The sequence below is a fragment of the Emydura macquarii genome, unplaced genomic scaffold, assembly GCF_026122565.2.
Source record: "Emydura macquarii macquarii isolate MOO-44397 ecotype Brisbane River unplaced genomic scaffold, CSIRO-AGI_Emac_v2 contig_2768, whole genome shotgun sequence".
NCBI classification, from domain to species: Eukaryota; Metazoa; Chordata; order Testudines; family Chelidae; genus Emydura; species Emydura macquarii.
The window spans coordinates 25,527,661-25,671,839 of NW_027132905.1; the positions used below are offsets into that span (position 1 = coordinate 25,527,661).

General features: G+C 41.0%; 1 protein-coding gene and 1 long non-coding RNA gene across 2 annotated transcripts; one reads left to right on the top strand and one right to left on the bottom strand.

Annotated features, from left to right (window-relative positions):
- Nucleotides 1–3,547: 3,547 nt before the first annotated feature.
- Nucleotides 3,548–107,970, top strand: LOC137165467 (uncharacterized). The gene is made up of 4 exons (XR_010923374.1): nucleotides 3,548–3,639; nucleotides 103,505–103,606; nucleotides 106,594–106,918; nucleotides 107,878–107,970. It is a non-coding gene; the product is annotated as an uncharacterized lncRNA (long non-coding RNA).
- On the bottom strand, nucleotides 4,972–51,225 carry LCP2 (lymphocyte cytosolic protein 2). Its single transcript, XM_067566764.1, has 21 exons — nucleotides 50,957–51,225; nucleotides 46,146–46,208; nucleotides 40,107–40,153; nucleotides 25,626–25,691; nucleotides 23,799–23,830; nucleotides 21,796–21,833; nucleotides 20,695–20,878; nucleotides 19,562–19,662; nucleotides 18,177–18,246; nucleotides 16,745–16,828; nucleotides 15,842–15,867; nucleotides 15,731–15,750; nucleotides 15,545–15,649; nucleotides 14,475–14,505; nucleotides 13,759–13,771; nucleotides 12,221–12,356; nucleotides 10,561–10,610; nucleotides 9,200–9,303; nucleotides 8,287–8,370; nucleotides 6,140–6,295; nucleotides 4,972–5,671 (listed from the first exon to the last, which is right to left on the bottom strand). The coding sequence occupies exons 1-21, from the start codon at nucleotides 51,032–51,034 to the stop codon at nucleotides 5,549–5,551; spliced, it is 1,611 nt and encodes a 536-aa protein (XP_067422865.1). The 5' UTR covers nucleotides 51,035–51,225; the 3' UTR covers nucleotides 4,972–5,548.
- Nucleotides 107,971–144,179: the final 36,209 nt, after the last annotated feature.

The following is a 144,179-nucleotide window of genomic DNA, read 5'->3' on the forward strand; positions in this document are numbered from 1 at the left end:
GAAAATAATCAATGTTAGACAGCCCTAAATCTTAATTTGTGTCTGCAATGCAAGGATAATTTATTTTACTGCAAAACTATGAGACATACTTTTTCCGCCTCCCTCCCCTCCTCCCCTCCCCGTCTCTTTAGGATTGCCTTTGCCTCTAATTAATTACATTTACATGATAACAAGTCCCAATTTGCAGGAGTAAGAAACTGGACAAAGCATCTATATTAAAGGCAAGTTTGTTTATATTGTTGCAATTTACCACCTAAGCAAATACTTAGAGGCATAAACACTTTGCTCATTTAGGAAACTTCCCAGAGATTTTCCAAATAAATGGTTAAACTTCCAAGGTGATTCTCATAAACTATATATAATCTTAGAATGGCAAGAAAAACACTGATGCATCTGAAATTTCTTGTAAATGTTTTTCAAGAAGCAGCTGTTTGTTGTTGTAGTTTTTTTTAAAATAGTTCAGGCAGTTAAAAATTGGAACAGTTTTAAAGCTTGCAGTTTGCTTTCAACTGGTTTATGCTCTTATTTCTTAAAAATGGCTTTTTTTCTTAGAAACTAAAAAAAGAAAAAAGACAAGTTTGGACAGAAGATGAAGAATGAGTAGTAGAATCTTAGCTATAGAATCGTCAGATTATTTATATGTATTAACAAGCATCTGTGCATACCGTATAACTTTTCGTTAATATTTTTAATTTCTTATGTCTATATTAACTTTGTAATGGCTCCATCTTGTGTCTAATAGGTATAATTGAGGATTAACTTTCATTACAAGCTTTCCTTTCAGTGTACTAAGTGTCTTTTGGCACTAAATTTTCTCATTCTTCTTTTATTAGCCCACAATGGGTTTTTTTTCTGAAAATTTAAGTAAATTCCATTCAGTTGTTCCTGAGTTATTCAAATATTTTTTTTCACATTGAGACATTCTTCAGATACTATTTTTCATACTTTTATAACAAAAAAATGCCATATAGTAAAAACTTCAAATCTGCCATGGGATTCACTTCTCAATATATAGGAAGGAGTGCTTCTAGTAACTTTGAAGAAAATTCATTTAGAAATAATCAAGTTACTAATTAGATCTAGTCGAACAATGGGAAAAAATTGTATAACAAATTTAAAGTTGTTTCCATTCCTCAAGGTTGAAAGAACATTTTTTTCAAAATTTTTTGTAAACATTTGAAAAAAGTTTACCATTCAATTTTTTTGAGAACATAAACATTTTTTGTTTCCCTCCCCCCTTTCTCTTTCATCTGTCCCTCCTCCCTGCCTCCCACTGAATTCATTGTAATAAGTGATACCTAGGAGATTCTTTCCCTCACTTTTTCAATTTTCCTCACTTTTTCAATTTTTTTTTTTTTTTTTGCTTTTTCTTCATCACTCCATATCGTCTCCAAACATGAAGAAAAGTTAGTGGCAAAAAGAAAAATGAAGAATTCGGTGGGTAGGGTGGGAGTATGGAGCGGGTAAGAGAGGGAAGGAGCAAGAACCCTGGACAATTTTCATTCTATTGCATGAAGTTATAAAAAGGAATAAAAGAGACAGTGGTAATACATGGATGGGAAATAAAAATAAAGCATACATTTTTGGTTTTGATGAAAACTGGAACAATTTAAAGAGATTTTTGCATGTTTTTGATGTTTAAAAACGTACTTTTTTCAAAATTTTTTGAATGAAAAATTCAAAACTTCTAATGCCCAAAGACTGCACATGTATACTACCAATTCTAATTTTATTTGTGTTTCCTACAGATGTCTAAGAATGATGTTGCAGACCAGCCATTTAGCCTTGAAGCTGCAATTAAAAACATTGATAAAATGTCCAGTGAACTGAAGAAGCTAAATGGTAATTCTGACTGTATCTATCATCAAACTAAAGGGGAATGACTGGTTTGTTTGATGCAGTGTTGTAGCCATGTCAGTCCGAGGATATTAGAGACATGAGGTGGGTGAGGTAGTATGTTTTATGGGACCAATTTCTGAGAGAGAGAGAGATGTTTTTGAGTTCACATAGAGCTTTTCTTCAGGTCTGGGAAATGTATGCACACAGAGTGTCATAGCTAAATACAAAGTGGAACTGATCGTTTAGCGTAAGTAGTTAACACATATTTCAAGCAACCATTCAAGATGAAGTGGCTTATTAACAGCAATCCAGTCATGAGGGGAGAGGCAGCTGGAGGTGTTGTTAGTGGGTTATGGATTATTATGTCTAGTGACATTGGATTATAGCTTATTATAACATTCTGTAACCTACTAACAACCACCCCCTCCACGGAACTGCTTCCCTCTCTTCCTTTCCTCCCCATAACTGGAGGGCTGTTAATGGGCCACCACTTCACCTTGAATGGTCCCTTGAAATATGTGTTAACTATCTATGCTAGACAATCTGTTCCACTTTGTATATAGTTCTGAGTTTGTTTCCCAGCTGCTAATGAACTCATGCACATTTTGTGACTGTGTTGTTCCTTTTATACAATGAAACAAGAATTTCCCCCTGTGGTGAAAAATTTAATATAATCATATTTACTGTACAAGAAATAGGATTATATTAGCCAAATATGGAAAAGACCTGTTAGATAATAGTTAATTCTTCAGCAAGTGCATATCATAGCTTCCTAATAAAAGATATGTAGTAATACATTAATAACAAATTGTATTTAATTGCCTTGGAGAAAAACTATTAACCTTTTAATTGAATGATGAATACTTTAAAGAGCTCTGCAGTAAATTGTCACCCATATAATATCTATTATACAATAAATATTCATGATTGTATATTGTACTTTGTCTTACAGTGCAAAGTCAGCTGCTGCTCTGTGATCTTACTTTGAACTTCAGTCATCCTATGAAGACCAAAGTTTCCAGGGAGATAGAAGAAAAGAAAACTGATTTTGAGGAATTACATAATTCCATCTAGTTCCATGTTGCTTCTTCCATTAATAGTTCTTCTGTTTGAGATATAAATTGCAACATGGTTTTCTGCTCTGGATTTTCAATGAGTTATGAAGATTCTTAAAGAAACATATTAAGCCAGACAAGTGAAAGAGAAAAACTCATAATTATCTAGCTGATTTTTTAGGTGTTGTTGCTGGTAAACTGTTTTAATTAAAATAATAAAAAGGGAAACAGTTGGTCCATAGTCTATACGTTTTCCAACCCCCCTTCTTATTAAACAGCTGAGGTTGCTGAGAGTAGTGACACTGGAAACTAGATGGCTCAGGAAATTGTTTATGGGACCTGAAGCTTTTCATATCAAGTTAACTGATTTGAATCAAGACCAGACTGGTAACAACTAGAAGTAATTAGTAGCAGATAGATCATTGTTTCCCAACTGGGAAAGAGAGGCTAAGATGAGCCTGGGGCAGGAGAAAAGCTCAGGGAGTGGAGAAAATGGCATAACTCTTGATTTGCCCCACTGTCTTCTTCACTTAGGGTTGCCACCTTTCTAATTACTGGTAATTGGAACCCCAAGGCTCCGCCCACCTCTTCCCCCAAGGCCCTGTCTCCATTGCTCTACTCTACTCCCCTCCCCTCCTCTCATCATTGCTGGGATCATCTCCACCTCCTTCCCACACCAGCTGGGCTCCATCTGCTCCAGAGCTGGGAGGGAACTGTTGCAGCCTGACAAGGAGCCTGCCTGCAGGTAGGAGATGGTCCTGGCTGAGCAGGGGCTGGCACAGGTTAATGACCCAGCCCCTTCCCCATCCCTGTGTTAATTGCACTTTGGTGTCCGGTCAATATATCTGACAGAACACTGACAGGTCCCTTTTCAACTGGACTTTCTGGTCAAAAACTGGGTGGCAACCCTATCCTCATTATAAACCTATAGCTGTGAGTAAAATAGCAGGGTGAAAGCTGTTCCTGTGCCTGTAGTGACTCCCTAATGCACCCAGCTACAAGATACTAAGGGAGGGGCAAGGCTGACAAACTTAAATGCAAGACTCAAACCAAGCATGTCAGCAAATAGAATTAAATATAAGATCTTAGGCAAACAATGGGACCAGTCCTGTACCTTATTAAGTCAGGGGGAAAATCTCTGGGGACTAATATTAATAAGTGATTCTGAATATCAGTTTGTATTTTAAAAAAGAAAATGCCAGTGTTTCATAAGGCATGTGGAATAGCCACCTATCACAGGTTGGACTGGCTGTTCAAAGGTACCTGAGGTCAGCCCTACTAGTGTTTAGTTATCTGCTTTCTGGGTAATGAGTTTGGTGTAGGCCTGTGGCTGGGTCAGCTGACTAAACATCACATGATGGTAGCTGGGGGAGTGGGTTTGCCTGGGGTTGGGTTTGCCACACCAGCTAAAGATAAAGGCTGGCTGGAGCTAACTGCAGTGAAGGAAAGGGGCAAAATCCCTGAAGAGGCATTAGGAGGCCCTGGGGAAGGGTACTTCAAGAAAAAAAGTAATCTGGACAGGCAAGTGTGGCTGGGTATTTGAAGGGAGATGTAATTTGCACTTGTTTAAAGGTTTAGCCTGGGGGTCCTACTAAAGTTAGAAGAAGACCTTATTCTCTTGACCTGCAACAAGAGAGTATAATTGTTGGCTGAACCATTTGATTTCACCCCTGAACAAAAAGGGTAAGACCTGATGCTAGCTGTCAGTCATCTGTCTTTGTTTGTTGAGCTGTTTTAATAAACTGGATCCTGGGAGGGCAGTTTATTTGATATGCAAAAGAATTGGGAACAGTTTTTGAGAACCCTGCGAGTTGGGAAACTGAGATAGTGACAAGGTCTGTCACCAGATGAGGTGAGACCCTGTTATACTGCCATTTTCAGAGCCTGTTCTTTGCAGAAAATAGTGGGTGCAAGGTTATATGATGTTGCAACCCAATATATTCAGAGACAGATCTGGAAATGGAAAGTGTCTCTAGAATAGATCATGTAGAAGAGGGAGCATATACGGTACAGACCATTAAACTAACAAGTCACATGTTTCCTACCATTTTAATAAATGTAGCCATAAAGTGCATGTTTCTACTGAAAAGTGGTCTGTGAAATATAGCATTTTATTGACTCAATTTACACAAGAGTTTTCCAATTTTAGATCAACTTACATAAGATGTCAAAGTAAATAATACATTATTTCAATAAGAATAACAGTCACTAGCACTTACTCTGTACTGTACAACTATAAAGCATTATACAGACATTAATAGACTTCAGTTTGCAGCTTAATGTAAGTGGTACCATAAAGTTGACATGAACAATAGTTTGTACAGTTTTGCTTTGTGAGAAAGCAATGGAAATCACCTGTGATCCTGTAATATGGAGTGGAGAACACTTCACATGCCAGATGATGTTGGAGAATGACATCACTCATCAAGATTTTTCATGCAGTGTATGGACAATGGAGAGCAATAAATACATAAGTATTTTGCAAATCCATTCTTTTTAAAAACACTTTAAAACTGAGAAAATTATATTTTTTCATTAAAATCAAAAATAATTTTAATTATTTCTTCATAATTTTAGTTCAGTGTATACAAATGGAAATACCATGAGATTTGTATGCTCTTGCAGACCATTGATCCCAGACATTAAGCTTTCTTCTAATAGGATCCTGCAGCGTACGTTAACTTGCACTGGTTTCTTGAACCTCGATCTTTTCCATCAATTAGCAGAAGGGGTGTTTTTTGAAAGTAATCAATAATATCTTCCACTGAAAAAAAGTCCTGTGGATTAAAAACAAAGGCAGTGGGGAAGTGTTGTCAGGATTCTCACTACTTCTCAAACTAAAGCAACAGTATTTATTTAGATTGACTATTTCATGCTCCCTTGGCACTAAGTTTTAGATGAATTGCTGTAACGGAACAAACATTAGGTAACCTAATATTGCACCAGCATTTGCTTTCAGTAGTGATCTTTCCATCTTGGATATCTCCATGGAATTTGAACACTCTTGTCAAAAATTGCACCCACCCAATTAAGTGGTGAGGTATTATAAGGCAATCAGTTTTTCTTGAATGTGAGTCATGGGCCTGAGCAACACCAGTTTGTATCTAGAATACCTTCAGTGAAGTAAGTGACTTTTTTTTGGGTAAAACTGCTGTAAGGTCAAAGCTACCTGGTGTTCTAAGAAGATATAGGCTGGAGACTGGTTAAGGGGGAGGGAATGATGCAAAGAAAGAAACATACTATACCTCTGTTGCTTTCAGGCCAGTTCCTAACAAGTAAACTTGATTTTGCTCCTGGTAACGAATCTGAATATTGTATACTTTATGTTTGTATAATACCATCAGTACATATGGATGTGTATTAGTTTTTCTTGAGCTGTCTCTCACCAAGAATGTTCCATCCTAAAAGAATGCACATGAAAATCAAAAATATTTTTGACCACCATAGCAATCACATAAATAGAAAACTGAATTTGTTTGTTGTTCTAGTTCCGAAACAGAACAACTGTAACCACAGCCTTGAAGAGGTTGTTAGACCATTTCTTAAAAGAAGAAACAAAACACAGAGCCTTGCAATCTCCTGTCTAAAATGTACTATTTCAAAGGCTAGTTCAGAAGCAATATAGTGATTTTAGAGAGAAAAAGAACTCTAATTTTGAGACACTTAGCAAAATGTTATGGGTGAAATTCTGGCCTTAGTCAAGTCAGTGGCAAAACTTCCCTTGACTTCAGAGAGGCCAGGATTTCACTCCACAAAATGAAAACCCATTGGTGTTTTGGGGAATTCTGTACATAGCTGAAAGGAATGCATAAGTCACAGTGTCTAAACCTCGGAGTGCAGCACAATCTTGGTACATTCTAGCCTGGGGCATAAGGGGAATTGGGACCAACTCCATCAGAGTGAATGGGAGGGAAATGGGTAAATGAAACAGGCCCTTCCTGGTGAGTGCTGGCCTTTAATATTTTTAGGAAAAGTGTATTATCTAGAAGGATGCCAGTTTCATCCATAGATGATCTCACCTCCCTGTTTCTGTTTGAGCTTCCTACCCTATGAGGATCACCTCACTCACTCCTCCAGCTTACATATAAAAAGTATATTACCACTACTCCCAGCCTTAGAACTTTGCTCACTATAGGTGAGTGGGACCTGTGCATGATTACTTTGTTCATATGACTCGGGGAGCAGGCGGGGCCTATCCATTTGATCACCTCCACAACACTATGCACATCTGGCTGTGGAGGTTACTGCAGTGCAAAGAGTTCCGTTATGCTTGTGCTGCTGCAGCATTAAAAAAAGACAGACAGGCTTTCTTTAGTCTTGGCGGAGTGGGTACCTGTCCCCATCCCTAAGCAACATGTGCATCAGTCATTCCAGAGCTGCTAGTCCCAGTGCCCTGTTGGGATTACATGTTTCCATTAGCTCTCCTACTTGTCAATCTAAGGACTGTCCCTGTGTAGAAGTCAGGGAGATGCACATATGGCATCATTCCCCAGTGCAGCATAGGAAAGAGTCACAGATTATACCCTGAGCCAGGTGGAGGAGTTACATGTCTGTTCCTGTGGGGTGGGTTTTGTTTTCCCCATTTCTAGGATAAGTGGCCACAGCTTCAGCCTGCATGGACCCAGGATTTATTCCATACTATCAAAAAATCACATCCCAATGAGCAGTTGGTGCTCTGACTAGTACAAATAGGCTAAATTCATGTTGCTTGTGATGACTATCTATATGTAATTATTGGGCCTTTCCTGTGAACAGGCAGGCAGTACTTGCCTAAAGCACCACACCTGTTTGGAAAGGGTTAAGCAGGTATTGCTGACTCACTGTGTGGCAGGTGGCTTATTACCCCAGGTAGGGAGAGAGGATCTACAGTATGGGCTTAATAATCCTTAGGGGTCAACTGAGCGTGGGTCTGAGCTGATCTTTGTTATTTTTTTGTTGTCTTTTTAGTAATAAACCCCATCCCTATGAAGGGGGTGAGTTCAGCCTTAATGGTCTGTGTGGACTGTATTTAGAATTGTTTAAGAAAAGTGCCTGGTTATGCTTGGTCTCTTCCATACGGACCCAAGTTTGTAGCAGCCCTCTAGTAATGCACTGCCAATCTGAACAGTGTATGCCTAATCAGTCTGTGTAAGTATTTTTTTGTTTGTGTAAATGTGGAAGTGGGGGGAAAGGGAGAGGTAGTAGTTGTGTGCACAAATAGAATGTGCCATCACATTTTGCAGGCACATTGACAGTGGCCTGGCGAAAATTTGGACTAGAATCTCTTTATGTAAAAATTGTGTTCATTCACTTTTTTCATATGAATGCAAAGACATATACCAGGGCACAAAGTCATTTCAACAGTATGCCCCGTATTTCCATATCCATTTAAGGGTAACTGCTTATACTCTACCTTATTTATCTTCCTAAGAGCTGCTTCTGCTTCCTGCCGGCTGATATCAGCAACATACCACACTGTGTTCAGTGAGTCCTGAAACTTTTATTTGGGGGCAAAGGGGAAAGAAGAGGAGAAAGTTGGTTGTCATTGAATTAATGTATGTGATGTTATAAATGTACACACACACAAACAGAGAAGAATTTAAAGGCGGGAGGGAAATGGTGTATTTGCAGATGCAAATTGCAATATTTTTTGTTCTGGTCTCCTTAAGCTGATTTAATCATTCCAGTACTCTCTGAAGGTGCTTGCACATGCTGCCACCTTGCTACCATGGAAACCAGAGAAGTGAGGACTCTAGCGTTCTTATAAACATTCTATTTCCTGTGACATTTCTTTTGTCGTGACCAGATGTGTGTCAGACATCATAGGTGTCTCCTATTTTTACCATCAACGGAGTCTAGAGCTGTGGCTTTCTGTAGGCTCTCCTGCACTACACACTTGCACACACAAACTTGTGTTACATGACCACTTGAGGCATCAGCAAAAATTGATTGCTAAGGGGAGGTGGTTTTCAAGGAAATATGGAATAGAACTGTTCTCAAAGAGGCTGAATTTTCTTCTCTCACCAGTTTTATGTTGGTTTATTTGAGAGGAGAATTGAGTCCAAAGCATCTGAGGGTACTTCAGGGCAGCTTGGCAAGACAAGACGTAGGCTAAGTAAACTTCACTGTAGTTTCGGATTATTTCACTGTCATGTTTTACTGTATTTTCCCCTTCTTTTGCTTAACAAAGTAAGGAACAAAGGTTTGACATTGTAGGGGAAACTAATAGTAAATGCAACAGTGTATACCAAAGAATAACTGCTGACTAGAAAACCAACTGAGGAAAAAATAGTCTCACATTAGTTGATTTGCCTTGATAAATGTACCTCATCTTCCTCTGTACTTGGTGGCTGCACAGTCTGCCTGTTAGGAATTGGTAATGGAGGTCTGCCATCTGCTGGGCCTTTTGAAGGAGCTCTATTGATGTTACCTTTAAAGTTCCAGAATAATTTTTTAAAATATAATCTTAAAAACAGAAAGATAAAACTAGATACTAGAATGTAATTTAAAACTTTGATTCTCAGTTATACCAAGGCCTCTTTATACCACTCAGGCAGCATAAGGGACATTTAAGTGGGTGAAAATTATACTCACACTTAAGTGTAATTGAGAATCAGACCTAGGGGTTTTTTTACGTAATGGGACACATTCATCCTTGGGACACATAAATTTAAGTGGAATTTCAGTAGCTATGGCAACTATACTTGAAATACAGTTCTCCATCTTCCGTAACTCCTATCTTCAGTTACCCCTAGCTACAGCTAACCTGAACTACCACAGTTGCAAACCACACGGCTGCTATAAATTCATAAAATTGCATTGGAGAAAGAAAACATTTGCATGGTGTTTTTGTTTTTTACTGTGTAGTGGAAGCCTTGAACAATTTCATTGGTAACCAATACCAGTTTTGAACAATGTTGAATATTATGCCAAAGGATTATGATTTGCAATATTGCATTATTTTTAATTACAGTATTTTTACCAATTAAATATATAGCTGAGACAAACTTAATTTCACCTTGGAAATGTTTGTCTCACCAGCCAAGATATTAGTGTAGTATTATTCAGAACTGAAACATTTATTGTTTTTTCTTCCCTTCACACAAATCATTATTGTAATGATCTAATCACCTGGGAACTTCAAAATGAATGTAGTCAATAGACAGTATTCTCAGACAAGTATCTCTTTAGTTAAGCAAACACTTATATTAAGTTTTGTCACTGCCTTAACTAAATAGACAGTATTGCCAAAATTTAACAAGGGGGGGCGGCGGGAAAAAAACAAAAAAAATCAACCAAACCCTTAAATACAGAATAAATGAATTAAAGAAGTTAACTAATCTGTGCTTAAAGCAGACTGGAAAAAAATAGGGATCTCTCATAATCTGGTAGTAGCAGTTCTGGTAAAATAATGCTTAAAGTGTGTCCCTCAGCGACCCTTGTGATGCTGCTGCTGCAGGAGTAAAGAGAAAGGCCGGGGCATCTAATATTAAAATAAAATATGTTCTTTAGTCTTGGGTGGGTATGCGTTCCACTGCCTCCTCCCCCACTTTAAGCACTGTACCTGACAGATAGTTCTTTATTGCTATTAAATCCAGAAGCTGAGTTTCCATGACAGATATTATGCACTGCAACCATAAGACTTCATTACATTTGGAGTGAAAATCCAGGAGCACAGAATACAAACCTAGTTGAAAGCGTGGTGGTAGTGATCCACTTGAAGAAAGGCTGTTAGTTCTGTTAAATAAATCAATAAAATTGAAGCTTAGCATAGATAGGATATGTTGCTATAATTATATTATTTGAATGTCTTATACTGTGGCAGCTCCAGAGGCACTGTGGGCCCCTTTGCACTATATGCAAACACAGAAGCAGACATAGCATCCATGGAACCCTTTGGGGAAATGGACTAAAAAGAAAACAGACATTCTGATCTGCCCCCTATGAAAATTCACATGATAATAAAAGCCAATATTAACTCTCCTCCAGGCCTGGTGCTGGGGGTTAAGGTGCAGAGGGGTGGGGGACAGACCATGGCACTACTACTCATATAAGGGCCAATTCTGGATTAGTACAATTGAAACCTAGTTTCCCGTCTACTCTGTTCTGTTTGCAGCCCATGCTCCCCTCCCAAACCTTTCCTCATAAGGGGAGTGTATGAAGCAAAACCACAAACACTCATTTTGGAATTTCCCCCAAACTTCCCCCCTTCTGTGAATTTTTCCTTGAATCTGAGTGATGCATGTTCTTCAGCCAAGTTCCAGGAGGTACAAAAAATTGACAAGAGCTGTGCCAGTGACTGAGTTCATACCTCTAACCTCAATTGCAGAATGACTTTCCAGGTATCTACATTTAGTTTGTTTTTATTGCTCTTTGAGATCTATTCAGTCTCCCGTTCCCCTTTTATAAACTCTATAAAGCCTTTTCCAGCTTCCTGTTAGAGATTTCTAAAGTTGGAACCAGGGCTTTTGGCAGCTCTGAATTCCCAAAATGACAGTAGCCAAAGACCAAAATTTATCAGGTCTTACTTTTTTCCCCCAGAACAGTTTCACCTAATGAAGAATCTATTGCCAAGGGCTCCCCTTCTCCAGTGTCCACATGAACCTCTTTTTAGCTGTATGGCAAAAAGGATCCGAGACTAAAATGCATGTTACCATAGTCTCTTGGCTCCGCTTTTAAAAAGGCATCTAATTTTGGATGTCAAACTTTGGACATCTAAAGCCTGCTTTTTAAAAAAATAAAACAGGTGCTGGGTACTCCAAATTCCAGTTGAAGTCAATGGGAACTGCAAATGCTACAGTAATACCTAGAATCCTCCTTCTGCAATCAGGACTCCATTTAGATAGGAACTATATAGATGTATAGTAAGACAGTTCCTGCCCCCCCAAAAAGTTTACAATTTAAATAGACTAGGCAGACAAAGAATAGGACAAAAAAGATAAATGCCTTATCTTGCGCTGGGCACTCAAAAATTGAAGGACCCAAAATTACAGTTTAATTGTAGTTCATACCAAAGAGGTCTTAATATAGTCCTCACTCTTAATGGAGAACTAAGAGAAGAGCATTCCTCTGGGTCTCCTAGTGTATCTGATGTATATTGTCTGTGTCTTTGGTTTATATAGAGATTTAAGGCCTTGGGTATGATGGCTTGACAGCATTGAGGGATTCCCCTAAGATGGTGGAAACTGCACAAAGCAAGCAGACGGAGCCAAGAATCTAGCCTTTAGATATTAAACTCTTTGGGTAATAATCATATGTTCTTTTGAGTCCTGTACAGAACCATATACACTGTCATTTCTTAACAAGTAATAGCTCAAATGAGTAAGATGACAGCTAGTGAAACAAACCCTTCTGCGTACGCTCCAGGCATGCTGTTGGATCCTGAAGGACTGTGTTTCGGTGGTGGCTTGACAGACCTCGAAGGGAAAGTGTTGGAGCTGAAGGGGGGCAAAGATAGCTGTGGGCCTGGTCTCTGGGGTGTAGCTGTGAAGAGGAAAAATGGAACTAGCTAAAAATATGAGCATGAGGTTACCATAGGTACTCTTTAAAGCAGCTTGTAAAAAGGGGTGAAGCGAACTAATTCTATCACATTGCAAAGGGCCATCTAATCAGACACAAGCAATGGAGCAATCTCTCTTTAAAAATCCCTACAGAACAATATACTGGGTCTTGGAATGAATATTAATTTATTGATGGTAGAAAGTTTGTTCTTATGTGTTCATTTTTAGAGATGGAAAATTCAGTAGAAAATTTTAAGGTTTTTTTGTTTTTTTGATTTTTGTTTTTGTTTTTTTTTAAATCCTGTTTGCTTTTGAAGCTCAAGATAAGCTATAGTCCATCTTTAGAAACCCCTGAACTGAAATATTAAATTAAAACTAAGTCCCCTGGTCAGCTTTCTCTGCCATTGCTGACCACTGGATTTGAGACTTCTTTACTGAACATCCTCCTCTGCAGGGATTTGTGTTCTGATACCACTTTCTTTGTAGGGGTCAGCAGACAGTTCGTCCATAGCATGAGAAAAACGCTCTCCTTTGGCACTACTTTCAAGTCCCTAGTTGAACTGGCAATAGGGTTGGGGGCTCATACTGTGAATTCAGATCTGAATTGTGTAAATGGCCTCATTTTTTTAATGTGCTGAGCCAAAACTCCGATATAGTCAATCTTCGACTTTGGCATGTTGGAAAACAAAATATGAATTTTGCAGCTTTGGCCAATATCCATTATTTTTTTTATGAAGCCAAAAGAGAAGTAGTGCCAAAGGAGAGCATGTTTCTCATACTATGGACCTTTGCCATGGTAGCCCAGTTGCCTGCTAACCCCTGCAACGAAGGTGGTGTCAGAACACACATCCCTGAGGAGGAGGATTATATAGCATCTCAGGAACCGTGGTAGTGGGTTAACTTGTAAATGCTGTTCTTATTTGAGCCAAGTACTAATCTTTGATCACATGAGTCATTAGGACTATTCTTTCATGAAGCTGATAGCACTACATGTTTCAAGAATGCAAGCAGGGTTTGGCCTATTATCTTACAGTACATCAAGAGGTCACTAGGTTTTCATTCCTGCATATTAGATGCTCATCCAAATATCTGTACAGATATATACTAAGTTCATGGTTCTAAAATTGTAATGCATTTAGATGGGTGTAGGAAATATTGGTGTCTTGTAACTGACTGACTGGAGGAAACTGTTGACACTTGAAACTTCCTGAGTTTTGTGACTTGACTTAAATCTGTGTGAGATTTTTTTCGAGAATTTCTACAGTCTGTCAAGGTATGCAGTGTTACCTTTTTTATTTTACAGTAGTAACTGAACATATATCTGCTCAATGTTTCATTCACTCACACTCTCACACAGAACGTAAAATAAGTTTTTAAGCACTTACATTCATCTTCTTCCTGGGGCGGAGGGAGGAGCGGAGAGAAACACAACAACAATGAACATTTAAATGTTTAATATCAGAACTCTTAAAAATATCTCTTTACAATGCACACTACATAAGTCAGTGAATTTGAGTATGCAGGTAATTCAAGAGGGCCTGCCTACATTTACATAATACATTGATATATTTGTCTCTGTGAAACATCACAATATTTTTAAAATTGTGGTACTGAGGGAAGGAAATCACAGGCCTAGATTTTCAAAAGCAAGTAGTGATTTAGGTTCTCAATTTTGGGGTGCTTAACGTGAGACAGCTTAGAGAAGTCAGGGGGCAGAACTTCAGCTGAAGTAAATTGTTATAATTTCCAGGGCAGGTGTCAGACATTCTCTGAAAATCAGATCCCTTTAAGATAACTTGAGTTGGGGAGCCCAAAACTGGCGTATGCAAAATCACTAGTCACTTAAAGAATAAAAACCTGGCCTTGGCTCTCTGCCTTTTCTTTATAATGCCTCTAATATCTAAAATAATATATCCAGGGATTAAACTGTACTGGAGGAAATTGGTCAGGAGGAAACTGACTAAAAGTGAAGCTCTGTGCTAAAAGGGAACTATGAGTATTTAAAGGAACTAGTCCATCTTAAAGAGGATGTTTTTTAGTTTTAACTCATACTTTAAAATCTTCTAATTGTAAAATAGTGCTTGCTTTGAAATATACTTACATCATATCTTCTTTCTGGTGCCCAACCTTGCCTAAAATGAAGTAGGTGAAGAAACCAAATGTGCATTTTAGATGTAGAAAGTGTGAATGAATGACACTTTATACATGTGTACAGTGAGCCATATTTTCAGCTGGGACTTAAGCTGATGTCAATTTTTGCAGGCACAAAAAATATGGGTATAATTTTTATTTATCCATTTCTCTTTTGCTCATTTAGATATAATTTCCTAATCTGCAGCCACAAGAAGGTACTTGGATGTCTAAGCCCTGATCCTATAATGAGCTCTGCACAGATCCAGAGGTCAATCCGTGTGGAGTCTATTGCATAGTTGGGGCTTAATTGATCTATATTTCAAGTGAAATATTGGACCTGCCATCTTCCTCACACAGAAATGATGTTTGAAGTCTGCATAACTGGCCTTAAAACTTCAACTGAATCATTAAAATATAATTGTTCCCATGGAACCGTTAGCCACACAGTTGTAGCTGAGGGCAGGCTTGTATGAAGATATCTGGTCTCCTCTCTAGTATTTTGACAGCTGGTTGGTTAGCAGATCTAACTGTATGTTTCTTTTCTGTGGTGTACAGCTCTATCCAGAAGCTGTTTAAGGCCAATGCTTGTAACAGAAGCTTTTTGCCATTAATTCAAGGATTTGCAGGGTGACAGAGCTGGCCTAGTTGTGGGAAATAAATTAAAACTGTCTCCCTCCACCATACTATGAAAGGGATGTGAAGTGTAGAAGTGGGGGTTGAGTTTGGCAGTAAGAATGAGAAAAAGTTTTTAGCAAGAAAGCCAGAGCTAGTGTGAGAATCATGGGAGATATTCCTCTTCCCCTCTAGAATTTGGCTGAAGTGAGCCGTACTTTGGATCTTAACTCTGGCCTTTGGATGATGAAAGTCCCTCTGTATTTGTTTGGCCCTTGACAAGGAAGGGCTCTTTTCACATTACAATAAAGTGGGCATCCCTGCAACATTCTTAGGCAGTGGTGTCTCTACCGAAACCGACTATGTTTTCCAGATTCTTTGTTGAAAATCGTTGATTATATTTGTGTTAACATTTAAAAAGTTTACTTTATGGGTGGTGGCTTCCTTCCAGGGACTGTGCTGCCTCTTTCATATCTATCAGCTGGTGGTATGGGAGGCTTTTGTATCTTTGCTAACTGTTCTCCCAGAGATCTAAAATACAAGAGAGAGATGGTGTAACAAAGGTCAAATGCTCTTTAGTGCCATGTAATTTGATAACACTGATAGTCTTACCTTAGTTGTGGTGTCAGGGGCTGTAAAACAGTAAGGAAAAGTTACAAGAACAAGTAAGTATGTTTTAAAATGGATCCAGGCATAGTAAGAACCAACCAAATGGCTTCTTACCTTGTCAGGAAACACTTCCCTCTTTCCTGAAAAGAATAAATAACACCACTTTTAAAAAAAACAAAACTTAGATAATTCATTACAAGTTTTGTGAAATAGTGGAGGCTCACTGGGCTTGGCTTTGACTACCTTGTCTGGCACAAAATGAACTTAGCCGACTTGAGGATATATCCCTCTGAGTTGTAAACAGGGAAAACAGAGATTTGGGCCATGAGTGATGATGAATTTACCACATCCCTTGGTAAGCAATTACAGTGATTAATTCCTCTCACGCTGTTGCAGCTTTATTTCTAAATCCAGCTTGAATTTTCAGCAATAGGATGTCTGCTAGAATAAGTCCCCCTCTCCTAGTATCAGGTATCTTCTGCCTGTGTATATATTTATGGACTGACTGGAATTGAGCCCCATTAGCCCTCTTTTTAATAAACCAATAGAAGGCGCTCCTTAAGTTGTTTTCCAGCCTTCAAACAGTTTTTCTAGCAATTCTCTGAATTCTTCCCAATTTCTTTTAAAAGCAAGGACATCAGAACTGGCCACTGCATTCCACAAGTGGTCTCCCCAGTGTCCGATACAAGGGTAATATCTTCTTCTGACTCCTACTCTATATATTCCATTGTTGATACACTTAAGGATCATGTTAACCATTTTAACCAGAGCATTGTACTGGGATCTTAGAATCAGTTGTGTGTGTCTAATGATCCCTGAATCCTTTCCAGAGTCATACTTTGCAGAATACAAGTCCCCCATTCTGTAAGCATGGCCTATGTTCCTAAATATACAACCTTGCACATGGCTGTATTAGAATACGTCCATCTTAACCCAGATTTTTGCGATATTAAAACTTAAATTGACAATATTGAACAATAAAACCTAGTGGTGGATGAACCATAAACCAATACTGACCTGCTACTGGGCTGTCTCTTTCAAATGGTGGCCCAGAACGATCCAGTGGGGGCTTTGTCCGTCTGTCTATAGAAGGAGCTGGGGCTAAACATAAATATTGTGTAAAATATTGTACTATTGCAATGTAACACAGTTTTATTGTGTATTGTGTCTGTCATAAACTGGTATCCCTTCTTAGAGTTGCAAACAATACAGTTTAAGCCTCATAAGTAGCTACACTTTGCTGAATTTGATGTTTGATATTTTTCATCAACATTATGAAAAAAATGTTTTAAAGCATTTTAAAATATTTTATTGATTTAAATTATCTATTGTCCAAAATTATGGGAGGGGGGAGGGGGGAGAGGGGAGTGTCAGACAATGGAAGGGTCAGACAATAATTTATTTAATGACAGTAGATGTTGAGATTCAAAAAATTAAAGCTCTATAACCATTAAAACACAAATTGTCAAAATATACAAAGTAAATATCCTTACATCAAACTGTAAGTTCTTAGGCAAAGAAAGAAAAATGCTGCTTATCTGTAAATTTTGATTATTATCAACGTTTTGAGTGTATACATTGAAATTGACGTTTACCGACATTTGTCAATAAACATCTAATCCTTTCTAGCCTATAAATAATAAAAGGACGAAGACATTAAGAAGTATAGGCAAAAATATCTAAGTATTTTAATGAAATTTGCAATCAATTGAGCAAGGGGTGTGAAATGGGGTGTCCACCCCACATAAGGCCTGAAAGGGTTAAGATGGCCAGGAAGGCCAATTAACTGCTTAGGCTGCACCTGGAGGAGAAGCCAGGGAGCAGGGATTAAATTAGACAGGAGAAGAGGGGATTCTGCAAGGAAGTAGGCTGCAGTCATTCCTGGGAAGAAGGGAGGTGTGGTTCGAACTATAGAGGACAGTCTACAGTTGCTCCCTGGGAGGAGGGAATTTGGGCTGGCAAACCTGGGTGGAAAGCTAGAATGGTAAGAGGCTCAGGGGACAAGCAGCAAGGTGTGGGACAAGGCAGATTTTGGATGCTGAGGAAACGGTGCCGGAGCTGGAACCTGGAGCAGAGGATGGGACCGGGTTTCCCTATCAGCCACTGGAAACTGGGCACAGACCAGGCATTGAAGAGTGGTCTGCCTGGAACAATTCATGCTGGAAGACTTTGATATCCTGGAAGCTGCTGAGTGACCTGGCCAAAGGGCCAAGTCATGAAGAGGAAACAGGAACTCTTTGAGCGGAAGAGGGGCTGCAGACTGAGAGAGAGAGACAGAGCGCAAGCACGGAAAGGGGTGTTGGCCTAGCAGAGAAAATCCCCAGAGCGGCTGTCCAGTGGAGAGTAGAGCAGCCTGTCACAGGGGGATAGAGACACTAACACAGTTCTAACTGGAGAATATATGCATTCTGCTATACTTTAAAAGAAAAGCAGACACATTTTCACTTACGTTTTAAAGGCTTGGTGCTTTTATCTCTGTTCATCTCATTATTGCTTGATGGAGGAGGGTAAGGTGACATCTAAAACAAATGGTTTTAAAGATGGTTAAAGTCTTCTCTGCATGTGCAGAATTCAGGGATTTTTATCTTATCCTTTGTGGTCACTGAACACGCCACCAGAACTACCATGCCACAGCTGTGAACCTGTGCATCTGTTAGAACACAAAGGGCCATTAGGGTCCCTCCTCCCTCTGGCAGAATATTATCCAGGTAAAAGGCCTTTTCTGGAAGCTACGGAGTTGGCTCTGTCATCTCTCTACCCCTTTGCAGGAAACACCTAGTGCATGGTTCATTCCAGGATGGGTTGGGAACATGTCAGGGGCTGGAGGGAGGAATAGCTAGAATGGTCTTGCTTAACTTCTGATGCAGAGCTTTCTGCATATAAATTCAAGGTCAAAAGTGACGAGCAGACCATGGAGAGCATGGGAGCCTAGTCTTGCATTAAGGAGAAAGCTGCTGTATCAGGGGGTGAAAAGTTAATGCAGGACTGGGACCAACGAGAGGAATGCATTGCTGAGTATCTCATGGAAATGATGAAGGTGATTGTACTTAAGTCTGTGTTTCCTCGGACACGCCTATTCCTGCCTGAGATTCATTCTATGGACCTCCAAGTAATGGAGGAGAGATGTACAGCAGACCTCATACCACTCAGTACGGAGTTCAGTGCTTAATGATTAACTTTACTTGTAGTCATGTGTAGCTTTCATGCACATTTGTGCTGGAATACAGAAACATGGCACAGCCAGCTCCAGGGCTTGCAAGATCAAAGCCTTAATGTGACATATTAGGCAAAGGATACGTCTCTTAAATTAGTGGGTGTTGGTGAATGCTGAATCTATGAAAACTGTCCAGTCCTCAGCTGGAGAGGGCAATGACACTTCCTTATCCTTAACTTTGCTTGCTGCCTTTGGCAAGTCAGTTCAGTACTCTTATTTTCCATCTCATTCAGCGCCTGACACTGTAAACCCTTCCATTTCCATGGAGTGCTGCTGAATTCAATGGGACTGCCTATGAGGATGGGGGTTTGCAAGATCAAACCCTTTTGTTGAAAGCTGTCAGTAGAATAGTGTAAAAGAAGGCGTTCAAGGGCTACAATTTTCTTGTGAATTGACAGATTATCACTAATTGCCAGTGTACATGGAAACAATTTCCATATATTTGTTCCACAAAATAAGTCCTCATTTTAACTGAAATTAACTCTTTTTACAGCCAAAATTATTTTCCTCTTCCTTCTACATACACAATCATTATGTTGGACATGGTGTTATACTTTGGCGTTCTAGGAGATAATACTAAAGAAAAACAAATGAAGTATTCTTTAAGAAAAGTAACATACAGTAGTGCCTCTACCCCCATATGAGGCTGGTACGGGGGATGCGCCAGGTCTCTGTGGTGGAATAGGAGGCTGGGGAGATGATCTAGCAGTTGTGGGTCTATCTAAAAAAATAAAAATAAAAATCACAAACTAAACGATTACACACACAAAAGAGGTTATTTTCTTTCTCTCTCATTAGATCTTAGGAGAACAAGGCGTCATATTAAGCTTCATTCTTAAGTTTAGTTTAGGGTTAATTTTGAATTACATGAAGAATCAAATCTTGCTCTTACACCTCTATAAATCTGTAGTGACTTTGTCAACAGTTGTTTTACTTTTCGTGTCCTCCTTCGCCTCATGGCTTGAATGTCACTCTGGTATTGCATATACACACCAGTCTCAGTTCTCTGTTTGCCTACACTTTTATGTATCCTTCACACCAGAGCAAAGTGAGTATAATATACACCATTACAGATGGTAGTGTTTTGCACTGAAGTAAATGACTACACAGGTGTAGGCCAATAGAGAATCAGGCCCAAAAATGACAAACTTATGCATGATATGCTCTGGGACCAAGTCGACTACCACACAGAAACGGTATAAAATTACAGTGAAAATAGGTGGAAGTATTATCTCTTGCACTAGTTACATAATGTAACACAAAACTAAATGGGGAAAGTGTGTGTTTATCTTGATGTGAGTCCCAAACTAAAGGCCCAGTCTTGATCCTACTGACGTCAAGGGCAAAATTCAATGACCTCTTTAAAAAATAAATTAGAAACAAACCTTCTGGCATCTTTCTTTCTATTACTCATTGCTTAGCATGTGCTTAACTTGTATATTCAATAAGGCTACTTGTGTGCTTAATTGCTTTGCCGGATATAGGTGTCTTTAGCTATAGGCAAAGTGAACTCCTAAACCGTCCCTTAAATAAGCCTGAACCTCAACCTGGTAACACCAGAAGTTGAATGCTTTCTCTCTCTTTAGTTGGCAGTCTCCAAAGACGTCCCAGAGTTTCAAGAAATTTGCATATTTCAATGAAAAAACAATTAATTAGGAAAGTCCCAAACAGGTCTATTGAAAGGATCTCTATTCTATTACTAAACTCCTAAAACACCTGATTCCTTCCAAAATTCCATTTTTGCATCAGTTACCAATGTACTCTGTGTTGCTTGGAATTGACTTGGCAGGAAATATGACACTATTGTGTGCTACATCATTATTGGAAGGAGGAGGTTCATAATCATCACTGTCATGCCCTGGTTCATCAGTCGGTGATTCATAGTCAGCTTCCTGTTCCTGTCCATCATCTGGGCTTTCATAATCATCATCTTCTTCCTGTCACATGCAGATGAAAACCAGACAATGATTAGATCCTGCATAACTTAACACCATGAGTTTGTGCTTTTTATATGGTAGGATTTTCATCTTTCATTTTGAAGGATACCAGACTTTACCACCTGCACTCAGGGATTGTTTCATCCCTTAATCAAATGCAGTGATTGAGTGTGTCAATGTTTAAACAGAGCATAACAACGCTGCACAGCCGTTTAGGAGAGGAAATAAATATCATTTTACTATAGGGACTCCAGAGGAAATTTAACAAGAGAGAACTTTACCCAGCTGAACTTTTTTCTCATTGCTCCGGGCTCATACCATACTCATCACCCGAGTCACTAAGATTAAAGAAAATGGCAGGGGATGTCAGGACTTCAGTTTTACATCTCATCCAACAGATGGCAATTGCTAGCAGCTCAATGCTTCCTACAACCAAGCTGGAGCAATCATTCACTGGTGCAGTCTTCCTTAATGCTGCCTCCTGCGCAAGCAGGTCTTTGTTAGGGGCTACCTAATGCAAGCGGTTTTGTGGTACTGACCCAGCCCGAATAGGTTCAGCTGGTGAGATCTGAGAAGATTACGGTACAAGATGACATCACTTCATCACATCTAATTTACTGGAACTTGTCACTGATCTGTAAATGGTGTAAAATTCAGTGTAATTTCTCACCAACCTAGAGGATGGAAGTTTAAAAAATGCTGAGAATTGGCCTAGCTCTGCTCCCACTGATATCTGTGGTAAAACTCCCACTGACTTCAAGGGAGCAGAATTAGGCTAGCACTGAAAACTTTTGTAACTCCCGTACCATCCTCTTCTTTCCCCTTCTGCTGTGGGTGGGTAGCACAGGAATTGACGGAGCTTAAGGAGACAGAGAATCTGCTTAGAGTGTTAAGTGATCTAAAACAATAATGCTTACAAATGAAGACCAGCCTTCTTCCTCCTCTTGACAGCATCCTGTGTTAGGAAACATAATCATGGACCTGTTAGCACATATTGGCTTCAGAGTACCGAAACCTCATTAGGTAAAAAAGCACAAAGGTTCAGAAATAGCGACCATTACAGCATCACAATAAAAGGCCAGGTTGTTCAAGGAGAAGGATATGTCCAACTCCCATGGCAGGCAAAAGGAATGTATATGCACATATTTGCAGGTATATTCTGGTTGAAGGGTATTAGCTGAACATCCCTTGTATATGATTTCTGGTGTGATTCAGATGTGTCCTACCCTTCAAGATTTAAATGCTAGTTGAAGCATAAAGCATTCAGCATTAACCTCTCATCTTCTGCTTTATCTTGTTGCTAATATGGAAAGTTGGATGTAGAGGTAGGCAACATTTTTTCAAAGAATAGTTCTTTTCATCTGAAAATGCATTTTTGGAGTCTCTACTTTGATTGAGGAAAAACTCATTTGTTTTTCATAAATGTCAGTGTTTTATTTCAACAATTTGAAACTTTGTTTTGATTTTTTTTTCAAAATAGTGTTTTGAATTCAAACTGACCAATAAAAAAAAAAAAAGGGTGAAAAACATCCAACAATGGCCAAATTGAAGCAAAATCTTGAAAATTGTTTTGAGCCAACAAAATGAATTTTGGCTTCTTTTGATTCAACAAAAATTTTGAAGAAAACTTGGTGTCAGTTCAAATTGGAATAGATTTTTTTCCCCAGACTTTTTCAGTTTGGTCCCCAAACCAAACAATCCATTATTTGCTCAGCTCTAGTTATGGGTCCTTTTTACTCCCCCATTGGTTCTATAGAAAATGGGTAGTAACTCGTGGAAGTGCAGGTGCTCTTTTCCCAACCAGTAAAATATTTAAAATGGAAACTCAGTGCAGGGAAGTCATGTGGAAACTGCTTAGCCCCTACTAAAATCGAGCTGCAAGGGAGCCAGGACATACAGAGAAAAGCAGGCACACTGACATTGTGCCTTAGAGGTTCAATAGATGCAGTCTGGGAGCGTTCATGTGACTCTCTCCACTTTCCTTCCTCCATTGTCTCCCCTCCTGCCCTGCTATTAAAACATCTTTAGCTACTTCTCCAACTTGATGTTTCTTCTATTGTCCTCTTTCCCAGCTCTTGTGCTCTCATGACTTCCTGTGTCTCCTCTTGCTCTTGGCCCACACATCTGCTCTTCTCCTTTCCTCCTTCTCCCCATTCCTTTCCATCTTTTTCTGCTTTTCACGCCTTCCTCTGCTTCTTTCCTCACTCTTTGCCTTATCTCTGTACCTTTGTTGCCACTCTCTTCTCCCTTCTCTAGTGAGCACTGTGAGTATGGTGGTGGTGGGGCCAGCATGAAGAGTGCTCCCAGCATCATGGGTAAATACAGGGTGATTTGGAGCACTCACTGCCAAGAAAATATATCCAAGGACTTTTCTGGCCCCACTCTACCTGTTAACAGAACTTTGTTTCACTCGCAACTCTAAGAACCTTATTGAATGAAGGTATTAACTAATGTAACATTCCTTGTTTGGTAACAGACAGCTAATGTAGAGACAAAACGCAAGCAGTTCTAATAAAAAATTATGTTGCTCTGCACGCCCTATACCCACATCCTGCTGGTATTTGCTACTCCCGGGTCTATTAAAGATACAATGTATAGACCCCAGCATTTGGAAGTATTTGGATTTAAGGTTTTCATTCATGCCCATCTCTAATATCAACAATTTAGCTCATTAAATTGCAATTAATCCTGGAAGTTCTGGATAGATGTATTATCCAAGCTGAATTACTTCTATCCATTGTAAAGTTGATAGATAGATGAAAGAAGCTTGAAGATCTATGAGCATAAATATTTATAAGAGAATTTGAGTGAAGACACTTAGATGGCAATGAATGTAAATAAATTGTTCAAGAAAATTAATGAATATTTTAATCTTTTTTTAAAATTGTGTGCATTTAGATAGACATAAAGTAATGTTTACCTGTATTGTCAGCAAACTTCTGTGTCTGGGTCCTGTGGTGAAATTACAAAAAGTAAATTCTTTCAAATTTTAATTTATAAACTAAATATGTTTAACAATGCTATGGCTTTTCCTAAATTTACAGTTAAAGATAGCTTTTCATTATACAAGTGAACTTGATTTTGATCACCCTCCCCACTAACTTTGTCAAAAAACTAAAATAAAAGGCTTGACGTTTCATAAGCATGATCCTAATGTAGGCTAGATTATTTTGAAAAAGGCGGAGGCAATTTAGACAAGGGGTGTGTGAGAGAGAAAAATGTTCGAGAAGTTTTATCACCTCATTTTCTGAGCCCTCCTGTATGTGGCCCCACTCCTGCAAACACTTGCACCTGTGTTTTAACTCAGTAATTCCACAGAAGTCAGTGGGAACTATTCACTGTTGTACATGAGTGTTTGCAGGAGTGGGGCCTACTCCGCTGATTCTTAATTTTGATCCTGTTTGTCCTAAAAACTCCACTGCCATGTGCCATGCTACACAGATAATGATGGCTACAAAAGATGTAAGGGAATGCAGAGCCAGGAACTCCAAATGTGTGTTAATCTGTGGGTCTTGGCAAGGACGAGTGCCTTTTGCTAATTTCAACCAAAGTTTATAAGATAAATAATTTGGTTATTAACAGTGGTTTTTATTTATGTTATGGTGCTACTGCATTTATAAAATCAGCATTGTCCAAGAAGGCTCAGTGGCAGGGGGTACTTTCATCACCTGGAGAGCAGGAGGGAGACACCAGAAGGGGATTAAAACAGGTCCATTGTGAAGTCTGCAACAACTATTATAGCTATTGTAGCATTATAGTTGTGTTTTTATAATACTCCTTCCTTTATGACTATTGCAGTACAAAAGGCTCCTCAAATGATGCAATTCAGAGCCTTTTCCTGAGCTCTTCATTCCAAGAATCATATCATGGATGTTTAAGGACTGGCAACTGGTGACGAAAAATACATTTCAGAGAGAAATTCATCCAAATTTATCATAGTGGCTGAGGTTTTCCAGAGATCTGTAGAACATTTTGACCCATTATCTATTGAAAATAATTGGCAATGTCTAAATCACCTAAGCAGTTCAGAAAAATCTCAAATAATGAACAATAAATACCATGTTTTATTAAAATAGAATGCAGAACCTCACTATATTAATAATAACTTTGCTAATTCATGAACCTGATGATGCTAATTCAAAAATCTTTAAAATAAATCTAAAGCAGTCTCATGCCTTTTCTCACCAAAGTTTTAATATCCGCATTCTCTAGAGAGGTCTCATATTAAGGTTTTCTTAATTTTATCCCTCTAAAATATAGTATACTGATATATATTTACTTGTATATTACACAGTATTGTAATTTTTATTCTGTTTTATTTGTTACAATTTCTGTCTATAAAGCACACCACTGGTAGTATTATTAACATTAATATTAGCACTATTTAACAATAACTGGAATTAGTTTACACTTGCCAAAATATGCCCCAATTGTGCAAACACTTCTGTACATGAGTAAATTTGCTCAAATGATTAATCTGACTGAACTCAATTAATTTTACTTATGTGCGTAATCCACTCATTTAAGAGTCATTGCAGGATCAGGTTCTTAGTGAGTTTGTACTGAACTAACATGATTAACAGTAGAAAGAATAGATTAAAATTCCTCTTTATCATGTTTTCTGAGAGTGGTTTTACTATTAAAAAATAACACTGGAGATCAACTGCCAGCTGAAGTGGAAAATTATCCAGAAAAGTTTTGTCTTAATAGTTTGCAAAAGATAAAAAGGAGTGAAAGGTTTACCTACCGTTTTGGGAAAAAACTTATTCTTCCTTCATTCCTGTTGATTTCTTGACTCAACTTACTTAGAATTCTGTTTAAAATAAATAAACAAAAGAAACCTTGTTAAACAAAAAATACTTCCTTAATACCTTTTATAGCTGCCTCTTACTCTTTTAGTTCAGTGCTGGTATTAGGTGGTTTTTATTTGGGTTTTGGTTTTTTTTTAATTTTATTTTCCTGCCCCTCTCTCTGGTAAACAAAATCTGTTGAATGCAGGGAATTGTTCACTGCTGCATCACATAAGTTGCTGATATATATTCTTATCTCTGTGCCCAATACACTATAGTATTTTTCTGGTTATTGTCAAAAACAAAATGGCAAAAAAAAAAATCTTGAAACTTTGGGATGGGAATGGGAAACCATGTAACATGTAACCATGTAACATAATGCTGATTGGTTCAGCAGTATCTCACTTGGGAAGTCCACGAGGAAGTGAACAACAGATGCTTCTACAGAGAACTGCTCTCTCCTAAGCTTGTGGAGAGGCCCCTGTGTAGACCGATGGAGGGGCTTTCAATGGACCAGAGAAAGTAGGGACTGAATGTGCCTGTGAAGGAACTGCTGAGGCTTGTGACATCACAAGAGGTGCGGAGCCTTTGACAGGAAGTTGGTCTAGGGGAGAGTTGGAGAGTGGCTCTCGAAAGAGGAAAATCTGGGAATGGTGATGGCATCACAGGGACCAGGGAGTCAATGAGACAGAAGGTCTGGCTAGTCTTGCCTGTGGAGAGGGGCTAATTGAGGAAGGGTTAGTAGAGCTCAGAGGCGGGAATCTGAAAAGTCTGAAGTGAGCTCACCTTGCAGTCTCTGGCTTCAGAAGCTTCCCACATAGTAGATCGTGGTGGGCTTTGGAAGGGAGAGATTCTTTAGGGAAAGTGAGCACTCCCAAAGCAGCAAGAGTTGTGACTGAGATGACACTGGACATGGACAGGTCACGGCACAATGTGACTGTATATTTGTAAATAATTAAGAGGTTCCAAGACAGATTTAATAGACAGGGTAAGATCAGCGATTTCTGTGTATTTCTCTAATGCTTCCAGTTTCACGCTAGATCAGCGGCTCTCAACCTTTTTTTACAGAGTACCACTCGGGTCAGGTACAGTCAGGTCAAGTACCGCTTCACCTGACTGTGCCTGGCTCGGGTAAGACTCGGTAAAATGGCAGGGATCGATGCCCTCCGCCGGAGCCCTGCCGCCGTTTCACAGTTTTCGGCGGCAGAGAGGCTGGCACTTTCGGCGGCAAGGGAGGAATGGGCGACGGTGGCGAGGTTTCTCTTCGGCGGCAAACAGCAGGGAATCGGATGAGTTTCGCGGCGGAGGGACTTCGGCGGCAGAGCGCTTTTTCAACAGCAGCAGCGGGTGGGGAGGATTCTGCGGCAGCAAGGTTTCTCGGCGGCGGAAAGGGGGGGGAATCGGCGGCGGGGGGTTTGTGCAAAGTTATTTAGAAACCTGACTGACACTTTTTGAATGGATGCTACCTAATAATTACCACATGCAAGACTGTATCTCTGGGTTTCCAGTTCCTGGGGTGAAAGGATTAAAACCTTTTAATACGAAATCTAAGAGAGAAAAGAAATGAATACTGTATGGTGGCAGCAAAGATATCAGATAGTCACCAAGTGTGTATGTGGCAGTGCTTTACCAGAGGTGGAGCAGGTCGTCACAGTGCTGAATAAGCATTCCCAACTCTTCTTACCCTTTCTCTTCTCAGCCCAGATACATCTCATCTAGATCCCTTCCAGAATCCGAGAGGATAATTTGGCCTAATGTCATGTCCAGCATTTGCAGGCTGTGCTGAAAATATTCAGATATATTCAATATTTTGAGGGCTGTGTCTGTATGCCTTATGTAATTTTCCAGTCGTGCATGGGTGTAGCACTGGGGATGGAGCACGAGTGACATTTCACCTGGGAGCAGATATACAAAAATTGCTTGTGATGTAAAATAAACAATAACCCTAAGATCCATAGAAGTCAAAAATGTGTGATTTGTACTCACTGATTGTCTGAGGTACCCTGAAACCCAGGGCCAAATTCACCACCAACACAAGCAGATGCAACTCTGCTGAGGGCAACAGAGCTGTGCTTGTTAACAGCAGTGGTGAACCTGCCCTTGAATATTTTATTTTGTTTTAAAGACTCTTTTACATTTGCGATGAATCATGGTCTTCTTTTGAATTCCCTTCATTACGTTGTTCAGGAAATAACCTTAGGAAAGTCCCATGAATGCTGAAAACATTTTTTGAGCTGTGCATTTAGACATAGAGGTAGGTTGGATGCTTTTAACTAGGGGTTTTTTCATGTAGGTGTGTCAGATATAACAATTATGGAAATATATTACTGTAAAAAGTCAAGAAATTAAAGACCCTAGTTGGTTGGTGCCTGACAAAGACAATAGCCCTTCTGACTTCCCTAATATAGTAGCATCTTTCTTACTGTACAAGTACACTATAAGCCTTATACAGGTCAGTCAGACTTTGGCATCTATTCATATGCCAAATTAATTGATTAGGGCTAGGGTGTAAAATTAAGTTGACTGTTTTTCTTTCGCGCTTTCCTCAAACTAGGACCCTCTACTTCCTTCTGAAAGTAAACAATAATTTTAAATATGTGAGCTCTTTCAGGTAGGGAATATGTCCATCTCTATGGGTAAAGGCTTCTGCACAAGCATCATTTTATGCACTGGGAGTAGTTCCACTAAAGTCAAGCACATGCTTAAGTTATTTTGTTGGGTTAGGGCTTATAAATGCAAACTATCAAGCACTGTCATATTAAAAAATGGAATGAACATATTGCATCCAGTACAACCCAAACAACCTTAATCTTATTCTTTTCTCTATCCTCCTTGCCTATCTCTCCCTCCTCTCCCCCCCCTCCACCCCCCGTCCTGTCCTTCCCCCATTTCACCACCCCCACAACATTGTGTCTTGCAGTATTTAATGAAAACTGGAAATAATTCAGGGAAAGGATTGTGTCCTTACTCACTATGCAAAGGGCCAAGATGACTTATCATTTATAAGTAAGTGTCAAATAGTAACTAAGGATAATTAATATTCTTATTTTATCTGAAAAATAAAAAAACCAGAGTAATTTGAAGTCATGGACATCCAACCAACCACCCTACAACAGCAGGGGGAGAGGATGAATGAAAGTATTAATATTTTCAACCTTCCTTTCTGCGAGCACCACTTTGGCGTTCTCTGATTTCTGTGCAGGTTTTACACACTTGCCCTGTTCAGAATTCCATAAACAAAATCCTTGTTTAAAAGGGATTCAGGTTGCACATGTCTGACATCCCTTCTATCACAAGCTCTAAAAAGCAAGGGAATACCAAGTTATGGGTCACCTCTTAACTGTGCCCTCTTGGCCAAAACAGCCTGTCTCCACAGAGAATGACAGACTGCATCTTCACTAGCTGCTTCCTTCTGCTGTAACTGATAAGGAAACAGACTGCAGCCAGCCTTCTAGCCCTCAGAGTATAACACATACAAGTTTACCTAAAACCTCAACAACTATCCAGGGGTAACACATGTGGACAAAGAATATGTTGTATGTTTTTGGGAAGCAAGGTCTGAAAACTCATTGATGTGGCAAACTCTTCCCCCCCGCCCCTATGAACAGTTCTCTTTTTTTAAATACTTTCTTTGAGAGTAGTTTACATTTTACATTTCTTTTCAGTTTAAATAGCAAATCAAAGCATCCAGTCTAGCTCCAATAATCTTTTTCCAGTCAGAACATCAGTTACTGTAAATTCTAGCCAGGGAGAGCTTGCAGCACCGATTCCACATTGGCTGCAGAGGGAATTTTCACTGAGCAAAGTCTGCAGGGACAGTCTTTGAGGTGGGAACAGTCTTTGTTCTGCATTTTGTACAATGCCTACCACAATGGGCTCCTGGTCCATGACTAGAACTCCTAGGCATCCTATTAATACAAATAATTAATATTTCATAAGCATTCAGCCAAGACTTAGCGGTGAGCTTAGCAAAGCATTGCTTGCTTGCTTTTTGTCTGAAGATTGTGTGCCTTAGCAATAAATGTTTTTATAGAACATGCATGCACAGAGCAGCTGGGTCTGCAGCTAGGTGAGGAAGGAAGTACCAAAACCACACTGCTTTTTGAGATGGGAGTAGTGGGTGATAGGACAGGATAAAGCGATGTAGCAACACTTGCAGAAAATGTTACTCGCGGACCATTCTCTCTGCCTTCTCCAATAGTTCCTCATCTCTGAAGTGGAAGGAAGTTTAAACAAAATTGGAAGGACATTTAAACTAGCTTTGTTTGCCTAATTAACTTCAAACACAGGTACAGCAGAGTCCATCCCAAGAATATTGGTGCCAGAGGGAGGCAGACTGGTAGGGAGGGAACTGAGGGCAAAATCCTACACTCTGGAAAGCCCATTCCCTGGGCATAGTGAAGAGAGTATCTGATCCTCTTGTGCCACCTGTGCTCTGCCCCTGGAGAATAGCTCTGCTGGGCAGGCACAATAGCATCATGTTGGGTTCAGTGTTTACTGAAACTCATAGCTAAACCTCTTCTGTTTCACTTGCTTCTCGTGAGCATGCGTGCACATTCATCCACAGAGCATCAGTTTTAAAAAAGAGATTGGTCATTTCAGGTCTCTCAAGTTTTGGCATTCAGCTGAAGACCCCATGGAAGCACCTGCTTTTAGAGGATGGACACTGAGCGCTTTCTGAAAATCAGGTCACTTTAAAGTTTCTTAAAGTGAGCACCCAAAATTAGAGGCATCCAAAATTACCAGTCACATTTGAAGGAGAGGGTATGTTTATATAAATTCACAGGTGGTGACATTCTCAGGAATTCTGAAGGTGCCACTGGATTCCATGCACGTTAATTGAGATGCGCCCCACACGCAGATCTCAAATCTGGGTTTTGATTCAGCCTGATATAGGGACAGACAAAGTTATCAGTTGCAAGAAGGGGGGAAGCATCTGCATCTGAACTTCCTCAAACTTCTGGAGTGTTGGGATCTGTGGTGATGGTTTAGGCCATTAATAGAGAGGAAGGCCAAGCATAAAGCTTGGATGTCCATTTACATTTTAACCACCTACCAGTGTTTGAGTCTGTTCAGATCCCTGTTTCTTATTCTGACCACATTATATTAACCAAGGCATGTTTGCTGAAAGTTTGCCCCAAAATATTATGCAGCGTTCACTCACACTTGCCACAGAAACAAGAGCCTTGATTATCATTTATAATGGCAAACAGAGAAACTGATTGGCAAGAATTAAAAAAAAAAAAGTGACTTTTTTGTGACTGAAGCTTTATGGCAGGGGTGCGCCCCCCCACGGAACCCCGCCGCCGAAACCCTGCCGCCGTTTGCCCCCCCAGGAACCCCGCCGCCGCCGTGAAACCGCACCGCCGCCGAATTCCCCCCCCGCCGCCAGGGCCACCATCAGGCCCTTCACAGAAAAAAGGTTCCCCACCTCTGCTTTGTGGTGTGAACACCTTGGCCATATGTTCCCTGCTATTTAATCTGCAGGTGCCAGTTGCATCTCCATGGTTAAGGTTGAGTTCTGTTTTGCCCTAAGCAGAGATTCAACCTCTTCGTTCATATCCTCCCCAGATTTAGACCACTTATTCTGAGTACAGAATGCATTTTCTGAGAGTTTACAAATTAATCTGTCAATTTGTGTTTAAATTTAATATAAAATTGGTCTTTTCAGAAATTTAGTATCTGCCAGAATAATGTGAATTATCTTAAGAAAATAACACTTCAAATTGCCACATAATTAAAATTAATTTAAATTAATTTTATGGCTGCATGCTAGTTTAGGGCTTCTCCCGATGGCACTGGTTCCTCAGCTCCACTGCACTGAGACACCTTCCAATGGCACTGCCCTGCCACTGAGGCACCTCTGCAAGGGAAACGTAGGCAGGACCATAGTGGAAGTCCTTGATGTGCAGAGACAATGGAACCCAGGGACTGGGCCCCTCCTACATCTCCTTTCACTTAATATTAATCTTTATAAAAGAGTCCTCCAAAGCAATGTGTCAATTACAAAGTAAGGGCTGGAATCACCAGTATACACCTCAGTTGTCTTACACTGCTATGGTCTACCAGAGAATCTACCCTTAACAGTTTGAAAAGTGATTGAGTTGATACTCCATAACTTCAACTCATTACCAAGATCATATTCAACAATCTCTTGGGTTTCTTGTTTCTTGTTCATGTATGATATTTTTAATAATTTTTAAAAAGCCAAGGAAATTCTTAGATCACAAATTATGTTAACATGTGACTACGTACTTGCAACATAAAGGTAAATACAATTTTAATTGTGTGTGTGTGTGTATTTATATATGGTAATATCCGCAAATGAACACTGCAAACAGGAAATTGAGAGTTAAGGTTACAAATAAAAGAAATCCAAATATGGTACAATATAGAAACGCACAGTGAAGGAACTCAAGCAACTTTTATTCTGCCATGTACTGACAGCTTTAGGAAGGGAAAATATGACAATAGTTAATGTCTTTAAAAATTAGTTTAATCAAATCTGGGATCATACATACTAAAATGCCTTAATCATCATTATAGTTATTGCATGACATCACTGCAGGGCAGAGTTAAGGTTATTTGGATGCCTCAGCTGTGCATTTCTTACTTTAAAATGTTTTGGATTTCTTTTGTGTAACCTTAACTCTGAATTTCCTGTATGTAACACATGATTTAGGGATGATTACAACATCCCTGTAATATGTTTTTTTTGTTTTTAATAACACTAAATTGCTGATACACATTCTCAACAGTAACTCTATCTTTACATAGTGTTGATGTTGTTTTTGTTTTAATTTGTGTGTGGGAATATAATTACAATTAAAAATAAGAAAAAGGAGACCTCCTCCTGGCCCCACTTAAAGTTAAGCATGTGTTTAAGTGCTTTGCTGAATCAAGACTTCAAACTAGCCAAAGTTTCTCAGCAGAGAATTTTCTTCCTTTGTAGAGGGACTCAGCACTGCCATAGAACTGACTGAGCAGCTTAGCCTTCTCTGCCTGGCCAGCATGCGGGAGGCCTGTTGGCAGGAAAGGGTGTGGTAGATGTGAGCACAGTTATGCCCAATCCTCTGCTGGCATATGGGACCTTACACCAGCAGCCTAAATTAGAGTAGAGCACTTTAGGCAGATCGGAGAACTATGGCATCTATGGGTCTAGGACCAGGAGACAAAGGGCTTTTAACAAAACTAGTTGTTCTAAAGCTTCTCTCCAAATCATGTTGTACAACAACAAATACTTTTGATATTTCTTTCAGGATTCTGCAGGGTCCCTAAAGTTGCTTCATTTTAGATTGATTAAAAGTAAACAGAATATAATATCATTAGAAATGTAAATACTTTGAAATGCAATATAAATTGGACTAAAATATGGAAAAGATGTCAAGTTTCAAGTAGTTACAATACCTTATCAGCCTGGGAATTCTTCCAATGAATCCATCAATATTGCAGTTGCTGAGTGTAATTTGCAGTGGGGCAGACATAGGTTTACTATATTTTACAGCTGACCTTGCGTACTACAATCTGCTCTGCAAAGAGCTACAGTTTTAGCCAAGATGCCTGGGTTATCCCATGCTTACACAAATACCTGAATATCTTTAATTTTTCCCTGAAGAGCCACCAGCGACAGGCAGAAGGACTTTGCTAGAACTGTTCACCTCTATCAGCGCATCTCCCAATAATACAATGGTTTTGTAATCAAGAGGTCAAAGATTTGATTTTAAAAAGCCTAGATACAGCAGGAAATATCAAATATTAAATGCCACTTAAGCAGCCTGCAGGGCTTTCAAATGAATAATGCTCCCGTGTTTTGCTTTATTTTAAGAGTCTCTAGAAAAGAAAAATTTTGAGAAGAAAAATAGAATTTCTTACACAACCTTACGCAAAATATACCTAATGGACCAAAAATTGATCTTTGCTCCTTTCAGGCGAGCAATGAAAACTTTATTGCTTGGGTACTCACAGTCATTCTATTCTGTCTGTACAAGGTGGGATGCCTCAGCAAGCATATTGCATGGTGCTCTTTACACCTGCCAGTGAAAGGTACTTTGCCTAGCACTTTTTATCAGACACTGGCTGGCATGCAAGGGGGTTGGGTGGTGGGGATTAGTTGGACTAGCCAGCCCATTTAGTGCTCACAAAACAAGTGCTAGTGGAAAAAGCCTGCCTGCACTCTCTTCGCCATAATGTTCTAGCCAGAATTGAATTCTCACAATGGCCTATTTGTACCAATCACTTATATTTGTGGCTGAATATTTTAACAGATCCTTGGCCACCAATGCACACAATGGCCACTAGGAATGTAACATGATAGAGGAACAGAACTCTGCTTCTGTTCCAGAAGCATGGCTCCTAGCACTCAAACTAAAAGAGAATCTCTGTTTAACTCTGTTTGCCGAATAGGGGCTGATGACATACAGGTGAACAGCTTCAGTTCCATCCAGTAGAGTGCAGTGGCTTACATACACACTAGCCAGTATGGTGCATAAGAGTTGTTTAACAGTTTGTTTTTATAAAACAATTTTATGAAGATTTATTTTTGGTGTTTGCAGATGGGACACTAGAAGACGTGGATGAGACAGGAGGTGGATGTTATTCCCCAAAATAAGATAAAGTTTCAGTAAATTTCCCATCATATTCTGCAAGGGCAGTTGTGACCTTTTTTAGTTGCTGCTAAAGTTACAGAAACATCCCAGAGTAATGACTTTGTAACTTTCAAACCTTGAGCACATAGGTTTCCTCACGTGAATATATTTAGAAAAAACACATTCTCAGCCCATTGGGCTTCTATGATTGTGGTGTGTGGGTAACCAATGTAGCACAGTTACAAATGCTGGACCACATCCACAGCCGGTGTAAATTAAGGTAGCTCTGTTGAAGTTAATGGATCTACCCAATTTTCACCAGCTAAGGATCCAGCTCAGTACATGTAATTTTAGTAGTATGGTTACAAGGCTGTAGATTTGCAAAAATGCATGCTTCATTTAGTGATGAGGCAAGTCAGATATATATCTCTAGCACCTTAATCTGCATTTCTGCTTACAGAAAAATAACTTATCTTACTGTTTAAAAAATAGGATAGAAAAACAAGCCCTTACAATTTCATTCCAGTTTTTAAAATGGTAATTACCTCCACTTCCTTTACTAAGTGCTAGTGTACTAAAATGTAGGCCTCAACTATTCTGGATTAGAATTCAAAATTATCTTGATAAATTGGAGAATTAGTGTGAAATCAACAAGATATAATTCAATAAAAATGAGTGAAAAGTTGTTATATTTAGGAAGGGCAAAATCAAATGCAGACATACCAAATGGGAAATAACTGGGTAAGCAGCAGTACTGGAGAAAAGGATCTGGGGATTAGAGAGGATTATAAATTGAATATGAGTCAAGTGTGATGCACTTGCAAATAAGGCTAATATCGTGGGGTTGTATTACCAAGAATGATGTATGTAGGACATGAGAAGTAAGTCTTCCACTCTATTCAGTGTTGGTGAAACCTCAGCTGGAGCATTATGTCCAGTTTTAGGCACCACACTTTAAGAAAGATGAGAACACACTCAAGAGAGTCCAGAGGAGAGCAATAAAAGCAATAAAAGGGTTAGAAAACATGACCTATGAAGAAAGGTTAAAAAAAAAATTGGGCATGTTTAGTCTTGAGAAAAGAAAACTGAAGGAGGACATGAGAACGGTCTTAAATATGTATAAAGAGGATGGGGATGATCAATTATTTTCCATGTTTGAACTCATTACATCCTGTCTTACCCTTGATCCACAGCAAGGAAATTTAGGTTAGATATTAGGGAAATCTTTCTAATTTTAAGGATAGGTATGTACTGGAATATGTTGCCAAGGGAAGTTGTGGAATTCCTGACACTGGCAGTTTTTAAGAACAGGTTGGACAACCACCTGTCAGAAATGGTCTAGGTGTACTTAGTCCTGCCTCAGTGCAGAGGGATGGATTAGATGACTTCTTGAGTTCCTGTCTAGCCCTAAATTTCTCTGATTCAATGAGGCTTCCTATGTAGCCCATCACCCCATTCCTTTGGTCATGCAGACACACAGCATGCCAGGCACTGCTTCCCTTGTGGGGAATTGTTGAGAAAGCAGAGGACACGTATAGTAGGATCTATGAATAGGATGAATAATCCAGAGAGAATTAGGCCCTTGCTGTCTCTGTCTCTTATATTGGTCTTTCTCAAGGTCAAACTTGCATTGCAAACTGCAGCAGGTTAAAAATGCTGCCAAAAGTCCCCCCTCCGGCTCTAAATACAGGACTGTTTACTTAGGTCACCTGCACAACCTGGTATTCAGTACAGAAATCTGAGTCTGATACTTACATTTCATTGTGGTCTTGTTCCCCTTGCTTCTTGACATGAGGATTGGAGAAACCAAGAAATTGGAAATACTAAATCACCTCTTTCTCTAAGAACAGGGGAATAACCTCCTAAGTGTATAGTGTCAAAACATCCTTAGAATGGAATTAATTTCTGCCTCTCTCTCCTTATGATTCTCACTTGGCTGTATGGATCATGTGCTGTTTTGAGCCACCTCTCACTGGTGCTAATGTGTTCCTTTCACTGACGCTGATCAGTGGGGCATTTGGTTGTAAATAATAGGTCAGAGTGGAGGAAGGGTGCCCTACTGGTTAAGGCACTGGTCTGGAATTAGGGAGACACAAATTCTGTTCCCTGCTCTGCCCCATACTTGCTGTATGACCTCGGGCATGTCCCTTAGACTCTCTTTACCTCAGGTCCCTATTTATAAAATGGGGACAATAGCACTGGCCTACATCACAGGCATGTTTTTAGAATACAAATATTAAAGATTGTGAGGCAGTCAGACACTACAGTAATAGGGGACATATAAATAACAGTGATAGAGAGGCATAGATAGATCAGAAGTAATTGCTTCTGATTTCCTTTGTTTTAAAAAGCCAGGAAAGATTTCACACCATCTGAGATATCACTCAAACCAGCCTATGGGACTGGTAATCAGAGTTGATCATAACCTATGCTTTAATTAAAATTAGTAGCGCTTACTGTGTTGTTGCAGGATGGAGATTTAGTATGTGTGTGGTAGGGGGAGAGGAACTACTGTAATATTAAATGTTTATCATTGTTTGTATAGTCTACTAGGCATTTTTACAAACAGATAAGAAAGCCAGGCCGAAAAGGACTCGTAATCCAAACAGACAACAAACCAATGAAATTAGAGTGAAAGGAAACAATGGAAAGCCTCATGGCTGAACTATAGAAATGTAGGTCTGAAAGGTCACCTAGTCCATCCTCCTATTCTGAAGCAGGACCAAGTATATCTAGACTATCCCTGACAGGTGTTTGTCTAAGTTGTTGTTAATCTGAGTGACAGGGATTCCATCACTTCCCTTGGTAATATATTATAGTATTTACCTTTCCTTCCTTGGAAAGCTTTTCCTAATATCTAACCTAAATCTCTTGTGCTGAAGATTGAGCTGATTACTTCTTCTCCTACTTTCAGGGATATAGAGAACAACTGATAGCCATCCTCTATATAAAAGCCGTTAACATCTTTGAAGACTGTAATCAGATCACCTCTTAGTCTTCTTTACTCAAGACTAAGCATGCCCAGTTTATTTAACTTTTCTTCAGAGATCATATTTTCTAAAACTTTTATCATTTTTATTGCTCTTTTCTAGACTCTCTCTGATTTGTCCACATCTTTGTCCACAGTACTCCAACAGAGACCTCACCAATGCCAAGTAGATCGGAACAACTACCTCCCATGTTTTACATACAACACTCCTGTTAATACATCCCAAATTATATTTGCCTTTAGCAACTGTATCACATTGTTGCCTCATAGTCCATTTCAATCCACTATATTCTTTCTGATCCTTTTTGCAGTCCTTCAGCCTACCCAGTTGTTTTCCCATTTTTGTATTTGTGCATTTGATTTTTTTTCTTTCTAAGTATAACACTTTACACTTGTCTTTATTAAATTTCATCTTGTTGATTTTTACCAATTCTCCAATCTATCAAGGTCCTTTGGAATTCTAATCCTGTCCTCCAACATGCTTGCAACCCTTTCCATCTTGGATTTATCAGCAAATGTTATAAACATACTCTCCACTCAATTATCCAACTCCATTAATGAAAACATTGAATAATACCCTGTTGGAACTTGCTAGATAGGACCTTCCAGTCTGACAATGAATCATTGATAACCACTGCAAAATATGGTTTTTCAGCTAGTTGTGCACCCACTTCATAGTAATTTCATCTAAAACCCCATCTCCCTAGTTTGAGAATGTTACGTGGGACTGTGTTAAAATGCCTTACTAAAATCAAGATATATCAAATCAACTGCATTCCCCTATCCACTAGGCCAGCAATCCTGTCAAAGAAAGAAATTAGGTTTGGCATGATTTGTTCTTGACAAATCCATTTTGGCTATTGCTCATCACCCTATTATCCTCTAGGTTCTTACAGATTGATTATTTAATAATTTGTTTCAGTATCTTTCCAGGTATCAGTTAGTCTCATTGGTCTATAATTCCCTGGGTCCTCTTTGTTCCCATTTTTAAAGATAGGTACTATGTTTGCCTTCTCCAGTCCTCTGGACATCTGTCCTCTAGGAGTTTTCAAAGATCATGACTAATGATTCTAAAAATGCTTCAGCTAGTTCCTTAAGTACCATAAGGTGCTTTTCATCAGGCCTTGCCAACTTGAAACATCTAACTCATCTGAATATTCTTTAATTTTTGTTACCCTTGTCAGTTAATATTAATTGTGTTGTGTTTCTGATCACTATTAAACTTTTTAGTGAAATCTGAGGCCTTCTTGGTATGAAATCTCAGCCTTCTTGGTATGGTCCATTATTAGCTCTCTTTCCCTGATAAGTAGCAGCCTTGCACTTTATTTCCCCCTTCTCTTGCTCCTGATGTATTGAAAAATTTCTTCTTATTGCCTTTTATGTCCCTTGCCAGATGTAACTTATTTTGTTCCTTAGCCTGAATTTGTGCCTATATGCTTTGTGTTATTCTTTGTACTCATCCGTAGCAATTTATCCACATTTCTACTTTTTGTAGGATTCCTTTTTGATTTTAGTTCATTAAAGAGTTTTTGATGCAGCCATTTTGGCCTTTTTCTGTTCTTCCTGTTTTTTCTTTCGCATCAGGATCATTTACTGTTGTGCCTTTAATATTGTTTCTTGGAGAAACTACTAGCTGTCCTAAACTCCTTTCATTCTTAGATTTTCTTCCAAAGAGACCTCACCTACCATTTCTCCGAGTTTGTTACAGTCTGCTTTTTTTTTTTTTTTTAGTCCGTTGTTCTTATTCTGCTACATTCACCCCTTTTAATATGAATCTTGTTAATTCTTCAGTTTTTTGTTTGGATTTATTATTTTTAAACATTTCTATCATCTAGTTTTTCACTTTTCTGAGCTGAGCACTGGTGTTCACAAGTCTTTTTTTCTACTGTGTCCAGATTCAGGCCCTTAGAGAGAAGCAGCAAGCGATCACACTAGACAAGTTTGCTCACTTTCTATCAAAGTATTACAAGTAAAGTGGACAAAGAATTCAATGGACATAATTTATCTTTTCAAAATCAATTAAATAAAGGGGGACTTAGCAATGACTCTTATATTTAGATTCCCTATTGACATTACTCACATAAGACACTACTATATCTTTGTTGTTTTTCAAGTCACTCTTAGTGACCAATAATATGATAGTGGATTTGAAAGAGAATAATCCAAAAGCCCTAAAATATATATTTAAAAAAGTGTAATAAAAAAAATAATGCAAGCTTAGGGAATCAGAAGAATACAAGAAAGGGAGAGATCCTCAAATAACTGAAAATTGTTTACTTCACAAGACTGAAAGAATGAGAGGTATCTTACACAACAAGCATAAAGAATCTTTCCATGGTGAAGTAAAACACACACAAAAATTAACTTAACATTAGATGTAGCATTCAATTTGACATATTTTATATTTTTTCCTTCAGGGTGGAAGTCCTAAATCTAACTGACTAATGAAATCGTACTCAATGAGTGGTACTTTCAAAAGCACTCAGCATTGGCTAAACTGCTCCTATTGAAGTCAGTGGGAGTCCTTTCATTAACTTGAGTGGAAGCAAGCTGAGACCAGTTCCAAAGATTTCTGAATACTTCTCCACTGTGATCATGTCTACCTATGCTTTGGATTTTTTTAAAATCTATATCAGTTTCTTTTCCACACAATAATGACAAATGCCATATTTTCCTCACTTGTTTTTCTCTAGGAATGTCCTGATACATTTCCTGCCCTGAGACAACACGAACAGCAGGTTTCTAGAACAATGTTTTAGAGGCCTCGCCATCCAGCCGCCCTCTGCTTGTCCCGGAGTTATATCTCCAACCCATTTAATGTGTAATCCATTTTGAAATATGAGATTTGTTTTAGATTTACTTACGGCACACTCAGTTTGGGAAATTTCTGAATATCATTTTCAGACATGTTCTGAAACAAAAAGACACATGGTATTTGTTACAAAATTGTCCATGCATCAGGTTAGGACTTAAGGCAGCTTTAATATTTTTTCATGTATCAAAAAGTTATAATTAACAGAGCTTTAATATAAGTAGAAAACGAATGAAGAACAGGTACAAACCTAAGCCTCTGTTCAGCATTTAGGATCTGATTCAATAAAATACTTAAGCGTATGCCTAATTTTAAGCACTAATGTGAAATCAGTGGGACTACAGATATGCTTCAACTTAGGTGTGTGCTCAGGTGCCTTGCCATATTGTGTCCTCAGTTGGATCTCTGCTGGTGCTATGCTGCTGGGTTGACCCTCTGGATTACTATGGGCTGAGAATTAAAATGTTAACATGCTGCACCTACAGGCAATAAATTAAACTCTTCTTCCAACAGCCTATTCCCTGTAGCTTGTCATAATTACTGGAATTATATTGAACAAACAGGCAAAATTTTAAGCGTACAGAAGAATGTATTTTATAACCAAGTGACCCAAAAACCTACCCCATGGTCTCTAGGGAAATGCATAACCAGCTTAAATCAGAACAAAGATGAACACACATTTTAATGAAAAATCTTTTTTCTTAGTTCTTCTCCCTTCCCCTCTCCCTTGCTCTGCTTTGCTAGATCATGACCCTCACTTAATGTTGCCCTAGGGCTGGATTCATCTAACCCATTGGTTAAAAAAATCTCTGTGCTCGCTTCCAAAGAAGCGACCTATCCATTGATATACTACATTCCATCTCTATGCAAACAATTTACACAGAAAGCAGAGATCCACTTCCTCTTGATATTTAACCCTGATGATTATAGATGTCATCTTCAAACACAGTTCATGGAGTCTATTGATGTCCTCACCCATGGCCATCACACTTCAGCTGGCAACACATAAGCTCTCTGCTTCTCACAGAGGGCCCTACACCACAAAGTTAAGGGTTTTTTTCCCAACGTGTATTTTAAAGCAGTTGCCATTTTAAAAGCCGGGTGTGTGTTTAAATGAAAAGAGCTGTTCCTGGTTGTGGAAGGCAGAGGTAGGCAATTCTCTGTGGTTTTGCCTTTCAAGAGTTCTTTTGATTCACATTGCGTTCGCAACTTTTAGTTCTGCTATGATTCTGGGGTTGGAACCGACTCAAAACTCCAACCTGCACTTCCTTAATTACCAGATTATCCAACTTGTACAGCAAAATCATATGAAACTGAGAAGTTCAAACTGTGTCAATATGAAACTGTAAGCTGATAGAGGTTTCCGTTTAAATGAGGGCCATGTTTGCTTGACTGGGTCAGGAATCTTATGCTGGCAACATCTGAAGCCAGGATGGTTTTGCACTCTCCAGTTTCCCAATGAAGGTTTTACATAGATATATTTGTTACCCACCATGACAACATGCTTAGCACAATCCTAAGGCACCATTGGTCTCATGTGTTTGGAGGACTCGTTGGAGATGATATCACAATGACAAGGGGCAGCATAGCGTGGGATACACAAGGAAACTTCAACGTACGCAGGGGCTGAAGGTAAAAACTCGTAATGTTTTGCATTAAATTTAGCTGATTTTTAAATTCTTGTTTTCAGGGAAATGGGATGAGTTTTCCCCCAGGGATTAGATTGTCCCCGGCCTAACTCAAATGTGTGGGTAGGGCACAAGAAACCTTGCCTTTGCTCCTTTGCACACTATGTGCGAGGGCCAGAGACTGTCATAGAAACAGCTCCCTCCATGAACTTCTGGTGCTCTGAATTGTGCAAAAGGGGAAAGAGATGAAGTAGGGCCATGTCTCCCATCCCCCATAGAGCTGACCTTCTGCATGAGGAGAAGTTGCATCTTCCAGAAGTACCCATCCCCCCCATTAGGTGCGGTTCCATGTTACCTGCAGCTGGGTCAAGTGTCTGAATGGCATAATTTGGCTCTATATGAGGGAAATGAAAGATCTGCTTGTTATATGTGCTTTTAAAAGGACATGGAAGTTGACTGTAAAATGGCACTGGGGGATTCCATGTTTGGATGTCAACTTCAGACCTTATCTGATTAGTTGGCAAGTAAAAATGTGTGTTTGGAAAATTGACAGTTAGAAAAACCAAACTCCTCTTGCAATCTGAAAGTCCAGCTGGGATCTTCCTGGGTCATGTATCATGAGCAATAAGTGGTCTCTAATCAGAACTTCGTGAACAACTCTATTGAATAATGTTTAGCCTAGAACAGAATCTAGTTGCTGTCCACAGAGATGTCTTCTCTTAGAGAAAAATCCTATAGCAGGGGTGGCCAAACTGCAGCTCTTTTACAATTAAATTGCGGTTCCTGGAGCCCCTTACCCTCCCCCATTCTTTGCCTGCCAGACTGAGGTAGGGAGCTCGGGGCTTCAGTGGGGTGGTGGGGCTTGTGGCTTCTGCCCTGCAGGAATGGGGGTCTTGGGGCTTCTGCCCCACAGGAGGTGCCTGCTGAGGCTTGGGGCTTCTGCCTTGTAGGGAGGGGGGATCTCAGCACTTCTGCCCCATGGGAGGCACCTGCTGGAGTCCGGGGCTTCAGCAGGAGTGGGGCTGAAGCCCCGGAAGGCATGCCCCATGGGGCAGAAGCTCCGAGCCCCATCAAGCGTGCCCCACAGGGCAGAAGCCCTTATCCCCACCACCCTGCTGCAGGGCTGAAACCCCGAGGCCTGGCAGGCGTGCCCTGGCTCTCGAACTTCTGAAGATTGTTGAATGTGGCTCAGAGGGTCAGTAAGTTTGGCCACCCCTATAGAATCATAATACCTTTAAACCAACTCTCAGAATTCTATTATAGGAATGTGATTGTTAAATTCAACAGCTTGGTTAAAAAATTCTGTAGGAAGGACATCTCTCTCTTAAATTCTATAAAGTTTTAGACTAGTTTCTAAAGAATGCCATTGATTTAATTCCTAGTATATTCTGTAGGATTTTTCCATGCAGGTAGCCAGCAGAGTAAGAATCATGACTCAAACTAGAGAGTGGATTTGTTGAGTGATATGGTACCATTTTTTTTCTTGTCAGCTTCCTTGTATGGCTCTGTGAGTGAACACGAAACCCATAAACATTAATTCTTAACAGCATCTGTGTATCCAAACTTAATTTGGCAGATTCGAATGACTTTTGTAAGATGTAGAAAGACAATTACTCCAAAGTGAAGCAATTGATTTTTTACACATTGCCCTGCAGACTGGAGTTTTCCTTGTCAATTCTTCCGCTGTAGTTATGCTTGTGCTTTGCATCTGCATGTTTTCTAATATAGAATGGTCAAGTAGGCACAAAATTAAAAACAAAAAAACAAAAATTATATTGGGAGAACTGAGGAAGCAGCAGTTACTTGCCTGCCTAATAGCAGATTCAGTGGTTGATCTTTAGGCAATTTCTGCAGAAAAACATGAATTTGTGCTGGGTTCTAAACTGGTTATTTACAATAAGCACTTGGAAAACAATGCAGGGTTGCAGAAATCAAAGGCCCATGGCCACCTTCACAATGTCCCTATGCACAATGATCACTCAGGAATTCACAATGACAGCAGAGCTAGAATTCAGAGCCGCCTTTTCTTAAACACAGGTCTAGTAGAGCTGGTTGGGAGTTTTGCAAGGAAAAGCTTTTTCATTCATCACATATCTTCTCAGGAATGTCTAGTTCTGACTCCGAGCGGGGACTTGAACATGTGTCTTCCAAAGCCCAGGTGAGTGCCCTACATCCCAGATTCTCTTTATAGCAGCTGCCTTTCCATATTTTATCAGTCACTAGAAACTGCCAGATTAAGTTTGGAGGAACAGATGCTATTAACAATGACTGTCTGTAGGTTTCACATTCACTCACATAGCCATACAAAGAAGCTGGCAATGCAAAAATGATACTCAACAGATCCAGACTCATGTTTCTTAATTTACTGATTTTTCTTTATTTGTAGGAAAAGTTGTACAGGATGCATTAGAGATTAAGACATTTGGATTCTATATAAATTACTCTAACCCCCAGACTATAGAGTCAGTCTCTCTCTCTCCCCGTTTCAATGAATACTTTATTATTTATACAACGTGCAACAGCTTCAGCAGGAAAGATTGAGAAAGATCTACTGCAGAAAATGCAATAGTCTGGTGGTTAGGGCACTTGCCTGAAAGGTGATTCAGAGCAGGAACTTGAGCCTGAGGGTTTGTCTACATGGGGTGTTAGTACACATGAGCTGGGGTGTAAATTCTAGTGTGCACTAGTGTGTAGTGCACTAAAAGTTCACTAGTGTGCATTGACATAGTCTCAGACTACATAAATGTGCACCAGTGCATGCCAGATATCTTCTTTTTGATTTACAGGACTCTGTAACTCCAGCTAATGACAGTGAACAATTATTAGACTAATAAATCTCTGTGTGGTACAATGTATGAGGTATTGAGTGAGTGTCAGGAAATGTGTGTTCTATTCCTAGCTCTACCACTGACCTGCTTTGGGCAAGTCACTTCCCCTCTGTGCCTGTTTCCTTTCCCATCCTTTGTCTGCCTTGTCTGCTTAGATTATAAACTCTTTGTGATGGGGCTGTCACTAAGTGTTTGTGTGGTGAACAGCACATCGTAGCCTCTAATATACATAATATAAGGTACATTTCCCTAGAATGCAACTTTGTACTAATGTTCAATGCTCCACATAGAACGTAAATGTTTTCTGCAACAAGACTTTTAATAAGAGCCAGATCCTACCACCAGATCTGGACTTTGTATTTCAAATTTCAGAGATAATGTATGCATTTAGGGGACTGAAAACAGCATCCTTGTTTAGTGATTGACCCATTAGAATTCTGCCATTTCTAGACAGTGCAGATTTACTCATCCAGATAATCCCTGTGTTTATGATGGGATCAGATCTTCAAAAGTGGAAAGACCTATGTAGATTATGTTGCTTGAGGAAAAGGCATAATTCTCTTTAATACCACCCTTTTACATGAGGGCAGTAACAGTACAGTATATGAACAAAACTCTGTTTATCCTGGGTAAAAATTGGGACCTGAATCCCGACCACCAGCCAGATCTATGCATGTAAATATGCAAACATTCAATGGACTGAACTAGACTCTGCTTCAAGATTCACTTACAAAGACCCACTATAATTTGTGAGTCTTGTGCTCTTTTTCTTCAAAGATAAGGGCAGTTCGAGCCTTGGGATCATTTCCAAGTTGCGTTTTGAGATAGTTTTATTTTGATAAAAACTTGATAATTATCAACCCACATGCTGTCAAGTGATGTGAAATTAATACCAGACAATGGCAGCTGTACAAATGAGACATAGGGGTTTGCCAGCTTTTTAACCACTGACCCGGATGAACTACAGGTGTAAATTGAAGTATATCCATTAATTTCAGTGAAGCCACACTGAATTACACCCCTGGTGAATCTGGCCTGTTAGCTTTGATGATTTCAAATATCGTTGATTATACCCACTGTTTCAGAAAACATAGGGTTTTAAACATAGGGTTTTTAAAATAGTGGCCCTGGTCATAAATGTCTCCAGCAGAGGGTTAGCTATTACAGACAAGTGGGTTGCTCTGCTCTGCAAAGATAGGTGGGGAAATCTGACAAACTGTAGGTTATTGCTAATGCATGAAAAACAAGCATTTCCTATAAAAGACCAGAAAAATGTAAGCAAATATTGCTACTGTGAGCCTTCACTTTCCATTTTAAAACATGTAAAATGTATATGCAAGCTAAATGCAGCCATTGAGTTCCTGGTGTTCAGTGTCTATCATTTAAAACGAGGATCTTTGGTGTAAAACCAGGATGGAGATCTTAAGCCCAGATGCTTAAGAGTATTTAGGCATCTTACTCCCATTGATTTCAATAAGATTTAAGTGCCTAAATAGCTTTGAATATCTGAGCCTTAATGCATAAGCAACTGTGCAGAAGCACAAAGAACACAAGGAATGCCCTTAATTACAAACCTAAAAGGGAAAGCCAAATGACAATTATATTGTGAATATAGAATTTTATTGTCATGCTTACCAAAAATCTTTGTCCACTTATGCTGTGTTTTCTGACGACTTTGTCACAGTCCTTATACTTTAACTGTGAATGGAGAGAAAAAGATTTGTAAAGATTTGTTAAATCTGAGAGTTTGAGGCTTCAATTCTGCAAAGCACTTATGCACAAAGTTAGCTTTAAGCACATGCTTCAGTCCCTTCCTACTTAGCAAAGCAGCTTTGTATATGCTGAAATCTGCACTGCTTTGTCTAGAGATTTTTAGCTGGCCTGTATTAGCTATATTTGTGGCCTAATCAAGACTAACCCATCAGGGACAGGCAGAATTGCAGCCCTGTGTTCTGCTGCTCCCACTTCTATGGTGCAGATCTATGCTGCCCCTTACTATGGCCAGTACACCTGACCTCTTATTTATATATTGATTTATTTTGCTTTAGAAATTTAAGAAAAGAGCTGATAAGACAATCTTTGCACACATTTTTAAAAAATACCCCACTCCTTCCCTTCCCTGAAAAGAAGCTGAACAAGTTCCCCACAATCACCTTATCCAAAAGCTCTGGAAAATAGATGAGCCTGACACTGCACTTTCAAACTGCAGATGTCTTGGACTAGCATGGGGAAATATGTTCAAAACCAAGCAATGTGGAACAAGGATGTCTAGCTCCCAGCCTCTAGACATTCAGCATTGTTCTAGCTAACACTTCCCCTAGCACACTTAAAACTTTGTACATCACCTGTTAACTTTCTTCTCTTAATTATGAACATTATTGACAATATGGTGGCAGGAAGGGGTCCCAGTTGTGCAATGGGACATCATTGTGGCATGCACACAACAAAAAGATCGTCCTTGTCTCAAAGAGCTTGCAAATTTAAATTCAAGACGTGAGACTCCAGGTAAAGCCAACAAACAGATGGGGACACAAGGTCACATAAATGATTGATACATAATAAGCAGCAGTTGCAGCTGCCTAGATAGTGTTGCATATTTGTCGTCATCATGGTAGAGGAGCATCTGAGGAAAGATTTGAAGGTGGAGAATGCAGTGGCTTTATGGATTTTTACAGAGCTCCTTAAACTTTGTGTTTGAAGAAACCTGGGATAACATGACAGAGCAGCATTATAGTTTACATGTCTAAATAGTTAATGTTCTGCTTTAGTTACAGAAGATCGGAGGCTTTCCATTGACTTCATTGGACTCTGGATCAAGCCCATAGCTGGTGAAGCCCAGCAGGCGGATGGAGAAAGGTGGCTTTTTGCTGCCTTCGCACTCTCCAATCATAGTCCGGCTGGGGGCTTGTCTGGACTATAGCAACACCCCTGAAGTTATGTCTGCTTTCCATAGCCACTTATTCTGCTCCTTGCTGCTGGGAGAATGCTCCTGCACTGGGGGAATTCCCCAAGACAGCATTCTATCTCCTTTATACTGCTCCAGAACAGGGAATATAATCAAAGCTTGTAACTGTGTATTATTTTAAGGGCTGATCCTGAAAACACTTATGCATATGAGAAACTTTACTTACATGAGCAGACTCCAGTTGCTCATGCATTTTCAGGAATGGATCCTAACTCTGGAAAGCATCTTGGGATGCAGGTAGTATTGAAGAACTGTACAAATGAAGGATCCAGTTCTACAAATAATTCCTCCTTGTCATAATACTTATTACCATGACACTGTCTGCAATGGGACTGTTCATGGCAGTAAATGCTACAACTGGAAGGAAGCATTTGTATGACTGGGACCTATGTTTGTTTTCTTCGTGATTTTGCCAACAGCTAAAAATCCTATTTTCTGACTGTAAGTGAATTCAGAAATTTACAAATGTGAACTTTCTTCCTTTTTCTCAAAAAAAGGTCTGAAAAACAAGTTGTGAATGCTGGCCCTTTATTGCTTCCTTCTGAACACAGGATGTTTTCTATCGATCAAAAGCTGGATTTTATTAAAAATAATAATTTTATTTCAGTAGCACCTCCGAGCCCTAGTCATGGACCAGAACCCCTAATGCCAGGTATTGTACAATAGCATTAAATAAATTACAGGGCCAAAAGTACTGCTGATTTATGCTGATATTAAAGGTGGTAGGAGCCTACGGAGTCAGGAGACCTGAATCACTATTGCCCTACACTCTGTGTGGTCATTTACACTGCTGGAAGTGATTTTATCTGGAGTTGGGATTGCTCAGAGCCTTTGAAAATTCTTTCCAGGGTATTTCAGTTTTGGGAGGGAAAATTAGTGGCCGCTTTTGAAAATGTGGATCTCAACCTTTGAAACTCACTGCTGCAGGATATGTTTTGAGGCAAATATATTAGTCAGATTTAAAAGAAGATTCACGCATTCCTAAGTATAACAAATAGCATCCTCATATCCATCATCCTTATATGATACAAATTGTGAGGGAAGGGAGGAGCATCCAGTGATGAGGGCCTTAGCATAGGACTTGAGCAACTTGGATTCATGTCTGTTCTCTGCCACAGACTTTGTGTGACTTTGGGCAAGATCTTCTGCCTTAGCTCCCCATCTGTAGAAGGAAATGTCATAAGTCTCAACCATCGAGGCATCTTGAGGATTAATAGGCTAACGGGTGTGAGTAATAGGGAGGCCATATAGCTATGATAGATAAATATCATATAATTCCTTGCTTCTTGCAGTATAAATTTATCAGTAACTGGTACCAGAAAGCCATTTCATCCCACTTAGTAGTTTCCAGTTAATGGTGATATAAACCCCTGTGTACCAGTTAAGAAGTGTGTTTTCCTTTTAAGTTGCTGAACTTGGATTTAAATTTAGTTCTCAATAAGGATAATAAGATCTGTCTCATTTAAGATATCTCAGGGTCTTGGTTCCACTCTATTACATAGCTAAGCAGGAGCAAAACAGTTGGAACTAGAGCACTGCAAAAGTTGGCAGGTTCATTTCTCAGGCAATCTGGCAATTGTTTGCTTTGGTTTTGATCTGTGGTCCTTTGCTACCCATGACTTCACTTTGCATTTTGGTTTTGAACTTGTCTCAGCTCTGCAAATGAAACCCAGTGAAAGCTATTGAAACCATTAATTTTGCATGATTTCAATACCAAAAAATAAATTGGCCCAGGTTTCTTTGATGTTAGTCTCATATCCCCTTAAACTGAACCAGTTTGCTGGAATGGTTTCAAAATCTTAGCAGATCTTTTAGGTTTACATATCCAGACTGTAATGAAGGTTTTGGAATTTGTTGTGAACATGCACTATAACTAGGGTAGAAACGCAGGTAGATATCACTGATTATTAAAAACTGAGGGTAATTATGGAAAATATATGTACAAGTGAATCAATTTAAGGTTCAGTAAAAATGAACCAAACTCAACACTGACCTACACCCTGTGCAGTTTTGTCTAGCATCAGTGAGGTTGCAGGGGGGGCAAATCAGCACTGAGTTTTGTCTGTTCTTTTAAAGGTTCTCCCACCCCCATCTGTAAAATCCTCCATTCTGCAAAATGAAAGTTAAAAGCTCTTCACCCCAATGAGCTCTATCGAAAGGTGTGAAAGTCCCAGCAATGTCTGTGCTAGTGCATTACAGGAAAGAGAGGATGTGAAGGAAGCCTGATGAAACATCGACCTCCTAAGCTGGGGAGAAGAGATGAGGAAATGAGACATGGGCTTTGTTTGAGATGGGAAGGGTGGGAAAGAAGATCTGTTGGGATCCTGAGGCAGTAGGTAGCAGGATATCTTTTTATTTAAATCTGCCCCACCAAAGAATTATTATGATCATTATCATTATTAATATTATTGGTAAATATTTTAATTTCAAAGACAAGATATCAACACAGGCATTCTACAAATAGGAGCAGCTGCTATGAGCTGAGGGAGGGATATTATTCTATATATTGTATTTATTTGGGGGGAAAGAATGTCTATCATTTCTCTTCCAGCATCCAGTCCTCTTCTATACCCTTGAGTAATTTCCCTTGGGCACAGATGCTGCCATCCTTCCTCAGGCAGAAGACTACTTTATTCAGATGGAAAGTCCCAAGGAAGTCTTTGGGATGGTTTGCATGAGCTCAACCTGACAAAAAATTAGACCTAATTTTGGGTTAGTATAGGATCTCAGTTCATCAACTCATTTTGAAAGGCCTAGTATGGGGCTCTAAGGCTGAATGTGGGCAGCCATCTCCCTTTAGGTTCTTTTGAAACCCCCAGCCCAAATGCTGGAGAACTCTTTAGTATGTAAACCTAAGCCAGTTAAATAGCCCTTGTGCTCTGACATCTTTGTTCAAAAGATTGGAGTTTGAGGTGATCACAAGATTGAGAATAATTTTTTCCCCTCTACTAAAGACAAGGTACTGTGGATTTTAAACCGAGCCCTGACACATAATAAGCCTTTGTAACACTAACATGGAGAGCAATTCAGTCTAGATCTGAGTTCATATGCAGGTCTTGATTAGTGAGGATCTTTAATTTTGGAAAGTCACGGAGAGGTCTTATAATGCTTTTCTACCTTAAAAAATAGATTTACTATATTTAGCATCCTTAACTTTTACAGATCCAAAGTGAATGTTACATCAACAAGACATTGGTACGGAAGATTATATGATTTTTCTGAGAAGCCATCAATTTCTCTTGCTTTTGATTTAGAATAAACTTTTTCAGTATTCATTAAAGACTTCATTAAACCAGGGAAGGTATAATGCCTTTCAAAATTGGCATCTGCTGTGATTATTCAAAAAATATCATAAATGATTTGATATTATTTATGCAACAAATTCTGCTCTTAGTGTAAAAGAATATATATCTTTTTTGCACAAAAGTGTTACAGTGACTTGCTCCTCTACCATACTAAGACAAAACATAGGAAAACTTACTTTCTTGAAGTAATCTGCCAAGTCATCTGGGCTCCAGGCGACCACCTCTGAGCGATAGGGAATGTTTTGTAAATCCATTTCAGCTTTTCTTTCCTAGGCAATTACAGAATTTTCATGCCAATAGTATTATTGAAACAGCCATAGACTCCCTGCCTCTGGCTACCTGCGGCAAATTCAATAATCCACTTGCCTAATAAATGCCCAACTCTTTTGTTAAACCATCTTGCTTTTAGTTTTTGAGTTACTGTGCAAGCATATCCAAGAGAACAACTGTTTCCTCTAAGTACAAAATGGTCTCTTCTCAGAAAATTTGTCAGCTTTTCAGCCTCACCACTTCCTTTATCTGAATCTAAATAAGTAAACAAGGAAGCACAGCAACACGTTTAAAATATTCTGCCTACTGCATATAACTGTAATACTTAGGAGCCCTATTTTCCAGTGTTTTAAAGTGGGAGGGTGTTTGTTTATTTACAGGATATCTCCATGTAGATAGACTGGTACATTGGCTGCATAGTATTGTGTGTGTGTGTGCATGCATCTATATTCCCACCACCAAAAAAAAGATTGCTGATTTTGAATTAAGTTTGATTACTTGCAAATCTAGCTCATGCAATTCCTGAAAATCAAGGAAATGCCTAGTTCAGGGAACCTTCTTTAACATTGATTCCTGAAACTGAAACTCTCCCTTACACTTCTAACATATAAAAATAATAACATGCATGCATCGGATTCCTAACTGACAGTCTTATGTAAACTTTTAGCAATGAGCTGTGCAACTTTCCCTGGTATTTATTGCAGTTATATGGCATGAGGTATGTGTAGGATGTTTTACCTGGGGGAAAGTATGAGGTTAGTGCTAAGGTTTTGCATTAGAGTGAATGCAGGAACTCCAATTCAGCTATGGAGCTGCAACCAGCATCTACACATACCTTGTATATGGGTTGGGGATTGGGGCTCGGTGAAACTTTTCAAAATTCTAAATTTAGATCTAAAACTCCCACACTCCCTGTGCACTCCACCCCCCAAAAAAACCCTTTGATGATATTTTCAGTATTCCCCCTCCCCATTTTTTCACTCAGATCTAGTGGTGATAAATACTAATCCATGGAACTATGAGATAAATGGGAAAGTCATGTGGCCAAACAAAGAGAGAACATAACTGGCATCTCTTATGCACCTCTGACAGTTTAATTGCATTCTGCCTATTGATCCACCTCTGCCAAGATGACTTATAACTTTCAAACCTCTAGCAGCTTCAAACAATTGACATTAAAAAAAAGCTTGACAAATATTTCCTTTGTCCTCCCTCTGTCCCATCCCTGCGATGGAATTAACCTTCCATGCCCCTTCCCCGCCCCCCAGATTTTGCTGATGTGAGGTGCAATATTCAGTTCTGGTTCAGAGACAGGGATAAAGTCTGGACCTTCTGAGTTAGAAACAGTAGCTTTGTACCACTGGAAAGAGGAGTTTCCTAATGGAGGTATACAGACCTTGTATCTTTTAGCCCTGTTTCAGAGATTGTTAACCTAGATACCCTATGACACTGAACTGATTATTAATTATTATTATTTAATTGTTTGATGTGTCATGTGCTCAGGAGAAAATACGGATCATGATGGCTTCCCACACTAGGGTAAGGTGTTACTATAACTCTATAGTATGCAGTGACAAGATGGGTGAGGTAATATCTTTTATTGAACAAACTTCTGTTGGTGAGAGAAACAAGTTTTCAAGTTTACACAAAGCTCTTCTTCAGATCTGGGAAACATACACAGAGCATCACAGCTAAATATAAGGTGGGACACATTGTTTAGCATAAGTAGTTAACACATTTCAAGGGACTGTTCAAATTGAAGTGGGCAATTAACACCCCTCCAGTCATGGGGGTGGGGAAGTAAGAAGGGGAGGCACCTGGGAGATGTTTTTTTTTAGTGGATTACAGTTTTCTGTAATAAGCCATAAATCTAGGGTGTCTCTTCATGATTTTTAGTGTAGCAAAGTTATGAATTTAACCCTCCCTCCCCCCTCGTCTTTGGAAAGTGTTGTTGTGTAGGTTTCCTTTGAGGATGAGGACCCCAGCTCCCTTTCCCCACACTCTTTCCTTTCCCCCTATGACTGGAAGGTTGTTAGTGGACCACTTCACCTTGATTGGTCCCTTGAAATATATTAATGATTAAACAAGCTGTTCCACTTCTGAGACCCAGACCTGAAGAAAAGCCCTCTGTAATCTTGAAAACTTGTTTCTATCACCAACAGAAGTTGGTCCAATAAAAGATATATTACCTCACCCACATAATTGTCATTCTAATATCCTGGGACCAACACAGGTACAACAATATTGCATACATCTGTAGTATGCAGACATGCCCACTGCATGCTTTTTACAGTGTTTAAAGACATCTGGAGTTTTCCTTTGATTAGGACTGTTTGTGTAGTTTGATAGGTGTTTAGCGCACTGTAGCCAAGTAAATGCAGCTGGAGAAACATATCTCCTGCATTTGAATTTTCATCCATATTTTTGTATGAATGCAATTGATTTGCATTTAATTTTATTTGTTTGTGTGTGTGTGTGTGTGTGTGCACACGTGTGCTTGTTTTTTTTAAGAATCAGTGGCAAACGTTGATTACTCACTCCAGTAAGCATGCAGAGTGCTGTTGTCTGAAAGCTTGTCACATACACACTCCTCTCATGTGTGATGTGGGACAGAACTCACACTCCATATAAAGAAGTCAAGTTTCCTGAAACAAAGGAACATCATTTTTCCTTTATTACCACCCCTAGAATTCAACACATTCTCCACCATTTCCCCCAGTCACCTCATTGCTTCATCTGTTCCCCTTTCTCCTTAGTCACCCTTCTTACCTCCAGTAATGACCTTTCCCTTCCAATTACTCCACTTCTTCCCAGCCTCCCCCCACCTTCCAGCATTCTCAGCAGAGAGGGGTGCAGACCAGGGCCAGTCCCGGGAGGATGGCTGTTTGGAGACCATAGTTGGAGTAGAGAAGAGCTTTGAAGACTTCGGTAGGGGCTGGGTGGGGAAGCAAAGGCCAGAGGTTTAAGACAGAGTCCGAGATGGGAGTCAGTATCCAGAAGTGGGTGGCTAAGGGCACCTGACAAACCTATTGGGGGAAGCCAGTCAGTGGGAAGCAACAGTGGTTGAGTGAGGAGGAACAAATGCAGAACATTAGGAAGGGGAGCTAAATTGGTTAGACGTGATCTGAAATCTCACCCACATTGTGGGTGTCCCCCAAAATGCAGTACACCTCAGAGGTACAGTATATGCCTACTGCATCAGATCATGCTGCTGAAGGGATAGTCAGTGAAATCAGTGCAACTATGTTTATTTGAATGTGGCATGGTCCCTGTGTATCTGCAACATTGCACCTATTTGGTGTAACACTGATGAAAGGACCATTGTGCAGGCACCATGCTCAGCAGTGAGTCTGTGAATATATGTAGCATTTAGTTACATCTCTTCAAACAAGATGTGATGCCTGGATGAGAACTGTGCAGTGGGACGCACCAGAAGAGGGTTCATTGTCTGTCCTGAAGATGGAGAGACTTTAATCAGTCCTTCCCCACAACACCTGCCAGCAGTGTCAAGCCTGGAGGGAGGCATCTCCACCTGGTGTTTTTGGAATCCGGCAGGAACAGGCTATAACAGGAAGGAGCCTGGACCCTGATTTGGCTGTACTGACTATAGGAGCATCCGTTCCTATTTCCAGGGACCTGGGTCCAGAGGCCTGGTGACTAAAGCTCGCTGGTGAGAGGAGGACTATACCTTGGGAAGGGAAGGCTCAATTAACAGACTGCCTGGTCACTGTATGAATGGGTGAGAAGGCCCAGATCTCCATGAGCAAAGAGAAGGCCTATAGACGCCAACTAGATTTTTTTTTTTTTTTCCTTTCTGGAGCTGACCCCAGCCCATACCCAGTTTGGGCAAGGGTATTCCATCGATTGATTGTCTCTTTTGAATAAAGGCAAGGAGACTTTTAATGGCACCTGGAAGTGCATCCATTTTGGCCTCTCTGTGCCCAGTGGACACTTTAATGAGGTGATAACTGCCTACGTGTCACTGGTGCTAGTTCCTACGTAAGGCTCAACACCTGGTATTATCCTTTTACATATGTGGGAGCCATTAACCACTTTCAGCTCTAAATAACCTCCATCCTAGGCCTTCTCTTCACTAGCATTTAGGCCAGCAAAACTTTTGTTGCTCAGAAAAAAACCCACACCCCTAAGCGACATAAGTTTTGCCAGCACAAGTGCTTGTGTGGATATTGCTATGTCAGCAGCAGACGCTCTCCCTGTGACATAGCTGCTGCCGCTCGTTTAGGTGATTTTATTATGTCAGCGGGAGAGCTCTCTCCTGTTGACATAATGGAGCTACACAAGTGCTTATGCCGGCAAAACTTGTGTTATTCAAGGATGTTTTTTCACACCCCTGAGCGAGAAATGTTTTGCCAGCATACGTGCCAGTGTAGACAAGGCCTTAGATTATGCGAGAAAACAAAGCAAAGTCTTTGTAAGGGGACAGCACAAGACACATCTCCTCCATTACATGCCGTGTTGCATTAACTCTGCCTCACGTAACGGCAGCCTGCCCTGGAGACGTGCAGACCTTAGAAAGGTGGAACACAGAAAATGAAATCGTAACCGTTATCAGATGATCATTACACCATAGATTTTGTAACTATTTTGTAAAGGGCAGTCTTGTACAGCTGGTACCTCCTACCTCTAATGGCAAGCTTCACATTAAAGCATGACTCTTTAAGCGCTTGAAAATAAGGGCTGCCAATGGAACTATCCTCTCGCTTGCAACTACTGTGTAGCCAATAGTACTTGAGATTCTTACAGTTTGGGAGCTGACAGTTTAGAAAGAAAGCACATGCTGCCCACGCTCTCCAGGGTTAAAGGAGCAGCAACATCTTCCACCCTCTCTTTTAAGCAGACGATTCCGTCCAGAGGGCCCTGCCCTCTATGTGGGAGGAAGGAGTCATTTCTAACTGCTTTCAGAATGATATTTTTTTCCCAAAATACCTTGCGTTTCATTTCCACCTCCCTAGAGCCATGTGATTGATTACACTGAAAAACAAAGTTAGTAGAATCATGGAAACAATCTGAATTTGGTTTTGAAACCTATTACCTTCCCTGTGCAGATTTGTTCCCTATGGTCCATTTTCTGGTGCTTTGACAATTTAGCTTTAAAAGTCCCAAGTAATAAAGCTTCCACCACTCCTACTAGGGGACTATTTCATACTCTGACACCATCTGACTATATTCTTTATTCATTTCATCTTTTTGTTCCTAGCTACCCAGCCACGTTAAAGAATCCTTGATGTTTACACCTTTCAAATACCTGTACACTGTTTTGATGTACCCTTGCCCATCCTTTAATCATTAAGTGCTTATACACCCTACCTACCACTTATGTCGGTAGAGCTTATGTTGCTCAGGAATGTGAATAACCCCCGCCCTCCCCCCGAGTGATGTAAGTTACACCGACATAAGCGCCGGCGTGGTCAGCAATATGTCAGTGGGAGAGCTTCTCCCGCTGATGTAGCTATCACCTCTCATGGAGAAGGGTTTTTTTATGCCAACTGGAGAGCTTTCTCCTGTCAGCATAGAGCGTCTTCACCAGTCGCTCTACAGCATCACAGCTGCATTGGTTCAGCTGCGCTGCTTCTAGTGTGGACAAGCCTGCAGTAACACTGTATATATGCCGCTCCCTTCAATTTTGCTTATATGTGAATCAGTTCAGCATTCTAATCGCTTGTGTTGGCCTCCTCTGAGCTCTTCTGTTTTGTAATATCTTTCTGGTAATGTGATACCTAGAGCTGAATACAAAAGCAAGGAACGCAATCATTCCATCAGTTGGGTCATGCAGTTCCCACTGACTGCAGTGAGTATATGCAATAGTATAGATGGTGAAGAGGTCTACATTCTCTCCATTGTATATGCTAACTTCTATCAATTTTCACTGTTGATTCCTATTATATATTTTAATTTCATTACACAGAATTTTGTGTAGCCCTCAATTAAACAACAGATCTGCAGTGCAGATAGTGAGAATTTTGCTTGTTTTTCTTTTTTGAGGGATTATAATAGAACTGAATACTAGGAAGGCATTTCTCGGTTTAGGGGGGTGTGGGAATTTTTTTTCCATTTCATTACTGATCAAGTGGGTGTAGTTCTAGGAAATGGCATTTTAGAAGTGTGCAAGGTATTTTTAAATGAAATGCAGAGCTCCACAAAATTCAGTGGAGTGTGGTTTTTGTTTTTAAAATATTATGAGCTAGACCGTGGATCCCTCATGGGGTAGGCGGGGCTGCAGGACCCCCTGGAAGGGAGAAGCAAGGGCTTAACTCCTGCTCGCCGCTAAGCCAGGGTGGAGTCCAGGGGCTGCAGGGGGTTCTTGCCTTCCAGCAGCAGGGACAGGGGGCACGGAGCCACTTGGGACAGGCCACCTAAGGGCCGTGGACCCCTCATGGGGTAGGCAGGACTGCAGGACCTCCTGGAAGTAAGAAGCGGGGGCTTAACTCCTGCTCCCCACCATGGTAGGCAGGGCCAGTCAGTTTTCGGAGAATTTTTGCTAAGATCCATAATTAGAGCCAAACATTTTATGAGCAAAGTTAATTTCTTGCTATCTAAAGTACTTATCTGGCTTCCATCACTGTAGTATCCGAGCACTTCACAGTGTTTTAATGTATTTATCCTCATAACACCTCTGTGTAACATCCCCCTTTTACTGCTGAGGAACTGAGGCACAGAAAGACTAGGTGGCTTGCCTAAGGTTATATAGGAAGTCTGTGGCTGAACTAGAAACTAAAACAAGGTCTTTCAGGGCATGAGCCAGTACCATCGCCACTAGACTGTTCTTCATTTTAGCATCAAAATTCAATTTTATCATAAAAAATGTGAACATTCCTGCTTTCACGAGGCTTTGAAGGTAAAGTAGCCATGTCATTGAAATCACAAATACATCAAAATGTAGGGCCTGTGAGGCTGCCCAAAATACATTTTTCTTAGTCTCGCACAAATTTAAAAGCTGAGTTTCATAAAGCTCTATTGGTGGGGCCGGGGGAGAGGGAGTAGGTGACTTACTCGCCATCTAGTGTCCAAGGTATGTAGCAGCATGCCACTAGGCACAAAAACTCATGACTATTATTTTGAGGTGCCTAGCTGACACGCTGGATTTTATTTGAATTTATGCAGGTTTTATGATGTGTAAAGTAGGTGTTTAGCACCTTCATAGATAATGTCAGTGCCATGAAAAACAGGAAAAGCATGATCTCCACTGCGCCAGAAGATAATGGTTAGATTAATTGATTTCATATCCAACTTTGCAAAGAATTATGCAACTCGTATTGTGTTTAAGTGTAACTATTCATTTTCTAAGCAGAAACAAAGATACACATACATTGAGAAGCAGATGTTTCCTTTGAATGATATAGGTTAAAACACCGTTAATTTTAAAATCATTTAAAATTTGCATTTGCTAAAGAGTACTGGATAGTATATACTTCATGCTGGATGAAGACAAATTGGTGAAAGGATAAAAAGATTACTTACAATCAGTGCAGTATGTAAAGATAGAAAACAGCAAACAAAATTTACAGATCATGTTGCTGAAAGAGTTAAAGAACAGGGTCTTCCAAACAGGGTGATGGCTGTATATGGAGGAGTATGGGGTGTGCTGGTGGTTGTTACTAATAATAATTAATAATATTTATTATTTTTATTTGAATTGTGATAGTGCCTGAGAGCCCTGGTCATGGACAAGGACCTCATTGTGCCGATGCTGTACAAACACAGAACAAAAAGATGGTCCCTGCATCAAAAAACTTTTATTCTAAGAATAACTAAGATAATTTTCTGCTTTCATCCACATGATACACATTTTAGATACAACATGGTATCTTTTAATATTCATTGTAAATATCTATAATTAATTGGAGCACCTTCTTGTGCACCCTACAGAGCAGCGGGGCACAATATGCATTAATACTAGCATTCTTGACCTGGGGTTGGAAGTGATTTAAAGACCTTGTGTTTGATCCAATATCTTGAAAACAGATAGTTGATTTTTGGCAGGATGTGGCAAAGGCCAGCCTTTGTGATCAAATGTTCTTCCACTGTCCAAATACGAGAGAGGCTAGCTCAAATGAAGGAATTGAGGTATGGGAATCTGGGAGTTTAAGCAATACTATAAAGCCAGCAATCCTGAAATATTCAGTTTATAACCACTAGAGGGCACCTGAACACTATTCAGTCACCCAAATACCTATTTGAAATTGTAAATACGGTATCCATGCCATTAAAGTCACACATTGTTGAACCCAGAAAACATGTTCATGCTCATGCTCGTGCGCTCTCTCTCTCTCTCACACTCACACACACAAAATCAGTTGGAATACAAAATATAAGGTGAGGTGCAATGGAGAAACGGGGCTCATGAATAATTCGCAGTGAATTATTTCTCTGCCCGACTGTTCTCACTGTTTTTTGCATTTTTTTTTCTGTGTAAATATTTTAACTTTGAATGAACTTAGGGTCATAGAATACCTTGCCATTTCTTTTATATTGTATTATTAATTATTATAATTTACCAAACTCCTATTGCCATCAGCATGTTTTGTTCCTGGAGTGATGGCAGAATACGGCATATAGAGTTCAGTTTCAGATGGAAGAGAAAGAAAATTAAGATTTACATGTAGCAAAAAAATCAACCCTCCTGTTTTTATGTGCCTGATCAAAAAAGTTTGGTGCATTCTTACATGGACGTTTTTCTCATACAATTACCGTAAATGTAAGTAAAAATCAGGAGAAGATGCACACAAACAGCTAGTTATGCATCCAGTTAGCTATTAGCTCATGCAGTTACCCAGTCATTATGTGCAAGCACAATAAGCTGCCTGGACATATTTGGTTCATCTTTGTACATTAAAAGCCCATTAACTATTGTGAAATTTAGACCCTATGAGCCACGTCCTCAGCTGGTATACATTGGTGTAGCTTCATTAACTGCATGTAGCTATGCGGAATGACACCAACTGAGGCTCTGTCCTGGATCATTTGGTTTAGAGATTTGAAATATACATGGTTTTCCTTTTCTGAAGTTAAATGTAATTTTTGGCATGTTTACAGAATTTTATCCTTGGAGCTAGGTTTCATGGATCAATATAGAATGGATTTGAAGAAGTTCATATGTGTAGGAGATTTAGAATAGTATATTACAAGTAGATGTAAAAATGTCCTATTGCCAATAAAACTCACTAAAACACTAGCAAATATCCACCCAATGCTGGTAGATCTAAATCTCATAGGCCTTGGTACTCCAGGATTACAACTTGATTCTACATGGGCTCCCCTAAAGTTAAAGGAATTGCTCACAAAAAGGGACATTTTATTCTGTCTGGACATGCCCTAGAATGGTGAATTGCTGAAAGGACACGAACTAAGCAAATGTTTGTAAAGTAAAACACTTACTTGCCTGGTATAAGAGTATTCCAGGCAGTTTGCCCAGAATTGTGATAAGTATGGCCTAGCGTCATTTTTATTCTTTATTTGTATTGCATTGGAGAGCCCTGATGTTATAGGCTTGTCTGAGTCCCCCAAGTAGATGGTCACCAATCTGCTGTAATTGGACTCAATCTTTTGGATCACGTGTGCCTCCAAGCCAGCTGGGTCTGGGCAGCATCCAGTTACTGTTTCTAACTCTGGGTCTCTAAGGGTATGTCTACTCTGCAATAAAAGACTTGTAGCTGGCCAGGGTCACATGATTTAGGATTGCAGGACTCAGGCTGCAGGATAATAAAACTGTAGTGTAGACATTGGGGCTCAGGCTGGAGCTCGGGGTCTGAGACCCTGCAAGCCCAAGTCAGTTGGCTTGAACCAGCCGCAGCTGTGCCATGGGTCTTTAATCACAGTGTGGACGTACTCTAAGGCATGTTCCTGGGATAAACATTCTGTCTGGCCCCCTTGCTTGGAATGTGGGACTATGCAGTCCAGTTGTCCAAGACACTGCAACCAGCAATCTCAGATCCCAAGCTTCCTCGGTTACTGATGCTTGCTCCCCTCAGAGTCAACCTGCATGGACACTCTGGTTTATAGTTTAACTCTTTGGGGACACGTGGCAGGTAAGGTAAGGAACCCAGGCTTTGTGCGGGGTTTCTAAAACCACAGTAACTGTTGCTCTCAAAGCATACAAAAGCTAGATCCTTAGTAAAACAACAAAAGCTCTCTCCCCTGAGTCTACACCCACCCTTTCCTGTGAGACATCAGAAGAGGTGGTTGAAACTCAGAATTTCCATTTCGTGGGAAAGATCAACATTTCAAAATCTGTTTTGAACAAAACCAATATTTTTAAATTTCCTGCAGGATGGAAATTCTGGGGGGAAACATTCAAAATTTCATTTCAAAACCATTTTGTTTTGAAATGTTATTTTATAACATCATATAATGCATTGCTACTACTGATATGTCCTAATATGATATGTCATATTCAGACATAATATAATAGTTTAATATTCTATTAATTTCATACTATATATATAAATTAAGGGCAGCTGCTGCTTAGAATTTATTGAAACATTTTATCTTCTTTTCTAGATCAAAGTGTTTCCTGTTTGTTGTAATATAACACTTCGATACTTTCAGGAAGAAAAGAAGATAAGCACTGTAGACCGTGAAATTTCAGCTAAGATGGGCCTACTTATAAAATTAAACTACCAAATTAATAAGTGCATATTGCAGAGTATGTGAAATGGTGACTGGAGTCCATTTTGAAAAGGGGTGATTGTTTCTCATTGCAACACACCCATGCTGTCTTTCTATTCTTAAAGTATGTCTGGTATTTCATTAAGATAACTGTTTATTAATTGCCTCTCTGTCTGGACCATTTTCCCTAATGAATTTATCCTCTGGGAGTAACTCATCTATGCAGTCAACAGAAATGTGTTAAATGCAGGGCGTGCTAGACCTCCATGGCTCCAGACCTCTCAAAATAACTTAGGATCAAAGCTAATGGCTGGATGCCACCCCAGGTATTGCTCAATTTAATCACAACAACCCCAATACCCCTTTGTTTGAAGGGTGGAACACTGAAACAAAAGAACAAATCTAGGTGGCTAGCACCTTTTCACTAATTAAAGCACATGGGTCTCTCCCTCTTGTATTGTTTTCTGGAATTCCTGTGTTTACTCATGCAAATTACCAAAATGCTTTGAAAAACATTGGATTTAAGAATATAAAAGAGAAGCAATGGAAATAAGCAAGCAGGCAAGCTTCAAGAGAAGAAGAATCACTCTTGACAAGAAACTGAGAAGAACTACCATCTTATAGAATCATAGAATATTAGAGTTGGAAGGGACCTCAGGAGGTCATCTAGTCCAACCCCCTACTCAAAGCAGGACTAACCTCAGCTATATCATCCCAACCAGGGCTTTGTCAAGCCTCAGCTTAAAAACCTCTAAGGATGGAGATTCCACCACCTCCCTAGGTAACCCATTCCAGTGCTTCACCACCCTCCTAGTAAAAAACTTTTTCCTAATGTCCAACCTAGACCTCCCGCCCTGCAACTTGAGACCATTGCTCCTTGTTCTGTCATCTGCCCCCACCGAGAACAGCCTAGCCCCATCCTCCCTGGAACCCCCTTTCAGGTAGTTAAAAGCCGCTATCAAATCCCCCCTCATTCTTCTCTTTTGCAGACTAAACAAGCCCAGTTCCCTCAGCCTCTCCTCATAAGTCCTGTGCTCCAGCCCCCTAATCATTTTGGTTGCCCTCCGCTGCACTCTCTCTAACTTGTCCACATCCTTTTTGTAGTGGGGGGCCCAAAACTGGACACAATATTCTAAATGCGGCCTCACCAATGCCGAATAGAGGGGAATAATCACTTCCCGTGACCTGCTGACAATGCCCCTTCTAATGCAGCCCAATATGCCATTAGCCTTCTTGACAACCAGGGCACACTGCTGACTCATATCCAGCTTTTTATCCACTGTTACCCCCAGGTCCTTTTCTGCAGAGCTTCTGCCCAGCTCGTCGGTCCCCAGTCTATAGCTGTGCATGGGATTCTTCCTTCCTAAGTGGAGGACTCTGCACTTGTCCTTGTTGAACCTCATTAGATTTCTTTTGGCCCAATCCTCCAGTTTGTTTAGGTCACTCTGTATCCTATCCCTACCCTCCAGGGTATCTACCACTCCCCCCAGCTTAGTGTCGTCCGCAAACTTGCTGAGGGTGCAATCCTCCAGATCATTAATAAAGATGTTGAACAAAACCGGCCCCAGGACCGACCCCTGGGGAACTCCGCTTGTGACCGGTTGCCAGCTAGACATGGAGCCATTGATCACTACTCGTTGAGCCCTATGCTCTAGCCAGTTCTCTATCCATTTTATAGTCCATTCATCCAACCCATACTTCTTTAACTTGCTGATAAGAATACTGTGTGAGACAGTATCAAAAGTCAAGGTATATCACATCCACCGCCTTCCCTACATCCACAGAGCCAGTCACCTCATCATAGAAAGCAATCAGGTTGGTCAGGCATGACTTTCCCTTAGTGAATCCGTGTTGACTGTTCCTGATCACCTTCCTCTCCTCCAAGTGCCTTAAAATGGATTCCTTAAGGACCTGCTCCATGATTTTTCCAGGGATTGAGGTGAGGCTGACCGGTCTGTAGTTCCCTGGATCCTCTTTCCTCCCTTTTTTGAAGATGGGCACTATATTTGCTTTTTTCCAGTCCTCAGGGACCTCCCCCTGTTGCCACGAGCTTTCAAAGATAATAGCCAATGGCTCTGAAATCACCTCAGCCAACTCCCTCAGCACCCTCGGGTGCATTGCATCTGGCCCCATGGACTTGTGAATGTCCAATCCTTCTAAATAGTCTTGGACCCGTTCCTTCAGCACTGCGGGATGTTCGCCTCCTTCCCATTCTGTGCCACCCAGTGCAGCAGTCTGAGAGCTGATCTTGTCTGTGAAGACAGAGGCAAAAAAGGCATTGAGTACCTCAGCTTTCTCCACATCCTCCGTCACTAGGTCGCCTCCCTCATTCTCTAAGGGGCCCACACTTTCTCTAATCTTCCTCTTGTTGGCAACATGCCTGTAGAAACCCTTCTTGTTCCCCTTCACGTCCCTTGCTAGCTGCAACTCCAATTGCGCCTTGGCCTTCCTGATTTCATTCCTGCACGTTCGAGCAGTGTTTATATAATCCTCCCTAGTCATCTGACCAAGCTTCCACTTCTTGTAAGGTTCTTTTTTGTGTTTAAGTTCGCCAAGGACATCTTTGTTAAGCCAAGTTGGACGCCTACCATATTTGCTATTCTTTCTGCACATCGAGATGGTTTGCTCCTGTGCCCTCAATAAGGTCTCTTTAAAATACAGCCAGCTCTCTTGGGTTCCTTTCCCCCTCATATTAGGCTCCCAGGGAATCCTGCCCATCAGTTCCCTGAGGGAGTCAAAGTCCGCTTTTCTGAAGTCCATGGTCCGTATCCTGCTGCTCTCCTTTCTTCCTTTCGTCAGGATCCTGAACTCGACCATCTCATGGTCACTGCTGCCTAGGTTGCCACCCACTTCTACTTCCCCTACCAAATCTTCCCTGTTTGTGAGCAGCAGGTCAAGAAAAGCACGGCCCCTAGTTGGTTGCTCCAGCACTTGCACCAGGAAATTGTCTGCAACACTCTCCAAAAACTTCCTGGATTGTTTGTGCTCTGCTGTATTGCTCTTCCAGCAGATGTCAGGGTGATTGAAGTCTCCCATGAGAATCAGGCCCTGTGAACTGGAAACTTTCCCTAGTTGAGTAAAGAAAGCCTCATCTACCTCATCCTCTTGGTCTGGTGGTCTGTAACAGACACCCACCAGGACATCACCCTTATTGTTCTTGCTTCTAAGCTTAACCCAGAGACACTCAACTGACTTATCTCCAGTTTCATACTGGAGCTCAGAGCAGTCATAGTGCTCTCTTACATACAGTGCAACTCCTCCCCCTTTCGCCCCTGCCTGTCCTTCCTGAACAGTTTATACCCATCCATGACAGCGCTCCAATCATGAGAGTTATTCCACCAAGTCTCAGTTATTCCAATCATGTCGTAGTTTCTTGACTGTGCCAGGACTTCCAGTTCTTCCTGCTTGTTTCCCAGGCTTCTTGCATTTGTGTACAGGCACTTGAGATAAGTAGCTGAGTGGCCTACTTTCACAGTATGAATCGGGAGGCCTCCCCTGCTGCACCCTCCTACTTCTGCTTCCTTGTGGTGTCCCTCTTCCCCACTAACCTTCGGGCTTAGGTCCCGGTCCCCCGTCGAAACTAGTTTAAAGCCCTCCTCACTAGGTTAGCCAGCCTGTCTGCGAAGATACTCTTCCCTGTCTTCGTTAGATGTATCCCGTCCCTTCCTAGTAATCCTTCTTCCTGGAACAGCATTCCATGATCGAAGAATCCAAAGCCCTCCCTTCGACACCACCTGCGTAACCACGCATTTACTTCCCCAATGCGACTGTCCCTATCTGGGCCTTTTCCCTGAACAGGGAGGATGGACGAGAACACCACTTGCCCAGCTGCCTTCTGAGACCGAGGATCCAGGCTCTCGGGGGAAGCTGCTAAGAAACCATCACCGCCTGTTGCCTGCATTGGTGAGGATAATTGCTTTTGCAGCTAAAATATACTGGACTTTTGGTTTGGGGGCTCATTTTATATGTTTATAAGTATAGTAATTAAAGCCTTTCTGTCATTATCGAACGACAGTCATGTCAATTCCTGAGCACACTAATAGCAGATCCCAGTCTGTGGGTTAACAAGCACGCAGGCCTGGATTCACAAAAGCACTTGTGAGTTTGTCTAGCACTTTAGGCACCTACATTCCAGCTGTTCCTCCGTTTAACTTGCTTGTGGGGCCTGATCAGGTAAGCATGCTCAGATCCTGCCTACCAGATCAGGCCTCTATAGGTTAGCTTGTACAAAATGGAGGCCAATGAGAAAAGCCTCCCTTAGTGCCATGGTTAGGTTCCCTCACGTGGGCTTTGAAAAACCTGCTGGTTCAAGTCCCCCTGCCGCACCTGTGGGCAAGAAAGGATTTGAGCAAGTATCTGCCACATCTCAGGTGAGTGCCCCAACCCCAGGGCTAAGAGTGTCGAGAGAAGTCCTCCTTTCTTCTGATTTCTTGCTAAAATGATGTATGAATCTAACTCCAAGAGAGGTTTTGCAGCTGAGATTCCCAAAGCAAAAGGAGGCACCTCCCAGCAACCTGGACTTGGACATCCAACTTCAAGAGAGGGGAAGGACTTAGCACCCGCATCCCCTGCCTTGACTTAGCATCTCCCATTGGCTAATTTAGGTGAGGAGGCACTTAGCATGCTAACTTTTATGAATCCCACTCTGAGCCACCTGTCTCTCTCCATTCATTGCATAGGGAGCCGAGACACCAAACTCAGGCTTTGTGAATCCCAGTGCTTTTTTTTTTTTTTTTTCCTAGGTGCCTAAAATTTAGGCCTGGTGATGCTCAGCATCGCCACGTGGAAGTTTCTTTGTGAATCTCAGTGTACTACTTAGAGGAGCAGTTACTTTCAGTATCCTGAGAAAGTGATCCCAGGGTAACACCAAAACATTACATTCAGTACATTTTTAAACCAAAAGTTTTGTTTTCAAACAACATTTTACGAAAAATGGTTTTCACATTTTTTTTGAAGGAAATGTTATCAAAATTAATAAGATTTTGTAGGGGAAAAATCATGATTTTGTCCAAATGGCATTTTCCCAGGGAACACTGCTTTAATGAAAATTTTATGACCAGCTCTATTCCTCAGGCTTAGTCTGTGTGTTAGGTGGGTAGGTCCCTCTGGCCTGTATCCTTCTATTCTCTGGAGGTGATTGGCTATGGGGAGAGACCAAAACTGGCCAGATCATGCCCTTAAAAAGGGTTTCAAAGAGTTATTTCTGTCATGTGACTCCCTGACCATCTTTGGTATACCAGTTAGGTAGCTGAAGTCCAAGCCCATTTGGAGATAAACTGAGAAAACCAGTTTCCTGTTCATTCTCTTTAGCAAACCCATTGTTCTGACAAGCACTGCCGATTACTCTTGCATTAGTAACTTCAGGGATGTGTCTAGAATTACAATAAGATGCGAGGTCGGTCCTTGACATCTCTAGGGGCTAGTCTATACATGGAAGTTAGTATGATATAAAGTAGGGTGTTAATTTAAAGCAGATTTACTATTCTGTATTAGTTTAGTGACTTCAGTGAATTTGGAATAAAGCACTCTAATGTTGGAAAAAATCCATACATGGAGTTAATCAGGATTTGTGATGCCAGATAAACTCCTCATATAGGTGAGCCCTAACCAGTCACAGTTTACACACTCAACAAGCAAGTCACATTCTTCAAAATGATGCTTACAAGGGAAGGTCACAATTTGTTACAGGTTTGTACAGGCATATTCCAACCTGTCAGACCTCCATTCTCTTAAAATGGTAGCAAACTAAAGTTTCTTCTCTACTGCTGAGCAATTTGACTACAAAAGAAAAACTACTGAGCTGAATCAACTGTCTTATTGCCTGGTTCATAAATACAGAGAGTTTTAAATATAATTTTCACCCTTTCTTTCAGGCTATGAAAATACTTTACACAGTTCCATGTAGTTTCCATTGTGCCATGTCGGATCCTTCTCTTAATTGCTTTCTTACTCCATATATGCCGTCAGGTATCCCTCCTTCACAGGATAACGTGTGTCACCATTCCTGTCTAAGGTTATGGCCATGCATCACATTTATGATGGGGGTTGTTCTGCTTCATCATATAACAATTTGCAATTTTCGGCCTGGTGGAAGGTGCTGCATGGCCCTGGGGATTGATGTCCTCCCTCCACCGAACAGGTCTATAACAAGGAGTATCAGCATTAGATCCTGCACACTGACCTGCCAGTATGGGTTAACCTTAACCTGGCTGGGAATCAGCCCTTTTAGGGATGATGAGGTAGGTAGTTAGTCTCCACACTCACGGAGTCCTTGGTTTCCCTTCTGCTACTGCCAGTTAGGGTGGGATTTGTGGTGTGGACACACTTGTCTCCTGGGGAAATGGACAGAAGCCACTAAACTCTTTAGAACTTGTCAGAAAGCAATACAATTTTTTTCATTTCTGTTGGAATTTAATTCTCCAATTTCTGACCAATACTTCCTTTGTCATTGAGCTTTTAGGCCTCCTTTCCCCACTGTTAGGCCACACTACCAAGATTCAGAGACAGACTAAATTGCTAGAGGTGAGCGGTAGGGATTTGAATTAGGAGAAGGTCCTGTGAGGCAGGCCTGGGGTGCAGTAGGAGACTTGGGTGTTTGGGGAGGTGGGTCACCCATAACTGCAATGTGAGGGGATGCTGAAGGAGGTCTGGTTTGAGTTAAAACCTTCCCTCCAGCTTTCCCTTTCACCCCCCGTTTCACCCCAGTACTGATAATATCTTTTGTAATTAAATCCCTACCCCCTGGTACTGACATAACTTGCGCAATACTGCATAGAAAAGCTGCATCCTGAAGGTACAACTGCACCTCTTTCCTTTCCTCAGACACATTAGAGGGTGGAAAACACAGATCTCCTCACATCACAATCCCAGCTCTTTCACACATGCCTTCATATCGCAAGCACATCTTTACCAAGTAGCCCCAGCAACTGTCTACACCAGTTAGTGTAGACCCACCTAACACACTGTGACCACACCTGACATATATGCAACTAATTCCTGTTGGCTACTGCCAGCTCCAGGGGAACAGAGGGAAGGTGTCATGGGCAACCTTTTTTTCCCCTTTGTATCCTTTAATTGTGTTAGATGGAATCCTGTGGGTGAGAGTGAATGGGTTGTAAAGGACGGTGACGAGCTGGTGCATGTCAGCACTGCAGGGTTGGCAGAGTAGAGGTTTGTGTGTTAATGAGTATAGGGGCATTGCTGAAAGAGGATAGAGTTAAGGTTGCATGAGCAGCCTTTCCTCTGTGTTTCCTGAACTTTGAGTTTTGCTCAGCTCAGCATTCTGCAAGGGGACCATCTACCACTGGGCAATCTTAACTCCACAGTAACTTAGTTTTTTACCATTGAATACATTATAGCATCTGCCAGGACCTAACACTCAATCTTTGCCTTATGTGGAGCTCAGACTTCCTCCCTCCAGCTTATTTTTTCTTACCCTGTCCCCTGCTGGAATAGCGAGGGGCAGCTGTTTAAGTGTGGTGCCTTCTGTGTCAGTCTTAAAAGCCTGTATTCAATGAGCCCCCACTCTTCAGTCCCTGTGTTCCCCAGTAGATGTCACAATACTTAGTCCCAAACCAAAATTACCCATGTCTTTGTTACTCATCCAGTAGTTCCCCCACTTCCAAAATTAACATTTCTTCCATCTCCCCTAATAGCTCATTTGTTCTAGTTTGGGGTCAGGGGGAATCTGTTAATTCCAAAATCCTCTGGATTGACAACCAGATTCTGCCAGTGCTGCTGCCCTAACCATGTAGCTGAGGAGCCCCTGGGACAGAGGAGCCATGTCCTCCACAGCTTCTCAATGTAGCATTCATGCTGGGTCATACAGATGGAGGAAATGGGGTCTGTCTGGAGCTCCAGTGATTGCCTGGCTGGTAAACGGTCCTAGAGGCTGTTACAAATGGCCTAAATCACAGCAACCCGCGGGTTGCTGTAATGAATACAAGGAGCTGCCCCAGTAGTACACACATGGCTCTCAGCCACTTTGTCCTTCCACCCAACATTCTGCACTGAGCAGAGCACTGCTGGCTTTGAGAAGAGGGGCCAAGGTGGGGTGTTCCTTTGCTCTAAGGCTACATAAACAGTATGAGCTAAGGGTGTGTTTCTCCTGCTCACATACGCATATTCGCGCCAGCTCTCATTGAGCTAGCACAAGTATAAATAGCAGCGTAGCCATGGTAGCATGGGTAGTAGCGCAGCAGCACCACCACTTTTAGTAGGGTTTATACTTGACATGGCTCAGCTGTGACTCCACTGCCACTTGCTGTGCTACACTGCTCTTTATACTTGTGCTAGTTAGCATGAGCATGGGTACTCAAGCCAGGGAATCACACCCCTAGCTCGTAGCTTAGATGTAGCTTAAGTGAGGTATCTTAACAGTAAACCGCCTATGAATAAATGATGACCTGCTGTGATAAAAAGACCTGGGACTGTCCCAGGTAGGGTCACAGTACGGCTCTGGATGGGAACAATTTATTCATATTCTTCTATGGTATGAGGATAATTACCTGAGGAGAGTCTGGTTCAAATAATTTGGAGAATTTATGCTGCTTTGTCATTCAGTTAATTCTGAAACAAACATTTAAGATTCCAGTTGGAAACTTTGGAAACAAACAGGAGATTGATTGCTTCCGTTCTGCGTGTTTCAGTACTGGTTGCTAGAAATAATTAAGAAAGTAGTTTATCACTATCATTCAGAATGCAGCCATCATGGGCCCTACCAATCTATCCCTCATAGTTCTTGGATTTTTTCCATGTGCCTAAGTGCCTGGAAGAAAACTGAACGTAAAGATTATTTCAACAGAACAGAATGGGGCAGATTCTGAACTCAGTTACCCCCAGTATAAATACATTCCCTCCCTGACTTACACGGATGTTACTGAGATCAGAATCTGGCCTAATGTAAACAATTCAGCTTCATTTTTGTTCATTAGTATCGCAAGACATCAAAAAAGGAACAATGCACTCCAGCTTTACATAATATATGGATGATTGCAAGGGTCTGGTTAAATCATACACGGTGTGTGTGCTGCAAGAGTCTTCATCGGCAATTAAATTACAGATTGATTATATTTGTGTTGGAGGCATGTTGCACATAAATCCATTAGAGATTTCTAACAGGGGCTGTGATTCTGCAATTACTGTAGATCCATGCGGGTGGATCCATGTACCCCGAATGGCAGGATCAGGCCCTCAAGCCAAATGACATATCTGCAAAACAACCAATAATCTGGAAACTCCTGGTTTCAGAGCTAGTTATGTATTCAAACCAGTTTTACCAATAGCAAAAAAGTTTAAGTGCAGTTAGCAAATTTGAACAATGTATGGCTTTGTGTTAAAATCATGTAAAATTCAGTTATGCTGTGAATTTTCAATGTTTTTAACCCCACAATCAAAAAGGAAATGTGAGTTTGCAAGTCCAACTGTACAGAAAGTTAACAAAATGTTTGCATGAACCACTGTGAAGTTTCATATAACTATAGTGCTCACGTTCGTTTGTAACAAGTGAAAGGTTTTGAGTGTCACTGCTTTCAGACTCACCAGATGGAGCTAAACTCAAATTAAATTTTTCTACAGGTTTTTACTTTAATTTTTCCCCGTCAGTACACAAATGAAAAGTTCTAAGAATGTTGTTATTCAATAGAGTTGGCTGAATAATGAGAAATGTATTTATGAAAAAAGTATTTGATTGGATGGAAAATATTTGCTTAATAAATAATATGCTTAATATTATCCCACCATCTATAGAGTTGAATGAATGAGGCAAAAACTATTTGTCAATAATTAATTTGATAAAAATGCCAACATGTGCTGAATGAATTATTCTAACAAAAAATTGACCAGTTCCAGTGATCAAACTATTAGAGGGTTTCTTGTTTAATACCAATAGAGAGGATTGTTTTCTTATTGTAAACGGAGCCTTATGTGACACTGTGGAACTATTTAGGTTCTGGGTAGCCTTTAAGCTTGTCGCAGTACAGTTGACTGATGTCAGATGTTGAACGTACAATTGACAAGGAAGAAGTCTGTAACGTTCACTAACTGCCCCTGGTTTTGCAGCTGTGGACAAGAATGAAGAAAACAGATTCAATTGCAGCCACATTTGATTCAGCTGCCTCAGTGCTGCAAATGCAAACTAGCCTGTCCCTGCATTAACTCAGACATGGGTTACTGTCCTAGCATGGTTTCAATCCTCTAAATATTTAAACAGCTTGCTGAGCAATACAAAGACATTAATGATTTTGCAGTGCTGCAAAAAAAAAAAAAATTACTCAACAAGCTTACAAAAGTATTTTGTATCTGGCACCTGTGCACTCTGGAGTCTTATGGAAACCCCCTGTTACCAGCCTGAAAGGCTCCACAAGTGAACTGGCTATTCATCTCACTTGCAGTATGGTACCTGCAAGAGTGCTTTGAAGAGAATGGTAATAGTTCAGCATCTTAGTCACAACAGGAGAAGACCACGGGCATGTGAAAGCAGCTAGAGTTCTCAATGTGGCCTTCAGGGAGCCTTCCCTGGGAGAAGGGGATAACTAGGCTGAAGGTTACTTGTGTATCTCTCTTCTTTCCCCCCACCCTGCAACAAATAAATAGTTGAGGAGAGAAAGATCCCCCATCATCTACAGTCTTGGTTGATGGGGCTTTGGTTCTACGGGATTGTGGTGTATGTAGAAAACAGAAGTATTATCACACATCATCGCACAAACAGCAGCAAAAGGAAACACAGCACTTGGGGAGTTTTTTCTATGCTGAAAGGGGTCAAGAAAGAGACCTCGTGGTGTCCTTGGCAAATGGAGTGCCTCACCTCCTTGTTTTTATTAGGGGACCTTTAAAGGAATAGCCCTCACTGTACTAGAATCCAATTTAAGGAGAGAGTTACTGGTCCGGCAGTTTGGGAGCTGGCATTATAAAGTGTAGCCACATCTTCCTTTTCAAAGGCTCCAAATCATCCTAGAGTCCCACTGGAGCCACTGCCAGAGAGGCACTTCAGGAGCTCAGGTGATCCAGGCAGAAAGATAAGGAACAGATGAGGTCCAGGAAGCTAGGTGGAGAGGCTCCGGGTGAAAAGATGGGTTCCTATGAATGTGGAGCCACGTCCTCTCTCATAGATCTACTGATGGGTCCAAAATGCCAGGACAACAGCAAGCTAGAAGCCTCTCAAGCCCAGGTGGTCTGAAGCACAGATGTTCTGAAGAAACAAAGAACCGCAGCTGACAAATGGCCCCCCAGTGATGAGGTATAAAGAATTGGTTGGAGCTATTCACTGTACTCTACTTGCCAACAGTGAGTTTGCTAGATGGTAACTAGTCCTGGAGCTTATTAGAATGGTGAAGGCCAACACTAGGATGTTTTGTTTTTCATGTTCTTCACCTGTGATTAGCTAAGACTTTCCAGAGAGCTGATTGAATATATGCTATTGCTTGTCAATATGGTCTGGTCACTTCCTTCGCTGAACTAGTGGCACCCAAATAAGGAGGAGTTTCTTCTCCTTAACAGGCTCTCTCTATTGATTATGGACCTGTATACATTTAATAGCATTATTGTACATGGAAATGGCTCCTTTTAATCTTCTGGCTAATTAGTTTTGACCTGTATGGTGACTCTCACTTAATTATTCAAATCAGAATAGACCTCCTCAAATGGCTGTCTCACTCCAAGCTGTATTATAAACCTACAAAGAGGAACTCTTTTGTAGATTACTTTTCTCCCCTAAGAATTACTTTACTTTGGGCCTGAAAGCTGCATTCTGCGGTTGTCAGCTGGCATTTGGGGGCAGGCGAAATGAAGGATCCGAGTTTTTAAGAGGGAAGGCTTTATAAATGGAACTCCAATTTGCCCATTGCAGTGAAGTGAAGCAATTTGGGACTTTCTTTTACTTCCCTGCAAAAGCAAGTTCCATTGAGCCAAACAGCTCTTCCAGTAAACACATGAATCCCTTTCATTTTAACAATGGAGGTAGCCTCATTCTTCTGCTTCTAGCCCTAACCAACTCTTTATCCCTCTTATTTCAGCCAACGCAGTCCACCAATGTGTCTCATCCATAACTTAATTTAACATGTTTTAGACACTGGATAAAAATGTTCAAAAGTGCCTGAGTGACTTATGCACTTAAGAGCTTGAGTGTTCCTGAAAGTGTGGCGCATGCTTTTAACAATTTTACTCATTCGCTTGTCTCTCTAGCTTGCCAAGTGCAGAATTTAAACCTCAGTTATTGGTAACCGTTACAAGCAGTTTTACTATAAACCAATGAAGGAAAACGGAGGCATACACTCAAGTTACTGAGCTGTGGCTGTTCCTTCTTATCCCCAGCTCTGTCAGAGTTGAAAAGTTCCTGCCTAATATCCATCTGCACCTCTTCCGCAGAGTCACCAATTGTTTTACATCACAAACATTGACCTTTTATTTCTAATTTAACTTGGATGCAAGAAGTCTGCTTCCACATTTGACTCCTGGACTGCTTGCATTGGTAAAGGGCCTGTCCTCCTCACCTGATTGCATAGTCTCAAGACTATGTGAAGAAATAGATCCGCTCCTTTTTATACTTCTAGCTTCCTGCTGTAGTGAGAAACTATAGTTAGTCACTAAAGTCAGATGCTGTGGATAATTTTATTTTTTCCCCTCTCATAGCCAGCTTACTCCCTTCTTGCAAGTCTGTAGGCTCTTTCTGTGTAAATTGGGGATTTTCCAGTATTTATCCTGAGTGCCTTAATTATTAGCTCATTAAGAGACACAATGGAAATCTCCCTCCTCCAGGTCTGATGGCTCCCCCAGTGGCTGCACCATTTCACTACATGCTCACTTTTCCAGAAGTTCAGTCCTATAGGTAAGAGATCTGTGTTCTTTAATTATTTCTCACAGGAGAGGGCTTGGTGTCATTATTTTCTCTCCCCATTTTTTAAATTCACTAGTGGCTACTTCAATGTCCTCAGGCTGCTTTTTGCAGAGTAAGGAATACCTGAACTTGTCAAAAAGACCCACATGCTTCTCATAGATAAGAACTTACCAAAGGCCCATCTTTACAGGGATGGCTGTGGGGAAACTTGCTGACTAACAATATTGAGGAATCAATCTACCTGTTGCATTTCCAGTTGGAATTGTGTATTTGTGTTGGTGTTAATCTGGCCTGACCAGATTCAGTTCCTTGGAGTCAAAGAACTCCACTCCTTAGAAAGCACTTAACACACAGTCATCAATAAACAATATTAGCAACCCTACACCATCTCACTGGGCATCTCTGCTCTCCACAATGGTTTGCAATGAAGCTGTGTTAGTACTAAATTCCTCAATTAAATGTCATTACCAACATTTGTCCTGTTCACTGTGGCAAGGCAGGCGTGGGTCTGGTGATGACGCTCTCATTACTGGATTTTTATCCTTTGTTTCACAGCTCTTTTTGTGATTTGGAGAAGTTGTCAGGGTCTGAAAAGGTAGTTTAAGACTGAGTTAGCAGCAGCTTCTGGCCCACACTTCATATCTGTTGGCTGGTTCCTTCCCTTGTTCTATTCTCACACTTTAACAATGCCCAAGGCTAGGAGATAACTTTTTTCTTGTAGCTTGTATCCCAGGAACTCCTTTTTCTATATCTTAGAAATGTAGGACAGGAAGGGACCTCCAGAGGTCACTTAGTCCAGCCCACTGCACTGAGGCAGAACCAAGTAAAGCTAGACCATCCCTGACAGATACTTGTCTAATTTTTCTTAAAAATCTCCCTTGATGGGGATTCCACAAGCTCCCCGGGAAGCCTGTTCCAGCGCATAACTATCCTTAGAGTTAGAAACCTTCTCCTAATGTCTAACCTAAATCTTCTGGACTGCAGATTAAGCCCTTTACTTCTTGTCCTACTTCAGGAGGTATGGAGAACAATTGATCACCATCTTCTTTATACTTGTCTTAACATATTTGAAAACTGTTATCCGTCTTCTTTTCTCAAGACTAGATATGGCTGGCTTTTTAAGCCTTTCTTCATAGATTGGGTTTTCCTAAACCTTTTATCACTTTTCTAGCTCTCCTCAGACTATCCAATTTGTCCACATATTTCCTGAAGTGTAGCACCGAGAATTGGACACCGTAGTCCAGGGGATGGCTCACCAGTGCTGAGTAGAGGGGGACAATTAACCTCCAGTGTCTGACACATGACACTCCTGTTAATAAACCCTCTCACTGTGAGAGTGCCAAATTCAGGACAAACTGCTGGGAAATATGGCAGACTCACCCCAAACTGGTGGTTATTCCATCACTAGACCAGTGGTTCTCAAAGTGGGGGGGTGCGCAAGATGGATCATGGGGGGGCTGGTGCACAGCAGGGGACAGAGCCAGTCCAGCTCCAAACTCCCCAGAGATAAAAACAGCTGCTGCCGTCACCACCCACCTCCTGCAGCAGAAGCAGCCCCCTGCCGCTGCTGGGCACACTCCCTGGGCTGCTGCTGCCCTTGCACTGCTGCCCCTACTTCGCGCTTCCTTCTCTGCTGCTGGTGCTCGCTGCTCTCCGCTGCCCCCGCTCCCCACGTTGCTGCTGCCACACTCCCCACTTCCTGCACGTTAGGCCCTGTTTTCTTCGGAAAGGCGGGTATTTGTGGGACGGGGGTGCGATTGTTAGGGTCTACAGCGTCGGAAGTGCCCCTCTATCAATCGCACCCTCCCTTACCCCGAACCCCACCTCAGGAAAAAAACAGGGCCTACAGCATGGGAAGTGCCCCCTGTTTTTTTCTGAAAGGGCCCCCCCTTTCAGAAGGGGGAAAAGGGGGTGCGATTCAGGGAAAGGGGGGTGCGATTGTTAGACAAAAGTCCACGGGGGAGCTCCATTTTAAAAGTTTGAGAACCACTGCACTAGATTATATCAAGCCACTAACAAAAATGAACTTCTCTATCACCATACTGGTTAACAAGAAGTCAAAAATGCAGTCTCCTTAGGCATTCCAGCTCTTGGCTCACCACCAAGCCGCTGGATTTTATGATGAGTGGTTACTGAAAACCAGTTTAATCAGAATTAGGGTCCTTTCAATCCCAAGGGATCAGCCATTTAGCCAGGTCAAAATATAATCCAGATCTTACCCAATAATCACTCCAATGCCAATCCTTTAGTAACTAAAAACTAAAGATTTAATAATAAAAGAAAAGAGTTATGAATGGTTAATAGATCATAAACATACAAGTAATTTTTTAGTGTTTGTAGATCAGGCTCATAGCAGTACTGGAATAAACTGCTAGCTTGCAAAAGTCTCTCTGGAATCACCCAAACAGATAGGGGATCATCAGTCCTTGCTCAAAGCTTCTTTGTTAGAAATCCAGTCCAGAGAAATGAAACAGGAAATGAAGACAAAATGGAGATGTCTCGGGTTCCTTTCTATATCCTCTGCCATGTGCATGCAATTTTACTGTCCTAAACAAAGCTCTCAGCCCTTGTTTGTGGGAAGTTACTGGCCCAAGATGGAGTCCAGGGTCACATGAGCATATCACGTCTTTACATGGTTTGTTGAACCAGAGACAATGGCCATTGGCCCCTCGGTGCCTGAGGCATCTGCAGGAAGACCTACTGAGCGGGAAGAGTTTCTTCTATGGCCCATTGTTAAGGTGAAGTGTCCTTAATGAGCCATCAACACACAGTTGGCTAGCCTTGATGTAAATCATATCGAGTGGGCGTCACCCAGGAATACAACACAGGTTTCAGAAACCAAAACATAGCCACTGTTCATAACTTCAGATACAGTGATGATATATGGATTTAACCAGGATAATCATACTTGATAGAATTTAACTTTTCCATTGACACATTATATGACATGCTTTGTACAAGATTTGTTTCAATTGTATAACAGTGATAGCAACAAGGAGACAACTGGTTATCTTTCTTATACACATCATCAAATACCTCAGAATGATATTAGCCTCTTTCACAACTGCATCACATTATTGACTCATATTCAATTTGTGATACGCTATTTCTAGAAGTACTACCATCTTGCCAGTTATTCCCCGTTTGTAGTTTTGCATTTGATTTTTCCTTCTTAAGTGTCAAGGTCATTTTGAATTCTAATCCTGCCCTCCCAGCTTGGTGTCTTCTGCACATTTTATAAGCATGTTCTCCACTTCATTCTCCAAAACATTAATGAAAATATTGAATGGTATCGGACCCAGGACTGACCCCTGAGAGATCCCACTAAATATGCCCTCCCAGTGACCCATCGATAACTATTCTGAGAACAGTCTTTCAAGCAGTTTTGCACTCACCTTCTAGAAATTTCATCTAGACTATATTTCCTTAGTTTGCCTATGAAGATGTCATGAGACACTGTCAAAAGCCTGGTAAAATAAGAAATATTACACCTATTGCTTCTCCCCCATTTACTAGGCCAGAATTGGGTTGATCTGGCATGATTTGTTCTTGACAGACAATGTTGACTATTACTTATCATCCTATTATCTCCCTATCCCATTTATTGACTAATAATTTGTTCCAGAATCTTTCTAGATATTGAAGTTAGGGTGACTTGTCTATGATTCTCCATGTCCTCTGTGTTCCCCTTTCTAAAGATATGTACTATGATGCTTCCTATGTCAACAGAAGAGATGTTTCTGTAGATGTAATTAATTTCTCTCTCCAAGAGGCGGTAGCTAGGTGCAATGCATTTTGTGCGTTAGCCTGTCTGATTTTGTCCTTACACATTCTCATTATATAGATACTGGATAGATAACCAAGTCCTTTGTAGACTTGAATCCAAAAGCTTGAAGATTCGAACAGAAAGGGCCAAATTCTGAGATTTGCTCTGGACCTCCAACTCCAATTCAAGTGTGCAGGATTTTCTGGTGCTCACCAGCTTTTGGCCCTTAGAGGAGAATGATTTATGAATCCCAGTGAGGTCAGAAACTGGGGTATAGGGGTCTATTTGTAAGATTAGCAAATGAACTTTCCTGTTCTGAATTTCCCATCCCTACTTCAATTGTTCAGCTTCCTTTTTGTTCTTCTCTCTCCTGTGATACATATTTAGAAACTCCTCCCAAGGTGGTGGGTGTGCATTCTTGCTTCTGCAACAATGTGCAGAGAAGGAAGGGATAAGACATCTTTCCTTTTTAATTTTGTTTTTGCCATGTATTAAGTAGTGACTATATAGGTATAGTCTCCATTAGATTAGAATTACAATGGGAGTAACAAACTCAAGAAAAAGGTTTGAAATCATGCTGGCATTAGGAGTTTTTCCTCAGAGAAACAGAATTCCTTGTCCATAGAGAGCTGTATTATTGAACTCGTGAACATGGTTGGATGCTGCTTTCTGTGCACTTCAAGAAACTACTTTTTCTCTTCACTGTTGATAAAGTACTGGGACTGAACCTCAGCTGGGGTAAACCATTGTAGCTTAGCTGAAGCAAATGGTGCTACATCAATTGACACTAGCTGAGGATCTAGACTAATGGGTGCCATTTTCCAGTTTATTAAGAGTCACTACCTCAATTTCTTGTAGGAAAAAGGTATTTGGAGCATTGTTTGTTTGCCAGCACTTCGTGTAACATGTTTCCATTTGTTGTATAAATGAGAGCATATGCGTACATACTCCATCATGCATGTTTCTTCTAGGGCATTTAGGAGATGATTCTTCAAGCAAATGTTTGAACATGTGTAGCCTTCTCCTGCACACCACAAATTAATGTGCATATATTGTCTCTTCGCTGCTTGCACTCATTTCCATCTATTAGAATAGCTACGCATAAACTGGCTTTATTCGCAGCCTAACGCATCAGGTCATGGCAATAATGGGCCTAGCTAAGCAGTTCACATAATATTGCAAATGTGTTTTCTTCTACCGGATGTCTTTCCCCTGTGCCAATAGTGAAGGATTAGCATCACCTCTCACCTTAGACTTGATAATGCTCTGAACACTTCCATGTCCCCAAAACAGAAACTGAAGAGTGGAAGATATTACAGTTTTAGGGTGGCCAGAAATCCTGATATTAGGGGCTTGTCTTTTATATGAAATTATACTTTTTTTTTCATGATTAAAGGGGGGTATCCTGATTTTTCTCACTGGCTATCTGGTCACCCTAGGCAGTTTCCAGATACTTTCAATGACTGGCCTAGGACTTGCTTGCCTCTTGAAAACGCTTTCCCAAGGGAAGAGGTATGAAGGCAAACCCACAGCAGACAAGGTACCCAGAAATAATCCAGCTCTTAAACGTGTGACCAGCAGTACAGTAGTAGTAGTATTTGTGCTGAGGGAGTGCCCAACAGCCCTGGGAACTGGGGTCCAATTTTGTGCAAACACAGAGGAAAACAGGAGCCCTTGGGGTTTACCGTCCACAAAAGCAAGTGTTCAGGTTGATTATGGATAAGTCTTGTTAATTCCAGATTTAGGCTTATACAATGTTTGGGTATTTATAGGAGGACACTTATGGGAAAGTTGTTGTGTATGCATTTGATACCCTGGGCTTCCCCTTCCTCAATCCTTTGTATGTGATGGTTTTTGGTAATGGGATAGGGCTAATTTCGAGGGCTAAGGGATGTCTCTGGAGGCAGGTTCCTGTTTATTTGGCAGGCTTCATCCTGGTGACTAATTGATAAATGCTTTGGAACTTTTCAGGTGAGAAGCCAGATAAAGCATGATTCTTGTGAAATGAGACAATAATTCAAAAAGAGCAACATTCTCTGGTCTGAGCACTACAAATCCTCAAATCCTTTCTTTAAATAAGGCTTTACGGCTCTAGAACAAGATGCTGCTCTCAGATCAGCCGTAAATCAAAGTCACCATTGCATAGGTGTCATTCAGAGCAGAATTTGACCCATTGTTTTTGTCCCTTAGCAATAGTTTGAGATTATTTCTGTCAAAGACTGCGCACTTCCAGTGGAAATACAACAAACCCTGACTTGTCTCTGTGCCGTGTATTTTAAAGTACAAGTGCAATCTCCTCGGAGTCTAATTACTTGATGGGAATTTGGTTTTAGATGACTTGCCTAATCCAACCATGACTGTATTGAAACTGATTGACACAAGGAGGGTGAGCTCCCAGTTTTCACTGTGATGGGATAAACCTTTTGGGGGCAGATGTGTTTAGAAACCTTGGATTCCTTCAACTCTGTCTCCCAAGGATCTCCTTCTAAGGCAAATTATTTCTGTTTGGGTGGGCTGTGGGTACAGGAGGAAGGTCTTACTTAGGTGGAGTTCAGGTTATGAGCCATTTAACTGCATTGATTTAGCAATTATACATTCATCTCACTTACCTGATTCCCTCACCTGTTGGTCTTTCCATGGAAGAGACTAGGTGACAAATTCAGAGAGTAGACTAAGGACCTGATCCAGAGTCATCGGATTGAATAGAAAGATTCACATTGAGTTCAATTGACTTTGGAGCGGGCCCTAAGCGAGTATTGTTAACTCTATTTAAAAGTGCCGAATGGGCTGGAAGAAAGAGTAAATTGTCACTTGCTTTCATGTGTCCAGTGGTTAATGAACTCCTTCTGCCAAACGGGTCGGGTGGAGTGGTGTTTGTGGGAAGGAGTTACAAGGAGCTCATTGTAGGAGATAGAGAGAAGGAGAATGAGCTGCATGATCCCCTTCGCCCAAGGATTTGGGGTGCATGTGTTTAGTTGGAGAAGGCAAAGGGACAAAGCCACTGAGATTATTATGCTGATCAGAATCAGCTAGACATACAGTGGGAATATAGAGAGATCAGGGCAGCTTGTGGGATAAAGGGAGCCTGTGAGACTATTGGTTTCCATTCACTGCTGTCTCTTCTTGGAGAGGATGAGATTGCTTTAAATGGTATTTTTAAATTGTAAAGGCGCCAACTGATGGAGAGCAGCATTACATTGTAGGCAGAGAAATATCACTGGCTAGGAAGTCTGATGAGAAACTGATAATCCTGGTGATTTAGAGGTGAGCAATTTCATCCTAACTAGTAAATTTAAAAATAAATTAAATTGTGAAGAAATAGTAAACAAGCTAAAGATTTGTGAGTAGAACCAAGACCAAATCAAATCATACTTTCAGGAATTGCTGCTGTTTGCAAGGTTAGTTACATTCCTGTCTTCGTCACTTCCAACCTCTTGTTTTAGAAAGAGCTTAGAGGCACAAAGGGAAAAGCTGAATATTAAAGGTGAAAAAAAGATACCCATAATAGAGCAATTGCTGAGTTCCATTTCCTCAGGCTCCCCATTGTTCATCCAGTCCCAATAGTTACTATTCGTAAAGCACGTTGGAGATGTAAATTGCTATCCAAATGCTAAATTCTATTATCCATCTAACTAATGGTAAATTACCTCCCTGATTTTCAAGCAATCAAAGTCTGAGACGATTTGACCTACAATAGTTCTCTCTCTCATTTTCAGAGTCCTGTTCATTAGACCAATATTGTGCATGAATTATAATAGGTTTGAATAATGAGCTCAGTATATATATACCTAGCTTCCATCACACATACTGTACTCATCAGAGTTTCAAAAACCAAATTGTTGAGAACAAGGCTTAGATAATGCAATGTATATAGTCCCTGAATTAGTTAGTTAGTTCTGAAATGCAGCATGTCACATATTCTCCAAGATCCTGCTTGCAGAGAAAGCAAATCGCTGAGAATATTGCTAGGCAAAGATCAGGCAACCCTGAACTCTGCAGGGAGAGGGAAGCTTGCAACTCAGTGCCCTCTCCACATAAACAATGTTCTTCATTACATTCTCTTTCCCTTCCGAGTTCTGCGTTATGGACAGAGGACAAACATCTAAAGATAAGAGGAGCATGTCTTGATCCAGCTAGTGCTTAAGAGGACTTTAAATGACTACTCTTGCTGTTTATGTTTCAATAGCACTTTGATGCTCCAACCAAGATCAGGGCCCATTTGGCTAGCTGCTGCACAAACACAGTAAGAAATAGCTCCGCCAGGCAGGGACTTAGTGGCTAAAAAAACTAGCCAGACGAAGGAAGGATATATTGTTACTCTCATTTTACAAATGAGGACCGAGTTCTGGTCCACGGCTGTGGAATGAGTTTTCAAAGGAGCAAAGGACCATTGCAAGCCACACCACCGTGCACTTCAAGTGCAAGGCGCATTTCTCTGACGTCGCCCTTCTCTAATGTAAAGATGTAGCAAAGAGTTGTCTTTATTGATGTCCTATCAATAAAGTTCTATTTATTTGTCAGTAAAAGTATGGCAAACCTTTTCTGTTCCTTAGAACAGTGGTTCTTATATGGGCCATGACTTCTACTGGTTGCTGGCAGTTATTCGTGGGCTGCCCTTTTCTGTCTTTTGTCTCTTTCAGAAGTGAATTTGCTCAGTTACTTGCCCATTAGAATCCAGAAAAGGATTAGACATTTATATGGAGAACAAGATCATGCACAATCTCATTAGCAGGGATCATAGAAATCCGTTTGCCCTGGAAAAACATGGAATTTACGTTTTTACAGAGACTTTTTCGTTTTTACATTTTGTGAAAAAAATAAAAACATATATTAACTATTAACTAAATTTTACTGAAAGCACTAGTGTCATTTATTCAATGTACGCAACCTCCTATGCTTGTGGCTGATTTTTGAATACGCCTTAAATTTACAGTGGAACCCTGTTTATCCGATCTGCTTGGGACTGGGACCAGATCGGATAATCAAAAATTCAGATAATCAGGAGAATTGGCAAAGAGTTTTCTATCCCTTATTTTAAGATGGCGAGGGGCCCCTGGGTGATCAGCCCCAGGTGGTGGAGACTTGAGTGGTCAGCCCTAGATGGGGTTGACAGCCAGAGCCCCAGCCACTGTCAGCCCAGAGGGCTGGCAGTTTCATTTAATATGGAAAGCTGGATAATAGATGCTTGGATGGGGTTCTACTGTATATCAATAAAACGCTGTGTTCAACTGATACCTATATATATATATATATATATACTGTGGCTAGAGAAACTAAAGTTCAGTGTTTGATTTTAATTTAGTTTCTCTAAAGTTCAGTGTTTGATTTTAATCACAGAAAAATGTGGATTTGTAGGGGGGAGTTAATTGGAGAATTTTGAGGTTTTCGTCATGTAAAATAGGATCCCTGCTCACTAGATAGGACAGAAAATTACAAGTGCTATAAACCCTTGTGTTTCAAAGTATAAATCAGCCATTAGTTGCCTGGGATTAGGATGAAACCTCCCATACTAGCAGTTTATTACATAATTATCCTCTCTGGGAGTTTTACAGCTTTTTATGAAGAATCTACTGTTGGTCCTCATCAGAGAGGACCACAGACTACATGGACTATTGGTCACATCCAGTAAGCCAATTCCTGTGCCCCTCCTCAGACTCCAGGACCATCCAATAAGCTATTGCATTTGCTACAGTGGCTCCTTTTGCAGCAGCACCGCACCCAAAACCTTCTTTGAAGCTCCATTCAAGCAAATGTAAAGGATTTTGGGGTGCACCCCTGGATCATTTGGAAATGACTGAGGGTATTATAGTATTAAAAGAGGGAGAACATGGGTCTGAGAGCAAAGACAACTTTGTAGTCAAATGTGCTTTAGCCACCTCTGAGAGGAAAAATTAAAGCGCATTATAAAGTAAAAAAAGTGATCCTGAGAGGGCAAAGAGATGCAATGGGGAAGGGTTAAAATTAGAGGTAGAAGAACAATAGTAGCATACAATAGATATTTGGAACTCTGTTATCAGAAACCAGTCCAAGGGACATATAATAGTAAACATAGGAGCAACAATTGGACTGGTTAACTAAACCAAAACACTAGCTGTCTTCTTGTCGTGAGAAGCTCTATGCTCAGTTCACTGGCATTGTCCTAGTTCTCAGTTTTGGTATAAGAAAGGAACGGGCTGCAGTTGGGCTCTTCTTCTTTGGGGCAAGCAGGTCTCACAGTTGTAGAGACTACGTCAGTATGCTGGGTGTGCTTGTTTTAGTCTGGTAGCATTCAGATAAGGCTGCAGGCATATCTAATTATTTGAGTCTGACCCAGGGAGGGGCTAAGCTGAAATCAATGGGAGGTGGGGGTCTCTGTCCATCCCTGCACATTGCATGATCAGGCCCTTGAGGTCAATGGAAATTAAGGGTGCTCAGCACTTTGCAAGACCAGTCCTTTAGTAACCACCCAACCTCCAGGGCCTTCGGCGCATCCTCGGTCTGTGGTTTTTGAATAACATGCAGTGCATCCAGATTGGTGCGGAAAGGACAGGAATGGCAATACCTGCTTCATTCCTTGCTATGCTTCAAATTCTGGATTGCTGTTTAGTTTTCTGGTCCTTCCCACATCGCCACCTGGATGAAATGGAGGAATCACGTGCTCCAGAACATCAAATAATTTATCTCCACCCATTAAATAGCTTGATGATCCAGTTCATCACTGTTTGTTTATTTCTCAAACACAAAGGGCCAGATTCTCCTCTGTGCAAGCTGCTGTAATTCCATCGACATTACACCAGCTGGGAATGTAGCTCACAGTGTAGTGGGATTTTAGCATAGTTACCAGGGTAGCTTTTCCCCTGCATCAGGCAGGCTGTCACGGGCAATGGCCTCGGGTGTTATTGGGATGTTAAACGAAGGGCCCCCGAGTTGCCGTGCAGAGAGGACTACCTAATGAAGGGTGAGTCCTGTGTAGTGTGACTGACTCCCCTTGCTCAGTTCGCCGTGGTCCTGACAATGTTACAGTGACCAATGGTTTTCAGCCCTTCAATCAGTACCAATACTCAATGTCTCTATTACAATCCGAGTCTTTATTTAATTCACAATTCCGATGAAGATATAAGAGATAGAAAGGAAAATAAATCCTGAGCAATTCAGGATGTAAGTGATAGGAATGTGTGCCTAAACTGTCGCAAGTCCTCCGATAGTACCTCAGTACCCCAATCGTGGCTCCAAGCGAGACCGCTACAATAGCTGGTCCTCTGTTACCTCACTTGCCGTGTTCAACAGCAATCAGTAACAGTTCCTAACTATACTTCTCGTGCCTTAGGCCTGCTATGCCTGCTTCCTGCACATAGCCGCAGCCTCACGGTAACTCTTAACCGTGTCCTCAGGATGTTTCAGTCTCACCCAGTCTCTGAGCGAAAGACTTTTCCCCTGGAAGCAATCTTAACCTAATCTTCTGTTACTTGTCTAAAGGTATCAGAGGTTCCCTACTTCCACGAACGGCTATGCCACTCGGCAAAGAGCCCTTTGGTCAGGAAGGCCACTCCTACTAGGCCCAATACCTAATCACCGTACTCAGTCGCAATATACTTACTCAATCTTTGATTCTGTCTCAATCTACTCTGCTCTGTTCTGCTCTGCTTCAAGCTGTTTCTCTTCTGGGCGAAGTCCAGAAGTCAAGGGGTCGAGAAGGGGGATGTGTTGACTATCAGCCTCTGCTGTGCTGATTACATCCGAGCACACCACACTCCTGACCCATTGGACTCTGTCTTTTATCTGATGCGGACCTTAGTCCAGCTTGGTGTTACTGGTTGGTTAGAATTTTGGTTTAATTAGACTGGCACTTGATGGTTGGAACCAACAATTGGCTTCCGTTGGTGCATTTAGCATATTGGTTTGGTGATAGGCTGCTCATCTGGCTTATTTTGCTAGTCTAAATAAACTGGTAATATTTGCTTAATTTCCCCCTATTTATGCGAATTATATCCTGTATACAAAATCGAAACTTAACTCTATCCAAGGAAACAAAACTTATCTGAAGACGCGCGCTGAGAGGGTGACACTCACACATCTCTCATCTGTTATACTCAGCCGCAACACATTCTATTATTCTACTCAACAAGCAGCCATTTGCCTGCATGTGAGCCGGGCACACAGCGCCGGGCCTCACACAGGCTATCCTAAAGCTAGCTCACCCAGCCCCGGGAGGGTCTCTTCAGTATGAGGGGCATGCCCAGGGTGGGGAGAATAGCAATGGGAAAGTGGTGGCCGGGGTGCCCTATATACAAACAATCCCTACTAACAGACCTTTGAGTGTAGGATGTTAGACCAGCTGCTGGGCTGCCCTGATTTGTGCCAGGGGACTGCCATGAACAAAGCAGTCCATATACTGGGAGAGCACAAGAATGGCTTAAAATACCTTTGCACACCATCCTTGGCTGGCCAAGTCCCCCTCCTCATCCTCAGCTGCAGTTCAGAAGCTGGTCTGCTGTTTATACTTTGGATCTCTCTGTTAAGGCTTTTGAATTAAAATCCACACTGAGTGGACACATGCTCAGGATATCTTGGAAGGGGTAACGATCCTTGTTAAATTGAATACAAGGAGGCAGAACCAATTCTAAAGGATTTTGAACATGTAAGTGGCTTCCGATAGGCGGAGTTAAAATGACATCATTCACCTAAATTTAACTCACCTTCATTCACCAAAGAATTCTCAAAAAGAAAAATATGCCAAGAAAAATGAATTAGGTTTTCTGTTGCTGGAAGTTTATGAACAGCTGCCATAATATACTGTAAGCCTGCTAATGAGGATGAAATGCAGTGCTATCGAGGCCTTGACATTAAAGGGGAAAAACAAATGATCCTGCAAGTCTGCTGGTGTTGTGAACAAATTATCTGTATTCAAAAGAAAGCACAGAGCAAACATTAAACTTTAATGGAGTAATCTCAGGGGGGAGGTTATTTTCATGCAGCTGAACATTTTTCTTATTAACATAACACATGGTCACTTTTGCAACACACATAATATGCTATTCATCATTCAGTTGCTTTCTGTAAAAGGTTAAGCATGTTGGAAGAGTAGTCAAGTCAACCAGGTGTACTGGAGAGAGGAACGGCTCAAGGTTATGAACCACTTAAGTCCCATTTAAGGCCACAAATGATATTTCTGAAGATTCAGAAAATAAAAAGCAGAATTAATGTTTTGTGTTAGCAGCTCATGATTGGGAATCTCAAAGTTCTCCAGCTATATTTTGAATTAAGCATCACAACCCCCTGTGAGCTAAGGAGGAATGCTCATCCTCATTTTACACGCAGGGAAAGTTGAAAGGATTAGGCCCAAAATTTCAAACTTGGCTGCCTCAAGTTAGGCACCACAGTCCACAGCTAGAAGCTCAGCTGTTCTGAAGTCAGTGGACGCTGTGTATGCTCAGCCCTCTGAAGATCAGGTCATTGCCAGTAGTTGCCTCGCTGTGGCTTTGAAAATCTTGGCCCAAGAGCTTAGCCAGATCACACAGGGAATGGATTGGGACTCTGCCACAAGCTCTGAGCAAGGGGCACAAGGGTGTGGTGCTGTTCCAGGAGCACATCAGGACCAAGCTGTGACCACGCCACAACATGGCCCCTGGGTTCTCCTCTTATTCTAGGGAGAAGTAATCTGAGCCAGCCCCTTACCTGGTGCAGGTTACGGCCATTTCTGCCCTGGATTAGCCATGTTTCTGGCCCAGTGGGGGACAGAGTTGAGGCGTCACCTTCTCCTTGTCTCTGCCCATCTACTCCCTGCCCATCAACATGAGAGGGTGAGTAGTGGGCTCATGAGCCTGGCTCCCCTTCACACGATGCCTTGCCACACAAAGGAGTTCAGTTGGTCACAGATAAGTAGTAAGCGGAAAAAGGAATCAGCAAGTCTGCTGCTCTAGCCAGTGGGGCTAGAAGCCAGCATCACTCCATCATATAAATTGAGGGTCTGGCCCAAGATAACGACCCTCTAAAAGCCAAATGTTTGTGGCTGTGAAGTTTGTTCTAAAAATATTCTTTTGCTCATCCTATTAGTCTTGTCTATTTTCTTCCAGATTTGAAAGTGTTTTATAAAAAGCTAGAGTGTGTGAGCTGTTACTTTGCACTTGATCAGCAAACCTAGCCCTTTCATCTCCTTCTCCTAATTCCTGTGAGTAACAAGCTTCTGAATCCTGGATGTTGAATCCACATCTTGCCCCCCTCCCCCCGTCCTCACTTTCTCTGCAGTCATATCTGCTCTTGCTTTATTACTATTCAAATAAACCCAACTATGCACACTGGGAGTGCACTTTCAATGCTGGATTCATGCTTCCCTCTATTTCTCTCCATGAGCACTTGTGGTTTTTTGAACATGTGTTTCAAAGTGCTGATTGCAGTCTTTTAATGCTGATTTCATCCTTCCCTGCTCACCTCCATCACTGACATTCATGCATGCAGCGCAGTTTGTCCTCAAAAATCACAAACCATACGTACACAGGATGGGCATCAGACCAGAAGACCAGGCTGAACTCTTGAGTTCTAGTCCTAACTTATTATGTGACCTTGGGCAAGTCACTCAGGCTCTCTCTGCCTTGGATTAGTCATCTATGAGATGGTTATAATACCACCTCTATCACTGGGGTGTTAGAGTCATAGGGATGGATTCTGCAAGGAGTTCAATATCATAATCACCTACTCAGAGGGGTCTTCAAATCTGGAAGCTACTAAACTATTAAGAGGCCTGAGAACCTTGTAGGATCTGGTTCCTAATTAATTAAATGTGCTATATGAGTGCTGAACACTTCACTGTTATTCATTATGCAACATATAATATATATTCATTGCTGAAACAGGCTATCACATTTGTGGCTTTCCTGCATTATGTCTGACAACTACAGCTGGTAAGTAAATTTTTGTCAAAACCATTTTCTATCAAAACATGCTATTGCAGAGAAACTGAATTATTTCACAAAATTGTATCAATTTGACGACATTTTGCTTAGTAAAAATTGGGGAAAATAGTTAAAATCTTGTTTTTACATATTTGGTATGAAAAGTTTCAATCTTTTACTTTTAGATAACTTTGTTTTTCCAAACTTATTTTATATAAACAAAAATAAAAATAATAGAAAGGGTTGAAATCAAAATGAAACATTTTGAATTTATTAAATGAAATGATTTGATTGACCTGAAGTGAACTTTTTTCTGAACTCCCTTTTGCAAAAAATGTGGATGATTGTCTTTTTCTTCATGAGGCAAGGATGAAAATAATTTCCAAAATCCATTTTCTGGTCAGCTCTACTGGTAATGTTTAGCAAGAGTTTCATTTTGTGTAATGAAAAAGACCCACAAGGGGTGGGATTTGCAAATGTGCCTAAAGTTCCAGTTTCTGGAGTCAAGTGATTTCAGTCTCAACTTTATTTTTATGAGGGTTTTTTTATTGATTTTTCATAAAGAAACAGGCAGTGAAAAGACAAAAAGGGAAATGACTTACAGCTTGTATGTTTCCAAATACCTTTCACTTCATTGGCTCACTAATAGAATTATGGAATAATGCATTTTTACAATTTTCAAAGCTGAAAGACAAGACAATACAAAACCAGACAATACTACATAGACATAACTTGTTGGGGTGGCAGTCATAAAATAGGAGAAGACACACTTGAATAAGGAGAGGAGAGGATCAAATTTCTAACCCTCAAGGATGAAAAGAAAAGCACAAAGGTGGCTTAGCCTCCAATTCGGCAAATCGCTTAAACACATGTATAAAATTAAGCACCTGATTAATTACTGTGTTGAATAGGGGCCACCTTTGCACAAACCTCTCCTAGGCTGCACTGAAGACTCTTTAGCTACAGCTGAGGATCCATTGCAGTGCGTGTGCTCTGGGTTAAGCCTTTACTTAAGTGCCGAGTGATTTCTTGGTGTCTGACATAGGGAGATGTTTTCCTTGCAGGCCTTCTGTATGAGAAATGAGACTCTAAAAATTGAAAATGCCAAGCAATTGATTGTCTCTCCATAGTTGGTATTGTATTGCTCACTTTTAGCTATGTCATTAAATGAAACCATTGAAAGCTGTGGAACATTTTATAACATCATTGTTCATTTGATGGAGGTATACATTCAGAACACTGTGAAAACAAACTATTAACAACAGCCGTAGATTTCAATATACCCAGTCCTACAGCTATTCTTTCATAGAGAAGTTACACACACTTTGATTCACTTTCTATTTTAATTGCACAGAAAAATCAATTGTGTTGGGCCAGATCTTTTAGCTGGAATAAATCAAAGTAGCTCTCTCAATGAAACTTAGGCTTTGTCTACCTACAAAATGTAACTACATAGTTAAATCGGTGAAACGTTTTTGGGTAACTAACAAAACCTTAGTTGTTCCATCAATGGGGTGAGGCTCATTTAGACCAGATGAGAATCTGGTCCGTTGTATGACTATCTATTTAACATGAATGACAATGGAGTTTATAGCATGTAACAGGAGCCTCATGCTTGGAGGAATGTCACAAGGAGGGATTCCCTCACCCTGGATTCTTACTGCAAACAGTCCTATGCACACCAGTGGCAAGTTCAACACCAAATTCTTTATTTCCAGTGTGCTTTATAAATGTTTGTTCCACACAGCATATGGCTTTTCCCAAGTCTCTGCCAACTACAAAGGCACAGGACATGAGGAGGAAGGAACGAGATCTTACCTCTCTGAGATCAAGGGCTTCTCTGGCCCTTTCTTCCAGCCTTTCTCCTCTCCTGTATCTTCCTACCTCTCTCTTAACCATCCTCAGCTGATTAGCTGAAGCTCTTTGCTGATTGGTCAATCACCTGGTACATAATCAATTATCTCCTCACTTTGGCTCACATGGGGATGTCACAGAGTGGTGAGCCTTAGGCTACTTACACTCTGTCACAAGACACAATATTAAAAATGGGAGCAGAAAGGAAGCTCTCATAGGCAGTGGTCTATAAGCATGCATTCTTTTAATGATCAGATACTTCATTTATACTCCAAGGCAAATGTAATGTGTGCTTTGAAAGAGTTTCAGGCTGTTATGTTATAAAGTTAAGTTAACAGAAAGGAAGAGTTTGCAACATGTACTGGCTTTAAAAAGAGCATTAAAAATTTACCTACTGTTTCTAGAACATAGTCCTGCAGAAAGGTCAGCATAGTCTTGACTTTTAAAGCATGGATTATTTGCCAGTTTCAAAATGAGGTCTGTTAGGGCTTGTCTACACTTGAAATGCTACCGTGGTACAGCTGCAGCTGTGCCGCTGTAACACTTGAGTGTAAACACTACCTCCCAAGGAGGGGGTAGCTAGTTCAAAGGAGCAATTCTTCCATTGACCTAGTACTGTCTACACAGGGGGGTTAGGTAGTCTTAGCTACATTGCTCAGGGGTGTGGATTTTTCACACCCCTGAGTGAAGTATCTGGGTCAACCTACATTTTTAATGTAGACGAGGGCTTAGTCTGTAGAAAAGTGGTATAAGTCACATTGCTTACGCTGTATAAAATTCGATTGGACAAACCACTAATCCAGTCCAGTTCTGTCCATCCTGCACTGGCAGTGGGATGCACTAGAGGACTTTCCTATCTCTAATTTCTTGATTCTCCAGGATACTAAAATGGTTCTCCAGGTCATTAGATCAAATGTGGCCTATGTCAGTAATAGCAAAAAGAAATTACAGAAAGGTGTCTGGTTGCATGGCCTTATGTGATTTTTGCTGGGTGGGTCTCAGTTAACTTGCTAGTTCTCAGGCGTCCATATGACATTTTTTGTAGCACACTGACATTTTTTGTAGTGAAGGGTGTGATTGCCCCTTTCCAAGTTTATACTCCAGTCTCATAGATGGTATTTTGAAAGTCTGTTTATGATTGCTACCAATTCCGGCACCTACCTGGCTTCAAAACTATATAAATGAACATGAACATAAGTGAATGGTTGAAGGGAAAATAATGTTTACATTTGATAATTATGGATCCAGTGTTTCAAGATGCTGGGAATGTAAAACAACATTTTTGATGGAAACATTGTAACATAGCATGTGAAGTAAACATAGTAGCCATGTAAAGTAGTCATAATAAATTTTGCAGGCATTATAGTGGTTATTGCAGTTAGATATGGTATCTGGAGCACTGAATGGAGAGTATTTAATGGCACCCACTGCATGTGTACTGCTTCCCTTTTCTGGATGGAAGATGACCTACTCAAGTGAATGTCATCCTGTATGGGAGGTGGTCTACAAAGAGGATATAATTTGCCGCTACTATTAGCAGTTAAAGGCAATGGTCATTTAGTGCAAGAGGCAGAAGCCTGAATTTTTGGAGCAGAAAAGATGATCATGTCATAAGTGAATGGACGAGGGGCGCCTGCATGGTGTCAGGTTGTATACAGCCAAGGATTCATTGCAACAAAATATCCCATTTAAAAGGCTGCCTCTGCTACAGCTCTCTAGTATCTTGTAACAAAGACAAAATAATACAGTGAAGAACTTGCAAGTGCAAATTGCAAAATGAAATTAGATTTGCAAAAAATTAAAATGGGTAAATGAGTTTCCTCATCAAATGTACTGATTCCTAATTATACTCCCAGCAAGAGGGTAACAAGTTAGATCCAGCTGGTGTTTTTAGGTAATGAAAATTACTAGACCAAGTTTCTGTGGAAAGAACTCAGAAAGTGGGAAATTAAAATGACGTCATAAAAGTTACTTTATACTTCATGTACAATATTGGAAGAAGAATGTTTGCGCCTTAATAAACACCTCTTCCTCTGCGTGACCTTACAATGACACTGACTGAACTCAGCATGTTCTGGCCAGTCCTCTCCAATGTCAGCGACTGTCCTTATGTAGTCAGATTAGAATGGATTCAATTCAGTCTTTTGGATTTCAGCACATTTTTTTATTGATAGCATATGCTGTAAATGAAAACACTTTACCGTGATCATCTTTTAGTGCATCTCAAGCCTTACATGCAACACCAGTTCTTCCACCTCTAATCCTATAGCTCCTTTTCCCCTTCATGGAATCATAGAAGATTAGAGTGGGCAGGGCCCTCAGGAGGTCATCTAGTCCAACCCCCTGCTCAAAGCAGGATCAACCCCAATTAAATCATCCCAGCCAGGGGTTTGTCAAGCCAGGCCTTAAAAATCTCTAAGGATGGAGATTCCACCATCTCCCTAGTAACCCATTCCAGTGCTTCACCACCCTCCTAGTGAAAAACTTTTTCCTAATATCCAACCTAGAACTCCCCCACTGCAACTTGAGACCACTGCTCCTTGTTCTGCCATCTGCCACCACTGAGAACAATCTAGTTCCATCCTCCCTGGAAACCTCTTTCAGGTAGTTGAAGGCCACTATCAAATCCCCCCTCACTCTACTCTTCTGCAGACTAAACAAGCCCAGTTCCCTCTATCTCTCCTCATAAGTCATGTGTTCCAGCCCCCTAATCATTTTTGTTGCCCTCTGCTGGACTCTCTCCAATTTGTCCATATCCTTCCTGTAGTGGGGGGCCAAAAACTGGACATAGTACTCCAAATGAGGCCTCACCAGTGCCTAATAGAGGGGAATAATCACTTCCTTTGATCTGCTGGCAGTGCTCCTACTAGTGCAGGCCAATATGCCATTATCCTTCTTGGCAACAAGGGCACACTGTTGACTCACATCCAGCTTCTTCTCCACTGTAACCCCCAGGTCCTTTTCTGCAGAACTGCTGCCTCGCCAGTCGGTCCCCCATCTGTAGCAGTTCATGGGATTCTTCCTTCCTAAGTGGAGGACTCTGCACTTGTCCTTGTTCAACCTCATCAGATTTCTTTTGGCCCAATCCTCCAATTTGTCCAGGTCACTCTGTATCCTATCCCTACCCTCCAGGGTATTTACCACTCTCCCTAGCTTAGTGTCATCTGCAAACTTGCTGCGGGTGCAATCCACTTCATCTGCCAGATTATTAATGAAGATGTTGAACAAAACTTCAAGTAAACTCCTTCCTCCCTCTCCCTTTCCTAAGATGTTAGTGGAAACTTATATTTGGGGCCTGATCCAACATACAGTGAAATCAGTGGAAAGACTCGTCATGGACTTGAATGGGTGTTAGAGCTGATGTTGCTTTTCCTCACCTCTATTATGCTCCATTTCTTTAGTTAGCTGTTCACACTTGTCATCTGATTAATAACACCCCTTAGTGGTGCTGAGTTGAGTTGTTTTTTGGTTTGATGCATATTTCATGCACTGGTTGCCCTAAATACTTTATATTGAAATTCCATTTGGTTTCAAATGGTTTAAAACTGAAAATGCTGAATAGAGCATAACCCTATGTCTTTTGACCTATGTTTCCTGATGCTCCATATTGCTGTTTTGTAGCAACTTGTACCAGATCCTGCAAAAGTGAATAGAAAGATTCCTGATGATTTCAGTCAGAGTTGGAAAGGGGTTTTGTAAATTTTGTTCTCCTTTTGCAAACAAATTGAGATTAAAGATTTAACAAAACAACCTAAAATGTTAATAATTTTAGTACTTGAGAATTTCAGGGATGTTTCTCCAAATTGTGTCACTTCCTGGACTCTGTGCTTTTGTTTGCCAAAGAAAGAGAAGAAAACGAACTGTTGCTTTTATTAATCGCAACATGAATTGAGAATGTTACCTGACGTTCTTTTCCAGGGAAATTTTAAATGTCTAAATGCATACCCACTTGTACAGATCATTTAAAAACATGTCAAAGAATAACATCACTAACCAGCACCACCTTTTCCTTTGCACTGAATAGCCCCCCAAAAGCACATAAAAATATTATTGTTGCTGCTGACCAGAAACTTAATCACACTGCTACTGAAGTTAGTTCCAAAACTCCGGTTGACTTCAGTGGTACAGGCCAAAGCCCCAGATGATCCGCCACACAGATTAAATATATAGGGCCAGCTCTTCAGTTGGTGTAAATTGCCGATTTGCACCAGCTGAGTAGCTGGCCCATAAGGCATTGCTTTAAAAAGGATAGTTTTGAACCATCTGCCAGAAATCAGGAAATCATTATATCCTTTTATCTTCCAGCAGTGACTACTTTATGATTGCATGGTAACAAACTTGATGCAACATAGAATAGTAATGTAAATCCTTAAATTACAAAGCAGTGTAGAGCGCCTGCATTACCAGGCTCTCATTTTTCTGTTCTAAATCAGTCCACCTTAAGAGATACAGAAAAAGTGTTCCTGGCAAGAGTTCTTGTTTTTGGAAGAAGCTACTAGAGGAATTAGGATCAAGCCAAACTGTGACTGTTTTCAGAGCATGATGCATGACCCACCCGTTTGCCAAAGCCTTCCGAGTAGAAAATGAAATCCAACATGGAGGAGCGAGGGTGGAAGTAAACTACAAGAAACTGGTTGAGGCCAAGTCTGATATGTGGATCTAAATTATTGCATTCAGTGCTTGGGTACTATGATGATGGACATGATAGCAATCGGTACTGTATATAGTCTTAGAACTGGGACAATCCTAAATTTGCTTCAATCCAGCATGTACAGATATGTGATGATTGCTATATGTATTGGTATTTCTTCTGCATGTTATCCATCACTCTTCCATCTTATTCTGTTTTTCATTTGTTTTAGACTGTCTCGAATATTAATTTTGAATTGTGGATATCCATTGATTTACCCTTTAACTATAGCTCCAATTCAGAAAAGAATTTAGGCATGTGCTTAACTTCAAGCACATGCTTAAATCCATCCTTACCCACCAAACCACTTAAGCATGTGCTCAAGTCTCACTCACTGACTTTAATGTGATTTAAGCACATGCTTACAGTTAACCATGTGCTTAAGTGCTTTGCTGAATCAGAATAAAGAAGGGCAGAATTGTATCTCACCAGTAATCCACACCATACTATACTAGTCCTAGTGGTTCAGCTGAAAGTAACCTTGTGAATTAAAGGCAGGATTCAATCCATTATGCAAGGAATAAAAGATTTAGTTAATCTGCTTTCTCTTTCTCGCCTGAAATTTTCCTGTACTGCAGCTTCAGTAGCTTTTGGCTCAAGACTTTTCTTTTAGGAGAGACAGGGTAGTGTGATTTTTATTGCCAGCACTTAGAACATTAGCCCTGACTTATTTAGATTTAGTAAACTCTTAACTGCTGGCACAGTTGTAGTCATTTCCACACTAGCTTAAATGCAGGCATAATGACCCAATCTAGGAGAGTCCACTTATCCCCAGTATCAAGTGGAAATTTTGTACCTCTATGAAATCTTCAGATATCTCTATAGTTCTATTAACTATTAACCATCAGCAAAACAGAGGTCAGCATCTTCAGTGTTCATTGCTTTCCAGTTTTCTGACACAGCACGTAAAGACAGGGTCAGTAGGAAATGCACCGATGCAGCTGCGTTGCTGCAGCGCTTTAATGAAGACATTACTACGCTGACAGGAGAGAGCTTCTCCCCACAAACCTGAGCGGTATAGTTAAACCGACTAGACCTGGCCTTAATTATGCTGGGAGGTGATTCAGACCCTGGCTTGCCCAGGATCAAGACAGCAGAATGAAAAAGGGGTTGGGAATCTGGACATCTGTGTTTTTATTTCAGGCTCTGGCACTGACAATGTATGATCTGGGCAAGTCACTTCGCCTCCCTACCTCTGTTTACCCATCTGTAATATTTACCTTGGCTCACTTAATATGTGCAAAGCATTTTGAGATACTTGGATACGTTATGCTATTGATAATGGTTCCAATTGTACATTTCTCATTGTCTTACTTAAAAAGGCAAAATTCCCCCTGATCTCACAATTGTAATATAGTAAGGTGTTAATAACAATGTTACAACTAGAGCAATGCATATGACAGAAATTATGTTTCATGAAGGATTTTGAGATTTTGGAATTTCTTTCTGTTTGGATTCTGAACGACATCAAGAAATCATAAATTCTCCACCAAAGAAAATTAAAAACAAAACACAATTTGGATTGGGATTGATCTAACCCTTTAGTCTTGAAAAAATAAGAATATTTTGGTTTGATTTTTGTCTTTTTGAAACAAAGTCATTTCAAAATGAAAAATCAAAATGTTTCATTTTGGACCACACGCCTATTGTCATCTCAAGCACCCCCTGTAAGTAGCACAAAGAGAAACAAAAGCAGATAAAATGCAGAACACAGGCTAGCATTCTGCGAGACAAACAGCCTGAAACAGCCATCCTCCAAAGGGGTCCCTTTCAGGGCCTGCTCTGCAACCTCAAGAGCTGGGGCCATTTCTCAAGTGCTGCATTTTGCAAATATCACAACAGGACCTTTCAACATTGTTTGGACTTTTTTTTCCTGGTTTTGCTCCTGAACGAAACTTCAGTGAAATCAACCAGATTTCACAAAGTATTTCAATATCAAGGGAACACATTTTCTGATGGAAAATAATTCTATCAAAGTTTTTCTGACCAGCTCTAATTATAGCTAATTTGCAATAACCTCTTAGAGCCTTCAGAGGGTTGAAAATAGCATTTCATATCCCTTCCAGTTTTTACCCTTTCCATCTGACCAACATACCTTGACAGTTGTATTTCTAACAAGCCCAGGTGCTTTGACTTCCTTATTATTGTATCTATTGGTCAGTAGGTCTGCTCAGTTCTGGGAAGTGGGACATGTTGGTTAACTCAATGGGAGCAGTGGAATTAATTGTTAATTAATCAATAGTGAGGTCTCAACAACTAACAATCCAAATAGCAATACAAGTGACCGTGTATCTTGGCTTTTTTCCCTGCCCTGAATTTGGATCTAATATTTCACAGATATAACGTTGCATTTCATGCTACCCACTAAGTAGAATTATATTGAGGTTTTACTGTATTTATAATGATAAAGCTTTTGTGCAGGATCAAGTGGTTTCCCACTGCCTTGTAAAGTCTCAACAACAGAAATCCAATTGTGTGTATTATTGATTTGACAACTACCTGCATTTCCAGGATGTATACTGATATAATATGTGCAAACTCTATTTCGGTTTGGAAGCTACACAAAGCAGCATTTTCCCAAGTCATACAATGATGCTGACATGTAATTCTTTTCTGGGTTGCTCATAATTAATATTTTAAACTTTAAATCCTCATGAAGAGTCTTGAGTTAAGATGATTTTTTTTCTCTCCTCTTGTGAACTGTGATGCCTACATAGCCTTCCTTTGAAGTCCTTTAGGATTACCCTCCATAATAGGGATTTGTTGATGTAAGTCAGTAAACTCAGCCAATTGTTTTATTAGCACTGGATGCTTATGAAATCTGGGCAGTGAAAATATTTCAGTTACTGAACACTGAAATTCAAGACAGAATGGATGTGAATAATTGATGGGACGGCATGCATACATTCAGCCACAGAGACTGCCCATTCCTAAACCCTCTTCAGCTATGAAGGATGAAGTATGTGTTCCTGAAAGTTTATGTCAAATGCAATTTATATGTTGAAGGAACAGCATTCATCCAGAAGGACTCTAAAGTGCTTCACCAGCTAACATACCTGCTGTGCACAAGAGAGCTGTAACTTACCAAGTAAAACTGGTCTTCTCTCCAGAACCTTTTCAAAGAGGAAGGAGGATACTGTAGTTAGAGGACTGGCTTGAGACCCAGGAGAACTGGCCTTAGGTCCTGACTTGGCCACTGATTTATTAGATGACCCTAGACAAGACGCAAAGGCCTTGTCTACACTTACATTTTTTCTCAATATAGCTATTTTGGTTAGGGGCATGGGTGCTGGTTTTCTTTCAATCCTCAGTGTAAATGCTGTTACACTGGTATAAAGAGTTTATTCTCCTTCTTGAACAGAATAAACTATACCCATATAAGCACCTTTTATAGTGGTATAACAGTGTCCAAACTTGGGGGGTGGGATTGCTGCTTTTGTACCAGTATAGTTAAAGTAGCAAATCTTTCAAGTGTACACAAGCCCTTGGTCTATTTTAGTGCAGACTCCCACTGAGCTCCATGTGTGCTGCAATAGTTAAAGCAGTGCAACTTTCTATTGTACACAGGCCTTTAAGAGTGGAATTCTTGTTCCGTTGAAGTCAATGGGAATTTTACAATTGGTCCAAATGTAGGCAGTATTTCACCCTTAATCTCGCTTTACTTCTCTTTTCCAATAATTCTTCCTTGCCTTACCTATTGAGGCTCCAATTCTGCAGGCTCATACACACAGGTAGAGCTCTGTTGACTTCAGTGGGACTCTGTGTCTGCATAAGGATCTGCCCCATGTAGGAGCCTGCAGGATTGGAGGCCTCGATTGTAAGCTCTTGGAAGCAGGGACAGTCTCTTACTGTGAATCTCCCCAGTAGCAAGGATGGGGCTCCTAGGTGCTATTATAGGGATAATAACAATAATAATAAACATGGAAACATTGAAATGGAAGATGCAGTTTCCTGCCTCTTACATTATTTAAAGTCATTTTGGAACAAAAAATGTTACATGAAGAACAGGAAGAACATGTATTTTTGGGGATTCTGGGCTAACTTACTAGCAGCAGATTATGTTCAATAAAAATACCAGTGGATTGATGCACATCACAGCCCCAAAGGTCAGTGTACTGCTCCTGTCAGAGGCATCTATAAAAGCACTCAAATAGCTAGAGTCGGCATTTAAAAAACAAAATATCATTTACCCCAGGTGAATGAATGGCTCCCCATATACAGGGGTATATGCCCATCCCTTGTCCACAACCAGATCACCAAATTCTAATACTATTAATATTATATCATGAAGTCATGTCTAGGATCAGTCTTAGGATTTTGGAGGCCAAGTTTCAAGGAAAGATTTTGGGGCCACTGACAAAGCATCAACATTATAAATACATTATAAACAAGCAGAAATCATATATAATCACAATGAGCTAGCAGCAGTGCAAAAATGCATCAAACACTCTTTACTAAGACAAGTTATTCCTTTTGCTCTCACCCACAGAGCTCATTGTGTCACAAAGCAGTACAGAACAGAGCTGGGCAACATTTTTTTACTGTAACTTTTTTGAGGCAAAAATAAAAATAGGAATGCAAATTCCACTCAATCAAACCAATTTGTGTCAATTTGGGCATTCTACACAAGCTCAAGCTGTAGTTCACAGCATCCTCCTGAAGTTTGCATGTTTTGACAAAAATCAATATTTAATTCAGCATGTTTGAACATGATTGACCATGAAAACTCTTAGAATCATTGACTCAGAGAAACCATAGGGTTAGAAGGCACTACAAGGGTCATCTAGTCTATCCCCCTGCCAAGCTGCATCTCTTCCCGTGAACCTTATCCTATGCTATGATGTTACTGTTAACTGTGTGCAAGGTGGAGTGAATAAAAATCCACCATGCAACCTGTCACACACAAAAGCTTATTGATTATCCAGTCAAATTTGTTTCAGCTGCAGCCAGGGTTCTATAGAAGTGCCCCAGGAATGCCCTATCCCTATTTCCTTTCCAACTGGCACCACCCACTTTTTTAGGGCTATTTTGATAAATATATACCACAACTTGTTATGGAAATGGAGTAGTAGTCTTGAACTCATTAATATCCCCGCTTCACTCGCAAGGGTCATGTTTCTCTGTTGTCCTTCACCTTCTATTGTCACTTACACCAGTATGTACCGCATGATTGCGACCCTGATTTAACAGTGTTTTCTGCCCACTTGACAGTGGGTTAAGTGACTACATAAAGTGCAGGGCAAAAGCGAACTGGTTCTACACACTTTAGACTAAGTTCTTGCCCCTTGGGGGAATAGAGTGCAGTCTTGGTTTATGCCAACCAAAGCCCTTCTGTAATATTATAGGCTGAATCACATCCAGTCAAAGTTCTTTTCAACAAAGTCTCATTTGGAGAAACTACAATAAGTCCAGCCGAGAGCTCTCCATGTATTTCTAACTGATTTTGTCCTTGCAATCTTAACTTTGTCTATTGAGCATCAATTCGCGTTTATTTTTTAAGCCCCAAAGTTTCACAAGCTGCATTGTTGGAAAAGAGCTGACATAGAAGGGAACAGCCTACAGAGACTGAAAATCCAAATGGGATGGCACAATGTCGGTACTTTTGTTTCCTGTAGATTGTTGGGTTTGGGGATTTTCTTTTACTTTCCCGAGTCAATGGCAGCTCTCATATTTTACCCCCGACTGATTCTTCCAGCTGGCCCGAAATTCTGGCTCTTGGATTAGGAGTAACATGAAGAGAAACTCCTACAGGCCCCTTCTAATTGGATTTTACAGCCAAAACTCTGATATTCTGGCATGTTTGCCAGACCACTTTTTACTGAGGAGTAGCTGTGGTCCAGTAAACTGAACAACAGGGTATAGGTTGAGAGACCCAGTTCTATTCCTGTCTTAATGTGTGACCTTTGGCAAGTCTCTGTGCCTTAGTTTTCCCACCAGTGAAAAAGAAACAGCACTATATACATGCAAAGTATTACTGTGAGGCTATGTATTCAAATGACTTGCTGAAAGCGTGATGGCCAAGGTTCAATATACACACTGTGAAGTACAGAGGTCAGGTAAACTACTTGACTTGGCACAGTTTTGTAGTGTACAACTGCAGTGCCTTATGGTTATTGACTGGCTGTGGATATTAAGAGGTTTCAAGGCTGGTGTGTGCCAAGGAAGGGGAAAGTCAGTGGTCAGCCTGTGACCTGTGGTTTGGGCACAACTTTATTTTTGGATTTGGTATTCTACAGGCCCAAAGCAACCATGATCTGGACTTTATGGCTGTTGGATTTTGAGAAGTGAGGTGGTTCTTCCTATTGATGGCTCCTAAACTGCAGCTGAGAGGGCTGGGGATGGGCCATTGGAAAATCTTTTTCCTCTCTCATTCTATTAAGATGAAAGGAAGAAGCAGTCTAGGCAGTGATTTGGTTCCTTCTGCCTCCCTGTGTGACTGGGAATGCAGTCTTGATTCCCTGAAAGCAACTGCCAGTTGCTGATGCAAACAGCGGCCTCAGGGCCAGCTGTGGATCCAAATTTAGAAGACAAAAAAACTGGAACAGAAGACGGACTCAGATGCTCTTTGTCTGACGTCATCAGAAGGCCAATTTGGGAAAATGGATGTATCTGTTAGGCAGCTGTTTGACAAATATCAGGGTTTTCAGCTAGAATTAGAAAGTACTAAAAGCCATGACGGGGCACACATGAAGGACAACGGGAATCACCAGAGGAAATCTGAGGGAAATATAATTTTAAAAAAATATTAAGCAAATACTACACGTTCATGAGGCTATCAAGAGAACTGAGCCTATTGAAGCGTGGCCAGCCATTTTGGAACATAAAGTAAATGAGAAAATTGATTTTTCCGCTCTCCCTCTGCTCACTCTAGTTATGTGAAACTAGTTATATGAAACTAGTTATATGAAACTATGGCACTGGCAGGATTGCTGTACTTTCTCTCACTGGCTGTTGACAATCTGTGTTATTTCATTGCCTCTCTGAGAAATCTCAACAGCTGTAATTGATTTTAAAAATAGAAATTGCAAAAATAGGATGAAAACAAAAACATAGCACCCAGTGCTTCCTCTGTACATCATGTTAATCACTGACTTCCACTCAGAAAGCAGCCAGCATCAGTGATGGCTATGACAATATACAGAGCAACGTGTGTGGATTAGATCCTATTTCTACAACCCATATAATTTATCAAGGGAGGAGATGGATTTTGCATCACTCAAAATTTTAAATCAAATAATATAATTATGCTCCATCAAGTCTGCAAATTATTGGGTGAAATTCTCTGGTCTGTGTTATGTAGGTGGTCAGACTAGGAGATTGCTGGAGTACCTTTTGGCCTTAAATCTATGCAAGCCTTTCCAGTGAAGTCAACACAGCTCCTCGTGTGAGTAAGAGTCATTGAATTGGATCCTTGACAGGAATGTTTTATTTCTCTTTGCCTATGTCTTTTCCACCTCTTTGTTTGACGATGTACAGAGGAACATACTGAGTAGTCTGCCTGCAGTAGGCAGTTCTGGGATAACCTGCCCAACAGAGAAAGATTTAACCTGCCTTCATTAGCTAAATGTTGGCTTCTGGTTTATATCACACTTGAGTTGCATTGCTATCTCCTTTCTAGGCAACTGCCAGTAAAAGTCATAGGTGCTATAGATGAGGAAATATTTTATCTGAGGAACCTTTTTAAATGAAAAAAGAAAGCTTTTAAAATTTCAGTTGCATCTGCTGAGCTTCCCCTAGATGAGGAAGGAATTCAGCATGGTGGTTGTGGGCAGGTTGGTTGGGAAGGGAGATTGCTATATGCCGTGGTTTGTTTTGCAGAGCCTCCATATTTCCCAAGATGCAACTGGAAAAAGGAGACATTGGAAAGAAAAGATGATCATCAGTGACATGAGGAGGAGTGCAAGGAGCTGTCAAGTTAAGGTACTGGCCTGTGGATAAATTATGATATATCTAGGAAAAGGAAGGCTACATATACACAATGAGCTAGTAGTGTGATTCCCCTGCTCGTGTACACATATTTGCACTAGCTCAATGAAAGCTAGCATGATTATAGATAACAGTATAGCCGTGGTAGCATGGGTGGCTGAGCTGCACTGAGTATATACTGCAGCTACCTTGCCAGTTATACTCAGACTAGCTCTTTGAGAACTAGTGTGAGTTTGTGTCCATGAGAAGGAGAATCAGACCTTGAGGTCAATGTTTTTGTCCTTAGAACCTTTATTTAAGTCTGTAAAGTGAAATTTTAGCAAAATTCACATCTCAGCTGTAAGAACTCTTTGGCCTTGCAAAAGCAGAGCTGCCTGACAGAAAACTGCCTTCACAGATGTCTTATAGCAAACCACCTGGATTGTACATATATAAGTGAGGCACTAATGCTGATGGGATTAGAGAAGTTGGGGGCACCATAAAATACAAGTGATTAGTTGAACAAATTGCAAAAGACCAAGCATGTCTAGCTAGCAGGACATCTCAAAAGAGGCAAAACAGATTGCCTGTCTCACTTTTTAATCACATAGGTGGGTTATGTGGTGGCTATGAATAGCATCTCAAGACACAAGAGAGTGTGTTTATTACTCCACTAATAGCTGCCTTGGATGCACTGTGAAGTAATCTTGGACCAGCATGTCTTCCCAGCTGTTCATTAATCAGAATCACTATAGCATCAATCTAATTCACTAACAATAGAAAGCCTTAGAGTAACCTGATGGGATTTGTCTACACAGACCGCATCAGCAAGCCTACCAATCCAGGTCTACCGACCCAGATTAGCAGGCTCACACTAGCACTCTAAAAGGAGCCATGAAGACAGTGCTTTGAATGAGTAGCTCGTGCTGGAGTTTGGGCTTTGAAGCCTAGTGAGAGGGGCATGCTTACGAGTCCGAGCTCCCGCCTGAGACGCATCTTCAATGCACTGTCTATACTGCTATTTTTAGAGGGCTAGCATGAGCCCCACTAGTCTGACTCTGTTGACCCAGGCTGGAAGGCTCATTGCTGCAGGCTGTGTAGACATAGCCATAGGTACTTGAGGAGAAGGCATGCTTTATCATGAAGCAGTGTGGTCTAATGGTTCTGAATTGGGAGTCCGGAGACCTGGGTTCCATTCTTGCTGTGTGACCTCGGGCAAGTCGCTTTGGCCCAGATCTTCAGAGGTATTTAGGGGCCTAACACTCATTGGTTTCAGTAGGAGTTGGGAACCTCAATATCTAACGATCTGGGCCTTCATTCTCAGTGCCTCTGGCTTCTCTCCTACAATGGATCTCGCTTATCTATTGAGGCCACAATCGTGCATTGTCTATAGCACCTACCATGATGGGGCCCTGATCTCATTTTGGACCTTCCTCAAACAGTGAAATAATAATAAGTCTTTCATCGTTATAGGTGAATAGCTGAGAATGATCAAAGCATATTTTCTAGCAGATAGACATAAATAATTTCCACGGATCTTCCTTTTGTTTTCCAAATCCCCTTTTGGGGACTCTGAAAGAGCTAGAGACAGCTGCTTGGAGGGTAAGTGCCCTCTGTTTCTCACTCCAAATCCTTCACAAGCTTAAGGAGAGTTTAAATGAAATCAGTGGAGAGATCTCTGTGGGACGAAGGAACCTCTTAACAGTATTGTTATTTTGGCCTCAGAGTCTCTTTCTGTGATCTGGTTACATTCACTCTGACCTGCGTAATTCATGACAATGCTGATGAGCCTGCATGGCACACTGAATTTCAAACAGGCTTCATTCAATTAACCTAGAAACAAAACAAAACAAGCAAAAAATCCAGCAATTTTCTGACCCCAAATAGCATTCCCTCAGCACACAGCCCTGATTGGGGTGGTTTTAAAGCAAAATGTTATCTTGCTTTGGGTTCAAATGTTTGTTATATGCTAAGCTAATGAAGTCTATTTTTGATTGGTGAGCAGAGTTGAGCGTGTTCTCACACTGTGCTAATCTCATCTTTCCAATGGGGATGCAGATTGATGCATCTTCGAGTGACTGTAGGCCTTACTCAGCATGAATGTGTGGGAGTGCCAATGAAAAGCGTAGTGTGTGAGTCTTTTGGGGACACTCAGTATTTGCATTAGCAAAGAGCAGAGTGCAGCAATCAACCTTATTATTGCTGAGTGAGTGCACTCTAAGAGAAAGCCAGTCAAGTTTCCTCCTAAGAGAAATAGAGCCTCATTCTTCTGTTAAGCACCTCTCTGTTCTTTCTCTGAGCACTTTTATTGATAGATCTGGGAAACCATTTGAGGTGAGATTTTTCTTGCTCCTAAATCACTTAGGCATTCTTGAAAATCTCACCCTTGCCCAAAGGTTGAGCCACAGTGTATTTAAAGTGTATGCAGGAAATTTAAATTATTACAGAACAAAATGTAAACACACAGTTATTATAAGAAAAAAATGCATAATGCTCTGGCTCAGTGCACACACCACAGGGCTGCAATGTTTGGAAGGGGCCGTCAGCCTCAGTAACCTGGAAATAGGGCTGCTGTTTTTCAAAATTTATTAATTTAATTTTCCAGCATTTATTTTTAGCAATGTTATTAAGTTTTAAATAGAATTCAAAAAATCAAGGGAGTTTGAGGGCTTTCTCTTTGTATATACTGTAATGAGTAATGCATATTATACATATTACTCATTACAGCAGTATATATTGTAGTGAGAAATCTCTTTGTAAATGTTCCCTAGTGCACTTTAATGTAGTACTGTTTCAAACAGCACTACTTTAAAGTGCACGAGGGAACCTCTAGTGAGCAGCAGCAGGTTCAACATAGACCAATGAATGTGCAACAGCTTAGTGTGCTTTAGAAATCACACCCCGTAGGCTGCATTACTGCTCCATGGAGGCAAGTCTTTAGAGACAAGCAACCATTTCTGGTGTTTGTGGGATAAACACCAATTTTATATTTTTCTTATTAGGGGTGTTTTCCAGTTAAAACTGAAACACAGAAGCCGCGCCTGGAAATCACTAGCAAGCAATTTCCCAACACCTGATTTCAAGGAGCTCCGATTAAACTGCCCACAGTTAACCATGAGGATGGTCTAATAAACCAGAAAACAAACTTCACACTGAAAAATTACTTCAGAGGCTATGATCATATACAATGAAGGATCTAATTAACCAGCACTTTCATTACAAAGGGAGCAGCCAGCAGGTCTAGCAGATAAAGAACATGACTGAGAGATTCGGTAACATGCCTCCTAGTTCCATCTCTGTCACTCACTCGCTGCTGGAATGGAGCAGGTCAGTTTACTTCCTGGTGCCACAGCCTCCTCATCTGTAGCATGGGGACAAAAACACCTCAGCGGGGTGTTGTCTGAGGCTTAACTTGTTAATATTTGTGAAGGAAGTTTTCTGAGATACATGGTTTAACTGATGTATTTCCAGTGATTTCAGGGGAGAGGTGCTGATTTACACCAGAAGAGGGTCTGGCCCACATTTTCAAAAATGATAAATAATTTTGGTAGCCCAGCTTGAAACAACTTAAATGGGCCTGATTTTCAGAAAGTGCTGAACACCCATGGCCAGATCTTCAAAAGTATTGCAGTGCCTAACTCTTACAATGGGAGTTAGTTGACTAAATACTTGCAAGGATCTGGGTACCATTCTCTGCAACCCTAAAGTGTCTCTCGTTGGCCACCAAATTCAAAAGCTGCTTTTAAAAATGCAGAGTTTCAAAGCATAATGGATATATCATCATCCTATCATGCTGAGCCGGATGATCGGATGCTGTGGCTATAGCTTGCCTGACAGAGACTAAAAGGCTGCATTGGAAAGAGATACCACAGTGCAATTGATTTGCCACTTTGGTGTGGGGAAAAGACACTGTTCTGAGGTTGGGTCTACACACAATTTTTGCACTGATGCAAAACTGTAGAAAAGTCCTGAGACGCAATGTATCTGTATACAACTCCTAGACAGGATTTAAACTGATTGAAAAGACTTCTCAAAATGAACCAATTTTTCATTTTTCAAAATTTGCTGTGGAAATCAGATTTTAGCTTGTGACTAAGGGGAAAAAAGAATTAATGAAGGCAAAAAAAAATTAATCAGGAAAGATGACTTGTGCTTCTATATCCTGTTTTACTGCACTCCTGCAAGTCCTATCATCTTCACCAGAATTTATTTTCAGAACAAGAAGCACGAGTTATCAGAGGCCATTTAGATGAGTAAGTGGATATCTCTTTCACTGTTTTCAATAGAGCTTGATCTTTGTCTCGTAAATTAACACGCTGCCACCTCAAGAATGGATAAAATGCAAAATAGAGTGCGAAGATTAGTGAACGTCAGCCAGAGGTAAGGAACATTGGTGCAGGAAACTCACTTAATCATAATGCATATGGCTAATATAGAAGTAGCTCACCATAGACTAGATGTATGCCAAAATCATAATCCTATTTTATTAGAGTAAATGGGTTCTAAGGATGCAAAAATAATGTAAAACAGCTACATGTTACTAACATGGATCCTATAGATCAATTTCATCTTGATAAAAAGAGTTGGAGAGAAAATATTCAACCAAGGAGGTTGATAATTATGGCAGTTTAAAAAAGAAAAAAGACATATAGCGGACTCCCTAGACAGCCACATTATTGCATAATGCACTGACATATTATCCATTCTCTTTTTCCTGCTTCACTCAGAGGCAGTTAAGCTACCAAGCATGCATCACTGTTATTAGTTGTAAGTAAAATACTATATACGTAGATGTAGATATATCTATCTATAAACAAAGACAAATACAAGTGAGAGGGGGGTGGTCTGGACGGAAAAGTATGTGTTTAGGAAAATCTGTGTTACTCTTCCTTTAAGGATGCAGGATCTTTTGGAGAGGGCAAGGCAAGGCAAGGCTTTTATCTCTCCCAACCAAGCAGGAACAGCTCTGGGAACAAAGGCTATGTGTATTCTTCCTCTTCCTTCAGACCAGGGAGACACCAGCAGGGGAAGCTGTTGCCTGCCAAGTTCTCCCAGCCTGGGGAGAAAAGGACTAAAGTAAAGATGAGCCAGCTGAGAAGAAGCTGGTTGGAGGTCACATCTGGCCTGAGTTAATGAGCACAATAAGGAGGGAGAAGCCTGAAAGGAAATCCCTTGAGTGCCAAGGAGGAGGACTGGGAAGACCCCTTAACCTAAAAGCAAACTCTTTTTGGGGAGAAACTGCTTAAACTAAACAAACTGAACCCCAGCATCTGAGAGAAATTGCTTAAAAACTCTGGAAGCAAGGGGCTTATTTCTGAATCCCAGAAGAGGGAGCTGATGGGTGTGGGCCTGCAAGGCCATGTTGTGCTACAAGAAGGTGTGCTTGAGTGTGGTGCTGTTCCGCAATATGTTATATCCACACACACAAACTATGTTAAACCATTATTAAGGCTACATAGTCAAACCCTCAAAAGTTAGGGAAAGCCAGAATCCAGATTGCCTGTGGAACATTAATTCACCCTCTTGTGGTTACACATTATGATACAGTCTTTAATTACATGGTCACATACTATATTTTCCACAGGTCCCCTGCCTCATTCATGGCATAGGATGGATGATGCTCATGGAATTAGCAGCTATTCAATATTTTCCTTCTCATTGTTTAATGAGTGGCCCCAGGACTTATCTACTGCACACTATTCAAACCCAGCTCTGAAAACAGAATTATTCGTTTCCTCCTGGGCTTCTCTCTGGTGCTCATCACTATGGCATCTGAGTGCTTCACAAAACTCCTCTGAGGTGAGGGGGTGGAATTACTCCAGTTTTACAAATGGGCCCTGATTTCTCAGAGTTCTTCATACTTAGCCTTTGGACTGAACCAGTTTGCAGCAAATAGAAGATGTTTTCTGGGAAAGTTCCCCCAGTTCCCTCTGACTCTTAGCAAGATCAAGATCATCACCTCCAACTCTCCATAGCTAATTTTACAAGCTGATCATGATCATTATACTCAGAATGTTTTCCATCAACCAAGTATCAACATTTTCCGTATGTGCAGCTTAATATGGGTTTACCCAGTAGTTTCTTTGGGTGTGGTAAGGAGGAGAGTTTTCAAGGTGGAAAGGCAGAACAAATGAATAGATTTCTTAGTTTCCCTCTCTCCTCTTTGCAGCACCTCCTCCTCATCAGACAAGGGCTTATCCCAGGCTAAGGGGGAATGTTATTTTATGAACATGTTAAAATATCAGCAGTACCACAAGTATGTTAGCCAGGTTTGCATTTAACGTGCAGATTGCTGAGTTGCTGTCTAGTGAATATATTTGCTTCCCTCCTGAACATCTCTTCAGAGCCTCTGTGCTGCTCTCCTTATCCTGCTACTGTTAATCTCCCACTGACATGCATGTATGTCATTAGGACAGTCTTACTGGCATTGCCCAGACTCTCACAGCCAAGAGCTGCGAAGCTGAGACTGGTGTTTATTTGTATTTGTGGTCTCATGCTCCAGGACAGCAGCTGCGCTATGAAACTTTCAGGGAGGCAGTGTACTTACCTTGTGTATTAGAGCTCATGTGGGTTCAATTCCATCCTGATGGCACAAGTCAGGAAGAGTCCGATGCTGTCATTCTAATCTGAATTACAAAATTGCCTGTATTGTTTGGCAAGACGAGTGAGAGCAGCCCAGGGCTGGAAGAGTGCCTGAACGTTGGCCAAGCTGTCTGTGGGAAGCTTGCATGGCAAATACCTTCATGCCCTATGCCTGGCTCAAGAAGAGAGAATATTTAGGCATTGATCCTCCAGTCTGCTTCATATGGGCAAAGCAGTTGGTGGAAAATCAGTGGGGCTCTGCACAGGCATAGCTCTGTGTGGAGTGATGCCCAGTGTCGGGAAGTTGATCAATCATATAGAGATTTACTGCATTTGATGTACAGCATTTGTGTGTGTTTTAGATCCAGAGGCTTTGCACACAAACTCTGGCTTTTCCTGATTTCTCATCTCTAGTTTAAAATTGCATTTTGTCCATTAATGTAAATATTTCCCCAGGAAAGCTTTTCATATGTGCTCTTTCATTCCCTAGACTTCTATACAAAGAACTGCAGATAGGCTATTAATGACAGATAGGCTATTAAATAAAAAAGACCATCCAATGACTGCACACAACTTGGAGAAGATGCTGATGAATAACAATCCATACATGCCTCTTAGCTGAGGAGCATTGTCCCAGACCAAAGATAACTGCTGTGCTGTAAAAAAATAAATCCTGTAATGACAAAGAAGATTCACCATAATGTTAGATGATTCTGGGTGCTAATGATGAATAGAATGGTAGATTGATTGAAAATGCATCATGTCCATTATTTATCTGTCTGTCTAGGATGTTTATCCCATGTTCATGACAGCATGAAGCAATGTCAGAGAGCAATGGGGAGGGGTATTTTCAGGATTAGGATGTTGCATTTTACACTCACAATGGAAGCAGTGTTGCTTAGTGGTTAGAGCACTGGACTGGAACTCAGGAGACCTGGGTTTTATTTCCAGCTGTGCCACTGACCCACTAAATAGCCTTGGGCAAGTTACTTAATTTCTCTGAGCCATCTGTTTCCCCATCTGTAAAAATGAGGATAATGATAGTGACCTCCTTTGTTAAGCTGTATTGAGATATATGGCAAAATGCTACATATGGCTTAGGTGTTGTTACATTCAACTGCCATAAGTATTCTGGGCATGGCAGCAACATACAGGTGATCAGCTGCCAAACTACATGCATTGAGCAAAATTGCTAATTTCTTTTTAACAGAAGCAGCCTGAATACCATAGCAGCTCAGCACCCACAGCTCCTGTCGTAGTCGATGGGAAAAGCACACATTCAGAGCCTTTTCAAAATCAAGCCCTGAGTTATATTGTATTAATTAATAATAGTGATTAATAATAATGATTTGGTTCACACCTCAGACAGTGGGAACTGTCTGAATTCCTGTATTATTTAGAGTCACTTCCAAACAGGTTGTCAGAATCTGACTTTCTTCAAAATATGGAAACAGCCATTTGGGGAAACAGCCACTCTTGGGTGAGTTCAAGGGGAACGATATTTTCTGTGTAACAGAGGCAAGTGGAATTGTAAAACTGCTCATAAAGGCCCTTATTCAGCAAGGTACAAAAGAATAGGACTACCTTTAAGCACGTGAGCAGTACTGCTGAAATGCAACTGCTTAAACTCACATGCTTAAGTACTTTATTGAATGGGGGTCTATGTACAGTAGTTGTGTGTTATAGGGTACTGGGAACCACCAGCTGAGCCAGCAGTATGGTAATTTAAACACCAATTTATTTCTCTCTCCTCCTGATGGGGCCTAATCAATGGATTAGAGTGGGTTGGGGGAAGTCTAATGTTAAGGTTGCCACGTTTCTAATGGCTGGTACCCAGTCCCCCGAGGCCTCTGCCCTTGCCCTGCCTCTTCCCTCGAGGCTCTATTCCGCCTCTTTCCCTAAGGCCCCACTCCCTGCCTCACCTCTTCCCCTAAGGTCCTACCCATTCCCCCAGCCCTTGCCCCTGCTCCACCTCTTCCATTGAGACCCTGCCCCTTGCTCTGCCTCCTCCTGCAAGGCCCTGCCCCTGCTCTGCCTCTTCCTCAGGGACCCTCCCCCTTCTCCACCTCTTCCCCCCAAAGTGCCACCCATGCATGCCACACACCTCTGCAAACAGCTGCTGCTGCTGCGCTGCCTGAGCTATAAAATCAGGGTCCAGACTTCAAACCCCTCCCAAAACTCAAAGGAATTCAGATCTGGACTGTGGTCTGGGACTGTCAGTATTTTTTTTTTCAACCCTCTAGTCTCTTCCATGACAGGTGTGAAATGTCCTAATTGTCACCCAGGTATAGTAGCCCAGACTGATCCCTTTCTAGGAAGAACCAGCTGCTGGAAGGCAAGGAAATCTCTGCAAGAAGCCCCTAGTGGACCCTTCCTCCACTTGCGCGGAGCACATTTGGCTGGGGTGTGCCCTCCCATGATAAAAGAAGCTATGGTTCTATCCACAAACGAGACCCTGTGCCCATATACTGGCTTTCTGTGAGTCTAGCACCCCTTTCTGATCTCTGGCAGCATGGCTTTCCCTGCCTCAGGGACTATCCTTTAAAGGAGGATGCAGAAAAGCATGCAAGTTCACAGCCTGGTTTACCCATCCCTAACCCTGAGCCTACTCAGTCTAATGCAACTGTTCTGTGATTTAAATTTCAGAGATCAAATTTTATCCTGGTGTAAACATGCTCAGCTACCCTAGGTATAAATAGAAATTGAACCTGTGTTCTGTGAATCTTATATCCAGAGCCCTTTCTCTCCTCCTGAAATCCCGCCATGATCCTTAAGAGCAGTTTGGGAAAGGACAGGTTTCTACATTACACTTGTTTTTCGTTCCCTTGGAATTAACGTTTTACATAGGGCTCTGAGATGTTTGTGTGTTAAATAGTTATATCCAAGAACATTGTGTCACTGTACTATATTCCCTTATTAAGCATGTGGAAAAGCAATGTAAAGGAAGTTAAAGGATTTCTTCTCTGTATTCCCTTGGAGGTTATTACATCAAAGCCATCAGGCAAAAATACCCTCTTTTGCACTGTAACCTTGCCTTTGAATGTCCTTTCATCTCAAACTGATGTCCTTAAGTTTCCAATCAAATAAGGAAATGTACAGTGTCTATATTTGGCCTATCAGGAATGGAGTATTGTAAAAAGTCTAGCAGGGAGATAAGGCCTTTGTTTCCCAGAGGTATTATCAGCTGATCTTTGGAAGACTCTTATCCTCCATATTTGAGTGGAGTACTGCACACAAGCAGGGTGACTCATCTGGAGCAGATGAAGGGCCCAAATCTGTAGTGTCAACTACTTGACAATTGGTAGGCAGGGCTGTTGAGACCACTGCTTACTCACATTGTTTCCTTGTATTCCCCTGTCTGTCTGTCTGTCTCTGTATCCACTATTGTCTGTTGCTTTATGCTTAGATTGTAAATGCTTTGGGGCAGGTCCTGTCTTTTTGTTCTGAGTTTGTACAGCACCTAGCGTTCCTACATGCAGCAGCGATACAAATACTACTAACTCCCTTTGCAATGGGGAATGCTCAGCTGGAACAGAGCCAGTTTAGCAGCTCTGCACCACCAGCCTCTCAGCCCCAGATGGAGGGAGTGTGACTGAGGCAAAAGGGAGCCTGGCTGGAGGAGCATCTTGATGCTCAAGATATTACCGGTATATGTCCTTTGGGCTATAGACAGTGGGAGCGTGTATTGGCTGCCCTACCTTGTACTGGGAACCTGTTTTGCCCCCAGCTGACCCCAGAATTGTGGAACTGCAAAGATTAAATAAAGCCGCCCCATGCCCCCATCCTGGGTCCTGAGACAAGTGCAGCTCTTGCATCTACAGGAACCCACTGGTCATGGGGGATCCAGCATGAGTCTGTTTAGGATCCACTCTCCCTGCACAGTGGAGGGCATCAGCTGCTTTGTTCAGATGTTTCTGAGATGATGCTTTGTGCTCTTTAAGGAATTGGGGAGCCCCAGTCTCCACCTTGGCTGTGGCTTTGGGCATGGTGCAGGTTCCTTCCTCTTTAGGGTTAGCGGGAAATCTCAATGCACCATTCCCCAACCACATGCCTTGGTTCTGGGTGTGCTCCCTTGTCCCATCCCCTCCCTCTCAGCTGGCATGGCTTTGGAGTTAAGAGTAGGATAGGAGAGCAAATTGCACATGAGTGTTTTGCCTGCTAGTTATAGAGGAACCCCAAAGGAATGGCTTTCTAAGTAGACACAGATTTGCTCAGCCCAGCTCTGAAGTTAACTCTGGCTGCACAAGGACACACTTTAATTTGCTTTAAAAGCACATTGACATGTTGGGTGCATCATCAAGATTAATGTGATAACTTCTCTTGATGTAAGTGAAGGGCTAGTATTTCACTGCCTCTGGCTTTGGTGAGGATGCTAGCTCTGGTGTCCTAACACAGCACCTTCTTTTTTAAAATAAGCCAGAGAAATTATATCACCATCTACATAAATGCTACACATCTGTGGTACAGAAACAGACTAATTAACGACCTGCTGATTCCTTGATTTCCCTGTTGTGGTTTTATTGCTTTATTACAGCTTTTCTCTTTTATTGTTTTTATTTTGAAGAATTACAGGTTTGCTCTTCAGCCCTTCCAGCGGTGGAACAGTTGCTGGGGTATGGTAAGGAGCAGGAGCCAGGAGAGTTGGCTTGTAATCCTGATTGTGCTAAGGACTCCTTACACCTCCTGCAGATAGTCCCTTAGGCCTCTGCTTTGAAAGGCTTCCACTAATTTTGGCTGCCTCGGTTTCCGGGTGGGGTACCAGAAGAATGGGCTAGAGGATGGGGGCCTACCTTGGAGCTTGGGATATTGGTGTTCAAATTTTGCTTTGCATGGACTTTGTGAGAGCTTGGGCAAGTTATTTAATTTCTGTGCCTCAGTTTACCATCTGTGAAATGGGGAAAACAGCACTTCCTTACCTCACAGTGGTGTCATGAGGATAAATATATAAAAGATTTTATGGTAATAGGGGCCATACAAATATTCTAGACAGAGCCTGATTTTCAGGGGCTCTGAACTGCTGCAGCTCCCTCTAGAGTTGATCTGTGCAGGTGTGTTAGAGACCAGGAGATGACACAGGGACACCCTAACCCCCTCTCCCCTAATGCACCCAAAGAGTGAAGGCTGGCTAGCACTGGCAACAGAGCTTATCTAGCAGGGGCTGGATCTGGGTAGGCTGGAGATATCCTGTCCATTGGACAGCACTGGGCTCCTACTCAATATGCTGCCTCCTACCCATGCCCCCCTGCAATCAAAGAGGAATTCACCTGTTGTGAACCTTGGGCCAGACTGCAATAGTCTCCTTGTGTTAATGGAACCTCACAACATGAATAATCCCACTGAACTCAATGGAGCTGCCTGTGGAATCAGGTACTAGTCAGTGTGACTGAGGGTATCACAGTGGGGGTTCAGTAGGATTCCCTCTGGCACAGCTGAAACACCAGAGGTGCTCCTCTCACTCAATACTCCAGAGGCTCATATGCCCCTAAATCAGGGGTTGTTAGTAGGCAGAACATGGGCCAAATCCAGACTTCCAGAGACTTTTGAATGGACCCTAAAATATTTTTATTTCATTACTGTTATTGTGGGGTGAAAAATGTTTCTCTGGCATCTGGGCCTTGACTATACCTTGACCAAGAAATTTAGACCGTGACAAAAAATAATGGACTGTTCCTGCCCATAACATACAGGCTCCAGCTGCCCATCACTGAAATGCAGCTGCCTCTGGTACGGAATGCATCCCTCATTAAACAGAACAGCACCCCAGGCTAGGAAGTGCTGCGATCCACTTGATCCTACAGATGGATTTTAAGGAGTCAGAATGTAATTTTCCAAGTCAGAATATGAAGGGGAGGGACATGGGACCAAACAGCCCTATACAGAGGGGATAGACTAATAATGGCATTGTGACTACTCATGGGGTTATTAAACAGTCATATGCTTGGTTGTAAGTATTTGCAAGATTGGGTATTTAGACAACTGGGCAATCGCAAGATTGTTGAGCACATTGGATCTCTGAATTAAAGACACTAGAAATGTCGGTATCAGTATTATCTTGAGGGAAAGTCCAGTCCATCTTCTAGACACTTCCGTTTAATCTTTTTTTTTTTTTTTTTTAAATGTAAGTACTTACATCGAAGGGAAAGAGTTTTATATGAGAGAGAAATTACTTTGCTGGCTTCATTTATGTTGTGTAAAGTGTCGCTTTGATGAAACATTGTGTGGAATTTGTCTGAAATGTTGCATGCGAGGGTAAATTCCTACGTATTCAAAGACATGGATTTGTTTTGTTATTTGCAACATCAGAGGCAATGCGCTTTAAAGAACATTCAAATACAGCTGAACTATGTAATACTGATAGCAAACCAACAAGAGTTCTGTGGCATCTTAAAGGCTAACAAATTTCTTTGGGCATAAGCTTTTGTGGGCTGAAACCCACTCTCATTGTTTTGCTGAAAACAGACTAACACGGCTAACCTTCTAGAACTGATAGGAAAGATCACCATTGTTGGGAAAAGCAACAGCATCTGGGAAATAGAAATAGAAAAGGGAATGGACACTTTGAGCATAAATGGAAGAGCAAGTATTTTACATAACATTAACTCCACTACCTGAAAAAAGAGACACTTTATTATTATTTTATCACTATTATCAGATTTCCATTTTGAATGCACCTTCATCTTTTTGCATTTCCTTGAAGCCTAGTTGGTGCTGGTAAATGGAGCAAGCCTGACAGGGCTCAAGGTTTATATTTACCTACCAAACAAGTGCAGCAGACAACAGAGTCCTCCTGTCCATGTAGTCTCCTCATCTAGGAGCACCCTCTATACGAATGAGAGCTAAATTTCTATTCCTACACAGAGCTTGGTCCCTCGGCTGACCCTGCCAGCTAAAGCCCTGATTCAGCAAGTGATTCTTTGCAGCTGTGTTCAGATCCACAGAAGGACTTAGGCACTTATCTCCAAAATCTAGTGCCACTGAGATCCTCACAGTTGCCACTTACTTCTGGAATTGCCCAAATCCCTTGTCACCTAAATTTTCACTCTAAAATCCCCCTAGCTACCTACCTTTCTGCTGCTAGGCATGCACACACTGGAAACCTAGCTCATGCATAACCCCAGTGTGACCCTCAAAGCAAGTGAAGCTTGATGTTCTCCTATCCATCTCATCTGCAGAGCCTGAGCTACTAGAGTCTCAAGACATATCTGGCACCACACAAAGTTAGGGGAGGTGCTTTTCTTTAACTGCACTGATTAGGAAACTCACCCAAGGTGCAGGAGACCCTGGATCAGTTCCCCTCTCAGCTTGATAAGGAGGAGGGATTTGAACAGGGGTTTTCCACCTCTGTTTATCTTTACTGGGCCATAGAGTCATTTGCTCTTTCTCTATGTTGCAATGTCTGTTTAATTATATATACACCAATAGAATGGCTTCAAAAGGAGAGAGTGAAGGAGACCCACCTCCGACTAGAGCCCAGTGCTTATGATCTGTTGAAAGAGATCAGTGGTTATGATGCAGTGATCCCTTGTGGGCTCATGCTAATAGAGTCATGGCAGTTTGTAAGATCCTAACTGCTCTCTTGACTTTCTAATTAGCATGTTTCAATCAGGGATTATTTAAGAAGCTCAGGATTTAAAAAAAAAAACCAAAAACCCTCTAATGCAGATCAGAGACTTACCCTCAAATGGTAACACCTATAGTCCCTAATGGTCAGGCTGGTTTTTGAGCTAATGATCTAGAACTAAAAGTTTCTGCTCTCCACTATTAAACCCCAGACACATCCACAAAGCTTTAACCTAAAGGTCAAGTATTTACTGCCCATGGCCTTAAAAAAAGTGCTCCCTTCTGATGGGATAAACCTAGCCCAGCCTCCGCCTTAGCCAAATAATGGAGGGGCCAATACAAGGGGGTGGAGAGACTGAGCTGCCAATCCTGGAGGGAGGCACTTTAGCTGGAGCTCATTAAAGAGCAGGCACAAAGGAAGGAGCCAGAGAGAGGCTAGAATTTCAAGTGAAGGAAACACAATTTTCCCCTTTTCTGAAACAGGGATGAACAGGGTGGTGATGTCCTGAATTCTGCCTGAAAGGGAATTTCAGCTATGCTGCAAAGCCATTTAATGTTCCCTGAGTGAGAGGGATTATTTTTATTCCCCGCAGGGAGGAACCGTCTTTACATTTCTTTCATGGAGAGGACATAGGACTATGTTGTTTAACATTCATAGGCTAAGGTTTGATTTCAGGTAGATTCCTGGAAAGAAAAGGATAACTTCATTATCCCAAGTGGCAGAAACAGTGTGAGCAGGTGGCTAAAGTAATGCTCTGTATAACCCCTCTGGCGATGAGAAAACCCTCTTGGTTCTTTAAGCCCAGGGGAGGATTTAAGTATGAAATAAACTATAAGGGTGCCTGAGACTACTTAAGGCACTGGTGGGTTCCGAGATGCCAAGCCAACTGAACTGTGCTACCACTGGACAAGTTGAACATGAAGCTTGTTTATCCCTACGTACTTCAGGCACGTCTGAAATAATTGCTTGACTTAAGGGAAGCAACCAAAGGAAGTGGGTGTTGCTGGTGAATACACCTGCCATTCAGATAAGCAGGATGCTTGCTAAGAGGGGAATGGTGTTACATGCTGAACATTAATATATAGCTCTAAAATGCTAACATCCTCTGCAGAGTTATAGCAGGGAACTCTTTAATCTTTGGGAAGCTGACTGGCACACCCTTACATTTTGAATAGTTGGCAAGTTGAGTAATATTTAGGTAGGAAGAAGAAAAAAATCTGCATGGAGACTTTTCTGGGTGTACTGTTCCTTTTTATTTTATTTTATAGCAAGTTCAATAAGGAAAACTCCACTACCCTGTAACTCACTTGCAGCAGAGTGCAAACCTCTCAGCTTTGGTGTGTGGGGAGGTTATCTGAAAGGAGCTGTACCTGGCTCTGACAAAAATAAACTCAAATGAGATCAGCTCGGAAAGAGTTATCAAGCAAAAAAGATGCACTTTAAATAACAGCTTTTCTATGCAGCAGTCACCATCCTTATGGCTCTAGCATTACTTGCTGCATTACCACTGCCCTGGAAGACAGTCAGCAAAGCTTGGTAAAGCAAACTCCTCCTTCCTCTTGTTCTTCAAAGAGGCTTGCTGTGTGCCTGTGCTTATCAAGTTCCATCAGGGCATACAAAATCACAGGGCATCACATAAAGTATATACACATGCAGGGGAAAAGCTGAAGGGGAGAGAGCTATACCTTTAACAAAGGCAATACTACAGCTTCCTCCTGTAATCATCCCTGAAAGCTTTATAGAAACAAATCTTGGTTCAGAGGGCTGTGGTTTTGTGTGTGAGCCTAACACCGGAGTTTTGTGCATTGCACAAAGTGCCATCGAAGTTGTAAAGGATTCGGCTTTTTCCTGTTCCTGGACTTTGCAAGAGATAAGATCCTTCCTACACGTTTGAACCATGAGTGGTTGTTCAAGGAGATGTAAGCATGGGATTGTTAAATTTGCCCAGACCATCTTTAAGCTCATCACAGGCACTCTCAACAAAGGTAAGGAAAGCAATTTCCATTCACTTAGTTTTGCTTTGCTGTCAGCTGTGCAGGATGATTTCTCGTGAATATTAGATTTGCTATTGAGATTATCACAGTCTCTTTGAAGATGTTCTGCTTCATTTCTGAGAGGCAATTGTTTTTAGGGAAGTTGCTTTGTGCAGTGAACAATGTAGTGATGCTGTGTAGCCTTATGTAATAGTTTCCAACTTCTGAAATGTAATTTGTAGTGTGCATCTGTATTGGTACAGCCACGGATTACTTCATTCTAGTAAATTGTCAGTGTATCCTTTTTCTAAAAGCAGTTTTGTGCAGTTTCAAGAAGTTTAATGGTACACAGAATTTGTAAATAACAGGCTTCATGGCAAGTGATGGGTCAGTCTCCCACATGTCTAACCATTTTCCGCTTGGGTGTTTATAGTATGCTTGTCCCATAAGCATTTAAATAAGTTTCTGTGGTTCAAAATGTAGGTTGCTGCTTATCTCACACTTTTTAGCATCTTTATCTTTACATGGCGCCTTAGCACACCTTGCCATGTATAAGTGGAGCTGTAATAAAGTTATGTTGTCTTTTTTTTTTTTTTTTTTTTAAGGCCAAATGTATCCTAGCTGTAACTCAAATAACTTCTGATGTGTTGAGTTGGTCAGAATTAACCCCAGGGTATTATTTTTATGTCCTTTCCCCTGCAGGGATATATCTCCCACAACTGCCCTTCATTTATTTAAATTAACCTCAATCATAGATTATTCATACCTTTTTTTAACTATTCATACAGAGTTTCCGCTTGTGCTTGGCCTGATATGTGTATCTTCAATAACTTGTACACAGGCCTTAACAGCACAGTTCATGACTTCCCTAAAGCATTTTTGGACTGGGGTAGTGAGTTTAGACCCATTTTTTAAATCAGGTATATTTGTAATTTAATATGAAGCTGGTGATTCTACTATTAAGAAGGGTTTACAATTATCTGTCTTTCTGTATAAATGTCTGAAGCTCTTTTTGATCTTTCACATAGACATGGAACAGGGACATTATAAAAGAAACACTCATTTAGTTTTCAGATAATTTTAGAAACCTCAGAAGTGTCATATGGTTTGATTTTGTTTGGAAAAGGAAAAAAGGATTTTTATGTTAAAATTATTTCTTAGGAGAAAAATGCACAGTATTAAATAGCATGTGCCAAATACAAGGAACTGAACTATTAGCATAACTTCATTTAGGAGTGGCTGGGGAATTTATTCATTCTGCTCTTTGTCTATTACAAACAGATACAAAAATCTAATAACTTTATCAAATTAAATTACTGGCTTTAGAAAGCAATTTGCACAAAACAATGCCCTATGTTTCGACACAAAAGCATGCAGTGTATTACTGTTTAAAATCATGCTCAGTTGAAATTTACTTCTCTCCTTTTTTTAATTGTCCTCCTGCCATTATCTACTTTCCTGGGTCTGATGACTGTTCAGCATCAAATTTCTGTGACAGAGACAAGAGATTAAAAAAAGTAAGTCTGTCACAAATAGCTGTCAGATGTCGGCTGTAACTCCTGATTGCGGCCAACGTGCCTTTATATCGGGGGTTCTCAAACTAGGGGATTGGGACCACATTATTTTGGTGGGGGTCGCAAGCAGTCAGCCCCGTACATGCTGTGGCTGCAACTGTCAACCCTGTGCATGGCTGACAGCCAGAGCCCTTCACAGCTGGGTGGCCGGAGAGCAGCGGCTTCTAGGTGGGTGCTCTGAAGGCAGCACCACCCCAGTGGTAGCACAGAAGTAAGGGTGGCATGGCATGAAGGGAGTCATCACTTTTTGGAGGGGGTCATCGCAGCCTGAATATTTTCGAAGGGAGTCCTGGGAAAAAAAGCTTGAGAACCCCTGCTTTATATAAAAGACTCTTGAAAAGTTTGTGGAGGAAGGGATGTGGTCAGAACAGTCCCATGTTAATGATCCTAGTGCTGAAAGAGAAGTGATGGTATTATACTTGAGTGAGCTTCTTCCACCCAATGAATTAAAACTGGGTTTGAAGTGTGCTTTCTAATCTGTATTTCTGTTGGGGTAAAGGAGGTTATCATATGTGTCTCGAAGTCTAGCAGCCATCAGACATTGGCACTTGCCAGTTGCAGTCACCAAACTTTGCGTCATTCACTTTGCTCTGGTAGCTTATTTCCTAGCAGCTGATCTGGTGCAGCTTATCTATTGGGAACATCTCTAACAGCCCCTGTGCTTTTACTGCCTGCACAGTTTTGGCAAATGAGTAAATCAACATTAGTGAGTTTAAGCAAAACAACACCCCCCCTGAACAAATGGGACAGATAACAGTAGAAAACGTAGGATATTTTTTTCTGTCTAAAAATCAGCAGCATTACAATTGTTCTGCTTTTCTCTAGTGTAAAATGATGGTAATGCATGTTCTGATTTACCCACTTCTTTCCTATGGCAATGTCTCACAGATTAGATATTAATGGTCCCTGAGGATTCAAAGAATATTAAAACTTTAATCACGTATTTTCTTTAATGCTGCTGCATGAGTTTCTAATTGGAAGACGCAGGCTCAGGAAGGAATAAACAGCATGAACAAGTTACTTTACATGGGTATCGAAGAGCTGGTATAATTAAAGCTTCACATTTCCATATCATAAGCTAGAAAATGCGAACTAAAAAGAAAATGATTGTGAGTCTGGCTCAGAAGTTTTGATTAAGTCAATTTCATCACTTTAAAAAAAATTAAATCTTGGAAGACAAACTTAGTATTCCTACCAACCGAAACTGCTGATGGAACTTAAAATACGTACATGATATTTCCTCAGTTTATTGACTTTAGTCCTAAATTCTTACCTATTCAAGAAAAGCATCCTGTGTTCTCATGTATCTCTTCCCCACTTACCTTCCCGTTGTGTTAATGTTTTATTTATTCCCAGCAGCTTTTACAAGGAAGAGCTCAGTGACACTGTATAATCATTCCGTCCCTCCCACACATACATGCTCTCCAGGAGCATTTGATAGCCAATAGAGAGCACAGAGGACATTACAGGGCTCAGAAGCTGCATCAGTGGGATTCAGTCTGTAGCTCTTTGTCACTTCTGTTTGTTGATTTTGGTAGTAAGATTCTTTTCCTGACTATCTTTGTTGAGGAATGCTGCCTGAGCAGCTGCTATAGGAATTTGTAACTCTTCCCCTGCCAACAGGGCCTGATGGAATTGCAGCAACATCTGGGATTGTGTTTTTTACATCCACAGTAAGGAAACGGGCATATTTATTGCTGATGTGTTAATATCTGGTAGGGAGGTATGGTCAGGATAGCCCAGCTCAATCTGCTCTGGGTTTGGTCCATGATGATGAACATTTAAACTCAGAACAGTCTCCGGTCAGTTGGAGCTGATAGTTTTGAAGAACGGGGGTAGTGGGTCTCCTGTCTGTCACCTCGGTAGAGGGTTCTTGTAGGTAGAGGTACTAGTGAAACCAGTCTGCCGAGCGAGGCCTCTGGGTGTGGGGGCCTATGAGTTAAATTAAGGGGACCGTGTGTGTGTGTATAGGGAAACATGTCCTCTGCCCCTCCCATCTGCTGAAAGCAGAGGGAGAACTCTGCGTTCTTTCCCTGGCACACTGCCCAAGGCAGGTAGAGGATCCGGGCTCCTCACAGTGACCACAGCTCCCTGGGCGACTCTTACCATGGCCCAGCTCCAGCTTCTGGCCTGGCCAGAGGAAGGGACATCAGGGGGAAGAGGAGGAGCAGGGGTGTCATCTCCTGGCGAAGGGGTGCTAAGGCCCACCTCAGACCCCCACTGGGAAGAGGCTGTGTTGCCCCTGAGCCTTAGGCAGGCATGGAGTGGCACCACAGGGAATCCAAGACAAATGCTATCCTGGAATCATTCAGCCTGGGACCAGGATTTGAACTCTGCTTTTTGAGACTGTCCCCTCCAATTCGGGATGGGTGGTCACCTTAGCAGGAGGAATGAGTGTGAGGGAGGCACAAGGGGGTCAGTCTGTGTGCACGTAGCTAGGAATGTTAAGCTCTATGCTTCGAGATGCTCTGGAAATGGTTGTTTTAATGATCCAGTTTAGTTCAGTGAGAACTGAGTCATCACATGTTATTACCCACTACGTCAGATGTGAAACAGTGGCCCGGGCTCACCATGACCTGGGCCATGTGAGGATGGTGGTGTCTGGTCCCTGTAGCCCAGGGTCTCTGCTGAGAGTCAGGACTGGATCCATGAAGGCTTTCCTGTGGAGCAGAGGGTCTATGCAACAAGTGTCCTGCTCTGTGTTCTTGTGGCTGTACGTGAAGACATCACTGACCTCCTCACGTGGCTCAGTCACAGATGTGCGCTGCTGAGTGGCCATATATGAAGCTGAAGCCCAATTGGGGCCTCTGGAGTTTCTACTGGAGTACTCTAATTCTTCTCTGACGAGATGTGAGATTATTGTACTGTCTAATTCGTCCAAGGTTTTCCTTTGCAAAAGTAGATGAATTACTGCATGCTATCCGCACTTTAATCTTCACTCCCCTACTGCTCCCGTTTGAGCTACGCTATTACATAGCCTTGCTAACGGCTCTCATTTTTTGTTTTCTTGCTTTTCCCATCTCCGTTCTGCAATGTAATTCATCTGGATCTGGTAATTTGTCCACTTTTCATAGTTTTAATTGCCTAATTATCTGCTCCAGTGCAAAGATAAAGTCTTCAAACATCTTGCTCTCCCTGCAGACTCCCCCCACCAAGAGACTGCGTTCTGGGAAATTCACTACCACAATGTATTTTCCCCTTTTGCATCCCAGGCAGTGGCTGTTCCTCTGAGAGGTTGTGAGGTGGCACGCAGGGCACAAGGTTCCCTAAACACCTGCACCCCTGGGCTCTTCTTTCCACAATCATGGTGGGGGACACAGGTATTGTGCGAGGTTAGGCCCAGTGTATTGAAAATTGTAAACTGTTGCTTTAAATGTTCAGGGGGCTTTCCTGGTCATGCTTTGAGGCAGGAGGCTCTGTAGGGAAGCATGCAATCTGGGGCTAGAAGTATGCAGACAGCCTAGACGAGAAACAGGGAAGGGGGGGCGACTTATGCTTTTCTCTTTCAGGGAGTAGCCTGCTTTCTTCTCTCTCTCTCTCTTTTTGTGTTCTTCTTAGAATTCAGAATGATACTACACAAGAAATAAAGTAGTATTACGTTGCCCAAGTATTCTCTCTGTGTGTGCGCCATGAAGATAACTCCTCCTTCATTCAGCATATCTACATCTACAGAGAGGAGGAGATCTTTCAATTAATTGTTGGTTAACTGTTGTGGTGGACTACTGAGCGTTTTTATGCTGCCCTTGAGTTGGAAGAGAGAGTGAATCCCACAGGTTAAGGAACTCATGCAATAAGTTTTGGAGAAGGATCAACAAAAATCAGTGTGGGATTGGAGAGGAGGGGAAAAAAAAGTGTCCCTGTCCCACAGCTGAGTGAAAACACTAAAGTAGAAGCAGCCTGTGCTTCAGAGAGCAATAGTAAACACACTGTTGTATCTTCTCACTCACATTAATGCTGCATTTTTAAACCCCCTTTGTTCAATATATTTAAAGCACGAAAGTGGATCCAGAAATCTTACGAATAAAATGCCGTCAAGATGAATATTGATGGATCCTGTCCATACATTTCTGAGTCCTGAGAAATAAACAAAATCTGTTTCTAAGAATACTTCAGTGATTCCTGAATGTGATCTGATGGCAATAAATGCTCATATTTGAGAAGATCTCTCAGTGAAAGGGAGAATGGCAGTCTCCAATCTGCATGTCATACTGTATGTTAAGGAATTCAATACTTATCCATGACTTGTGCAGGCTTCATTGATCCTAGATCTACTAGATAATGCTTCATAGATAGATAAACTGGAATCAAAGCTCATCTATCTTCCAGTTGGTAGAAAACCCTATTCCACCTCTTTCATCTATCAAATGTAGTGGCTGGATGGAACACTTCTCCAATCAGCCAACGAATCCAGTTTGAAATGTCAAAATTTGGCCATAAGCCTCACTGCAAAGCAATATGAGAGGCATTGTCTCCTCCTTGGGCCTGATGAGTAGGCATGGTGACCACACAACATTCCCAATCACTTGTTACCCAGTGTGACACCTATTCTGATCATCTGTTTCCCTGCAGTTTTTTCTTAGCATTTAGAAAGTTTGTGCCTTGTATCCAAGGTGCAAATAACAGTTCAGTTCCTAATATTGACAGCCACACTGAGCCTTGGATTAAGAGTTACAAATTTGGGCTGCAATTTAAATATAAAGAAAATCAACAGAGCCGCATAGTCTGGTGGAAATTCTTATTCCACAGTGTCAATTAATGTACTTTATCTGAAAAGATGCTATTGTATAAATAAAGTCTAGTTTAACTGGAAATTGTTTGTCAGTCAAGTAAATTTGTTGATCTTTGTGCAGCTGACAAGTTTGTCCATAGATACTCTAATAGAAAACAAAAACTTGAATACAAACAATAACAGTCCTAATTGCACTACATTCTATAGCTTTCTGCCAATCTATCATGAATATTCAATATCCTAGAGACCTTTTTTTAAACCGGGGGGGGGGGGGGGGGGGGGGCTACAGTGCAAAGCACACTGTTTAGGTGTGGGTTTAGTGTTTCCCAGAGGATTATTTTACCGAAATGCCATCTGTACTGATGTGTTAATTTCTCTTTTAATCTGCTTTACATCTGGTACACTTAAAGTGGGAAAAAGATTACATTTAATATGCTACAGTTTGTGGGCCCACAGTTACTAAAAGGAGGTACCCATGTGAGAAGTGCTGTAGGTGCAAGTAGCCAGTGGTTGAAAAAATAACTTGCATTAATCGGGTAGTTTAGTGAATACATTTTAAAAATTCTAGTAAACCTACCCCAACCTTTTTTTTTATAATTTACCTGTAGAGAGAACTATATCTTATATTATAACATTGAATTTAATTCCAAGACTTCATTGCAAACTTAGGAAAAGTTATCTTTCTGGGATGGCATGACCTTCCACTGAGAAGAGCCAGGAGGTCATCTGGGCAGAAGAACTTGCATGAAATAAGGTGACTGTAAGGTTGTGAGTCTCCAGAATTGCAATGCATTACCAACAAGTTATCCAGTAAAATGTGCAGCAGCCTCTCTCCTGTTCATGAATATTGCAGAACAGAAAATATAGATTTCTAAAACTTGTTTGTTGTCTGAAACTTCATGCCTTTCTTTAGTGAATTATTCTTGTGCTGCAGATTGTTTGCAAATAGTTTCTTGCAAATTTTGTTTTTATGATCACCAAACTTATGAATGACCCGTTATGCAAACCATTTTCCCAATGGAAAAGAAATCACACAACAAAAGTGATGCTGATGATGAAGAACAAAGCAACATCTCTTCATATGCCAATGCCATCAGTGCACTGGAAAACACCTTTCATTGGTCTGAAGGACAGGAAGACAGCGATTGATTGCACCATATTGCAACTTATGCACTTGCCAGCTGTAATTCTGAGTTGCTCAGTTTTATGAAATTTTTACTTTTTATTAACTCAATCCCCAATTAGTTAATAAAATAGAGGTTTTTCTGCATTCCCAATACATGGTTTTGTGGTGTATTTCTGATCCATGACTGGGTGACTTAGGTAACTAACTAACATGGCATGACAGAGAATACCATGGTCAGATATGCAACTGAAATTCTCTCTTGGTGCATATTTGAGTTTAAAATTAACGTTTTGTTAGTATATGTGTTAATAAAGTTCACTAAGTCTAATGATAGGGGAAAGTGTATATAGAAAACTTACAAATATTGTGGAATCCAAACTCATGATCTAATTGGAATGAATATCCTTGTACAACTTCTTCCAGTATTTGTTCAGAATTAAAAAAAACAAAAAACTATAGCATGCATATGTAATTGTGAATCAGTCTCCAGAATTTGACTTTCATTTCTCAGTTGGTTTTAACTTCTAATTTAATTCTTTGTAATGACTTTCTCAATATTTCTCTTTCAGAACATGTGGGTAGACTACCTTTAATGCTGATAACTAGGAGTTAAGTAATCTGAGGTTTTAAAAAAGAGTGATTAATGGTTTTTTTATAAATAGGGAGATAGGGTATAATAGCCTCATATTGCAGAGAGAGACAGTATGCTACCATGGTCTTGATGAGGTGCTAATCTTGTAAAGCCAAAATAGAGATGCAAGAGCATAAAAATAAAACTTTGTGATTTACATAATTGCATCTAGGGAACGTTAATACAATTTTACTCTATTACAATTTGAAAATTGTCACTAACTTTTTAAAATCTGTTGAGTTACAGACACTTCCTATATGTTTGAAATTCTGAAGATCTCTTTAACTGCTCTGTAAAGTTATTTGGCAAAAGTAGAAAAGTGGTACTGTATTTTGTAATACTTTCTTTCAGTGGGCTTTTTTCTCCTCCTCCATTCACATATACTTACATCAATGTATACGCTCACTTGATTCCATATATTTTCAGCAGGACTTCAGTTTAAATTAAATAATTCAACAATCAAAAACAAATATAAGGTCTTGAGGAGAGAGCATGGTGTGTCTAACTCTCATTGTATCAGCAATATTTTTACAATGAGGCTGCTCTGCTTGACTGAGGGCATAACAGAAGAAAAACTGCTTAAAAATCACTCCCCACACTCCTCCAACAGTCCTGTTACATCACTACATACTCCATGACTTTTAGTTTTTTCTGGAATCATTTTACTCAGCCTTTCAGAGCTTGCAGTGAAGACTGGATTCTCCTGAATGATGGAAGAAGTTATTTTGCTCTCTTGCTTTGCTTCAGTACCATATGGTCCTGATTCTATTTGATCTGTTGGAAGTGCTGCATTCCGTTGATCACAGAGTGTTCTTCAGTTGTCTTAAGCACATGCCATTCTGACTTTCTAGGTTTGGTTCACTTCTTTTTTGTTTTCTAGACTGTATTTGAATTTTGGCATCATAAGGGTTATAGAGATTCAGGTATGTCTTGATGTATTAATTCCTCCTGGCTCTGAAAAAAATGGAAAAGCTTTCCACCTCTGAATCACCAAATAAGAAGCAAAGTCAATAAGAAAATGGTTCAACTTCTGTGAGATGCTTTGTCTAAGCACCACTAGTTAGCACTAGTATAGTCCTGTTTGAAGAGGACTATGATAGTGCGAACTAGGACCTTTAAGTCTGCACCCGCAGCAACCACAGGGGGAGTTACAATGCAGCACTTTGGTGTGCCCTGCAGTACACGCCCACAAAATCTAAACTGCCCTAAAAACCAAATAGAGCAAACTCCCTGTTATCCCAAGAAATCAACATTTTCGCAACAAATTCTAAACTATAAATTGTTTGCCTTGTAAATAAAATATGCTATGAATAATCTGTTTTGTCCCATCAATATGTCCTTCCTCCTGAACTAGAAGCTGCACCTTGCGAGTCAAATCTACATCTTTCAATATGTGGATAGTGTCTTGTATTCTTTTGCAAGTTCTAAATAATGTGAAATTCTTATGTAAAATCACTACATATATGAAGTATGAGCATTAGATCTGGAAGATTATTAGGGATTTTGTGGGTTTGAATTGTAATAAATTGTTGCGCTCTAGAAGTAATGGAAATTGTATGGCATACAGAAAGAGGAATGCTGAAAAATATAAACAAAAGTATAATTTTGGATTATTAAAAGAAATGGATTAAAAAGGAGATCCTACTTAATAATGTGGGCTAATATTGAAATACAATCTTTGAAATTAATCAAACATAAAAAGCTTCTGATAAGAAAAAAAATTGAAGAAATCTGCTATACAACAGTGCCATCTACTGGATACCAATGGAAGCACCAGAGAAACAGAGCTGGAATCTGAGCACTCTCTTGGCGTGTGTTTAGTAGAAATTAGCGGATGCCCCCCTCCAAAAAGCCCTGTAATCAGGATATATAAAACTGAGGTCATCCGTTTGGACCTGAGAGTTGACTGAATCCACGAGGAAGCTGCAGAATCCCTAGTGAGCCAGATGCCCAGACCAGCTGTGTGGAAAGTATTCTCTAATAATACCTTGAGTAACCACAGTTTAGATTTTTTAACTAATGCTATATCCATGCTCTCCTTTATAAGTCAAAGTAGATTGGCCTAAGAGAGATTTGAACCATAACTTTAAGCAATTGCTTTTGATATTCTAAACTTGTCCCTATTGGAACAATCCATTCCAATAACTGGTACCACACGCTTAAAAGTTCTTTAAGGACAAGTACATCTTTACCCCTTGGAGAAATACTGGAAGGGTAAATAATGTGTTATGATCATCAATTATTTAGTACCTAAGTAAAGGCAATTAATCTTCGTAATTTGCATTGGTTATTGGTCCAACTGTATGAAACATGGTCCTCAACCACAGTCTTTCACAACTGCTGGCAAGACTATATTGGTATGTGCTGTGCATACCTAGAACATTGGTTGTAACTACGTTTGAATGGTGAACTGTTGGTGTGGTTCTGGGTGAATTAATAAATTAATTGGTTAAGAATAACCAAGTGTCCTGATTTGAGAAATATTGTTCAAGTTGAAAGTTACCTGAAAAAAAATCTAGTGTAAAATTAGTAAATTAACGCTTCCTGGACTAAATAAAAATGGGTAATCCTATTAGGTTCCATTCTAATATTGGCTAAAACAGTAATCAAATTAGCTAATCTAGTTTCTTAGATTTGAGCTCTAAAATCTAACTGCTACCTCAGCAAATTAAGAAAATTGACCCCCTTTTATGCTTACTTCACCAGTGATGAACTTGTATGTTTAAAACAGATTGTACTGACTATTTGAATGTATTCCATGTCGATTCATGTTGTACAATTAAAATTTAGGAGTTGAAAGTAGCCTCAGATACAGGATTCAAACTAAAAATAAAATATGCATGTGGTTTGCCATGGATGTAATTTCCAGTATGCATGTGGAGTGCCGCAAGACTGGAATGACCATGTGCTTGGCCTAAAGTTTTTTTTATATATATTGTCTGAATATTAAATTAGGATGTAATGGTGAAATATGTTGTTTGGGGGTATTGCTGTTAGGTGACTAATCCTTAAATAGCTCTCCTGCTTCTATTGATTCCTGTACTGCAATCCTGAAAGATGCTGTCTGCTCCTGATCTGCATGTGCAGCTCGTGTTGACCTCAACAGGACTTGGGCATGAGGACTGAAGGTAGCATGCAGGGTTATTGTGATGATGTCAGATATTCCTGTAGCTTCATGAAATCTCTCAGCCTTATCTCTGATTAAATAGTAACCCCTTGCTCTTTAATTTCAGACATTATTATCTTATGATCTTAAGAAATGGATGGCTGGAGGAGGACACACAGTCCTTACCTCTCCAGCAAAAAATTGTGTGGTAACTTGTATTTGTTTTCTGTTCTCACTTATGAAGGACAATGAATTCACATCACTAGATGGACCCTATATATTTAACTGAACATTGCTAGCTTTTACCCTTTTTCTTTTTCAGTCAAAACTCCAGGAGGTTATCCATGAAACCCCATTTTGCTACCACAGGGCTGGGCTAACGAAGTTTTCCATTGGCTGTCTTCCATATTCTGTCTACAGTGTTCACAGAGTTGCGCTGGCTTCCAATCAAGTATTACTGAATTAAAATTGCTGTTTGATTTATTAAATATTTGCATAGGGCTCTAGGTGTGCATGGCTGTTTAACATCTCAGTTCTCTATTCTTATAGTCCAGTGTTTCTCAATTGGTGTTCCGCGGAAACCTGGGGTTCCGCAGGAATACCGTTAGGGTTCCGCGAGCAGCTGTTCTCCGCGCCGCCGATCAGCTGTTCGCCGCCGCAGAGAGCAGCTGTTTGCCGCGCCGGCGATCAGCTGTTCGCCGCCACAGAGAGCAGTTGTTCTCCGTGCCGCCGATCAGCTGTTCTCCCGCACCGCCGAAAAAGGGATGATGTCCCGGATTTTTCGGCGGAGAGTATCAAGGGTAAGGAAAATGGAAGTGAGAAATGCTGACCCAGTTGTTTGAAATTTGTTATATAATTTGCTTATTTCAACTTTTTTTTGGCCCCATATGTAAAAATACTGTTAAGAGTTTGGGGGGGTACCACAATTATTTATGGAGTTCAAAAGGGTTCCGTGGCCAAATTTAATTGAGAAACACTGCTATAGTCTAATACACATAAAATATGGATCTAATCCTACAATTCTTGCTGTTGAAGTTATTGAAGTAATTGAACTTGAATAAGGTCCATCTGGTTTTGGTCCATACTAAGGGAAGGGGAGACAAAACTGGAAGGAAAGCATTTATATGATACAATTCAGTAGGTTTCATGACCTTATTTTTTGTGTCTTGTGAGTACTGCTGTGGTACTCTAGTTGGCTCTTCCATGACTTGCCATGTTGTTTACAAAACAGTAGGTATCTTTTCTTTAGGGTCCATGTCTTGAAGAAACTCTTATGTGAACGGCAGGGAACTCAGCATCTCAGTTTTGAAAATAAAGTTAAAAACAAGATTCAGCTCTTTCTGTCGGTTTGCGTGTCAGTATTGATGCTCCAAAGGGGTTTTATTTAATGAAGTTTATGTCAAGCACCTTGAGAGTCACTGCATGAGAGGCACTAAAACGTATAATCCACAATGCAGATATGGTAATTCAGGATGCTGTGCTGATTCCTATCAGCATCATGGCGAGCTAAGATAACAAGACCTTTTCACATTCAGAAGCCCTGGTGCATGGAGTCATGGTGATTCTAATCACCCCTTTGAAAGTGTGGGAAGAAATGCTACTTGCAACAAAAACACACCTTGGGAGAGCTTGAGTTAGAGGTACTGATGCCTCATGGTAAACACTGAGCTTAGAAATTGTTCTGCTTATTTTGCATTTCCTGCATTATCCTCCTATTTTTATTTTCAACACTAGAAACACTTGCAAAATCAACATTGCCTCTGCAAAAGCTGCAGCCCAAGATTGTTGTAGCTTAGGCATTAAGTGGAGGAATAAACGACAGAACCTTGTGAAGTCACAATTCTCTGCTCGTGCCATTATAATTAGAGGGAGATAGGCTGGTCAGAATTAGCTGTTGCAGAGATAACTGTGATTGCACAAAGAATAGTGTGTCTGATGTCAGAGGAGGAATAAATGGCAGGAATGCATGAACTTCACTTCAGTAGCAAAGAACTTTGTTTCATTACGTGACCTTAGCAACAGCAATACAAATAGAGGGTGAGCACAGCGAGGAAACACTTCCTCAGAGCCCATTATCACCCTCCCCCTCCACAAAACAATCAGGCAGATTTGTTTCTGTGTTTTTGTTTCGATTGTCATTAAGGCCTGAATAGCCTGTAAACACAGAAGAACAAAATTCAATTGTATGCATAATTGTCTATTCATGCTGTAAATATCCTTGCTAGGAAACTGCCTTTAAATGCTTACCATTTTCTACTTGGCTCCACAAATAGCCGTGTGAGATGGAATGCTGCAGATGGGGTTTACAAAGGGTGTGTGTGGCCCCTGATATTGTAGATCATTGGTCTCCTGGAAGCTATTCTGTATGATTAATGTTCCGTGGTTAGGATGGGCCAGCAGGAGTAAGAGCCAAGTGGAGTCGCTATGGGCCAGGTTTTCAAAGGTATTCAGCACCCAGCTTTTGCTGTGAAACTTTTGGCCAGACTTTCAAAAGAGCTGTGAAACTGAAGTGCCCTCAATGTGCATAACTCTTCTGAAAACCTGGCCTCTTGTTGTTACACTTTAATTGGAGCAGACCTCTTGAAAATCAAGCCCTGTGTGTTGTCTGCTCTTCTGGCAACTTCTGTGTTGGATTTGACTGAATTGAGGACATGATGAATGACTGCCCCTGAGCAGTCACAGTTTCTGTCTGCAGCCCGGCCTGTCTTATCCCTTAATGCGTGAATGGACAGGGAAAGATAACAGGCGTGGCTGTACATGTGTATGGCTGTGTTGCTGGATGGACTATGGGGCCTGGAAGGAATGCAATGTTTTCTTATGTAGAAGAACTTGGACTTTGTATTGTCTCGGTGCAACCAAAGCACCGGCCTGAAATGTTGGTAACCCACAGAAGTGTGTCATGTTCTGCTCTTCCAGCAGGCAAGATGCATAGGGCCCTGTTCATAATCGAGCACCTGCAGTCCAACATCACAAACTGAATTACCCAGTGTTCTCACTTTTGCTTGTACTTGATTTACCTAACTTTGAAACTGCCTGTTCGTGCATGGAGCCATACAGGGTATTTTAGAACTGTCATTTCAGAAGCTGTTTGTTTTGACAATGACTTTATTAAATCCTATCGAATTTTACACATTGGGGAATAAATCCTTTACGCTGAATTGAAAATGGCAGAGAGAGAGTAATCTGTTCCAATAGATAATCTTTTCCAATACACAGAGACACAGTGCACTTGCTGCCTCAGCAAGTTAAGGACAAAAGTCTGACCTACAGCAAAAAGTAAGCAAAACCACATACATGATACTAACATGACACAAGCATTCTGCTATATAACATTGTTTTTCTGCCATGTAACTGTTTTATAATCGGCAGTGGTTCGTGTTGCTTTGCATCTATATGTTTTGTTTCCATTTTTTTGTTTTCCTGTACTTTATTGACAGCCCTATAAATGAAATTTCTAACCGTTACATTTTAGCATAGGTAAATCAGGTCTACTGTTGAAAAAAAGAAAACAAGGAAAAAACCAGAGCATGTGTGTTTTATTCATAACTGAGATCTATCTGACAAATTCATCCCTAATATAACCCTATCAACTTCAGAGGAGCTAAACCAGTGACGAATTTGTCCCATGGTATTTGTTATTTCTAATATTTGCTTTATCTTAAGATATACACTGTGCAAAACCTCTCTCACATGTTTCATCTTAGTAGTAAATGGCATTAGAAAATCTTGCATAATGACCTGTCAATAGCCATAGCAACCACTAAACATAGCACCAGGAGTTGGAATTACTTTTCTTCATCTCCGTCACAAAATGTGTCAGTTCCACTAAAATGGACCTTTTTGCTCACCAGAAAATACGAACCATGACCTAACATTTCTCTGACAATGACCTCAAGCAATTTCTTTGTATTCAACAAAATAATTTATATAAAGACTGCTTTTAAAATCTATCGAGAGTTACTATAGCCAGAGAGATAATGCAGCTTATTTTGGACTGTATATAGTTATCACTCCACCCAACTTAAAGGTAACTATGTATAGTAATAATAGAAATCCAAAATCTAGAAGAGTGGTACAATCTAGGCTATTCTTCCTCAATTCTTCTGAGTCTTCTTCAGATGCTCAGCCTGTTTATTTTTCTTTTGTCCCTCAGACAACTGAACTTAAGGACTGGGTGAGACGTTATATTATATTAAGTATCCAGTCCAACAAGGAATCAGCTTCTGAATAATTTCCCATTTTAGATCAAAATACATTTCTCCTAGACAGTTATTGAGTCTTCATCTTGTCCGGAACACATTAAAAAGATGATTATTGAGCCATCGATCCATCTGAGTTCTCAACTAATAACCTCATGCTTTGTAGACTATCAAACAATTCTTGCTGCAAAGGGGTTAGATCCTCAGCTGGTGTAAATTAGATTCAGTAGAGCTGTGATGATAGATACCAAAGGGAAAATGTGGCCCAATTATTATTTTTTATGCTCATCTCTTGATGAGACTGACAGAGAGTGGTTATACCAGAGTTTACTTCTTTGCAGCTCCTTTAAGATGCCTTTAGTGTGGCATCCAAAATCACTGGTTGTCTGTGAAAAACCATGGCCTAGATATTTTTCCCAGGAAATGAAATGGGTGAAAAAAAGCATCTGAGATGTGCCAGAGGAACATCTGGGAGGCAGAGTGTGAATTTGTCCAAACTTTTGTCATACAAAATATAAACATGAAGTCATTGTCTGCACTAGCAAGTTTTGTCGACAAAAGTCAGTTTTTGTTGACAAAACACTCCTGGTGTACACACTACAATGACCGTTTTGTCAACAAAACAAACCACCTAGATGAGAGGCATAGAGCCTTTTTTGCCAAATTTCTGTCACAAAAGCATCAGTGTAGATGCTACTGTATGTTTATGTCGCATTAAACGGTCTCCAGAAATGTCCCACAATGCCAATCCTGACCACTCTGGACATCTGTTTGTGCTCTGCTGCTCTGCAGCCACCCGCCCCTCCCTCTTTACAGTTGTGGAAAGTTTTGAAATTTGTATTACGTTTCCTGCTTGGTTGGCATGGGGAGCTTGCATCTCATCTTCCCAGGTGACCATGGTGGCTCCACATAGCAAACGCTCTACCACTTGGAGCACATTGGAGCTGCTGGACCTGATCAGCCTTTGGGGAGAGTCGGCCATGCAGTCCCAGGTTTGCTCTAGCTGAAGGCACTTTGATACCTACGGCCAGATTTCTCGTGCCATGACAGAGAAGGGCTATGACCGGGACATGCTGTAGTGCTGAGCTAAAATCAAGGAGCTGCAGCAGAGCTACCATAAGGCCTGAGAGGCAAACCGTCGCTCTGGTGTGGAGCCAATGAGTTGCCAATTCTACAAAGAGCTGCAAGCTATCCTCTTCGGGGACCCCACATCCACCCCCAAGATGCCTGTAGACACTTACACGGCCCTGGGACCACTGGATACCGGACTAAACCTCGACAAAGAGGACATCAATGAGGAAGTGGATCTGGAGGATGACCTGGAGCTGGGAAGCAGCTGTGTTGCTGTGGTTGGGTGTCAGGAGCTGTTCTCCACCCCAGAAGGGTACAGTCAGTCCCATCTCTTCAGCATAGGATGCAGGAGAGGAGAGCTCTGGTAAGTGTTTGGAAGCTGATGCTCAGGGGCCTCACCTTGTCTAAAACATACAGGTATTTGAAGGGATAGAAATGTAATAGAAATAACACTTCCCTCCACAGTGCTCAGGTGTAGAAAGTGTACCGACCCCTTCTTTCTATCCACCCTTTCCTCCTCCAAATATTACCAGCATTCCTCCACTTGTTGAGCAATAATTTAGCCCCAGGATTCTAACTTTGTCTATTCTCTAAATGAAGCACAATCAATTATATCATATGAGATAAATGTACATTTTTTCCTGCTTGTGTTACTCAAAAATGGCAGCATCAGTTCATTTAAACCAAATGGCCTCTTTTGGGTCAAGACCAAATGTGTAAAGCTTCAGTCTGAAAGGAAATTAAATTAAATCATTCATAAGCAACTGGCAAAAAGCAAAACTGGAAATCCAGACTGACCTGCATTGTGTTCTACCAACAGATGCTATTATGACTCCATCTAACACCATTTTACTTCTGAAAGGTTCCCAGAGTGCTCTGCAGACTCCATTTTTTCCCTTCTTTTAAAAAGTCACATTAAATTCTAAATATTAATTTAAAATTGCTAATTAAAACAGGGCCATTCATGAAATCATTATTTATTCAAAACACACTTTAATATCATACAATCTAGTATTCATTCATACGAGTTTGTCACGTGCAGTAGTACAAAATTGTTTGATTTCAGAGCATTGACTACGAACTATGAGCTCTGTGTAATCATGGAACTTGTGTAGTGTGCTGACCAGCTGTGTGTGTAGTCTAGCTGCTTTATGGCATCTGATGATAAGAAAAGTTCAGCACCCAACATGATGATCTCTCTTGAAAATCTAGCTACTTATCTTGGTGCCTAAATGGAGCTGAATTCACTTGAAAATCTGGTCCACAGAGCATAGCTCTAGTTTAGTGGTAGAGATCTGTGTTTTTGGAAGCTCAAAGTCCTGGGCTGTCTGTTCTTGAAGCTATTTGTGTCTGTTTATGGGCTGAAGATGCATTAAACTGATACAAAACAGTTGTATTTGAACCCCCTGGGAAGTCCAAGTGCTCAGGACAAGATTTGTCTAAGCATGTGTGTATTCCTGTCCATAGGATTTATGTTTCTCTTGCTTTTTTGCCGTGTGTTTGTGGATATTGTTCTTTATACTCACACTGATGTCTCTCTTTGATGTTACTGTAGTGCCAGGGTGTTCTCTTCACTTTCATTTAGTATCCAGTAGGGAGCAGCTCCAGTTCTCTTAGCATTCCCTGTGCGTTACCCTGTAATATTTTTCTAAGTTAATGTGAAAAGGCTTAGTAGATGTGCATCATAATCTCTCTCTAAAAAAAAAAACTCATGATAACAGCTAAGGGACAAGGACCGTGGGTGTCAGGATTCCTGTATGTCTCGAGTACTGATGTATTATATCTGGTTAGCCGGTACTCAAGCAAATTGAGTGTTTTCAGACACACGCACAACTGAAACCTTAGTCAATTAATTCTTCCTTCAGTATCAACACTTCTGACTGGAATCCAATACAGTTAAAAAAAAAAAAAAAAGTATGCACTATTTTGACATTAACTAATGTCACCATAGGAATGCATGGTGCTGTGCAAATAGAACAGAATGGGTTCCTTGGACAAAAGCTTGAAAACTAAGTTAAAAACAATAGGCAGGGTGCAAGGGAAGACACTAGACAAAGGGAAAAGGAGAAGTACTTGAACTTCAAATGCTTATTCAAGGCTGCTCAGGATCTCAAATCCTGGGCTTTTTGGCATTAATGCTGAATTCAAGCCATTAGCATAGGAAAATAGGTTGTAGGCTTGTGACTCACCCAGCTGGCCACCAGAAGCAATAAAATTAAGGCTGAAAAATTGTGTGACCCTAAAGCATTGTCTCATAAAGATCTCTTAGCATTCCCAGCCAGAGAACAGTTTGTACTAAAAACCCTTTAACCTGTACTGGTGCTTGGCATTAGTCCATGGTTTCATTCTCATGGAATTAGTCTAAATCAAATTTCAGTCATCATTGGAACATAATGGAGACCAAGTAGAAATGGGTCTCTGTGTAACTCTCAGGTACAACTGCTCAAAAGTGGCAATGACACTTAAGCGCCTAAGGCCATGTTTACACGTACAGCGCTGCAGTGACGCAGCTGCACTGATACAGCTGCACTGCTGCAGCATGTCTGGTGAAGACACTATGCCACGGGAGAAAGCTCTCCTGGCGGCATGAAAAAAATGCCCCTGTGAACAGCAGAAGCTATATTGGTGGGAGAAGCTCTCCCGCTGACATAGCCCTGTGCCCACAAGCACTTAAGTCATTGCAACTTGTGTCACTCAGTGGGTAGAATATTCACACCCCTGAGCGACGTATGTTGTGCTTGTGTCTACACTATGCTAGCACTAGTGTCAGTAAAACTTTTGTCAGCCAGGGCTGTGAAAAAACACCCCCTGAGTGACACAAGTTTCACCGACAAAAGTTATCGCCGCTCATTGGGTGATGGGGGAGCTCTCTCTCATCAGCATAGAGCAGATGCATAGGATACCTTACAGCGGCGCAGCTGCAGTGGTATAGCTCTGCCGCTGTGAGGTCTGTAGTGTAGACATCGCCTTAGTCTCTATGAAAGTCAATAGACTTTAGGCTCCTAAGTGCCTCTTTGAAAATGGATTTTCAACATTTTAGGCTTCTAAGGGCGTGTTTACATGGTACTTTAGTCTGTATCAGAGGGGGGCAAATGGTAGTCTGCATACTAACCAGCATGTGTGGACCATGCTGGCACATGCTCCGAGTTCCCTAGTGTGCATTAACTTAGTAGCATTTGAAATGGAGCTACATTAATGTGCACTAGGAAACTTTAGTGCACACCAGCAGGGGCCAGTCACACTCGTCTGGTGCAGAATAAAGCATCGTGTAGACAAACCCTAAGTCACTTAAGGCATTTTCTGAACATTTTTACCCCTTATCAGAATAATGATAAAGTGAGAGCCTTATTAGGCGCAGTGTATCCAAGGTCATGTGAGTTGCTTGGGCTGAGGAAACTGTCAGAATGTGAATCCAGAGCTGACCAACCTGTTCAGGATGGCGTTAGCCTGTCCTCTGAGCGTATGCAGAGGTTTTAGGGGGTGAATAGTCTATATTTGAGAAGCAGACAACAGCAGTAGTTCTAGGCAGACAAGAAACCATGAAGAAGTGTTGGCTGGTATGTATTGGTGCCCCATTTGGCCTGAGTGGTTGGCTAATGTTTGAGGCTTTGCTGGGTTGTTTCCATCAGGAAGAGAGATGGACTGATGCAATCCTATTTGTTTGCTAAGAACGTACACACAGTCCCGTTTCTCTGAACACAGAAGAAACAAACAGCAGGTGGTTATCCTTTCCCCAAATCTCCAAGTCTGCCTTTCTAGTTAGTCCTTGCCCCAAAGAGCTCTGTCTCTGCTACCTCTCATGGCTACACTTGTGATTGCTTCACTTGACGTGCATCACTTTCTGTTTCTGGTGCACACACACATGCAATGATGATCAATCCATGCCCCGGCCCCTGCGGTTCTCATCAGTCCTCAGGAAATCCCTCTTATTTTCCCTGAGTTAATTGTTGTTCAAACCTTCCCATGTAGATTGTGCCTTGGGCAGTGGCTTCTGTTATTTCAGCTCTCTTACTTCATAAAAAAGCTTAATTGCTTCTTCCATTTAGTCTGAATGAAGGGTGGATAGCACGCCTATCTGCTTTAATGATGTCTATGATTGCCTATAGATCAGACATGCTTGATGGCAGCCATTAACACTTTCTAACACATAGTATTTAACAGCTGTGACTGTACCAACAGACTAAGAGAGGCCGTAACAATCAAGGTCCAGACACCCCGAAAGGAGAATAGGGGGTCTAAACTCCAAAGAATAAGCAATTAAATCAACTGATTATATACGTTGTTGTTGTACTATAAAACTGTATCAAGTAAAATCTTTTATGCAAGTTTGTAATGTTCTGAACTTGATGATCATTATGTATGCAGACTGGGGTGATGAGTCTGTGGAGTTATGGATATAGAATAGTGTGCTCATGGCTGGTACTACAATTTCAAGTATACCTCACAACAGGTAGGGGCTCCTCCTAAGCCAGTTGTTTACATAAAACTAACTTCAAGTACCCATCTATTGTTCTGCCAGGAAAAGACAATGGTGGACCATTAGGTTAATGGGAAAACACTGAAACAGCTGGAAACTGAAAAGAAAACCCCAGTCTCCGGAAAACTAAGAGAGAAGTGTTTCCACCACAATGAGTCACAACAGTCTGAGAGAGAAAAAAAAACAAAAACCCTGAAGGTTGGTCCTTAAAACAGAAGTGTTTTGACATGAAGGACATCTAGAAACCAAGGGCCAGAACCGGAGGGGGGGAGAGAGAGGGGGGTAGTTCCTGAAATGCTAGATCCCCCTAAGACAGAAGGCACACTGGGAAACTGTTCAGAGGCAATAAGTAAATTAAATTAGAAAATTGAATTAATTTAATATAGAAGCGTGAAGCCCCAAGCTGGGTCTTTGTTTTCTGTGACACTTGTATGTGTTTGCTTTTCCTTACTGTTCCATTGTCGGAGCCATGATTTTTCTATTTAAATTTTTTGTTTATTTTTATCCCAGGCAGGTCTCTGTTGTGCACGCTGTGTGTAGTGTATGTGCTGTGGGCTGTTTTCACATCTTTGGGGGTTGGGGGAGAATGAGAAGTCCGACTGTCCAGTAAGAAAGAACTTGGGGTAGACGGATTTGGGATGACTCAGGACCAGAAGGGCTGTTGGGGTCACCTTGCAAGGAGTAACTGGGCTGGTGGAAGCCAGGGGTGAGACTTCTATGCTTTTAGGCTGGCTATTGGTGTCAAGGCTTGGAGCACAGCATTAAGTTACCCAAGGTTAAAGGGCACGTGTTGAGAGAAACTCTTACAGGGCTGGGTAATCCCCAAACCATCACAGAGCACATGCTGACCCTTGACACTGGAGAATTAGTATGATAGCCTAGTGGGGTAGGAAAGTACATTGACATTTGAAAAGCTCCAGAGGGGTAGCCATGTTAGTCTGTATACAGCACAAATTTAATTTCTGAAGGCATAAGCTTTTGTGGGCTGTAGCCCACTTCATCAGATGATTGCATCTGATGAAGTGGGTTGCAGCCCACAAAAGCTTATGCCTGCAGAAATTTGTTAGTCTTTAAGGTGCTACAGAACTCCGTTTTTGCTGTATACAGACTAACATGGCTACCCCTCTGGAACACATCAGTACTGCATGGTGGTGAATAGGGGTCCTGTGGGCCCTTTGTATACACAGATTTTGGACATATTCCAATGGTTCTGCCCATTGGGGGACATATACAGTCTTACATATACAGAGCAACTGGGTAGGCTCAATCGCCTTGGACCTGGGAGCAGTCCCTATTGGTCGAGATCCCAGGAGACCCATGTAGTTTGTGTGAGCACCTGGCCATGAAAGCTGCTTCCAGATGAATTAGGGCCCTAATGAAATATACAGTGGTTGAGATAATTTGCCTTTACCATTCTCACTTTTATTCTTCCTAAGTCTTTCTGCAAAAGTATTTTTCAATGCATCAGATGGCTAAATCCGCTTTCCTTCCTGCATGGAATGACAAGTTCTGCAGAGTTCCTCTCCATTCTCTTTTCTGTGCAGGAACTAAAGTTATATGCAGTGGTGGTGTAGCCGTGTTGGTCCCAGGATATTAGAGAGACAAAGTGGGTGAGGTAATGCCTTTTATTGGACCAGCTTGTGTTGATGAGCGAGATAAGCATGTCTTCAGGTCTGGGAAATGTACTCAGTGTCACAGCTAAATACAGTGTGAACCGATTGTGTAGCTGGGATAGCATAAGTAGGTAACACATTTCATGGGACCATTCAAGGTGAAGTGGACAGTTAATACCCCTCCAGTGATAATAAAAGGAAAAAAGCTGGGAGGGTAGTTAAATTGGCTATAGGTTGTTGTAATTAGCCATTAATCCAGTGCCTTTATTCAGTCCATGATTTTAAGTATCTAGCAAAATTATGTATTCCTAAATTCACCTAACTTGTCTCCGGAATTAAAGTTGGCATTTTACTAATGGGAGTAGCTATAGCTCTTTGAAAAGCAGGGAATGAAGTCTCAAAAGGGAGTGTTTTTTTACTCACACAGGAAACCACCTGATTTCTGGAGAGTAGGCACGAACAATAAATATATCAGGTATAATCTTTGTTTGTGTATTGAAAAAACACCGGTGTATGGTGCAGCATTTCAAGCCCATGCAATACAGTACTGACAGTACCGACAAATTACAATTGTGAGAGATGTATTCATGCTGCTGGAATGTAAAATGGAGATATTAACTTGAAGGTATTGAAGAGAGAGAGGCAATTAAGCAATTTTGATATCACTGCATGAATTTTGAGTGAAAAACCTCAATTTATTCCCCAGTTTCAAGCTCTTTTCAGACAAAGATTAGGGACTCCCTAGCCATTTCTCCCATAGGTGAGTGCGGACACAGTCATTTTGCTTTCTTGTTACTCTCCCTCCTTGGCTTTGAAATTGCAAAACCTCATCTTTTATCTAAAACTAAAGACTCATCTCAGTCCATTTGCATATTTCCTTTCCTAAATGTATTAGTTTGTTCTTAAATTTTGTCCTTGCTGAATTTCCAGTAAAATAGCTTGAGGCAAGAATAAGGTACAGGCTGGAGGCATTTGTTTAAATGAATTTGTGTTAGTGTCTCCGGACACGTACTTAGAATTTCTCTGGTTAGAGCCTTCTAGAGGGCAACTTGAGTCATCATCTGAGGCAAGACTTAGTTGTAATGATTATGAAGGGGATTATTTTATTAAGAACACAGACTGAAGTACTCTCTGGCTCTCTAAGTCCCAGGCTGAGGGCTGATCTATTCCACAGAATTTTGTCGACAAAAGTCAGCTTTTGTCAACAAAATAGTTGAGTGCACACTACAGTGCTCCCCCCACAGACAAATCTCCCCTACTTTGGCAACAAAATAAAATGACCTTGCTGAGGGTAGAGCTTTTTGTGGCAAAGCTCCAGCAACAGAGCATTGGCGTAGAGACTGTGTGCCGTAACTAGGCTCCAGGAGCTATCCCACAGTCCAACATGGACTCCTCCCTTTTCAAAGCCCCAGGAAGTTTTGAAATTGTTCAGTGTGGAGAGCTCACACAGCTACTGCCCCACCGAGTACGCTGGCTCCTGGCAGCAAACACAATCCTGACTGGACTTCAGAGGAGGGGTGGATCTCCCAAGTTTGTGGGGAGAGGACGCTGTGGGAGAACTTGGAGGGAATCAATCCTGCTCTCCTATGGCAGGCATGCCAATGTACGGGTCTCCGCTGAGTTGGCTTGGAGGGTCAAGGGGACACCAGCTGCCTGTGCACTAGCTTCTGCCTCGGAATTGGTTGTTTCCAGCTGCTGTATGAACTGTTAGAAGTGTGCCAATACCAGAATAAAATGTCTCATGCCTGTAACAACTGCTGGGCTTTGCCATTATTTCATGTTTACGTACCCAGCAGATGAGCTTGTGGAAGAGACCTCAGCATCAACTAGTTGGTGTTTATTGCATATTCATTTTCTTTCAGGAAGTGGTACATAGGTAAATGGCATCCAACTCATGATCTGCCCCATCCCCCTCCATTTGCAATACCCCCTGCCATTATCTCAGC

Coding starts and splice junctions, on each gene's coding strand:
- LCP2 (XM_067566764.1), bottom strand. CDS start 51,034: ATGGATTTACAAAACATTCCCTATCGCTCAGAGGTGGTCGCCTGGAGC. Junction 40,154..46,145: donor TAAGTGGACAAAGATTTTTG/GTAAGCATGACA, acceptor TTTTTGTTTCAG/AACATGTCTGAAAATGATAT. Junction 14,506..15,544: donor AGGAAGCCACCACCCATAAA/GTAAACTTTTTA, acceptor ACTTCATTTTAG/GCAAGGTTGGGCACCAGAAA.